At 38.0% G+C, this 140,065-nt stretch overlaps 18 protein-coding genes across 25 annotated transcripts in view; 11 read left to right on the plus strand and 7 right to left on the minus strand.

Annotated features, from left to right (window-relative positions):
- Positions 1-51: 51 nt before the first annotated feature.
- On the plus strand, positions 52-12,208 carry LOC131674189 (KAT8 regulatory NSL complex subunit 1; the record flags this gene model as incomplete). Its single annotated transcript, XM_058952700.1, has 11 exons — positions 52-561; positions 789-1,630; positions 6,410-6,960; positions 7,296-7,499; positions 7,971-8,280; positions 9,938-10,045; positions 10,114-10,189; positions 10,271-10,430; positions 10,503-10,720; positions 11,180-11,317; positions 11,388-12,208. Coding segments are annotated over 11 exons (3,261 nt in total), but the record flags the coding sequence as incomplete, so codon positions are not given.
- A 590-nt stretch (positions 12,209-12,798) lies between these two features.
- Positions 12,799-13,605, minus strand: LOC131674190 (CDGSH iron-sulfur domain-containing protein 3, mitochondrial). The gene is made up of 2 exons (XM_058952701.1): positions 13,429-13,605; positions 12,799-13,311 (listed from the first exon to the last, which is right to left on the minus strand). The coding sequence occupies exons 1-2, from the start codon at positions 13,495-13,497 to the stop codon at positions 12,952-12,954; spliced, it is 429 nt and encodes a 142-aa protein (XP_058808684.1). The 5' UTR covers positions 13,498-13,605; the 3' UTR covers positions 12,799-12,951.
- Positions 13,606-13,991: 386 nt separating this feature from the next.
- Positions 13,992-18,970, plus strand: LOC131674184 (trafficking protein particle complex subunit 11). Its single transcript, XM_058952694.1, has 19 exons — positions 13,992-14,131; positions 14,204-14,403; positions 14,570-14,739; positions 14,805-14,993; positions 15,066-15,239; positions 15,309-15,681; positions 15,751-15,921; positions 15,978-16,111; positions 16,197-16,404; positions 16,478-16,683; positions 16,752-17,057; positions 17,130-17,332; positions 17,400-17,536; positions 17,605-17,817; positions 17,898-18,058; positions 18,143-18,365; positions 18,439-18,547; positions 18,625-18,701; positions 18,815-18,970. The coding sequence occupies exons 2-19, from the start codon at positions 14,215-14,217 to the stop codon at positions 18,839-18,841; spliced, it is 3,270 nt and encodes a 1,089-aa protein (XP_058808677.1). The 5' UTR covers positions 13,992-14,131; positions 14,204-14,214; the 3' UTR covers positions 18,842-18,970.
- A 448-nt stretch (positions 18,971-19,418) lies between these two features.
- Positions 19,419-20,576, plus strand: LOC131674191 (uncharacterized). The gene is made up of 3 exons (XM_058952702.1): positions 19,419-19,622; positions 19,796-19,919; positions 20,044-20,576. Exons 1-3 carry the CDS (start codon positions 19,537-19,539, stop codon positions 20,143-20,145), a joined length of 312 nt encoding a protein of 103 aa, XP_058808685.1. The 5' UTR covers positions 19,419-19,536; the 3' UTR covers positions 20,146-20,576.
- A 3,985-nt stretch (positions 20,577-24,561) lies between these two features.
- LOC131674185 (probable serine hydrolase) lies at positions 24,562-27,431 on the minus strand. 2 transcript variants are annotated; one of them, XM_058952696.1, is made up of 6 exons: positions 27,295-27,431; positions 26,958-27,198; positions 26,838-26,882; positions 25,782-26,017; positions 25,198-25,545; positions 24,562-25,117 (listed from the first exon to the last, which is right to left on the minus strand). In XM_058952696.1, exons 2-6 carry the CDS (start codon positions 27,007-27,009, stop codon positions 24,863-24,865), a joined length of 936 nt encoding a protein of 311 aa, XP_058808679.1. In that variant the 5' UTR covers positions 27,010-27,198; positions 27,295-27,431; the 3' UTR covers positions 24,562-24,862. The 2 variants fall into 2 exon arrangements, with proteins under 2 accessions (XP_058808679.1, XP_058808678.1); XM_058952695.1 differs by lacking the exon at positions 25,782-26,017 and adding an exon at positions 26,459-26,694.
- A 521-nt stretch (positions 27,432-27,952) lies between these two features.
- LOC131674192 (E3 ubiquitin-protein ligase KCMF1) lies at positions 27,953-37,534 on the plus strand. 3 transcript variants are annotated; one of them, XM_058952706.1, is made up of 9 exons: positions 27,953-28,445; positions 28,962-29,129; positions 29,768-29,907; positions 31,473-31,669; positions 31,749-31,959; positions 32,065-32,276; positions 32,714-33,221; positions 33,807-33,837; positions 34,435-34,571. In XM_058952706.1, the coding sequence occupies exons 1-8, from the start codon at positions 28,430-28,432 to the stop codon at positions 33,816-33,818; spliced, it is 1,464 nt and encodes a 487-aa protein (XP_058808689.1). In that variant the 5' UTR covers positions 27,953-28,429; the 3' UTR covers positions 33,819-33,837; positions 34,435-34,571. The 3 variants fall into 3 exon arrangements, with proteins under 3 accessions (XP_058808689.1, XP_058808688.1, XP_058808687.1); XM_058952705.1 differs by lacking the exon at positions 33,807-33,837 and having other exon boundaries at positions 27,955-28,445; positions 31,749-31,953; positions 34,435-37,534; XM_058952704.1 differs by lacking the exon at positions 33,807-33,837 and having other exon boundaries at positions 27,959-28,445; positions 34,435-37,533.
- Positions 37,535-39,947: 2,413 nt separating this feature from the next.
- On the plus strand, positions 39,948-40,900 carry LOC131674169 (histone H1-like). Its single transcript, XM_058952676.1, has one exon. The coding sequence runs from the start codon at positions 40,010-40,012 to the stop codon at positions 40,679-40,681; it is 672 nt and encodes a 223-aa protein (XP_058808659.1). The 5' UTR covers positions 39,948-40,009; the 3' UTR covers positions 40,682-40,900.
- A 4,017-nt stretch (positions 40,901-44,917) lies between these two features.
- Positions 44,918-45,766, plus strand: LOC131674170 (U11/U12 small nuclear ribonucleoprotein 25 kDa protein-like). Its single transcript, XM_058952677.1, has 2 exons — positions 44,918-45,368; positions 45,448-45,766. The coding sequence occupies exons 1-2, from the start codon at positions 45,096-45,098 to the stop codon at positions 45,682-45,684; spliced, it is 510 nt and encodes a 169-aa protein (XP_058808660.1). The 5' UTR covers positions 44,918-45,095; the 3' UTR covers positions 45,685-45,766.
- On the minus strand, positions 45,706-46,932 carry LOC131674168 (distal membrane-arm assembly complex protein 2). The gene has a single exon (XM_058952675.1). It carries the CDS (start codon positions 46,624-46,626, stop codon positions 45,766-45,768), a length of 861 nt encoding a protein of 286 aa, XP_058808658.1. The 5' UTR covers positions 46,627-46,932; the 3' UTR covers positions 45,706-45,765.
- A 75-nt stretch (positions 46,933-47,007) lies between these two features.
- LOC131674172 (coiled-coil domain-containing protein 12) lies at positions 47,008-49,425 on the plus strand. 4 transcript variants are annotated; one of them, XM_058952679.1, is made up of 5 exons: positions 47,008-47,131; positions 47,472-47,573; positions 48,143-48,601; positions 48,681-48,819; positions 49,228-49,425. In XM_058952679.1, the coding sequence occupies exons 3-5, from the start codon at positions 48,477-48,479 to the stop codon at positions 49,408-49,410; spliced, it is 447 nt and encodes a 148-aa protein (XP_058808662.1). In that variant the 5' UTR covers positions 47,008-47,131; positions 47,472-47,573; positions 48,143-48,476; the 3' UTR covers positions 49,411-49,425. The 4 variants fall into 4 exon arrangements, with proteins under 4 accessions (XP_058808662.1, XP_058808661.1, XP_058808663.1 ...); XM_058952678.1 differs by having other exon boundaries at positions 47,472-47,555; XM_058952680.1 differs by lacking the exon at positions 47,472-47,573 and having other exon boundaries at positions 47,015-47,131.
- Positions 49,426-51,036: 1,611 nt separating this feature from the next.
- Positions 51,037-55,264, minus strand: LOC131674167 (jmjC domain-containing histone demethylation protein 1-like). Its single transcript, XM_058952674.1, has 6 exons — positions 55,002-55,264; positions 53,984-54,263; positions 53,217-53,904; positions 52,228-53,134; positions 51,594-52,152; positions 51,037-51,509 (listed from the first exon to the last, which is right to left on the minus strand). Exons 1-6 carry the CDS (start codon positions 55,065-55,067, stop codon positions 51,043-51,045), a joined length of 2,967 nt encoding a protein of 988 aa, XP_058808657.1. The 5' UTR covers positions 55,068-55,264; the 3' UTR covers positions 51,037-51,042.
- Positions 55,265-57,865: 2,601 nt separating this feature from the next.
- Positions 57,866-61,409, minus strand: LOC131674175 (uncharacterized). Its single transcript, XM_058952685.1, has 14 exons — positions 61,166-61,409; positions 60,568-60,672; positions 60,297-60,437; positions 60,145-60,234; positions 59,828-59,896; positions 59,658-59,753; positions 59,520-59,555; positions 59,381-59,443; positions 59,228-59,302; positions 59,043-59,135; positions 58,904-58,945; positions 58,590-58,825; positions 58,343-58,511; positions 57,866-58,209 (listed from the first exon to the last, which is right to left on the minus strand). The coding sequence occupies exons 1-14, from the start codon at positions 61,314-61,316 to the stop codon at positions 58,088-58,090; spliced, it is 1,488 nt and encodes a 495-aa protein (XP_058808668.1). The 5' UTR covers positions 61,317-61,409; the 3' UTR covers positions 57,866-58,087.
- LOC131674176 (coiled-coil domain-containing protein 42-like) lies at positions 58,332-63,633 on the plus strand. Its single transcript, XM_058952686.1, has 5 exons — positions 58,332-58,436; positions 62,113-62,401; positions 62,623-62,859; positions 62,923-63,087; positions 63,155-63,633. The coding sequence occupies exons 1-5, from the start codon at positions 58,417-58,419 to the stop codon at positions 63,458-63,460; spliced, it is 1,017 nt and encodes a 338-aa protein (XP_058808669.1). The 5' UTR covers positions 58,332-58,416; the 3' UTR covers positions 63,461-63,633.
- A 194-nt stretch (positions 63,634-63,827) lies between these two features.
- LOC131674174 (coiled-coil domain-containing protein 63) lies at positions 63,828-67,524 on the minus strand. The gene is made up of 7 exons (XM_058952684.1): positions 67,384-67,524; positions 66,466-67,090; positions 66,064-66,398; positions 65,731-65,954; positions 65,391-65,653; positions 64,321-64,607; positions 63,828-64,024 (listed from the first exon to the last, which is right to left on the minus strand). The coding sequence occupies exons 2-7, from the start codon at positions 66,814-66,816 to the stop codon at positions 63,985-63,987; spliced, it is 1,500 nt and encodes a 499-aa protein (XP_058808667.1). The 5' UTR covers positions 66,817-67,090; positions 67,384-67,524; the 3' UTR covers positions 63,828-63,984.
- A 2,384-nt stretch (positions 67,525-69,908) lies between these two features.
- Positions 69,909-101,387, plus strand: LOC131674173 (bicaudal D-related protein homolog). Of its 2 annotated transcripts, none has more exons than XM_058952682.1 (7): positions 69,909-70,336; positions 73,668-74,065; positions 94,923-95,255; positions 95,605-95,774; positions 98,240-98,564; positions 99,683-100,003; positions 100,219-101,387. In XM_058952682.1, the coding sequence occupies exons 2-7, from the start codon at positions 73,823-73,825 to the stop codon at positions 100,516-100,518; spliced, it is 1,692 nt and encodes a 563-aa protein (XP_058808665.1). In that variant the 5' UTR covers positions 69,909-70,336; positions 73,668-73,822; the 3' UTR covers positions 100,519-101,387. The 2 variants fall into 2 exon arrangements, with proteins under 2 accessions (XP_058808665.1, XP_058808666.1); XM_058952683.1 differs by having other exon boundaries at positions 98,240-98,552; positions 100,219-101,386.
- A 34,077-nt stretch (positions 101,388-135,464) lies between these two features.
- Positions 135,465-137,812, plus strand: LOC131674193 (uncharacterized). The gene is made up of 2 exons (XM_058952707.1): positions 135,465-135,664; positions 137,560-137,812. Exons 1-2 carry the CDS (start codon positions 135,465-135,467, stop codon positions 137,810-137,812), a joined length of 453 nt encoding a protein of 150 aa, XP_058808690.1.
- Positions 137,813-138,928: 1,116 nt separating this feature from the next.
- Positions 138,929-139,484, minus strand: LOC131674182 (histone H2B-like). The gene has a single exon (XM_058952692.1). It carries the CDS (start codon positions 139,479-139,481, stop codon positions 139,101-139,103), a length of 381 nt encoding a protein of 126 aa, XP_058808675.1. The 5' UTR covers positions 139,482-139,484; the 3' UTR covers positions 138,929-139,100.
- Positions 139,485-139,698: 214 nt separating this feature from the next.
- LOC131674181 (histone H2A-like) overlaps positions 139,699-140,065 on the plus strand; it is a 501-nt gene continuing 134 nt past the window's right edge. Inside the window, exon 1 of the mRNA XM_058952691.1 lies at positions 139,699-140,065. This exon is cut by the window's right edge and continues 134 nt beyond it. Within this exon, the coding sequence (XP_058808674.1) occupies positions 139,777-140,065 (289 nt within the window). The 5' untranslated portion in view covers positions 139,699-139,776.

Below are 140,065 nucleotides of genomic sequence, written 5' to 3' on the forward strand. Positions count from 1 at the left end.
TCATTAATAATTAAATAAACTGTTCCTCGTACAAAGTAAACATAATTGCAGGTTTGCCAAAACCGCGAGGTCGTGGATCAGTTCGTGGTGTCTGCGAACGTGCAGCCGACGACGATAGACGAGCAGTGCCTGCAAGGGATTCCCAAGGACTTGTTAAACGATGTCATCAAGCTCAAGTTTGGCAGCGGTTTCGAGGGTTTGTCCGAGTTGATTGGCGTGGCGGCAGCAACGGTGCAGCAGCAGCCGACAACAAGGCTGAAGCCAGCAGTGTCGTCGGCCGCTATAATGAGCAGCGAGCAGCCATCCATGGCCGAGTCAGTGGATAGCATGTGCTTCTTTAATCAGAACATCATGGGTCCCAACCAAGTTACAACTACCACCAACGACGCCGACATCGATCACATTTCCCAGCAGGTCGCCAAAGAGCAACCCATCGACGACGATCCAGAAGACAAAGAACAGATTGAAGACGAGCGAAGCCTTGAGCAAATCATGGGCTTTGCTAGCGACATCAATGTCCAACCTGGTGATATTAGTCAGAATGTCGAAGATATTCTACAAGTGAGTGACCTGCTGAAACACCCTTACCTACTCACTATTAAATTAACATTAAGCTTCATCTGAAATTTCCAATAATATACACATTAAATTAACTATTTTCGTTGAATAAATGTTCAGAGCTCGATGTCAACTCTCTGCATTTCGTTTAACAAAGTTTGACTTTACTATTTACATCAACAATTGTGTTGGAAAAAAGATATATCTTTAATAAAATACTTTAATTGTAGGTGATAAAGTCGATGGAGAGTGCGGCAGAAACGGGTGAAAGCATAGGCAGCGATCATCGATTATCAGGCGGTTGTGGCGGGTTGGTGGAAGCAGGATCCACCCAGTCGACAGTGGAGGGAGTTTCGGAAATATTTCCGGATGGCGAGGCATTTGCCTTGAACCTCCTCAACGATATGGATGTGATGAATTTGGTGAACGACAATATCGCGGATAGTGTAGTAGCCGATCAACCTTCGTCGCAGCCACTTCGACAAACGCCCACTAAATATACTGAATTGGCAAAACGGCAAGCTCAAATCGAAAGGCGACAACACGACCTGGAGCGACGAGCTTCATTTCTTACACGTCGGCTATTAAAGCTTAAAGCTCAACTGGTCGGCGAGCACGTAGCCGAGGAGGCAACCCACGTACTTGAACTAGCGCAAAAGAGCGCAAAAAAGTGTTTTTATCAAGACTTGGCAAGCCTTGGCCCAAAAGCTGGTAATACAAGAAACTTTCCCGAGCTTGCTGGTAGCCTCGGCAGCTTTCTGCAAAAAGTTCAGAAGAGCTGCAATGCCCAAAGCAACAGTATGGCCGTACGGCAGAGGAACACGTGTCGTTACTTCGGTGCCGGTTCCAAGGATAGTTACGTCAATATTACGGCAAATAAGATACCCGTATTTGGAGTGCCGCAGATCAAACTCGACGGTGAGCAGGTGGAAAAAGTTGCTGGACCACTTGCCACCAAACTTAAATTTCTGCAGAGTGCGTATGATTCCGATTGCACGGCGTCGAGTAGTGGCGGCGAGAGTTGCGACGAAATGCAGACTTTTAATAATCTTCATCAGCAGTCGTTATCAATGTGAGTGAGCGATATTTTTTTTTATTTTGTTCGATTTTCGGTAGTGCGTTGCTGGAAAAAGTACGATAATTTGATCTACGTTCTTTAAATATTTGCATTTTCAATGATTTATGATTTATACAACTATTTGTGCATTTGCACTGGATAATGTTTCATTGCAAATATTAAATATGTATCGTGCTTTTTTCAATCTATGTATATCATTTTGCAGTGTTTTTCAATTCTCGCATGTTCATGCTTTGACTAACTGGATTATGCTTCATTGTATTATATGTGTAATTATCATAATTTCATCTAAACTAACTCTAGGATTTTTTTTTCTGTATTACTAATAATTTTCTAAATAACTTCATAAGAGACGAAGAAATTATATTTAGTTCGGCCTCTTACTTAAATTTTTATTTTGCATAGTTCTTTTCATAAAAACTTCCAGTAATCTGCTAAAATGTGCATGCGCGCGCGATTCGTGCGTTCGTGCGTTCGTGCGTTCGTGCGTTCGTGTACGTGTGTTTGTATTTATATTTGTGCTTATGTTTATGTTTGTATTTGTGTTTGTGTTTGTGTTTGTGTTTGTGTTTGTGTTTGTGTTTGTGTTTGTGTTTGTGTTTGTGTTTGTGTTTGTGTTTGTGTTTGTGTTTTAGTTTTAGTTTTAGTTTTAGTTTTAGTTTTAGTTTTAACACATTTTCTTTCTTTGCACAGATTTTTATCGTATATAAATAATTAAGCTTGCATAGACAGCTTCGATTTTTTTTTCATGTGCACCGTTAGATTTTGCTTGGCCGTTGCATTTTGGAACAGACTAACAAATATTAATGTTTTTGACCATCTGAAATGAATTTTTTTTCGATAAAACAAACATACTGACAATTTTATTTATATGAGTTAGTAACACCGGTTAAAAATCCTTTCAGACTATTTTCGCGTGACATACCGGAGCAACGCGACCTATCTTTTGGCAGAGAGATGCAAATAGAAGCACTTTCACCCCTATGAATTTGTAGGAGATATTGCATCATCTTTTATTACTTACTGTATCCTTACCTTTTTGCAATCCTTTATACCGTTTTTTCAGTGTAAGTTGTCAAAGTCAAGTATTGTTAAATCTTTTTCTACTGAACTTTCATTTGCAATGATACTGTGATCAGCCATTATTTATCGACTCAATCATTGTATTCATGTATTTGTTAATTGTAAGAATTGAAATCATACATGAAGTTGCTTGAACATCTTTTAGCTACCCATTAAATTGTTTGAGCAAAAAATAAATTGTTCTAGTCTAAATCCTGAATGCTCAAAAAATGTTTTATCAAAAAATTATTTTATGAACGAGTAGTTCAACAAAGAGTGTAATAATATCGAATTATTTTATATCTCTTAGTCCTTTGTTTGCCCATTTATTGATTACCGTTTGTAAAATAAACATAAAATCCATTAAAATACACCGAGTAATAAAAAATATGTTCTAATATTATGTAAACATAAAATAGAAAGTTTTCCAGTTGGATGTTCGACGTATAATATCTGCGTGGATAAAACAAAAGTTGTTATAACCGAACGATCTGTAGACGCGATTAAAACTTTGGAACTGATATCTTTGCTTTAAACTGACTCATCGAAATCCAACGTGATATTAATTTTTTATGCGAGCATAATAACAAAAGTAAGCCAAACTGGCAAGCAGGTACAATTTTCCGAAAAAAAAATCGCAGCAATAGCAGTTAATTGATGTATTAATATTATTTTTTACAACTGATACTCTTTCAAGGTTGAACACAGACTTTTGAACTTACTTTAGTACTGATTTATGTAACTGCATTAATTTGTTAAATATCAATATGGTAAAATTAAAAACTAATTTCATATTTACAGTTAAAAGTTTTCATATTTACACGTTAAAAAAAACTTGAAATTCTGACGAGTTCAAAGCATTAAATACAATACAAACAAGTCTATTCAACTTCGTATACCTGCGGATACAAATTGGCTGTGCATCAATAATATCTGCTGATATTGTCCTTTTGATGTTCTTGATAAGCAAAATCAATAATAACTTTAAACGTTTTCGTGGGTCCCTAGTATTGAAAATGTGAGGATTGTTTCATATGCAGATAAATTTTCGCAAAACAATAGAATTAATACACACATAAGGTAAACTAGTATATCCGATTGGTAGATACCTTTCCGAAAATTAGACGTTAACGCAATAGATAATGCGCATGATCTTCGTATGTAATCGTTGTTACCAATTGGTGTATTTCTATGATGCGACTATATAATTACCATTCTTTTTATCAGGGACGTAATTAATCTGCGTAGATGATGAGATAGATCAATAAAATAACGCGGGGATCGTAACATATCATTTAAAAATTCGTATAATAAAAATCGAGGATCGATAAGTAAAAAACGCCCGCGCATCAGTAATTTGGCGTTGAGGAATAATTATCAAACGCAAGTATTCACGAATCTCGTAATAAAGGATGAGTCACTGGAGATTCCCTAAAAAAATGAATAGAAGATTCGCCCTTTGAAAGCACGGAGGCCACTCCCAAACACGGGTTACTGACCGGCATAGAACCCTTTGGAAAGTGGCGGCAGCAGGTCGATATTTTCGTGAAAACGCGAGGCGCCGAAGCAATAGCAGCGCAGCTTAACGACTTTAACATGCAAACGATAATTGTATTTAATACTCGTTCAGTCGCTCATTGTGCGTCGATTAAACGGACTAGTAATACAACTCGCTGGCCCTTCACAGCTTCTTCAACGTGCTAAAGTATACGCGATTGGGACTCAGAAAAGCTGCTCATTTGTTTTTCTTTGACGTCTTCTTTTAAAAGGTTTCCGAATTGCCACTCTCTTCGCATTTCTGGTGTCGTCATCTCTTTTTTCCTCGTGATCATTCGTCATCGTTATTTGTTTAACAATTTCGAATAACTAGAGAGTCGATTTACCAACCTGTATATGACATTTACCACGTAACCGGCGTGAAATTTAAGTCGTTGTTTCTAATTTTGCGCTTTTTTTGCGAGCACAGATATCTCTATTGAAATTCAAACGGGCGTTTGATTGCGTGGCAAGCGTTCAAACGCAAAGCGTTCAAAGCGCACGAAACGTATGACCGGATTTCTCTTTAGTTAAGCTAAATTGAAACAATGACGTAGCCGCGCTTCTCTTTGACTTTTAAAAACTACGTTGAAGAATCTGATATTCATGTCATCGTCGTCTGTTGAGAGAGCCTATATTTTGAATATCACAACAGTCGAAGCCACTGATTAATTGCGCAAAGTAATAATCATCTACTGATAGTGGGCATCGATTGCGTTGTTGTAAATCTAATCGAATCATCAGTTCTACAGACTCGCTATAAATTCGATCTATGAAACACTCCTGACACTTATTCTACATGGCTATTTGACTACTACGGCAGATCGATGAAAGATCTCTCGAGTGGGAAAATTACTCGAACATAATGTCGACGCTTGGAAACTAAATCTATGAAGGTCGTAAAAAAAATTAACAACGCATGAAACTGAAAATTGAAGTGCCGTAGTAAACATAAAGAAAGAGATATCATATGAGGAGTAATTTCAAATTTTTTTATAGTATCTAATATTTATCTTTCTCTAGAACAAAATTATTTTGGAATTAATCTTTCGATGACGCAATTCGCAAACAAGCCCCAGTTCAGTATGCAGAATAATGAGACTTTATTAAACAGAAAGTAATTAATCTCGCGTCAGTTGCTTCGATTATTACACATCTATCTCGCTTAGATTGAAATCAGCGCGAACTAATGAAACTCTGCTCAATTACCCAAGTTTTCTGATAATAAAATAATGAAAAAAAAACGAATTCCGGGCTTTTCTCGTTAACGATGTATTAATTCGCGGGTACGTAATGGTGCTTTGGATGTATCGTATTGCCCTGAAACTGATTGATACGTAACGCCGTATTGATCGCAATTAACCAGAATAAAGTCGTCGTGCGCGCAAATCTGTATTTATTTTCTCTTTTTCTATCTTTCTCTTCAATAAACACGATAGAATACAAATAGAGCTGTAAATATAAAAATGAAACGGTCTTACTTTTTTCCCCGCTTCGTTCTTCCAGGCAGAGGATACAAGCGCTCGTCCTTGTTCTACAACCAAACATTACGTGGTGCCTTGTGTCATTTCTCAATTACAGTTGACCGAAGTCCTACACATCCCGGTAATATTGCGTAACGCACTGTTTTTTATTGTCTGGCGAAAATAATAACTGGACTTTCTCATCTTCGACTAATCAGATTTACCGGGTTATTGGGGTTCTCAGCTATGAAGACGATTTATTTCCGCGGTAAATAAGTGGAAAATTATTTTAATGGTGAAGTTTGGATAATTCACGTCGTCTTCGAAGCAATCTAGTAGTAATTAAATTCAGTACGCGGAATCAACGGTATAGAGCCAATAAAAATTTAGTAGAAGTTGCATATTACTCCGAATAAACCGACACCGCAATGCAGTCACATAATGATAATATTTATAATTAACACCTAAAGCTTTCTGAAATATTTCTTAATTCAAAAAATAGAAACTATGGACTACTGTATAATCATTCACTATACATATCAATTTCATTGTAGATTATTACGTTAAGATAATGCATTATGTTATGAATATATTTGATATTCTGCTTGTGTATTGCTTTAGATAATTTAATCCATTTCGCAGATGATGGTAAAATTTATGTTGCTATATATAAGCCATATTCCAGCTTACTGATAAATGACAATGGTTTCAGTTCAAAGCGAGCAGGCTGGCGATACGCGCAGGAACGTGCGAGCCTCGTATCACGGTGGACTTGGTTACAAGCTCAAATCTCGGATCTGGAGTATAAAATCCGCCAGTATAACGAGCTACAACGACAGATTCGTGCAACCAAGGGTATGGTAATCCTAGATGCATCACCACTGCCACCAACTACCGCAGCTGCCGACTCGTCTACGGTCAATGGTTATAGCGGCGCCTTGCCAGGATCACGTGCGAATTGCTCTACCACTTCGCCAGATACACCACCACCTAATTATCCCGCCAGTCGTACGAGACCTTATATCAGGCAATTGTACAGAAAGCGCAAGCTCTTCCAACTAGACCGCTTGCACGAAGTCTCGAAGAAAGCTGCCAGACCTGCTACCGCGAGATGTAGTTGTGATGGTACTATGGCCCCATGTGCTGTATGTACTGGCAGAAAGGAACCTACGGGCAGTCAAATCGATATGGATCTGCTCAGTGTACCAGATAGAATCGCTATGGTCGATCCTGGCTTTCATCCCGTACTATCTTTGCTCGACGGTACGAATAAAATTGCATCTGTTATTGAAGTGTTTCTGACTTTCTTAAATATCCACATACGTCATTTAAAATAATGCTTTCCATGGATGTTCCATGACAATCGTTGTTTTGAACTTTTATTTATTATTATTCATTTCTATATTTGTTTAAACATAATTATATTGAAATAGTGATATTATTTCAAGCAACAGAAATATTAAATGTGTCTCTCAAACATAGATTCAAAATGTACATACGTGATCATAATGTGAAATTTATTAAAATTACTGCCATTAATGTATCTATTGTCGAGTAAACATCAGTATGGATTTAAAAATGAAATGTTTATTCTACAGAAGTGCCCCATACCGTACACATAGATGCAATCCTGCGATCTCCCGAATGGCAACAAAAAATATTGAGGGGAGGCATGAGAATGGTAAAAATAAAGGATAAGGATAGTAACGAGAGGAGAAACAAGAAAGTCTCCGAACAACGTGTCAAATATCCGACGCAGGCTACAAATTCCAAGAAATCTCAGTCTATTTCGATGGGTGCAAGTAAGTCACTGATATTTTAGTGAAAACTAGTTACACTGCAAAAATATGGCGAAAGTTGTATGTTAATTTCTATTGTATCAAAATAGTACACATTTGACCGCAAGAGCCTTATATAGTAGTTTATAAACTTTTACTGAGTCGCCACGAAAGTGCCAGCAAATTGCTTTATATCCTGTCTATGTTTATAAATTCGTTATACTACTTCCGGCATTATGGATTTTTACAAGTCCACCACAAAGGATAAAAAAATTTACATTATAATATAGTTTCCGTTACGAATTGATGGAAGACACTTCAAAATTTTATTGTTTTGTTTCTCGTAAATTGCCAAAAATGTTTAAGTAGCCGTAGTTAGCGAAAAAAAGCTCTTGCTTGCCAAAGCAATTCAACTCACCGACCGAATTTTATAAAAACCATATCAATGCATCTGTCATTGCTTACATTACGATTTAAGAAATCATACTTTTTCAGGGATAAAACGCAAGGCCCTAAAAGGTAAACGCAGCCAAGGTACGGGTGAACGGGCTAATCATGGTCTAAGCAGTGGAGGCGGGAGTAGCCGGAAACGTAATACCGGAGGTTCGAAAGTACCGTCAACACATCAACAACAACAGCAGCAATCAACTACGCAGTCGGGTTTTGACGACGAGGAAGAGGCGAGTGTACTTTCGGGCTCCAGCAAGTATTCTTCGCCAGTGCCTTCTCCCTTACTGCCAAATCAGACGGCACAAGTGCCCGAGAAGAGCGCCATTAAGGAAAGGCCCAATAGTCATTCTCATAGGTACCATTAATTAATTGACTCTCTCTCTCTCTCTCCCTCTCCCTCTCCCTCTCTCTCTCTCTCTCTCTCTCTCTCTCAATATTATACTGAGTGATTTAAGGTGATTTTTAATATTCATAATAGAGATCATATAAATATTATGTTATGAAAATATTATTCTGTACTTAAAGGATATGATTTTTATAATGGTCATTACTTGTATTTTTCTTTTATGGCTGTTCTCGCTTAACATAGTTTTATTTCAGATGAAGCTATGCTTGGTCAGTATAGACAATTTAGAAAGAAAACAACTTTATTATACTTCGTTAACAAATTTTTGAACCTCTTCAAAAATTTTATTATGAAAAACAATGAAAAAAAACAAACTAGAACACACCAATACAAATGAACAAAAAAACTTACAACAAAAACAGCCTAAAATTGCTGTAGACAGAACAAATGTACGTAATCAACTGGTTTTTCCATTACAGTTCAGTCTTATATACTGTGCGCTTAATCTTTATTCCGTTGTAGACTTGCAGCAGCATTGTATATCTTATATAATTAGTTTTGGAGTATCCTTTTTATCATTAATGTTTTAATGAAAACTCTTGATATGTAGCATTCCTGAGAATAAACGCTTTTTCCAGTTAGATTCAATATCCAGAATGTTGGCACCGATTCAATCAAATTCGTGATTGACTTTTCGCGCATATATATATATAACCACACCCTTGTTATTATTCTTATATTCCTTAATGCATGTTTTCAATGTTCGTTTAGTTTCACCAACATGTTATTTCACGTATTCTTACAAAAATTCAATCACAAATTTGAGGTGATCGGCGTCAGCGATCTGGATTTCGAGTTTAATCGAAAGAAGCGTTTGGTTTCAGAAATACTACATATTCGTTGCAAGTTTACTTGTTTTCGTTATAACATTAATGATAAAGAGGATACTGTAAAACTGAATAACATATATAATCCTATTATAAGCCTACTACGGATTAAAGTTAGATTCAGAGTATATAAGACCGATTAGTAATGGTGAAATAAGTCGATTACATACATTTGTTCTGACTACAGCAACTTTAGGCTGTTATTTTGTAAGTTAATTTGTTGATTTGTAGTGGTGTATTCTAGTTTGTTTTTTTTCATTCTATTTTTCATAATAACATTTCTGAAGAGGTTAATAAATTTGTTAACGTAATGTCAAAAAGTTATTTCTATTCCGTATTGACCACACCGATCGCTTTCGTTATTTATAACGTTTCTTAGGTTGATAGACGATGACATAAATTTGTTTTATTATTTGATAAGTGAATTTTGTGTTGAAAATTATACATTTTAAATGATTACTTATCAAGAAACGGAATTTTTTCGTTGTATATCGGTTGAAGCTAAAATATTTTTATATTCCCACCGACTACTCCAATTTAAATTTATACTTTTTTGAAAATAAATTGTATGTATATAACTTAATTGTATGTATACAACTTAATAGATAAGTAAAAAACTTATTGATAATTAAGGCTCGACTTAAATTATTTTTAAATAAGTAGTATCTTCAGTGCTACAAAGCTATCATTTTTCTAAAAATGTTCTACACCTAGCTTCGAAAGTTAAATTTTTTGTATATATTTTTAGGTTATTTTAATAAATTACTTTTTTTTTTCAGTCGTATCCGGCAAAATTCGTACGACATCGACAATATTGTCATACCCTATAGTGTTGCTGCGTCGGCGAGACTGGAAAAGCTGCCTTACAAGGAAATTCTTATACCAAAGTAAATATATTCACTAATTGTTATTATTTTTTGTACAATCAATGCTCCAACGTTGTAACATTTTACAGGTGGAGGCTATGCGAAGATCCTCTAAATACGGACGTGAAGAATGGTGCTGTGCAAAAACCTGGTTTAGACAACGATGTAAGTGTTTTTAATAATTTCCATGATTTTATATTTCAAAATTATAGGAATTTCAATCATATAAATCAATTGTTTTTTTAGTTTGAAGACATTTCTGATGAAACGACTGCACTAAGACATGAAAGAGGCGGCATAGAAGAAGCAAAACGATACGAGAAAAATTCGAAGCTACCTCATCATTCGCGAATTCGACACAGTCGACGAATGGAAAGTCGAACAGATAGCGGTGCCAATACACCAGGTAATGTCATTTAATAAAAAATTTTTTAGACTATTATTTAATGAAGTGTTTTAAATTCATATATTATTTTAGATCCAATGTCGCCTCACGCAAGTGATTTTGGCGGAGACACAATGTCGCCGATCACTTCGCCGCCGGCAACACCCTCGACACCTCAAGATACGGAACACTCAGAAACATACCATCGACAAACCTCTTTGCAAAACGCTCTTCGACGAAGAACAATGTCTTCATCGACGTCTCGTTTACAGAGAGAAGAGTCAAACACTTCAGTTACAGAGGAGCATGAGGTAAAACTTTCAACGGTTATAATGAATTTTGCATTAATAATATTGTTCACAAGAAAAGAAAGTGTTTTATGACAATATATGGTTATGGTATATCCAAGAAACATCTTTACAAATGTAAGATACACTTTGTACTAAATTTTAATCATTTATAAAACTTTTGTATATTTTTTTCTAAGATTTTTACTTAAATATAGTTTCTAAAAAAATTGCTACTTAAAGTCTAGAGAAACTATTTTAACTTTTTTCTGGGATTTGTTTTACTGGATGAAAACGCTAATTGACCATTCAATTTACATGATCTAACGTCTTTTTTGTTATCGACTAAATATTAAGGGTGTAATTTTGAAACAAAAATTCCGTTATATACTTTTTTATAAGTTTGTAAAGATGATTCTGGGTGTTAGATATAAGGTAACCAAACTTTTTATTAAATATTTTTTCTGTATTTTACTTTTATAGCAAGTCTTACCTTATGAACCAAGATCTTTCCCTCTGACTGATGAAGATTACAGCAAGATGATGGAGGCAATGCCAAGTGGATACTTCCTACCATCAACAGCCCCTTCTGTATGCTCTCAAGAGGAAGAAAAAATAGATGTAAGATATCATAAATTTTGTTATGAGCATAGTCTTTAATAAAGATTATATGCAGAAATTTGTTATCTAGGAACCAGACGTAGATTCACAATCTGATTCAACGGAGTCAGCGATGTGCGAAATGGAAGGAGAGGATCCTAACGATCCAGAGTGGACGGTAGCCGAAACGAGAGACACAGAAAAAGAGCGAATCCGATCTACGGCTAAAAGATAGGAAGAGCTCGTAGGCAACTCCAATAATTTTGGGCGTATGTCGATTTTAATGGCGCGTGTCGGTTCACCTATACGGTTGAAGCTACCTGTCAATTGTTATGCATACCTGTCAATGACAACATTGCACCTTGTGTAAAAGTATGATCCAAGCTGTAAAGTGTATTATAATTATAAATTTTGTAATTTCACCGACGTTTGCGCTTTAATAGCTTTATCTTTAAAGACGATTCATAATGAAAAATCTGCTCAAATAGCTTTTTTGTATAAAAGAAGAGAAAAAAGGGAATCTTAAATAATGATGCGTCAGAAGGTTTAGAACCGATAAATAAAAAGAGGTTTTAAGACAGGGAGGATGTATTTATACTTAATTTCTAGTAGATTAGTAACTTGAACTTTAACTACGAGAGTCGCAACAAACAATAAAAGTGCCAATTCTAACCTCTGTACTGTCGTACTTTTTTTCTTTTGAATTCTTATGAATATCAAATTTTTTAAATGGAATTCTTTTATAAAGAAAACATTTGAATACCTACAGTTTAACCAAATAATAAACTGTTTTCAGGATGAATTTGCTTTTTCGATTTGTTTTCAGTTCATACTGATTGGGTGATCGTAGAAAGATTTTAATTGTAATAATTTATTTTTTTAACTTCAAACATTTTTAAAGAAAAATAATAAAACGGAACCATTTCTAATATAAACATTACTTAATCGTTGTCAAATTTCTTTTTGCATGCAAGCAAGTTACATAATGGTGACAGAAAGTTAATTTTTTATTTATATGTAGTTAGCTTTATAAAAAATTTGAAATAATTCATTTACAAATTAGTTACAAATATTTTTCTAACATGATAATTTTTTTCAAGTCGTGATATAATCCTTGAGTGACGGATTTTTCAAACTATACCATTGATTTATTTCCTTTAAAAATTACAGACTTTGAACATGTAAGCACTACAAAGTAAACTTGTAATACTATAAAATATTGCTTTATTTTCAAAAGAAAAAAAAATATAAAAGTAGATGTGTACACTAAAACAATATAAAATAATGATAGCTTTGTTCAGCTGAAGATTATATTCCATATTTCACAAAAATGTAGGTAATAAGAAACAATGTAGGTCAAAATTATTACAATGCTTTCATTTGGTTAAAGTAATTTCTTAAATATAATTGACTATGCATCTATAGCATCTAAACCTTTTTGGTATAACCTAATGAATTAGGGTAAGATTTCATTGATGAAATGAATATACCAAATTTTGTATAATAATATTATGTCGTCTCGTATTTTATTTTTATTTTTTATCATTTATATTACAAGTAGTATAAACCTATTTACAAACTTTGTAAATTGATTTTTACAATTTCAATTGTGATGGTGTAAATTATGTAATTAAAAAATATACCATCAGTACAATCTAAAAGAGTCTTAATTCTTGTATTTCTGGCTGTTTGTGAGTTCCATCACAGAATGGCCTATTTAAGGTTTGCTTGCAATTACAAAGCCAATATTCCTTAGTCTTAGTTACTGTAAACTTGATTGGCTTCTGCTTGATTTTTAACCAGACATTGTTATGGGTGCCATCACAGAAAGGTTGATTTTTACTCTGACCACATAAGCACCAATGATATATTTTACCTTCTTCACACAAAATCTTGAATGGCTTTTTGTCATAAACCTTGCCATTTTCTTTCTGCTGAGAGGCAGAGTAAACATCTTTCAATGGGTTCGTTGGAATCTGGGCATCATCTTTTGACTTTGAGGAATACAGACTAGACTGAAATAATGAAATAAACAGTTTGTTTAAAAAATAATCTTTCTTTTTTGAAAAAGACAGGTTAGACATCTTTCAAATACATGCAATAACATAATTTTTTAACTAGTAATAACTTACAACTTGACATCGTATAAAACGCACTCGACTTATTCTTGCTAACCTATTCATAAGCAAGGTATAACTCATTTTAAATTAATTTATTTACAACAATTGGGAGTTCACTTGTCATCAACGTGCACTAAAGATCAATGCAGATTGCAAAACAGTACGAAGCAACCATCCACCCTATGTACAACCAGTGAGTACTACTAGTGACCAGTGAATAGCACATTCACGTTCTGGCAACACTGCCACAAGGCGAATATACATATATAACAACGCAGAGTCGCGAGTGCTAAAAGTCGTTGATTATCAATTATTACACTAGCCATGAAAACTGTCAATAAAAGTTTTACACATTTCCACTAGTTATTATGGTTATTATATAGTTCGTTATTCATCTAACAATATTTATTGTACTTTAAAGTTTTTATTATCTGAATAATGTGTAAGTATAATTTAAGTATCTAGTTCGGTGGTGCCACTGTATGGACTATCAAATTCAAATTCACTAAAACAATTTCAGAAACGTTGAAATACCTATGATGATATCACCGACGTATACCATAACCTTCAAGTCTCAGCTGTCAACGATAAACATCATAATGTTTATGGTTATAGTGAGAAACATAAAAATTTATTAATAAAGCCTTGTAGTAGATCTGCAAAAAAATGGTCAATTGGCTATTATTGTAAAATTCATTTACAGTAACTTATAAATGTAAGTAAATTGAAGTGATGACTAAAGAATCTCATAAAGAATAATACTAACTTGATTTTTACACTATTTTAGAAATTACAATAATGTCAGATTTACCAACTGAATTGACAGCTAGACCCTTGGCCCTTGTAGGTTTAATTGGTTTAGATTTAAGCAATACTGTTCATCATTCTATCTGGGATGCCTTCAATAATAATCGCAGACCAGATGGTTCAACAGTGCAATTCAAGCTGATAAGCAATACTCATGAATTCCCCACTGTCAAGCCAAAAGTAAGTACAATTAAATGCATTTTTCATCAAAGTAATTGATCATTTGTATTTTTTTACAACTCCATTTTGACATTAGTCAGAAATACTGATATGTACATTGTTATATAAATTGAATATTCACCAGTTGTAACTTATCAATACTTTATAATTTTGTCATTCATTGCAGCGTAACTCTTATGAGTGGTATATACCAAAAGGTATTCTAAAACAAAACTGGATGAATAAGTATTTAAATGAAGTGCCAGCAGTTGTTGTTGTCTTTTATGATCTTGATTGGCATGATCCTATGTGGAATGGAAAGAAAATGGAATGCGCTTCAAGAGTACAGTCATTGAGGTATATCTTAGTCAACAATTTTAAGTAAAAATTAATCATTACTTAAAATTATTTTCAATTTACAGAGCAAATCTAGAAGGTAGAAACACTAAAATAGCTGTAGTTTTGATACAAAAAGATCCACCACCACCTCCTGGGACTGAAGATTTAATTGCAACTGAAAGGGCTACTGCACTTTGTGGTGCCTGTGAGTTGCCAGCTAAAACCCTTTTCTTTTTACCTTATGCTGATCATTTATTAGGTTATGTGTTCAGGTAATTATTCTATAATTAATTTTGAGAACCATTTCAATGTCTGTAGCCGGATAAAATAAATATCTTTTCCAGATTGGAGCATGTCTTGTATGAATTAGCCCAAAGTTTTTATCATCAAGAATATAGAATAGTTAAAAGCCATAGAGATCAATTAAACAAAACTGCCCACCAATATCTATTTGTAAGGCATCAATTTAAAATGGCCTTTTTCAATGAACTAAGGCAAGATCAAAATGCAGCATATAAGTAAGTAATTCAATTTCATTGAATACAAATATTGCATTTAAATTTCATATTTACAATTTTCTACTGCAGACATTATCAACAATCATATAATAATTTACTTGACATAAGGATGGTAGATACAAATTCCTTGGAAATTAAAACAGTAGCATCATTCATAAATTACAAACTATGTAGACTGATGTTCAGCTTAAAACTTCCAAAGGATGCCATAGCTCAATTTAGAAGTCACACAGAGAGATTCAAAACTCGAACTGGTCCCAAAGAGTTGATGTTTGAGCATTATGCTTGGATATCCAGTCAGTACTCAACGTTTGCCGAACTGTTCAACGAGGCTATCCGACAAGGGCTGCCTGCAGTACAAACACAACATCCGGGTTATTATTTTCAATTAGCTGCCACTTATGCCACACAGAGGCACAATGCTTGTAAACAATTGTGTGAAGTAAGTCAATTATTGAGTTTCTTTTTGTTTACTAGACAATTTCAAATCTAATTTCAATTTTATTTTTAGGGTGTCAATTCATGTCCAGATCCTGATCCGCTAGCAGGTGAGGAAAAATTAGAATTTTACGGACAAAGACCTTGGAGGCCTGGAAAATTGAATGCTGAACCTGCCGATATCACTCGAGAGGCAGCTGCGATAAAAGCTTTGCAGTATAAAGAGAAATCGGTGAATCACTCGGTAAGATAACTGTTTTTAAAAATTATTGTCTTTTTCTTATTTATTTACTTTTACAGGTAATCATAATAGGTTTATTAGGAAATGCCATATCACAATTTAAAATATACAGATGTCCGCGTATGCGTCGACTTTTAGTTGTTCAAATGGCTGAAGAATATTTCAACTGTAAAGATTACGGAAAAGTATTAACGTAAGGACGAGGCATTAAATAAAATTCATTTTGTCTTATTGAATTGTGTATATTACGTGTAATTAATGCGTACATAATGTTTTAGACTGCTAATGCATATGCTATGGGAGTATCGAAATGAACAGTGGCCTGTCCTTCTGACAGATGTATTGAAAAGTGCTCTTAAAGCTGCTTATTTATCTGCAAGCATTCAAGATTACATCACGCTGACGGTGGAATCCTTAGCCTCATCTACTACTTTTCCAATCGAGCGTAAAACTAGTATTTTTGAAAATATTAATAATATTCTGCAGGTACAATATTACAACGAATTTTATTTCTATGAAGGGTTATTAAATTCATTTATTATTGTTATTTTTTAATAAGGGTATATTGCCAAATCCCGAACCAGACGTATCGGAAGAACTTAAAGAATCTGCTGTACAAAAGTGGTCTGCACATTTGAATCGGAGCGAGCCTTTTATCTTTACAATAGATGACGATAATATGACATCTTTTATCAATGCTAAAGCTCGTTTTTCTCAGCCAAAATATATGATTAACTCAATGGTTACGATTGAAGTCTTTGTTAGGTAAATTTGATATACATTAAATTAAAAATTTATCACAGTTAAAACTGAAGTTATAAATTTTTGTTCAGGAATTTATATCATGGCGAAGTTGAATTTTCAAAAATAATATTGACAGTAACAGGCTTAGGATATAATATTGAATTACCTGTGAAAGATATTAATGAAGAAAACTTTGTATTTCGTGGTAAAGAATCGAAAAAGTTTGTATGTCAGTTTGAAGCTTCTCAATATATCGATTCATCTGAAATTCAGCTTAATAGGGTTTCGTTGTATCTCGGAAACGAGAAAAAGTGTTGTATAATAATGAAATTTCCGTCAGCCGGAAAAGAAACTAATATGCTTGATCGTTTATATCCTGAAATTCAACAACTCAGGTACGCATGATTAAAATTCCAAATGTCGCGTGAACGCTTTTGAATGGTAATTAATTTACTCATCTACATTAGGGGTGGCTTTTTCGATAGTATTCAACCTTTAATTACTACTAAAATTAAACAAGAAGAACCGGATGTTTCAATAGTAATAGATTCTAAATTACCGGCCCTTCAAGGAGAATGGTTTCCTATAAATATAACTTTTTTGACTAACGAAAATATTTCTAACGTAAATATTTTTGTGAATTTGTTTCAAGATAACAATGAACAATTAAGTAAGTTACTTTTTATATTAATTTTTAATAAATACGTAAATTCCATTAATATGTTCAAAATTTTCAGCTGAGTTGAGTTTAAATATGATCGAAAAGCAATCTTCAATCGTCATTGAAGTTGACGCAATCAGTGCCAATTCATCCGCTGAGAGATTAGTTTACGTTAGAGCTCATAACATTGGCGACAGGACTTTTTCTATTAAGGTAATAACATTTGCTCGTAAACTTTAAAACAACGAGATTAATGAATATTTAAAAAATATATTTTGCAGGTGGAATATTTACGATCTGAGCAAAAGAAAGATTTGAAAGAAACTACATATTTACTATCAGTTGTCAAACCTTTTGATGTAACTACCCAATTTTTTACGAAATTGTACGAGCCTCTAACAAAAGGATTTATAAATGACTCATTGTTCCTCATGCCTCATATCACGTGCACATCTCCTTGGCCAATTGAAATAGAAGATACTTCGATTGAGTTGGTCAGTTACATTTTCGTAGCTTTAGAAACGATGATTTTACCGTATTTACCGAAGTCTTTACCGGATATTGTCGTTTGTAGGGCCACTCAATATCTATGGAAACAGAAATGCCGAAAGAAACAATACTGAAAAATTTAATATTAAAAGAAGACGAGACTGGTACAGATGTTTATTGTATTGTTCCAAAAGTCAATAGCGAACAACCTACCAGCACTGGAATCTATACTATCAAATGGAAACGGTAAATTTTAATATTATAAATGTTCTGAGTATGAAGCAAAGCATTTTTTGCGCATTAGAATAAATTGGAATAAATTCTATGTAGAGCCAATGAAGAGAATGGAGTATTAACAAGCAGCAGTGTAACATTAAGTCCATTATATGTAGAAGATGCGGTTGTAGGTTTAGAGACTAAACTACCTCCACATGGTTGGGTCTGCACGCCATTATGTATTTCATATTATATCAAGAATCATTCCGATTATTTGATAAGTTTAAAATTAAGTATGGAGGCCAGTGAAGCTTTCATGTTTGCTGGTCATAAACAGGTACAACCAACTTTTACGTTTTCCTTCAATGTCATCGTGAAAAAAATATCTGATAAATTTTTTAATTTTCCAGATTGATATCTGCGTTCTTCCAGAAAGTGTGAAAAAAATTGAGTGGATTCTTCGACCGTTGATATCTGGTTCCGTAGCTCTTCCATCTTTGACATTATCAATTCCTGCTGGTAAGATGATAGTTAAACTAACTGTTTTAAATTCATCTACATTTTTATAACATTTAAAAATTGGTGTTTTGTGTCAGATGAAGAATATAAATTGAATAAAACTAGACTTCAAGAAGTCATAGAGCGTTCAATACCAAGTCATATATACATAATGGTGAGTATTCTTTTTTTTCAAAATAGACATATTTTGCAATTTGTTTGCCGTTTTTTAAACTATATCTTCATGGTTAAATCGAAATTCTACTTACAAGAAACTCTATATTTCAGCCCAAACCTCAGACAATACAAGAGTAAGAAATTTATTGTTGAATAATGTGCAGATGTTATTTTGTTCTGTTCGTATATCTATAATCCGTGAATCAATGAAGGTTTTGTATTTATTGTATAAGCTTTGTAAAAATGTAAAATTGAAAATTATGAGTGTTTATTTCAGTATCTATTACAAAGATATTGAAACGAAAATAAAAATATTTGTTATTAATACATAAGTTGTATTTTCGTTTGGAATAATGTCGCTTGTATTTTCATAAACGAACAAAATAAAAAGAAACCAAATTTTTTTTATCTCAAAGCAGGAAAGCGGCGTCGTGCTCGTGTCTACAAAAGTGCAAATGTTTTTTATTGAAAGCTAAAAACCATGTAAGTATTTTTAACTAATTTTAATATTCAAAAAAAAAATTACATCTAAAAAACGTTAGATCTTATAGAATTACAGAAAAATTATGAAATATTAGAGTTACATGTTATAATCGTAATCGGAAAACTACTTACACGTCATGTCGATCTCGTAATAATCGATGCCCGTATTGCCCGTCGTCAACGTTACGCAACAGTATGTATACAAAAGAGGGTGGAAAGGTTCGTACGCGTTTGTACAATCAACATACGTGAGTATCGTATTTGAATTTATAAAATAAAAGTTATAAAAATAAATAAAATAAAAGTTATAAAAAGCTATACAGTAACAAACGAAAAATTGAATTAAAAGAATGATCGAACAAAAAAATGATATTCACGAAGTATTGCACAAATATTTGGAAGAGGAAAGGGATTTAGAGAAGAAATTGCAAGAATGGTAAAAGTATTATTATGATTGTATTTATTTTCACTGCACACACACACACACACGCACAATTTTTTTTATTTTATTGAGCTTATATTAAATAATATTGCACTTTTAATATAATCTGAGATATTTTTTTAAACCAAAATAATTTTTTTATTTAACTGCTTTACTTACTGAATCAGTGATCGAGCGCGACAAGAGTTGAGATGTAGAGGTGATGGCTCGAAAATCGATACAGATCCGTCGGCTACTAGTCGATGCTATCAGCGCGAAGAATCTCATGTTCGGAATCAACAGCTTTTGAAGGTTATTAATCCATTTTATACAAACGCTATACATAATTCGAATAATTGAGTAAAAAAAATTTTTAACAGACTTTGATCTAACTAAACCGTAAACGATTTACTTTTTGTGCATTTCTTTTGCAAAGGATTTCGAGAAAGCCAAAGCAATACTGAGGACTGAATCAACATTCACGCCAAACGAGCAAGAGCTTCGGGATTTGGCATCTGCTTATCGACGTTTCTTATAAAATTAAAAAAAAACAAAAGTTGCTGAAAAAGATTATTCATTGTGAAAATACGAATTGTGTGCGCTCGTACGGCTACTGTGATCGGTTCGTCGAAGCAGTCTCACTTAATATCTCGAGCCAAACGAACAAACTCGTTGAAAAAAAGGACAGTTTGTTGATCATTTGGATCGATCGACCATGTGAAACCTTTTCTGGAACTAATTGAATCTGAGGAAAAGCCGACCTTTCTGTAAAAGTATACAAAGTATAAAGTATAATGATAACCAGGTCGAAAATCGTATGTCCGACCATATCACGTACTCTAACTACTTACAGATGACCGCTACACGTCCAGTTGATATTTATACAACATGATAATCCATTAGCTCCGAGTCCCTCGTTCTGCCTATTCAATTGTGAAGGTTTGGAACTACTTGTTATTCAGCTATTTGTCTAAAAGCTTGCAAAACAACGAGCCTTATAGTTGCAATGAAAATTGACCCGATGCTTTTTTTAAAATTACGAGCGAGCGACTGAAAGAAAACTTCATTTCTACGTGTACTTGAAAATTATTAGTAAAGTCTGATGATAGGCAAAGACAGAGAGCGCACGAAAAGAAATAACATATTTTAGACAATTTCGAGAAAGCGAGTGCTTTTAGGGTGATCGCAACAATATAGTTCGATGAAATTTGGAGTAACCGTGTGTAAAGCGACATGTCCAGCGAAATTTGAATATCTTGCAACTATGATAAACTGCGACAAAAGTGCACGCGACTGAGGATATTTTAATTGTTCTCCGTCAAGTGTAATGATCCTACAGCAAATTAAAAAAAAGAAAGAAAAAGGAAGAAGAAAAAGAAGGAGAAGGAGAAGAAAATTTAGAGCTATAAATTTTGAAAGCTAAAGGAACGCAGGGAAGAACAAAGAAGCAAGAAGATACAGTAGCGTTTACCAAAGATAGAATGAATGAAGCGCTGGTGAACGCGGCAGCATGTGGCTGCGAGGCAGCGAGGCAGCGAGGCGAGCGTGTCGAAACCATGCGTGCGGCGGAGCGACCGACGTTGTGCCTCTCTTCCACCTGTCCAAACGATGTCGACGACGCCACGGCGTTGGCTGCCGTCGCCAGCGCCAGCACGACTTCTCCGTCTAATTGTTGCCGCCGACAATATGTACGTGTGCGCACGCGATAGGAAGCGATAAGCCTACGCTAATTCGTCTTCTTTTCGCTTCTCTCTTTCTCTCTCTTCTTTGCTTTCGCGCGTACGGCTTTTTCCTTGTGTGCATTTCGTGCGTGCTCTTTTTCGTTTATCGGCCTTACGCGCGTGCTTGATTTTTGTGGCCCGAGGGCGCTCAATTGCCCGCGAGAAGAATCAGCGATTTCGCGATTCTATTCTTCGTGCACGACTGCGCACGGCTGGTTGGCAGTAAGTCAATTTGCGGGTTAAGATGTCATCCAGATGAATTTTCATAAGCAGGAGCTCTGAGAAGAATGAGTTAACGTGTTACAAGTTTTAACTATTCTGATGCATGAACTAGCTGAACATTGAAAGTATTTTCATGTAGATTTTCTTTTTGGCGCTTATGTTTATTGAAGCTATTTAAATATACAATAAATTTTATTGATTTTACCTATAAAATTACCAAAAAAATAATGCTATCTCAATGTTTTATGCCCACTTAATGAATTTTTATTGATAGCAACAGACATCTTCGAAAGGATATCTAATGGAATCATTTACTTTAATATTTGATTTTATAGAACAATAAATTAAAAAAAAAACTGCATGGTAAAATGTATATACAAAATCAATTTCAAAATTTTTTTAAATTTAAGCTAATAATATCCATCTGTGATAATACATGTACCCGATATTGCATCCAATATAAATTGATTCAACTTGATCGTTAATTTTGCATGCCAGAAAAGAAATTATATCAATGTAACTATGAGGTGGAGTTTAATACCAGTACTTACACAATTACAGAAAAAATTATTTCGAGAACCAATAAAAACTATTTTCCTCGTCTTTCTACCTGTTAAGAGATACACAAGAAAAAATCTTATCTTTAACGTATGACCCGTAAATCATGAATAAACCTTCCTTATGAATATCATAAGCTTTTAAAAAGAAATACTAAATACTTCGTTATAACGTTTGAACATTCACACAAATTTGTAGTCACCCGTCATTATTTCTTATTAAAGTAATTACTTATGTAAATAATATCAGCAAATGTATTACATTATCGTAAAACGAAAATAGTGCAACGTACGCCTGGAACTTCCAAGGTTATCGAACTATTTCATAGATAAATTTTTTTCTCTTTGACTCTACTTGTTTAGAATCGCACAGTTTTTATACTTGCAGTATTCGCTTCAAACATTTTATGCATCTTAATGTCAAATAACCATTTTTAACAATTTTGTTTTAACATCGACTATTTAGTGATTAATTATAAAATGCTATAATAAACTTGAAAACTTAGGTAACACTCAAAAACACACTTCAATTAATTTAAAATTCAATAATTAACGTAAATTAATATTTTTGTTAAAAATTAAAAATCAAAATAATGATTAAAAGACCTAGCAAGATTACTAGTTCTTTGCTTAATTCGAATTTTAGTCAAGCGTAAAAATGAACCACGTGTTGGCCAAAAATTAGGTAACAGAAAAAAAAATACAACTCATCATTGTCAATAAATTTCAAAATTTACACATCATTAAAATAACAAATCCGCCGATAAGATAATACAAAAACTCAACAAAGATATCACTGTAACTGAAATACTATGCAATACGTTCTTTAAAAAACAACTCACCGTATAGACACGTTAAAGGCTCATTGCTCGACTGACTGCAGCGAGTAAAATTGTTCTCGTCGGACGATCCGTATTTTGCCACGACGAATTTTCATTACAATACGTGGATCTCTCACCTGAGTAAACTATACGCGCCTTAAAAAAATTTTTTTCGAAGAAAAAACTGGAAATTCTACGCCACTTATTTCATGCCTGCTCGCGCCTTTAATTGTGAAGATGCACGCGTGCTAAGTAATATTGAACGCATCATGGACTATTTTCTTTTTACTCTCTGCTGATCATTAACTTGTAATTTGTTTTTCAACAAAATTATTTTTCAGGCCGTTGGCTCGTCGATTCGGTCGCTTATCAAAAGCTTTACGTTACAGCGTTTTGCTCAGCTTGCACTATACACGTGTTTAAATAAATGAACAAAAGTATATAGTTTTCTTTTTTTTTTAATCTGCTTAATTGCACACATTTGGGTGACTTGAATGTCTTTCGTGATTAATGTTTTTTTCGAGTAATTGAAGTTACGGAGTAAGGAGTTTCTCAACAGTTGTTGGTTTAAATTAATTTGCGTCGCAATCGCTTACTGATTTTGTGAGATCAAAGAAAGATGCGATAAAAACTAATTAATATGAGTGAGAATCATGATTTGGACTTATTTTTACTATTGTTATCGCAGCTGTGCAGCCGATCGTATTTTTATTCACGGAAGCGCCGAACGAGAAAGATAGAAAGGAAAAACGTTTCCACGAAATTTCGTATTATAATAGAACAAGCGAAGGTATGAGCAATGTGAAAAATTGGTAAAAAAAACTTACGTTAAAGTACAAATGGTTTCTATCACGCGCTGACGAACGCAGGCTTAAAGCCGGGGACGAACGAGAAGTAGCGCACAGCAACAACGACGCCTTTTTGGTATTCGCTCAAACCATTCTTATCTCACTTTTTCTATGTTAATGCTCTAGTAAAAATATACAAAGATTTATTTTATGGTTGAATCACGACTCGAAAATCACGTTTCACTTATACATTTGCGCAAACAAGTGTTATTACAAATGTATCCTCAGTGGAAGTTTTTTCCAAAAAATCAATCAATTTTTATCGTTATACAAACGGAATCCGACATAACTTTAAAATAAACGACGAATCAGTAAAATGAAGTAATAAGAAAGTTAAGCTTAGTTATTGAGTTCATCCAACAACTGCAAAATTCAAGAATTAAAAAAAAAAGTTCAACTTGAATGCACACACGTGTATTATAAGACGATGAAAAGTAGGTAAAGAGCGATAGTAGATATCGTCTGCCTTGAGCCATAGCGGGTAGTCCGTCTTTTTTTCCTTTTTTACTTTACTTGCCATGCAACCGTTAAGCACGGAAAATGATCTTTTGAAGAACACGTTTTTTTCAACGATATTACTCGCTGTAATTCCTTGTTACTAGTTCAAGGTATGATCTATATATGGAGTTTTTTAATCGATACATTTTACTATTAATAATTATTAGAAAGCAAAAAGTAATAATGCAAAACTACCTTTTGAAGTATTGTCTTACGAAAAATGGATGGAGTTGAAATGAAAATAAATACGTAAAATAACTTATTTTTCTTAATAATTTTTATTGTAAGCAATTACTGTTTAAAAAAATAACAGTAAGAAGCTAAACGTTGTAAAAAAAACTGACTAAAATGCGCATTGTACAATGGAAGATTAAAATAATTATTAAATAAATTTACTAGCTTCAACTCTTTGACTAAAAGAGGAATCAAAAGAGTCAATGTTTCGCTCTAATTATAAATACATAATAAACGTCCCAAAATACCTAACAATAAAAGAAAAGGATCAACTTAGTTCATATCCATTAGCATTAATTTAAAACTTCCTTAAGCCATATTCCGATCCACTACGGCGACTAATATAAATTATCATTATAAACTTTCAAGAAATTGATTTATCACTGGAGCTACTAGCTCGGGATTGTTTAAATGAACGTGATGCGTTCCTTCGACTTCGTGATACTCAAATTTTCTGGCTCCCAATTTAATCACATCCAAGACTTTCTGGTAATTTTCCGGTTGTTCGAATTCCATTCCAGGCTTGGCTCTGATGTTCATGTAAGCACATTTGATTTGAGATGCATAGGCCATTACTAAATCCAAAGAGAGCATACCTAACATGGATACCTATTTTATAAATAATAACGTATATCCATCTTAAAATGAATTTATCGTTCGTAAATTGTTACATGATTAAAACAACTTACTTTTAGTCTGGGATCCCTACTGAAATAATGTTTGCCTGGATTTAACGCCGGTTGCATTCCCCTCTTCATTAATATTTCAGCACTTTCCTTGGTAATACCTCCTTTGTAAGCATCTTCGACGATCTTTATCATTTCACTATATTCATAACAAGGCACGCTATCTAATGTTAATTTCTCAAACTTAAGAAATTTGTCGATGTGATCGCCCGTAACAGTAGCTGTTTTTGTAATGTCTCTTACACTAGGACTGACTATATCCAAACTTATCACAAATTCTACTTCATTTGGGTAGGAAGCTGCATAAAGGAAGGATATTGCACCTCCAAGTGAATGACCCAAAAGTTTTATCTGAACAAAATAATATTTTTATGAACAAATGTATGTAATATAAATACAAAATATAGTTATTTATGGAATAAAATGAAATTAATTATAGCAAAGTTAGTTTTATAACAATAAAATTAATGAAAACTGAATGATTAAAATAAATAAAAAGAAAAAATTGTAGACTTGCTCCAAATTGACGATAATTTTCATAGAATTTTAAACAAATGCCATTTTTATTTTTTTGCTCATTGGCTAACCTTCCTCCATTTGTAATGATTTACAATCCTACGAAGTAGAATTATGCCCTCCCAATGTACATAATAAAATTGGCCATTAGGATAATGCGAAGAGAAACCATGACCAGGTAAATCCAAGCAGAGATAAGAATAGCTTTTTGGTAGCAATGGAACTAATCTATCAAAGCTTCCTGCATTGTCTTGTCGACCATGTAATGTAACAATTGGCTGTATCTCTTTAGGACCCCACCATTTCCCTGTGGATAATGAATTTAATTATTGCAGGAAGATTGTACATATTTTTTCTCCATGAATGAATAAAATTTAATTGTGATATTTTTTAAATTCACAGAAATACAATCTGGTAATTTGCATAAAAACTATAGTGAACATATGTAATTAACATAACAGTACATTTGCCATTAAAGTAATACTCAAATTTCTGGTGATAGCTTCACGTCATGGAACACATTTTATGAAAAAAGAATGTGATGAAAGATGATTGATCTGAGCAACAAAAAGATAGATTTTTCCTGTATAAACACCTATTATTTAGTTTTGATAGAAAACATTATTATTTTAATTTCAACAATATCGGAGCAAGTCCTGTCAAAAAAATTAATAATAATTTCTCCCAAGAACTCTAGCACCATTTAATCAGCCCTTATTTGCACAAACTCTGAAATTCGTCATCTAACCTTGTCCCACTTGTAGTGTTTTACAATTCTACGTAGAACAACAAGTCCATCCCAAAATATATAGTAACTTTGCCCATCTGGAAGGTGAGAGGAAAGACCATGTCCAGGAAGATCAATACAAAGGATCGACATATCTTTTGGCATCATTGGTGCAAGATTCCAAAATGTTCCTGCATTATCTTGCCATCCATGCAGTGCTATTATTGGTTGTATATTTGTTGGACCATACCACATGCCTGCATTTTTCACAGCATATAATAATAGGCGTTGACAATCAATGAAAAATTTTGATGTGTTGTTTATGAGTTACATAGAGACTATATTGTAATAATTGAGTCAACAAAATATGTATAAAAATCTAAATATAGCAATTACTAACCACTAACGTGTCCCCAAGGCATTGGAATGTGGACTTCCTCAAACGCTAAAAAATTATTAATTAATTGAGCATTAATAATAAACAACTATACGTTTATGTAAATTCGAATCTTGTAATTACTTTGATATCCGTTTCGGGATTTAGTGTCGATGCCATTGTTTGAGGAACTCATGTCAGCACGTTGTCTGTTAAGAAAAAACGATTGAGCTTATACTTTGGAGACTGTTTCAAACACCGTAAAAACTGCTTTGTCACGGTGAAAGTCAATTAGGTAATAATTATTCCAATTTTTAGCTGCCACTTCAAGTGGTATCGATGAGGGTAGCGTGCAATTGCAGACGATCTTTTTGCTGATGATTACCTGCAGTTGATCAGGTATAATTGCAACCAATAAATTTCATAGTATTATTGATAAATTTCACTCTTATAATTAAAAATTACAGATATAGAAACTTACTATATCGTGTAAATTCAGTCTCTTTCAGCGAATTAACAGGCTATAGAAATAATTTGAATATGCAATCAACTAAAAAAGGAAGCAATTAGTTTAAAACGGTTACGTTATGAGAACTCTTCTAGCTCCCTGTGCAATTTATTTGTACCGAGTGACGGACATTGATACGACACGGTCTATGACGTTGCAGATAGGCGTTTAACGATTTCTAACTTACCAATGGAGTATATATTCGTTATTAAAAATTTGTGCTTTAAATTTTTTCGAATGAATTGTTTATCAAGCTAAAAGCTTAGCCATCCTGGATATTAATTTGAATGTTAAATTTTATTGAACCTATTTACTCACGATTCAATGTAAATAACCAAAGCGTCGATTTTACAAATTATTTATTTTTTCGAATGAACTTTCAAATTCTTATCATAAGCTCAGTCGATAAAGCAAGCTCCAGTTATTAAATTCTAAGTTCATAAATTCGTTGGTGAGTACACAATCGTTATCGCAACAACAAATAGCATTCGAGGTGATTATATTTCCTGTCTGTTAATTAACATTCACGCGTGTAACAACAATGCGATTCATTAATTCAAAATTCGCAAGTTGTGTCGACCCTCTACAATGACGTATCAACAAGCTGCAAGTCCATGACGTAGGTTATCTCCGTTTCTCCCGTCGCGAGTGTGCAGTGTCGATCTCTGTCTGGGAGTCGGGAGATTCATCGAGAAGATCCGCTAGTCGAGCGAGCAAGGAGCGCATTAATCGAGCTTCTCTTTCTTGTATCTATGTACATCGTATCCTGCGTACACGTATGCTCACAGGCAGTTCCTGACGACGACGTCGCGTGCGCTGTGCTCCGAATCGTCGCGAGTGTGTGAGCAAGCGCTGGCTGCCCAAGAATCAAGAGAGAGAGAGAGAGACAGACAGACAGACAGACAGACAGACAGACAGAGAGAGAGAGAGAGAGAGAGAGAGAGAGAGAGAGAGAGAGAGAGAGAGAGAGAGAGAGAGAGAGAGAGAGAGAGAGAACGAAAGAGTACACTGGGGCAGAGAAAGACAGTTTTCATAAAAGTGCTTTGTGCCACGACAAGGAGCTGCCGCCCGCGAGCATCGCTAGCGTATATGATAGTCTCTACAGAAAATGAGTCGACATGATGGTACGTAAAAAGCCAACCCCGCGATCAGACTGCAAGAACGAGCAAGAGAGAGCAAGAAAGAGAGTAAATGCCTTTCTCCGTGTCTCTCTCTTTGCCTTGTACAGCCATCGCGCGAAGCCTCCATCTTTCTCGCTCTTAGAATTGTCAACTCCTGGAGGAAAAATTATTGTTAAGATGGATGGGGCATCGCGTGATTATGAAAACAGGGCCAGGGAGAAAGAGTGCTGCTGCTGCTCTTAGGCTGATGTCAGAGACCAGATGGCAGCACGCTATCAACCAGGAAATTGAGAGGCTCGCGTTTTTTTTTACTATTTTCCACTTGATTTAATTGCTTGCTTTACTGGAATCTCGATGTATTGCAATACTAAAGTTTTAATTCTTTCTACTGAGATCAACATTGGTCTGCAACACTCAACAACAGTGTACAGAACACTGCTCCAATTTTTTGGCCCTGGCCTGCTTGAGACAATAATAATAATAATAATTATGATGTTGATGGTGATTTTTGCTTTACAGGGGTAAGCTGTGACTCCTGTATGAAAGGAAATTTTAGGGGTCGCAGATACAAGTGCCTAGTGTGCTATGATTATGATTTGTGTGCCAGTTGCTATGAGGCTGGTGCTAGTACCACTCGTCATCTCGCTGATCATCCTATGCAATGCATTCTCACAAGATCAGATTTTGGTAAGCGTTCTTTAGATTTATAGCACAGATTGCAAATGTTAAATTTCACTTGATGCTACTTGAAAATTCAATAATTATTTGTAGAGTTTATAAGATATGTTTAATAGCTCAGGGATTTCACTTTTTACAATATACTTGTTTCGTACATTTTCCTTTAATACTTCTGTACTTTTTACATACAAAAGATGTTGATTTGCTATATCTTTGTGCTCCTGAAGTATTTTACTTTTGGCAACTTTCCAATGTTTGCATGCTTGTGCCATGGACCAAGTTTTTCTGGCCTTTTTCCATCTTTCTCTGGGAATTTATGTTATAAAGATACTTGTTTTAGAAACTTGTTTTTGGTTTTTATTCCTTTCTTTTTTCTCAAATGCTGGAAAAAACTAATGGAGTATAGTTGTTGATTGTGTGTGCATATTCCTTTATGTATATATTTATTAAAAATTTATGCTACCTTTGTGAATAAATGTTCTTACAATGTATTTGAAAGTTGATGTTTTTAAAACATAAAAACCATGGAACTATTAATAATCATAAATTAATTTTATTTTTCTTAAAAATAAATTAATTTAACTATTAATATGTATGATTAAATGTGTCTAATCAATTCAATGATTTATTTTTTTAATCAATACTAGAACTATATTATGGAGGAGAAGGAGTGAGCATTGAGCAACCTCAATCTTTGACTTGTCCATACTGCACAAGGATGGGATTTACAGAAACAACTTTGCAGGAACATGTTTCTGCAGATCATCCCGATACTTCATTTGAAGTGGTATGTTGATTATTGTTTTTCAACTATAGATCAAAGATTATTTATTACAAAAACTTTATTATAAAACAATTTTTTTAATTAAATAGTGTGGAATGATTATATGTATACACAAGTGTGAGAACATTCAGGTCTGTCAACATCGTGGTATGAAAAATGGACCATTGGAAAAATGTGGAAAGGAAAATACCCTTCCTCCTCAAGCATAGAAAATACGTAGGTGTTAATAGTTGTTCTAGGACATGAATTTTTGTTTTGAATGACAGATACTCTTATTTTAATTCGATTGCAGAAAAAAAAAATTTTATAATAAGAATAAACTATTGCCCACCATCACAAAACTTTTAAATTAAATTAAAAAATATATAATTAAATTTTGATTCAGTTTTAATAAAGTTAAATTATAGAATGATAATTTTTATACAGAATAGTACATTGCCAAATATGTATGGAAAAGATATTCTTGTCTTCTGTGCTTTTCCATCCTTGCTTTGCTCGGGTGTAAACCTCACACGAGATAAGATTCTACTTTCACGCACTAGTTAGGTAATCTACTAAATCTTAAACATAGGTGAGCAAATTCTTAAGCGACTATAGGCACACGAATGCCGACCTGAGGTACGTGAAAGTTAGTCTCTCGATTTAACTTACTAAGTGTTTTCTTCTAGGCGCATCACTCGTATCTTATTCTCGGTACGTATTTTTTTTTTACGAGTCCCGAAATGTTGAATTTTATACGCAAGAGAAGAAAATAAGGGAGTAACGAGATTATTATTTTTAATAAAAATGACACACATAAGGAATCCATAGGCCAGTAGCTTGTTGGTAAGCTTATATAGTGGTTGTTCCAGAATAACTACTGATGTCTACACGTTTCCTATATTTGAGGAGAAAGAGCTTTTTTTTTCTCCGACGCTTTATCAACGATCGATTTGTCACACAATAACGTTGACAGATTCAAATGCTAAAAACAAAGAAACAAATTTTTGAATGAAATTTGCTTGATGTTGTAATGAAGTTTTTTACTTGATAACAATTGAAAACAAGAGAGCATTACCATGTGTCAACTTGATTAAATATTAAGCACCATACATAACCAAATTTATAAGTTTTAAAAAGTTTCAAATTTAATTTGGTATTCATAAAATTAAAGCTTGCTGCAATAAATTTTTCGGGTGTCCCTTTTAATTTTATTTTGCGAATAAAGTTTAATTAACGAATTTTATGTTTGTGTTATTAAAATAGTAGGCCATCATGCTACTATTAATAACATCAAATTAAAGTATTTTCTTTCTTTACATAAGCCTATTTTCACTAATTTTAAATGAAAAAATCAATTCAAATTTCGAATATTATTATTAGTTATTAATATATTATTCAATTAGTACCATTCAATTAGAATGAAGCAGAAAATTTATTTTATTGGTTAAGTAACATGGCATATTAATATTAGACATATTTTTGTTTTGAAAGATTAATTTTTTAAAGTATCAAAATGATAGATTAAAAATGTTGACCTACAACTTCTTACATATTATATGTAATTGTCTGAATTACAAAAATTTCAGATTTGTCCGGTATGCGCGTATCTACCTAGTGGCGAGCCAAATTTGGCCACTGATGATATTGCCGGTCATTTAACTTTAGAGCATCGTAGCGGACCTAGAGATTTAATAACTTTTCTTGACGATTCAGCTTCTAATCGATCTAGTGTACGCCGAATACCTCACACAGCTCGAGGTGTTGGTTCATCTAGAAGTCGCAGGTACATACATATTGAGCTTATATAATGGCATAATATAAACGAGTGGAACTTTAACGTATTTACTTTGACTGGGTTACAGGTCCAACATGCATTTCAATTCTTCTGGCGGACTCAGTCCTAGTAGTAGAGAAGGGATTGATCCAATCGCCGAATTGCTGTCACAGTTGTCTGGAGTTAGAAGAACTGGAGCAAGTGGTTCTGGTAGTGGAAGTGCCGTTCAGAGCTCATCTGCGCCATCGCAGTTACAACAATTACAAATGCAATTACAGATCGAACGTCAACAAGTCAGAGTAAATTGTTTTACTATTTTTTGTTCTCATCGTGTCCTTGTACATCCAAAAAGATGAGTCGATAGAATATAACGTTTGACGGTACATCGTTGCGTTTGTTTATAGGCTGCGAGGCAACAATTAGAACGATTGCCAAAGCGACAGACTCAAGTGATCGGCTCAGTTGCCGGCGGGGCAAGCAGCAGTGGAAATCACTCGAGCACTATGTCTAGCGTTGTACCCAGCAATGCGGCTAATAACAATAACGTTGCCAGCTCTGCCAATCCATCCAGTGTATCGGCATCGAATGCACAGAATTCTATGTTTCTGTTACCTCGGTAAGCTTATATCTTTCTTTCTTGCAGCAACATTAAAGCTTCTACAACTATACTCTCTCCGTGATGACCTTTTCTTAACGTTGCGACGTGTCATGCGCAATAGCGCTACACATGTTTAAATAAAGAAAAGCATAGAGTACTGTACTTCTAAGAAGAATAGCCTGTTGTAAATGGCCAATTAGAATTTTAGATTTATACTGACTGTTTTCGCAAAAAAATTGTTTTGTATTCAGTTTTGTTTTTATTCTACCTATTGCGATTTCAGTGAATAATAGTGTCAAATTTTAATAATTTCAAAAAAATGCTGGAATCAGAGTAACATATAAATAAGTAATAATACTGTTAACTTTTAAATTAAAAATATAAGTAGATTCAGTTTGCAAACTCTTATCAGAAAATCAAACATTATCTAATACACTGCAATTTGTAAATTACAGATGCATAGCGAGTACACCATCCGACTCGCAGTTACAGAGCATCGAAAGGGAAAGTGCAAATCGTAGTCTATTTACGCGCGAGTTAGTGGTGAGCACATTGGTAGAAGCATTGCCGGATCTGACCTTATCTCAGCAGCAGGTAGCTTCGAGTGCGCCGACGCCTGCCTCAAGTGTATCCACGGCAATGAGTAGTCCCGAGACGCCGAATGCCACCAGTGCCTCGTCGTCTTCGACAACTTCCAACCAACAACAACAACATCAACAGCAGCAGGCATCGTTGAAAAAGTCACAAGATGGTAGTAAAAGAGAGCAGCAACAGGGCAACAGTGTAATTAGCAAACAGAGTGCAACGCAACAGCAACAGCATCAGGCCGCGGCGTCGCCAGCCAGTCAAGGTTTACCGGCGAATCCAAATTCTGCTGCTGCTGCAGCAGCAGCTGCTACTGTCACAACTCAAAGCACGACGCCAGTCGTACAAACACTAATGCACGTCATACCTCAATCACTGGTGAGTTTCATTTTTTGCTTGTATTATATAATTAATCGTGCAGTCCTGACTTTATTAATTTCTATTCACTTTTAATTAGAGATATGAATAGTTTAGCCAAGTGTTTATTTTTCTTTTGTAATTCTTGATGTGAAAGTACATGAATAATACAAAGTTTTGCATAATTTTTGAATGTCCAATAGATACTATCTTACTGATATAGACATGCCAAGAAATTTATTTTATGAATCATTACTGCAAAATTAATTTTCACTGATTTTGTCCTAAAATTATTGTTTCAACTACCTCTGTTCTTTGCACACTAAACGTTACACGTTTCACAAATTCAATTTTGTTTCAAATTCAATATTAATCGAGATTTATAGTAGGCGTTACTTTTAATTTTATTCAAAATTACTTTTAATGTAAGATGTTCATTTGTGGGAATCTAAAGAATATGTCAATTATCAAAGTTGAGATGATTGAACTATCTATACTGTATCTGCGCACTCATTTGCTATTTGAAACCACTGTTTTGAATAATGCTTTAGTTGAATAAAAAAAATTAAGTTACATGAAATTTAAAATAGACTTTTTATCTTTTAGCATCTTTCCTGAAAATCTGCATTGCAAACAGGTTTGATTTTCTTTAGTTTTTTTAGTTTTTTTCTGCCATCATTTTTAATTTTGCGCAAATTAGAAACTAGATTGCAGTGTCGTTCACACACGTCAGTAAACTTACATGCATTAATAAACACATAAAAAATTGAAACTGTCTAAACTATTAGAATCATAAGACATAAGAAGCAATTAAATTTAACAAAAAATATTTTCATACATTGTATGTGTATCAATATAATAAATATAACATCATTGTTGAATTCATGAACTGAAAAGTTCGTACTTGAAAAAAGTATCCTCGATTTTTCACGTGATAAATGTATGTGTGTACATATAGTAAAATATAATGCAATGACGTTAGAAGTTAAATAAAACTATTTATCAAAATATGTCTCTTCAATCCAGTATTTTAACCAAAGAAAATAATAATCGAACTTTAAAAGCTCCTGAATTTTCAATAAAGCTTTTGAAAAAAGCCTGATATTGCTGTGGAATCATTTATTTAGAACAAATTCGAAGCACACATTTGTTATATCATAGTTGAAAAAATTGTATCAATCGAAACATTTCAAAGAGTCTGACGTAAACCACAAAAAATGCTGATATGTTGTAGGTATTGCAGCAGCCACTGCCAATAAGGAATACCGGCACCGGTACGATCAGGCAACAGATAGGTGTGCCAACAGCGGCCGTGGCGGCATACCCACAGCGCGGAAACAGCGCAGCTCAGTCGCGCCGGAAGCCAGTGAGGACTGTCGACGGGCGAAATCAGTCGACGGAGCCGCCGCCTCCGCACTAACTTTTATCATCCTCTTCCTGTTCCTTCACCTACTCCAACTCCTCCTCATCGTTTCACGTATGTCCTTCCACTTCCTTCAGCCTCCTCCAGTCCTACCTTCCCATCCTTAGAGAAAGAATGAGTGAGCGAGAGAGAAAGAGAGTGAGCGAGAGAGAGAGACAGAGACGTTTATTAAGAGATAAAACTCACTTAGCACACTAGTCCTAGAGCATCTGTTTAGACACACCTGTCGTCATTATTGTTATTATTGTCATGCATACACTTGCGCGAACAATTATTACTATTATATTGTAGCGAAACGGCGAATCAGAGAAAGCGAGTCATAAAAACGTGATACACGTAAGGGTGATACAGCGACTTTGGCGTGTTGTATAATAATCGATTGCTAAAAATTCACAACTGTGTTTGGTTTTTCTTCCTTTTTTTGCATTCTTCTAAAACAAATATACACTAATTTACTATCGTTTAATTATTATTTCTTTTATTCGCCTATTTTCGGATATCTTTTTCCCGCTTTGTCATCCACGCTTACACAAGTTTTTTTTCTGATACGTTACATAGTTTTATTTTATATTCTTTCAGTTATAAATTAGTAGAACACTGATTATTTGCTTATCTTATTAATAATATCAATTACCTGTATTCGAGTGCCACGAGCTCGGTAATGCCACTTTTTACCTATTGATCGTCATTGATAAAACCTTCATTACATGCTTACACCTCCACGTATATTTTGTAAAATTCTTATATGAAAAAAATAACTTTTAAATGTACACTTTGTTCAAAATTGCAAAGTTCAAACGTATATGTCAATACAATCACGCTGTGGATAAAAAAAGATTAAGTAGTTGGTTGTCTCTCTGCCCCTGACCAAAATAACGTAATGATGCAGAAGTTGTCCTTTTAGTCTCACTTCCTTTGTTCTTTCTCTCTTTTTCACTTTTCCTTCTGCCCTGCCTCGATGCGTATATAATTTTTAATAAATAAAAGAAAAATCTCGTTTGCAGGAATAGAATTATTGTGATTCGAGTGTGTGAATGTGATTACAAGAGATGTTTAGCACGATCAATAATTTTGCTCCTTTTTTCGATAGCGCAATATCCGCCAAGTAACAACAGTAGCCCCATCTTTTTCATGCTATTATTTACGGATTAATCATTACTAGACCATTTATTAAAAACAGCAGTTTTTATTCGTCACTGACAACGTCGTTATTAACGTATCAAATATCAATATAATATTAATGCTAAAGCTTGTAAAACTAGATAGTTGATGAAGGAGAACAAAACAGAAACAAATTTCGCGCAATCAGTTTGTGCGTTCCCTGTTGTAATATACAATAACACGCATACACTTCCTACCAAGAGTATAATGATTAATGATCGTTTAACAAAAATAAAATAATAAGTCTTTTATTCTGAAAAAAATTGTTATAACAAGTTTCTTATTTCAAACTCTTAATAGCTAGTTTTACTTTATGTACAAGATTAACGAAAGCCAGCGTCTTTTAAAGTTGCGCTCTCAAATTGCGAACAGAACAAGACAAGACTCAATTTTTTAGCGTTTCATTCTAATCAACGAACCCATGCAAATTAACAAAATGGAAAAAAAAACGTTGTAAAATTTTATATTGTATAAAAGAGAAAATATTCAAGAGGAGAGAAAGACATGATACGCAAACTTTTATATAATAAATGTGTTTGTAAACGACGGAAGAATCCGTGGCGATCCTGTTTTCTATACTCGGAAGGGGCTACTGTGCGCAAATTTTAAAAGGTGCTCGGCGACAAAAGTTAACATTTTTTCGAAAGTAACAACACATGTACAATACACACACCGCGTATACTATGAGATCAAGTAGAGTACGTCGGAGGTTGTCGAGAAAGAAAGAAACTGAAAGAAAGAAAAACAAAGTCGACGAGTGCGAGAGATATAATAGCTTTGTAAATTTTCAAGGGTGAAGGCGATTATTCTGTGAGAATTATATATACGAGGACGGATGATGAGCTGATACGTCAAATAACTCGTACTATACATATAATTTTTTTGTTTTCTTTCTGTACATATTTTTAAATGAAAGAGAGATTGAAGCGCGGTACACACGTCTCACATAGCATTACTCGTATAACAGACACAAAGGACGTCTTATTAGCAGTGAAAATTAAAAAAAGTAAGCAAATAACAAAGTAAATCTACCAGGTCGCTGATTTTTCTTGTGGGTAAAGTCGATGATCACGGTTATAAGCAAGCGTGTGTTTCCTTATATACAGCGGAGATAAAAAGCATGTTTAAAAATATAAGAAATAAAGTGAAAAACGCGCAAAAGAAAGCAGCGTTTTTTTTCAACACATAATTTTAACATACCGAACACACTGCAAAAAACTTTGATCGCGACAATTCTTATACATAATAACGATAACGATTAAACTTGTAAATCGTGTTTAGTTGTATTATTTGTGTTATAATATGCCTCTAATGCAGAATGTAATGGAAATTTAAAGAAAATCTTTGAATCAACTTTTGAGAGTGTCGTTTTCATCATTTCTTTTCTTCTTTTATACATTTTTACGACATCTTTATTTCTAAATAAATCATTGTAATTCTTTTACTTCTCTTTTTATCCAACGCGCCTTACTAGGAAAATGTATTTTACTGTAACAATGCTCCTATTGTCACAATTTTTTATGCTTTATTGAGACTCAGCAATCTCTCATTTCTTTGTTATTAAATTTTAGCAATTTTCAAATATTTCTATTCCGGGAGAATCTTGTTCATATGCTTTGAACGTTTCTCGTTGTACGCATACTTGTAAGAGCATTGCATTTGCTGCTGTGTTTAAGAAAGATATCGTGATCAAAAGTATAATTTTTAAGTTAAACGTTATTTATTCAAGTTGTTCTTATGATGATAAAATAAAAAATAAATATAATCTTATTAATAACTTATATATCTACGTTAAATAAGTAAAATTCTCCATTTTTCACATTCAAGTGAGGAAATCAATAAACGAAAAAATTAATATTTCTTAGTAGTAATTAAATTGATAAAGTCTCGTATGATTATTCATAAAATAAAACAGTTTCTGGATTATTTAATATCCTCAAGTTGAGCTCAAACTTTGGATGAAATATAAAATTAATTAAGAAATCATTAAACGTTCAAATAAGTTACAATTTTACTGTATAATCTAGTTCATTTTAACAAATTTTATAACTACAGTAAATTAATGCTAAGAAGAGAATGACTTAAAATATAGAACTATGTGTTTCAAAGAGATTATAATATATTGCGATACCGCATTTTTCAAAACAGAGCGTGAAAAGCTCGAATTTGAGCACACGTTTTTTGTCGAGTGTGTCGCGTAGTCGGAATTTTCGCACGGGCTGTTAAAAAAATTTATTTATACATTATTTTTATAGAACTAATAACTAAAAATTAATTGCAATTAATATTTCTTCGTTTGGATATTTACTGTTCACATTGATTGAACGAAAGTACAAGACGGGCATTGAGTTCTGAATATAGTAGGAGAGAGCAGCTTCTTTACACACCTGGATTTTCATGGCATCTTTCATAACTACAATCTAAAAACAAAACCCGGCAAAGAGACGGAGATAACTACAACGTCCCTAGAGTTTAGTTGAACCACATTTAAGCGTCTATCTTCGTATTATAAATTACTGAGAAAAGCAGTTTCGCACGCTCTATACTCACATTCAGTAACTTTAGTAATTTATAATCCTTTTTTCTGTATGCGGTAATCTTTATACGCGTATATTAATTAAATAAAGTGTCATTTATCATAGGTCAATTATACAACGTGATCAAACACGGAATAATAAATAAGCGATCAGATTGAAAAGTTGAAAGATGCTAGTTATGCCCCTAAACATGATTAAAATGTGGAAATATACATTGGCTACGTCAGGTCTACGATGGAGATCATAATACGCGAAGATATGAAAATAGTATCGAAAGATCAATAAACCGCGGGATGCGGGTTAGTCATTTTCAACCAGACATCAATACTAATCCTCAAAAAACTATTTACAGCATCCTGAAATATGGCTGCCGTGCAGACTGATACATAGATATAGCAAAAAGCTGAAGAATTAGTACGCCTCTGCGATGGCGTTGAATCACGAACAATAAGGTAGTTGTTTCTTTGCGAAAAAAAATTCCAATAACAGATCAGCTAACGTTGACTGAGTAATGAATAAACTTGGCAACAATTAAAATTTCTTTTTTCTATCCCAGCTTTGCAAGAAATTCGATCACGGCAAGCCGTGTTTGATGACATCTCTTTTCAGTGACTCCTAAAAGACATGAAAATCATTTGGAACAATGTGGAAAGTAGACAGACGGAATGTATCGATTTAAATTTTTCGTAGAGCAAATTTATCATTTTTCAATTGCAAACATAAATTTAATATCAAAATATCGAGTTGATTATATAGAATTATTAATGTTCATCCATTCACATCCAACAAAGCTCATTTCAAACAGTTCCTTTGAGAATTTCGAATAATTTATTAAATTGGTATTTGTAATGTATTCAAAATAGTATTAGTATAAACAATAAAAAATACTGGAACATAATGTATTTGTTGTTCCAAAAAAAATTAAGTGTATTATTTATGTTTGCTATTTTTATACACAGTTACTACAAATAACGCACTACAAACAGGAAAAATCAACTGGTTATCTGGATTTCGAGTCTAGAAACATGATTATTTCAGAAAGCTCTTGTTTAAAACAATAAAACTCACGATAGAAATATAATTTTGTAAACCTTTCAATGATTTTCAAGGATGAACATTTTTGTTAAGTCACAATGCAGTCTATAAGTGGAACTATAGAGTGGTTGTTAGAGCTACAAATTACCGCCAATACGATCATAAAAACTTATAAAATTATTCTACAATCAAGGTGCTAGAAAATATGAAAATTACGTAATCGACAGATTAAGGCTTAATCTTTCACAAAATAATATCAACAAGTAGAATAGAACTGTCTATTTGTAATTAATTTAATGTTTAATCATAAAACTACTACGATGGACCATTGGCGATTGTTATGAAACTAATCTTTTTCTTTTTGGTAATAGCAATCAAGGAAATTATTTTTAACATAGACTGTTAAAGGAATATGTAGCTTTCAGAATTTATAATAAATCATTAGGATATTAATATAATTCTATTGTTATTCGATCGAGAACGTGAAAAGAAAGTAACAATATGCACGCGAAAAGTATGCGCGCGTGGGTCTGTTCCCAGAGAGTCTCTCTCCGACGTCCGCGCGCCCAGTTTAAAACGAACGAGAAAGTCGTGACTCGACACAGTTTGTAGCAGCCACGTTAGCAGCAGCAAAACTAACTACTTCGTTCATCATGACTGAAACATCAGTAGCTCCAGCAGCTGAGGTCCCTGTGGCCCAGACTTCATCCAAAAAAACCAAGGCTTCTAAAAAGGCCGCAGGAGTTAAAAAACCAGCAACTAAACCGAACCATCCACCAACTGGTGAGATGGTAAATGCAGCCATCGTCGCTCTGAAGGAAAAAAAGGGGTCTTCGCTAAAGGCTATCAAAAAGTATATTGCTGGCAACTACAAGATTGATGTCGATAAGCAATCTACCTTTATCAAGAAATACATCAAATCTGCTGTTGCCAAGAAAACTATTGTTCAAACTAAGGGCACCGGTGCTTCGGGTTCATTCAAGCTTGTTACCAAGCCTGAGGGTGAGAAGAAAAAAGTTGTTAAAAAGCCAGTAATAGCAGCAGCAGCAGCGGCGACAGCTAAGAAATCAATTGCCGCTAAAAAACCTGCAGCAACTAAAAAAGTTAAAACAATAACTAAATCCAAGGAAGGTACAACAAAAAAACCAATAGCTGCTAAGAAGCCGGCAGCAGCAAAGAAACCAGCTGCAATGAAGAAAGCTCCAATTAAACCCAAAGCTGCTAAACCTGTTAAAACAAAAACTGCAAAGACACCAACAAAACCCAAAGCACCCAAAGCAAAGAAAGCCGCAACACCGAAGGCTAAAGCTGCTCCTAAAAAGTAAATCTTCTAGCATTCCCTGTTCTCTTTAATCAGTCCTTTTTAGGACTATATAAATAAACGGCCCTTTTCAGGGCCACCATATCATTTGATGTATAACAAGCAATTCATCATTGTCTTAATCTTGTCTGCAAGTAATTTAATCCAACCAGTATTTATTAGAAAAAATAATGCGACAAATAAAAATTGTTACGCTTATACAATTTTTATTAATAAAAAATAAAACTGCAAAAAATGGCATTTGTTATGTTCAACCAATACATCATTTAGTTTAAACGTTCATACTTCCCTTCCCCGCATTAAAGTCTCTGATTATGATTTTACATAGATAAATTTATCTCTTAAACATAATAAAATATTGCTAAAAAAACAAAAATTATTCACAATTATACAAATGACGTGTTCACAAATGCATGTATGTATATTTTACAATCTATACTTTCAATGACATGAATATGAAAGACAATTTAGTGAAATTTTTAATTTAATTAAATGAATGATTTTAAATATAAATTATTTATTTAAAATCAATATTTTTTTCGGACCTAACAAACTACGATTATAAATTTTTGACAATTTTTCTTTTAATGCATTTACTATTTGATTCAATTTCATCCATTCCGTATTAATGCACGGCTTTTAATTTAATATTAATTAAGTAAAGTTTAAATTTACTTGATTAGTAGTAACCGTTGGTTCAAAAAGTTTAAATCTTGATGTATAATAATTAATATGACTATAAAATCCAACATTCACAAATAATGACGTCCTTAATATCTATCTTGACGCATTTGCTGATGTAAGAAATGTTATAGATCCAGGTGGAAGGTGTCGACAGACTCGTGTTAACGGCGCATCAAGTTAGTCGAGTTGACGTTTCGTCTATACCTGATATCTTCACTGTTCAGATAGTCTGTCGTGGTCCATTTAGCTTTCTTCTTGATGGAAATTGAGGGAGACCCCTCTGACTCACCATCAGTTGTCTTCGAAGTCTGATGATTTGAACAGAGGGCTATCGAATATATGAGAAATATAATTCGATTATACGAACATAGCTAAAAAGTTATTAAACATAATTAAATAAATCAGAAATAATTTGTTCGCTTAATAATCAAAGTTTTTAAAACGATTTTTTAAATTGATTTTCATTTACTGTTGAGTTGGACTCTGCAGAGAAGAATTTAACAGAATTTAGATGAAATAAACCAACTTCTTAGTTAGCTGTATAATATCGAATTGCTAAACGTTCAAAAGGAGCGATTGTTGAATAATCATAATATACTAGAGTTGCATACATTCTGTGTTTACGACTACTATACAAAATAAATTTATATCCTGTACATTCTTCATAATGTATGGCTATATTTTCGATTCGATTATTTTGAAATAAAAAAATTATAAATCATTAAAATAATATTAGAAATGTTTGATATAGGTTATAGAAATGTGATACGAGTTCTTGTAGTGTCTCCGTTGAGTAAAGACGTATTTACTATCGCTCCAAAGTCAGTGAATTAAAATCGAAATCGATATTAGAACAAATAGCCCGTACCACTGCAAAGCCACGAGTGAATATCCAAACATCAAAATGACTTCTACAACTAGAAATGCAGTAAAAGAAATACCAACATTCACATCGGGCAGTGTATCAAATTCAAGTAGCGCTGAATTCAAGCTACAAAAATGCAGCACGGAAAAACTTATCTCCTAAAAGAGACTAGACACTCACGGAGTGTCAATAGTCTCAACCGTTACCGTCTTCACGTGCACCATCGGCGATATAGTAGAACCAAAAAATGTTATTTTTGCCTTAAGAATGTTGAACAACAGGACTTGCATTTATCTCACTCGCAAAGACCTAATCAATGATGTAACTGAAAAGTATAAATATATTGATATAAGAAACCAGAAAATTTATATCAGATCCTAGTTTCAAAACAACAGAAAATAATTTTCTCAAACGAATCACAGGATATTCCAAATAATGTAATAGAGAACATTCTTGATAAGCTCAATGTTAAGCGCAGCTCATTAGTGTCTGTATTGAAAGGAAAAATAAAAAAGATAGATATGAGCATAATGTAGACAGCTTCAGATGACAAACTTATATAAACCTATGTGATACCGAAAAAAGTCCCAGATATGTTTAAAATAAACTACGACGAGATGAATTATTTTGTGCATGCTAGCACAAATGTCCCTAAATGTTTTCTACGTATGATAGAAGGCCACTTATCTAAGAATTTTCTTAACACACAGCCCGCCATAGCTCACGTACCAACGACGAACACACCTTTCTAAACGGAAACAATTCGCCTGTAGCACAAAACCTTGAAATTCCTACCACTCTCAATGCACCCGATAACTTAGAAAATCTTTCACCTGTGGATGAAATAATAATACACAGAAAATGACATCTACCTGAACGTCAGAGATAGAAGTGTTAAATTCCCATTTATTAAAAAAACAAAAAAATCTTTCAATAACAATTATTCTTTATCAAACTTCAAGCATATCTGACACTGATGCAAAACCCATAAAAACCAAATAAAATACAAGAACATGCCCAAAATATTACAATGGAATAAATAGCCTGAAACGCCAATATGAATATCTTTAAGAACTTATCGTTGAAAAAAACATCGATATAGTTTGCCTACAAGAAACAATAAATATGATAAATTTTAACAGCTATAATGAAAACAGACGATTATCTGATAGCAAACGGAGTAGGGTAGAGTCAGAGTAGTCGGATAGCTGCTAGTAGTCAGCCACTTTTATTTTAACTTTAATTAAATGAATTCCCGTAACTAAGCAAAATAATTAATTCGATACTAATCTATAAAACCTGTTTTACTCATTAAAACTTGTTTTATTGCATATGAAGATCAAATCTATTTATTTGACAGGATTAAAAAGTGGCCGACTACTGGTACATGCACGTTAATTTTCATTAAGATCAGTTATAGGTCATTATATGAAACGCAAATAAAGTAAATTTTTGTATCTTATTTAGTCATATAACCTTTCTAAATTGTGCTACAGTATACATTGAACAATTTTGATATAATGTTTTTCCTTTTAGTCTTTTGAAATTGTACGTACAGTTTGTATGTTCTACCACTGGTCTAATAAGGATACTACCCCAGGTATACCTCACCGATTTTTTCATTTTTTTATACGTTGTGGTACATCGAAAAATATTTGACCTGTCTTTTCATTTGTGTTAATTCGTCGATTTAAGGGGTGAAAATCTCCTCTAAAGTTTGACCCCGAAAACGGTTTTTTTACCTTTCTCGAAAACTATTTCGAATTTCTCGGTGAAACAAATAAAATATTATTTGTTATTCAAAAACAAGTATTTGTGTATTATTTTTACCAATAAGGGTCAGGTCTTTGCAAGTCATCGGGGTCGACTTATGGAGTTCATCATCAGAACTCGACGTCAGTTCACCGTCAACATTAAGCGTATTTCCGAAAATACCGTTTTAAATACCCGACGAGTAGTTGAGGCCCCGTATATATTAAGCTTAAATAAATACCTACACTTATTATCATTAACTGATCATTGACTGATTTCGATTAAGTGGTTGACCTTTGAGTAGGACAGATCTCTGAGCATTAGATTACGAACAAATCAGCCCTTTTCAGGGCTATAGTATAAAGCTACAGTTATAGTTGAATCTCTCCTGTTTATGGCCTCTAATTCAAAAGGGTCAGAAACATCTTTAATTTCAGTGCATGACAGAATCTAATTCAAACATCAAAAAGTAAGATTCAAGCAAAATAACCATTAGCTATTTCGGCTGCAGCCCATCCTGTGAAGGCTGTTCAGACTGCCAAGAAGAAAGCATGTACGAAGAAGTAAACATCGACCGAGCATCCAACTCCGGCTCTCAGTGGACTATTGCCAAATTCAAAACCAGCAAAACGAAGAAAAGAATCCTCAGCCAAGCAAGCAATCAAGCAGGAAGCTGCAACGAAAGCGAACCCACAACCTTGAAGACCAAGAAACCAGCCAGGACTTCGACAAATATGAAGATGACACCGCAAGTAAGGCTTTCTCGAGATAAGATCCGAGGGTCAGAAAACCACGCCTAAAACTTAAAAGTCGGCTCGTGGCGCTAGTGTCTACTTGGCCTCCGAGACGTCATATGTCGATGCTGCTGACGAGAGCTCAGAGCCATTACTAAAAATCCGATCATTCACTGGCTCAGAACTGTAGACAGACTGTGGCCATAGAACGTCAGACAGTTACACACTGTATTTTTAATGGGTAACATTGACGGTCAGTTCAGTAATATTTCTCTGACGTGCTTTGACGTTTACACAACAAACCCCGGACTAGCAGAAGACGCGTTGCGTTAATTTCGTCTTAACCCAAACATCGCAGAAATTTTTTCAATGTTTAAAAAACTATGGAATCCATAGAAAAGGAGCCTCAAAGGAATACACGCGAAGAAGCAAATTCCGTGCTTTTGGAAAACAGACAGTCTGACAAATTATCTCATGAGGCTCTAATTAAATTGACCAAGGAAGCAATCGCAGGAATTATTGAAACTGATCCACTTTTGAAAGATCTCCGCAAAGACTCAACAAGCGAGGAAATCAAAGCTGCCACTGCTGTAGCTCAAGGGCAGGCTATTCAATTGAAACTAGATCGTGGACCTCTGAAAAGTTTGATCATTGTTGTACGTTATCATTGATCAAATATTATAATTATATCCTAACCTTTAAAAATATTATATAGTATTTTACGTTATTTTTTAGGTACCTCGTAAAAACACAACTATTTTAGATTTAAAAAAAGCTATTCAACGACATACAAACGTAGCACTAAGACGAGAAGGTATAAATAAAAAAATCAGTTGGAAGCATGTGTGGAAAAAATATCATCTGTGCTTTGATTATTTAAGATTAACAGATGACAGTGAACCAATTGATAACTATGGAATTGTTAATGACTCAGAATTAAGATATGCGAAGAAAAGGAGGGAGAAAAAATAATTTAATTATAAGAATTTAGAGATAAATAAATTTATATTTTTGTAACACTGTTTCTTTTACAATACAACATATCAAATTTTATTATTCCTCATTAATTGGAGGCTTCATTTTTTCTTTTGGTTCTTTAATATCAACTCTTAAACCAGAAACTACATCTTCTAGCATCATGCATGTCAGTTCAAAAGCAGCAGACTTGTAATGGTTAGTTACAATCAGAGTTCTTAACGTGCTAGTTTTATATAAAGCTTCCAGTCCTCTTTCTGATACTTTGCAACAATCTGATAGATCAAGATATTCAATGAATGGCAAATAACTTGCAATTCTATCAATACACCAATCGTCAATTTCTTCACATCTAGCAAAACTTGCCCATATCACTCTAGGACAGTTTTTAAAATTTTCTAAACCTTCATAATGTATAATACAATCACTTGCATCTATTTCAGAAATAATATACTTGGAATCAAATTTGTCTGGTAAATCAATACTTTTTTTACCAAAATTAAAAGATATCCACTGATCACTGCCCTTGAATTTCACTTTGCCTCCGATACTAATTATGAAGTAAGCTAATGCCAAGTCAAAACCCAAAAGTTCATACTTCTCTGGATTATACTTTTGAACTTCCAACTGTTTCTGTTGAATTTTTTTTTTCAAATGCTTTTTTAAACCCCATGGAGTAAATTCTATTTCTGTTCTAAACATTTGAAAAAAAGAATTCTCAGAGTTTATAGGTAACATTGGTTCTTTACCCTTAAAAGTTTTCCGCCATTCTTTGAGCTTTCTTTTTGGCTCTCCTACAGTTGGATCTTTACTTAAATCTGAACTAACTGGATCATCATATTTGAATTTTTTATAGATACATGATGTAGATATTGGTAAAAATGAAGATTGCATTATCTTGTGTAAGCTTGAAGTCTTCAAGACTCTTTGTGATAACATAATTTATGCTTTTAATTTATATTCTATTCTTTAAAAATTAGACCTCTTAGTTGCATGATGATCTGGGAAAAATATGAAGAGTTGTATTTGATTTTATGTGGCAAATTTTTTAAGCCATCCCATAAACAAACACCGAAAGTTGTACAGGCACGATAAATGAAAATTTCGTTGTGCCTTGAAAAGTCACTAAAATTAGTTTTAAAATATGCAGTAATGTAGATGTACTATATTGAATTAAATTTGTTTATTTGATTATAAAATATTAATAGAATGATAAACATCAATAACCATAACTATCCTCTTTTTACAGTTCTGTTTAAGATATTAAGGTTAGAATTTTTGCCGCCATGACATCTATATTCAGTATTTAAAAATATTTCATCGGTTTCCGCGCGTAATTGCAATTCGCAAATTGCAATACTCCGATACTTATGAACAGTCGAATAGTTCATTTGTTGTTCATCTGGTATTTATATTTAATTAATTGAAATAATTAATTAAAAACGTACGTATCAGAATATAATATTTAAGTTTATATGTAAATTTTTTCGTGAACCAGTTGTGGAATGATACTGCTTTTTAACCTAATTTGATATTGTTTAGAACTAAACACTATATTTTTAGGACGAAATACTTTATAATATCTAGATGCATGTCATTTTGTGATAATTAACTCGTTTTCGCGTTGGCAATTGTAAACATTTCTAAGAGAAATACGTCTATAACATGATTGGTTTTTAAACAATATCTAGTATTCTCATTAAACTGTTAAGCATTGTAGATTGTAACAATAATTCTAATAGTTAATAATTACAGTTCTTTTATTTTTATTTTACATATAAAAGGCCTTTTACCTGATACCTTTTTCAACCTGTTATCAATTAAGCAGCTGAATTTTCCATAGTGACTGATTACCGACTTTTCTTGTAGTAAGTACTTAATATAAGGTAATACTATAACTTTTTACTTTTTAATTAATCAATGTTACATTCCAACGAAGTCTGACTATTGAAAAGTGATACAAAGTTCTGTTTCTTTAATTCTACATACTCTTATAAAGTTAGTTCAAAAATCATCAAAAGTAGCATTGTGATAACTAAAAGAGTTTGATGATTCAATGGACACTAAAAATTTTGAAAATCAATCCACATCCTTGAGATTGAATACATAAAGCTCTTTCTTGTTAAGAAATAATTAATTTTCAATTTCATAATTGCTTAGTTGTATAGTGAGACCAGACATTATGGAAACTTCATGAATAATATGTCTTATAGGTGTTATAATAAAACTAAATCTCTTTTACCTTTTTGATTTGCTCGACTTTATGAGAAAGTGTGTTAGGTTAGTGTGAAAATACACAATACGATGTAATGAATTTTTATTTTTATTCATTTTTATTATAAAAATTTTGTAGTATATTATTTTCATTATTATTCATTTTACTAACAACGCTTGGAACATCAACAATATAAAAAATGATATTCATTATTTTTAATTTATTATTATCTATTTACAGTTGATTCCTGTAATCGCAAGGTGCAACAGATTGAAACCATACTTATTTGACTGCCCATTGTACCTTTATTCAGATATCTTCTTCTACCTTATTTAAGAGTGGATAAAGAAGAGAATAGGATTGGACTGAGTACAATCGAATTCCTTGGTTTTTATGTATACAGTATGGTATGGTAGATATGGCTAAATAATGTGCCCACTAAACTCAGCCACACAGTCTATGTGAATATTAGATATTTGAAATTAGGACAATAGGATATTTATAGTTCATATTCAGCATTGTGTATTTATGTTACATTGACTATCTAACGGATTAAGTTAAAATTTTTGTAAATATGACAGAAAATGAAAAAATAGGCACTCTTGAAGAGGAAGCTTTAAAGCGTAAGGAAAGATTAAAGGCACTTAAGAGAAAAGCTAATAATCCATTAAATAATGATGAAACAACAAAACTCCCACCGTGAGTAATAACCTCAAAATATTTATTCTTAAAAATGTCAATAGTTCATTTATATTGAATAATTCCTTATTTTTTACAGGCCTAAATTTAGAAGTTATAAACCATCTGATGAATCTTTAAAAGAAAAAGCCCTTGAAGATGCTAAAGCTGGTGACATTGAATCTGAAGTGAAAGATCAATTGCAAGCAGCTACCACCAAACCAGTTATTGAAGAATTGGTATTTTATCTTTCACTTTATGCTGTTAATGGAGCAAATTAATTAGTTTTATTAATGATATTCAAATTTTATGGCAATCTATAAATTATATTAAATTGCATATTCTTATTGCCCTTTTCCCCAATTGTAGAAATTTCTTAGCATTTTTTTCTAATATCTTTTATCGATGCAAAAGTAACAAAACGTCAAATGTAATCTACAAATTTAATAGAATATATATAGTAGATTAGTGTGGGAATTGTGAGTTATATAACCCAATAGATTTAGTTTTATATGAAAAGTGCTGTGAAAGCTAAATCATGATTAAACTGTTACAATGAAGAAATAATTACAGACAAAATATATATTTATAGAGTAACCAAAAGTAAAGTATATTTTATCATATTTATTAACAATTGTTTGTTACAGGATATAAGTAATTTGGCACCAAGAAAATCTGACTGGGATTTGAAACGTGATTGCTCTAAAAAACTAGAGAAATTACAGAAAAGGACTCAGAAAGCAATTGCAGAAATTATTATGGAGAGAGCTAAGAAGCAAGATCTTGCAACGGCTGTCAAAGCAGGCAGTGAAGTTTTATCAAAGTCTTAGTACAAATGAATAGTTATAAAAAAGTATATAAATATTAATACTTAGTACTAGTGTAAGTACTAGTGCTTTTAATTAATTTTTATATAAATGATGCATATATTTTTATCTGTCCAATGATGAAACTGATTACTGAATTTAATTATAATAATTTTCATGTAAATAATGGAAAATGTGATATGCTTAAAACATACATGGCTATCATAACCGAACATGTAAAAAAAAAAAGAAAAAGACTATAAATCACCAAAAGAAGCTATTTTATTCCAACTTGGTTATTATTTATATGAAACAAAAATACTGTCATAGATTTTACTATTGGTATCTTACTATTAAAATGTGATACAATTAACTTTTCAAAAAATTATACACATTCAAAAACAAAAAATATGTAACTACTTTCTATTCTATTTTTAATAATTACACAATATAATTAACACAATATGAAAATTGAAGTTATTCTACTTATTAATAATTTAAAATAATGTCTTCCAAGAGGTTATTTGCTTCTTCATTGAGTTTTGTTATACAATTTGAAGTACACTATTCTATTTCTTCCATAATTTTAGCTTTTATTATTAAAATCATTCCTGCTGGAGACTATGCGATTGTATCTTGGAGGACTTTATTTTATTTACATTTGTATATTACAAGCAGTTGCGCACATTAGTACAAGTGTAAGGAAAATTTTTCTAATTGTATAAAAAATTGCACATTCTGCTAATCACTTTTTTCCATTGTCTTATTAGTTGTTGAATTTCTACGAACGATGTTATAGTTACAATCTTATTTTATTACAATACTTGATTTTTTGCTTTTATTTAATATTATTTACTTGCAACTAGTTTTCTGAACTCTTAGAATTAAATGTTTTATTCAAATATTAAAATGATTTGTCAAATGTCTTAATTCATAGAAGTGGTGTAGCCTAAAAAAGAATTTTTAATTCGTGTAATAACAAAAGAGAACAATTTACATGATTTCAACAAAATACTTGCAGACACTTGTTTAAAATAAAAATAATAAAATAATACAAAAATTTTGAGTGTTTAGAAATTCTAGAAGTTATTTAAAAAAATTTACTTAACGAATTTCGAGTATAAAACAAACTAAAATCAATAAGATTTGTGACAAAAAAACTTTACAGACTTACGTTAAGACATACAAATGAAAAAATATTGTTTGGTATACTTTCACTTACATACGTTAACACTGAGATTGTATATCAATGAAACTTAATTACAGTTGACTGAAGCTGCAAGAAAAAACTGTCAACCACCTTACGAAACCTGCTTCATATTGTATAGGAACTATTATTACATGTAACTCAGTTTGGATCCAAGTTGCCAATCACATCAACAAAACTTATAATTTCTTTTTGCAAATAAATGTAAGCTTATCATTAGAAGACTTCTTTGCGTCAATAAAAGTTCCATATGATTTCCACGATAAAGCAAGCCATATTTTCACGCACCTGAAGATACATTGTGCTATGATCGCTCAATCAATTCAATTTCTACAACTTACAATATACAATCAATTGAAAATAGCTACATAACTTTGTGTATGCATTTCTCTTTTTGTCGTTCATTCGCACAACATTTAAGCGAATAGTTGCTGTCGTAGACTCGAGTTTCATATGGCCTCTCTGCGATGTTGAATTCCCATGTTGGTGGTGTCGACAAGCAATGATGTAACGCGACTCATGCTGGAGAATATAGCAACCTTCTGCGTTGACACTTGTGCCGTATTGCTCATGTCCAAGTGTTTTAAAGCTTGACACTTGGCCAGATAATCAAGACTTAGCTCGGTTAATAATCGACAGCCAGACACATTCAACGAATCGAGTGTACCAATGGTTCCCGCTGGAGGTGATGTGAGTTGTGCTATACCTGCATCTGTTATCCTCAGGCATCCAGATAAATTGAGTACTTCTAGGTGCGGGAGGTGTTGAGCTATATATCGCAATGCCACGTCAGATATGTCACAGCCACTTAAAGATAAACTTCGTAGGTACTTCAATCGTGGAGTCTTATCTATCAGGCCAGGCCTAGAGTCATCTGGAGGACTAAGAATTTCTCTTAGGCTTGAGTCGTTAAAACCTAAAACAAAATAATAAAATATAATTGAAAATTTCCATGTCACTTTTACTTAACAAATTTTGAAAATACTTTAGCAAAACTCACCGACAACGTAACTTAAATCGAGGGACGTCAGGGTAGGACAGGCATAAGTATTTAAAGCGCAAACGCCAGCCCAGTGACAACGCTTGAGTGAGAGATTTCGGAGCTGAGGTAATCGGCTAAGCAGCCAAGCTAATTGTTTCTTTGCAACGTTAGTCCAATCGAGAATAAGCGTTTCTGGCTGCCGATGAGTGATACCTGAGAGATGAGCTGCCGTCAGGAGATTATTCGACAAATCAACAGTTCGCCACAAACTCGGATCGAGGCTATACCGAGCCCAAGTCCTACACGCGCAGGCACAATTAACAAGATCCTTGTTGGACAAATACTTAAACACTGACAGAACGATGGTTTTGTTATATACATGTGGTTGTCCATGAGTGTCGTTCGAACGATGGTTATTCGGTGCTGTTTGGGCTGGATGTACATTTACGAACTGATTCTTCATAATGACGCTTCGATTAATAACTTGTGATTGTTGCGATATCTGATTACTATGATTGACCGAATTTTGGGAGTACATTCGTTGATGACCTTCCGCTACTTCTTGATCATTCCAACTCTGAAACACAAAATAAGTATATAATACAACAGGAATTTAGAAGTATTCATTGATTTTGATGAAGCTAAATATTACCTCGTTAGATTCGTTTTTAATTTTTTTGATAGGTGTCATTGCCGACTCCGAATCGGGCATGTGAAGAGATGACGTTGAACTGGAAACTGATAACTTTCGTCCCCTTGCTTTGGGTTGCCTAGGCTTTGCATTCCTTCCACTCTCACAACAATCAAAACACTCCCAGCTATTAGGTACATCATCGTTGACGACAATGCTTTGTAAATCGTGCCCAGTACACTGAGGATGCACAATTTCAAAACAAATCGAACATTCTAATAGAGTTGAAGGTACAGTGGGACCTTGTTTTCCCATGAGTGGAGCTGGATGTTGCCCCCAACCATCTAATTTACAAACTTTACAAGCAGCAGTTACGGGAAGCATTGGCCTCAAACATTGCCTCATCATACACGTCTGCTTGGCTCGTCCACTTCCACCGAATTTCACCATATCCTGACAGTACACACACTCGCCACAATCGGTCCTTGTGCACGCTTCACACTTCTTACAACGTGTTCGTCTTCTTCGTGGTCCTGATGATCTGTCAGATCTTTCATGTAATGGCGGCCTCACCAGTTTTTTCCTGCCAAAGCTCAGCTTATCTCTGTCTGATATCGTTAGAGCTGGTGGCGGAGGCAAAACTGGAAAACCAGTCACCGCTAATTCAGGATTGTCATGTCTGTGTTGCTCTACGATGCAACGAACATCGTGGATTAAAGCTACCGGATCCTTTATTAATTCTGGAACGTTTTTCTTCGTTGATGGCAAAGAATGCAGGTACATAACTATAGACTTCAGACCGTGAAGTTCAAGTGGCGTTAAATGAACGTGTTTCGAGTTTTCTGGGACTATGTGCTGATTTTGAGTTTCATTTATATCCAAGTGACTACGCCTTAGTAGAACATGAACATATCTTTCAAGTACATACCTGCCATTAAATAGTTTTTAATATCGAGTACGTCAAAAAAAGATATCGCTAATAAATATATAATAAAGATTCTTGTACTTACCAGAGCATTTCTGTGAAGAAGGGATATCGAAACTTGTGTGGGACTTTAGTTTGTTCTTCTACTTGAGCTACTCGTAATTGCTTATCTATACCAAAACTGTGTAAAAAATTACCACCGAATACTAGAGAATCATCTGGTGTATACACTGCATGAATCCATCCTGTTGGAATGAACATAGTCATCCCAGCTTGTAAGGTAATTCTACCACATTTATCGACCATATCGCCAAAGAAAACATCAGATTGTTTTCCACTCAAAACCCACTGTTGATACAGAGACAGGTTCTTTTCTGTTGGTGGAATGAGCCAAAAAATTTTTCCACCTTTTAGAATGTGATACCAAACGCTTGTTCCACCAAAGTCTACATGGAAATCAGTGTAACAGCCTTTGACAGACATAAGGCAATATTTCTGTACCTTGGGATACATCATATCTTCTAATAAATTGGTTGACTCTACTTGGGATTCTTTTAAGTGCTTAGGCCAAACAGTATCGACCCAATCGATCTGCCTGACAAATGTCGGTGACTGTACATAATTTTCTAATTTGGTATGACTAAATTCAAGTGAGATCACATTTAATAATCTAGACTTGTTTTCATCTTCGTAATACTTTTGCCATTCCTTCATAGACATCTCTTCATTCTTCTGAGTATTGACATCCATAACATCCAGGAGTCTTCTAGAACCTTTAAAAAGAATAAATGTATCAATAGATAAGCATTGCATGATGAAAAACGATGAACAATATAAATTTTATTTACTTACCAACACACGTTCTAACATCATTTACAGTGAAATTTGTGCTTGGTACTCTTATGCCAAGTCCACTTTTTTCCCTTATTATAAGAGGAACACCAAATCCATGTTTCTGTATGTATGCAACTGTGAGGTCAGAACCTGTCATCTCTCGAACCAAGCCATTAAAATTGTCCAAGTTGTATTTGTCACTTGTGATTTTATCTTCCACCTGGAAACCTCTTCTCCCCTCAAAAACTTCATCTGCGTAAGCCCAATCATCTGTATAGAATTTCCTTGTTCTCTCCCTCTGTACAAATAATGAAAAAACATGGTTAAATTAGTTCTCTTATTTTATTGTAACATTGCAACCAGTCACACGATTGATTCTATCAATTTAAAAACACAAAAATGTTATGCATACGAAAATTCAAATTTAGCGCGAAAAGCAAATACGAGGATCTCAACCGCGACTGTAGTTAATAGTTATAGAACTATCGATTTTGAAATTCGCGGAATTAAAACAAACGAATGAGAAAGTTTTGGTTTTGTAACAATAGAAAACTTAGCCATATTAAAGTTAATAATGAATACTTTAAGTGAAGGGTGAACTGATTTCAAAATTATTCAACTAAAAAACTTAAATATTCAACACTGTAAATGTATTGTTTCAAATTAGTTAACACCTGCTTTATATCACAATACCTAACAGTTTAATAAATACTATACAACCTTTCGTCATTGTTGCTGTGATCAGTATGAAACAATGGTTATTGAAAAAACTTAGTTAATTATTCATACTCATGCACTTCAATCTCACCTTGGTAGATGCATCAGATTCATATTAAAAACCCCGCGCAGTTCACCCTAAGAGAACTACCCACGCGCGAAAACAGTACGAAGGGGGCGCCCTTTAGTAAAAAAAAAAGGGGAAAAACGAGTTTGACAAAAGGGGACAAGTGGTGCTACAAAAAAAGAAAACAAAAAGAAAGAGGTGACGAATAGAGAGAATAGCTCTTATTCGAGAGGCTAGACTATCTCAAATTACCAATTGTCGTTTATGAGGCTGCTGCTGGGCCGTGGTGGCCTGTGCTGCACCGGGCTCGTCGGCCATAACGCGGCTGCGATTACCGGATACTCATCGATCAGCTTGGCCTGTCCCAGCCTCCGTCGTTCGCGTCGTCACGTACGCCACTGCCTCCGACACACGATGTGCACAAGTGTGTTGGTGATATATACGCGAGAGAGACAGACTGTGTATATCGACGGCATGCGCGCACTGCTTATTTACTATCGGCGGTGGCGCACGGAAACGCACCTCCCTCGCCATTTCCACTTTCCAGTAATAAGGACGAATTCTTCAATTTAAAATTCCCTAGATATGAATAATATTTCCCTGGGGTTTTTTCCGTTAAGGTTACCGACTGCTGATTTAAATTGTTTGATCGAAAAATCGACCGTGCATGAGAATAGTTTGAGTTGCCATAATGAAGGCGTTTTAAGTTTGTGTTTATAAAAGTATTTTGTTGATATTGTTGAAAAATGCAATTTAAAAAGAGACTACCGATTGCGGCTAATACTGACCGAGAGATTTCTGAGTACTTTCAGTCCAAAAAGGAAACGTCTACCATCAAGTATGTTTTAAAATTTCGTTGCACAACTTAGGGAAAATATAAAAGCTGCCTTCCAATATATTGAATAATTAGTTGATTCAAAAATTAATATTTATTGTCAAATTTAGCTACATACTATGCTTACATGAAAATGTATAAATTAAAAGAATTCGGATGTGACACAACGGTTAGCAGAGTAAGAATTAATAATCAAAAATACTAAACAAAGTCTCATATAATATGTTAAATAAATAATTTAAACATATAATTACAATAATAATTATAATCTTGATAAAAGACAAAACGAATATGTGTCGTAAACGCAGTAGCACTGTTTTTTACTCTTACCATACTGAGCCATTTGTGTGTACATGTAAATGTAGAAATTATTTACACGTCAATGTTTAATTAACAAAACTATATTTTTTAAATTATATATTATTATATATTGTTAAGAAACATTAAAAAACTTATAAGACTAAATAAATCTTAAAATCATTATATAAATGTTATAGCATATTATAAGAATTAAAATGACTAATGGAATAATTAATTACGTGTTAGACAGAGATCAAACTACGTTTTTCCATAAATATATTTAAATAAATACAAATAAAAAATACAATACAAATACTGATATCTTTATTATCTGTCTGGAACAATATGATAAGATTCAAAAAATCTATTATACAACTTAGATCATAAAATATATCATTAGAAATGTTGACTACTTTTTTCAATGACATTTTGGCCTTATAATATCTATAATTGAAAATTGAATATTGTTTCTCATGCCTTTATTTCTATGTAGTATAGTATTTCCGAAATTTTCTATAACTATTGAAATCCGAACTTATAATAAAATTTAATGCTCGCTTGCAAAAATCTTTTATTGTACTTAACAGCAGCTTCAGAAGCACATGGAGCTTTTTTTAAAGGAGTAAAGTTGAAAAAGCTTTATTTAACCTAATAATATTTTTAATCTTAATATCTTTGATAAATTTTTCCATTATTTAAAGTTTTGGTGTTCAAAATTTTTATTGACTTAGAATGTTTTTTTTTATTGAACCATCTAAATTCATCTAGGAAAATAAATACTGTGTATCATTGTTTGTTTTTTTAGTTAAAGGATCCTTCAAAACAACAAAATATTGGACTTTACAGCATAAAAGTTTTACTTTTAATTCATCAGATTTTTTTACTTTTAATACTAGGTCAAAGTCCTTCACAGAATCTTTGAATTTTTTCAAACGATATACTAATTTTGATCTATTTTCATTTGCATAAGCCAATTCATCTGATAAATTTGGAGCTAAAGCTTACTCAAAGAATAAAGTTGTAATATTTTTTAATCAATTTGTGACTACGTTTTCCTTATGGAGAAGATTATTTGCTTCTCTGTAAATAAGAGAATCAAAACTATTCTTTATATATTTTTTCTATCACCTTTTACCTCTTCTTCACTATATGTAGTTCTTTCGAAAGTAAATTTTATTATTGTCCATTCGCAAAATATAAAAAGGTCTTCTTTATCTTCTATTATTTAACTTCATCTGCTGTCATAATATAGCATAACTTAAGCTATAACTATGTACTTTAGATAGTGGTAGATACAAAAAACTTGGAGTAAAACTTTTTCTTCTTTTTATTTTTTTTATCTGTGCTTGGGCAAATTCAAATGATCCGAAAATTAACAAATTTTCTTACGTCAATGATTTTTTGTATACAATAACGCAATAATTAAGTTTTTCCTTTAAAATGTATAAAGATTTTATTTATCACACAAATAACCTGAAAAAAAATCATCTAAAGTTATCAAAATTTAATTAAGTTTACCAAATGGTAATCATTTCATTAAACAAACCTGTAAATTTCTTCAGAATGGTTACTTGTTATGGAACACAATATTTAATATCAATACTATTAGCACGCTCCAAAATATTGAAAATACTGATGTCTACAATTTTTGTTATATTTAAATATTTCGTGCACGTCGATAATTACAAACAAATTCGTATATTATATTTAAATGATAATAATTGCGTTAAGAGATTTAGACATGGGTAATAGATTATGCTGTGCTCATTGGTGCGATTATATTTACTTTGCAAAGATGGGGTTAGTGATGCAAACGCCGTTCTTAATAATGGATTTTATAAAAAGTTAATCGTTGATTTTAACACAATAATTATATTCTATAATTTATCTACTTTCGAGGCTTAATTGAAACACTTAAGAATAATTGTCAAAATATTTGTTTTATGAAAGTCAAAAAAGAAAACTTGTTATACATTTACAATGTACATTAAATTTAAATCTACAACATTGTCAATAGAAGTAACTTTTCATGTATGATTTATAGAAAATAAAAAAATTCACAGAAAACTTAATATTTCAAGTATAAATTAGTATAATAAATATGTTTTACGCAAATCAATATTTGTCAAATGATAAACATATAACATCAAATCGAAGTAGATAATAAAAAAATTTGAAATGTTTTTTTCGCATGTTATAATGATCATTCTTTGCTGTGAGTATGCCAGCCTCTAGCTCCACTTATTACATGACCCAAATTTTTCATGAAAGCCTTTTCATGTTCTAAAGGTAATTTATCCCCTTGTAATGTTATTTGTGTAGCTTCTAAAAATTCAGATAAATCGTTATGAAATGAATGTGTGTGTGTGTGTGTGTGTGTGTGTGTGTGTGTGTGTGTGTGTGTGTGTGTGTGTGTGCATGTGTGTGTGGATATATATATTAATTAAAAGAAACTTACGTAATAAGCATTTGCAAAAGAAATAATCTTTCAGTACCAACTTATTTTGTGCTGGCTTTGAAGCATTAAATAATATGACTACTTCTTTTGACATGTAAGGTTTAATCATATTTAAAATATTTTTTGCTAGAGTAACTTTTTTATCAATAAATTCAGTTAAGCTAGTGACCTATGGTTATAAACATAAATTCTTAAATTATTTGTAGACTAGTTTTTTTATGATTTTTATAAATTTACGTTGACTTACAAAGTCTCTGCTAAAGTTTTGATTTTTAGATAAATCGTCATTAAACTTCAGGAAATCTTCAAGTTTTGAAAATGGTATTTTTAGATTGTGCTTTTCTTTAAAGCTTGGAGTAAATAAAACTGATAGATTGGTTGGATTACCATGAACTATTGCTTTTAAAGTTACTTCGTTTTGATCAACTCTCTCAGTCAACTTTTGCAAATCACATTTCAAACTAAGTAATAACTGAGCTAGATCTGAAACTATAATGTTATTCTTTCAACAGGTATTAGCTATAAATACTAATAAAATTTCATTAACGGTAACAGTTTTACCTGAGCTTGACATCGTTAATCGCAAATCATTTTCTTCGAAACCTGAAATAAAAAAATTTTTATTTATCAAAAAACCGCCAACAAGAAAACATAGGACCTAATAAAGATGATCAATAATTCAACAATAAAAACGACATACTTGATGTACTTGGTACTTCATTATCAATCATTTGTCTTAAAAACATAGGTGGGTAAATTTGATTTCCAATAGATTGCCCATCTTCATTTTGATCTAACATTGTAAAATAAGTCAACATCATCAACATATTTAGTATCTCGCAATACTTGTATTGTATAAAAAATGTTATTTAATTTCGACTTTACCTTGGTAAATACTTTGTGATGACTGAGAACTTTGATCTTGTGAGCTGCTATATTCAATATTCAAATTATGTTGCCCTATAAAATTAAAATTATTATAGGATATTCACATTGAACCATAAAATAACTAAATTTCTCACATTAACAAAAACTTACTTGAAGAGTGACTAATAGCTGTATAAAGATAATTGGATGCTATAGTTTCTTGTTGAGTAACAGCTGCACCAAAATATATTATTTAATTTAGTACTAAATTATGTTATAAATCTATCAAATAGTAAAAATATCTCCATACCGTTATTGTTATATGTTTCAGTTTGATCAGATGTTTCTAAGAAAATTATGTAGATATTTGAATTTTATAATAAAAGAAATTATGAAAGGTAATATATATTTTTTAAATTATACGATTTTTCTCTAAATTATTATATACCTTGATGAAGATACTCCTCTTGAGTTACTACTGAAGATAAGTTTTCAGGAATCGATAATAGACTCACTGGTTCATCAGTGGTATTTTCAGATGAATCTGAAAATTAAATTATAAAAAATTTTACTTTCTATGGATTATCAAATATAATTAAAAAATGGAACTAATCGTACTAGACAATTGTGAGCTGTTCTTTTTTATTTTAGCTTCTAAATTTACGACAGCATTGATGTTATTATATTCTGGAATATAAATATCAGATTAAACTAGTTGACTTGTACAAGTAAACATAAAGAATTATCTATAGCATTGTTAGACATATATAAAGTAAGAGCTATGAGATTTTTAAACCTAATTGTTTTTGAAGATAGCTCTAGTTCTTTAATTAAATTGAAAATAAAAAGGTAAACAATGTTACCAGATTAATTGGGTTCTTAAACTTGTCTATAAACATTTTAATTTATTGTTAATATTTGATATTTTAACTTACTGTTACTTGTCTTATGAAATTTTTTTTCTTCTATTTTATGTACAAAAATATTTGAAATTTTCCTTTGTGATAATATTGCTATTGAGTCAGCTAAGGTAAAAATATTTGCAGTTTAGAAATAGTTAAAAACATTAAAAAAAATTATCACATACCGTCAAATTTCACCACAGATTTCTCACTTTGATGCTGTATATTTTTTTCAGAAGAATGGCATAAATTTTTGATAGGATGAATATTTTCTTTGTGATGCCTATTTTCTGCATTTAAAGACCTATCCCAGAATTCATCTAAAGCTGGAACAAAAATGATTTTAGCACTTTGTTGAAAAAAATTATTTCTATTTGTATAATTAACCATTTCAATTAAAACTATAAACATTGCACAGGACACAGTTTTAGTTAATAATATTAAATATCAGCTTACAACAGAAAACCCTACGATCTTCTTTGGGTTCAAAACTTTTCTGTACAATTTCCAGCTTAGGATACTTTGGTGAGCATTCTAAGCCATCCTCAACTGGAAATTCCTCTAGAAAAAAAATGTTTATTGACTAAATTGGTTAAAAATAATTTGAAAAGTTAATTTTTCCATAATAATATCTTATGAAAGCTGATCAATGATTTTCTTGATTGAATAATATATAATAATTTGTCAAATAGAAATTTTAAAGAAAACGAAAATTAAATTTCTACATTGCACATACACACAAAGCTCAATTTAAAAAATATTGTTTTAATTTATGGGCAATATATTGCATAATAATTATAAAATGGAACATGTGTACTTCAACTATACCAAAAAAATTTTAGAAAAACCAATGCCTTATGCTCGTAAAAAATCTAAAAATTGTTCTTGTTCCTAGAAAGACTCGCGATCAAGTTCCCGCTATACGTATTTCCTTTAACACAAAAAGGTAAACAACTGTCGGGGTCTTAAAATTTATTTACACTTTTTCTACTTAAACTATAAATTCGTCGGTCTTTTTATCAACAAAAAACACAAGAAGATAAAACAAACTTACGGTGTCTTTTGGAACCGGTAAGTGTGAGAGCCGAATGCTGTTCTTCCGAATTCTCAGACAAGCTTTGAGAATCTGAGTTGACATTACTTGCCTGAGTTGCAATGTTTACTTGCTCGTCCATTACAGCATCCTCATCGGTGATTACGGGCATTATCCTCGCACCTTCCCTTGTCTATCTTCCTCGGTAAATTGTTTGTAATGCGCGCGAAACGTTTCCTAGAATCTCGTCGAACTTGTAAATGCGCGATGCGTGTGCTGTCTGAAGAAAACACGAGAGCAACGCGCCGTGCTGGCTTCGTTCACTTTCGCCTCGCTTTGTTGCCGACTCCGTTACCAACTTAATAACTTTAAAACTCTCTCGATTTCCTCGAACTAAAAAGAAGTTAGCGGGGATATTCCGCGTGCTCGTAATGCTCTCACTGTTGCGTTTAGTTTGAATTGGCCGACTGGTCTTCCCGTGGTTCACAACGACTAGCCTTTCTAATCTTCAGAGTGACTTTGTTATTGACTTTTAGACTATGTTTGCTCCTTAATAAGATTGTTTCTGTTTATTAGTTTTATTTAATAGCAATAATTAATACAAGTGAACAATATTTAATACAAGTTTTCATTTTAACATCGACGTTTATATAATTTTAATAATTTTTTAATATAAATAAAAATATATTTAAATTTCATTCATAAGTGCAGAATATAACTTGGACGTTATCGAAAGTAAAAATATCTCAATAGTTATTGAAATATAAAAGTTATGTACGATTTTTATTCAAATAAGATAAGATGCTAACAATTGTATGCCACATCGAGAGAAGCAGAGTGTAACAAAATGCACTCCAAATATATTGAAGCTTCCTGTAGATTTTATGTACATATAAAAATATATCAATGAATTTTTGCTAGTATTGCGAATATTATTACAAATATTAAAATGCTAATCGTTGTTTTAGGCACTATCCAGAATGGGATGTTCTTCATGGCGATCCAGCCATCGAGTTGATGCGAGTTCGACGAGAATTGGCGAGCGCTGATGCGGATCTCGAGGCGAAACGTTTGGAGTACAATGCAAGGCGACAAGAAGCTGACGAGCTTTGGAACGATTTGCGTGAGAAGCAACGTCAATTGAGGCAATCGTTCATCATGTTCGATGATTTCGTCAAAGAGAATCGCGAAAAACGCGAACGCGCTGAACGGAAAATAAGAGACGAAAAAGATCGCCAGAAGATTCGATTGGCCGAGGTTATTATACGCCTCAATTTTGGCTGCTTTATATTAGTGTGGAGTTTGATATTTTAACAGCAATGCTTTTTGTTAAAATCTCAAAACTTTACGTTTTCAGTAGTCTAATGCATGTAACGTCTTTCGTTTTCTTTATGACAAATAATAATCACTTGCGTGATCATAATTTAAAATTCATTTTTGAAATTGTATACCAACTAAATCGAGCGAAATTCTTGCAGATAGAGGAATTGGAAAAAAACTTGGATTACATGGAAAAGGCACGCGACAAGATGAAGGGTTTCGTGGAGGAATACAAGCCGTTTCAAAAGTATCTAGAATCGGTGCTGGAGACGAACGAGTTCCAGTCTATCGCCGAGATCTTCAACCGTTACGACACCTTGATCGCTGCTCGAGCAGCTCTAGTCGAGAATCAAGACGAGAGCCTGCAGACGCTCGAACGTACGAGCGCTCATATGGTATTTATCAGTTAATTAGCGAAAGCCCCATTGAGGATTCCAATTGTCGTGTTCGATTCGCAGCAAAGGATGACGGAGGACAAGTCGCAAAGCCTGATGGACTTGAACGGGCGCCAGGCACAGCTGCAAAGCAGACACGAACGCGCCAGAGCAAAAGCGTTGCACTGGGAGAACGTGGTCGCTCGCGTTAAGGAAGTCACCGCGCAGCAGGAGCTGGAGGAGACTCAGGTGCGTATCTCGCGACTCTTTCGGAGCGAGCGCCTCCCCAGAACTGACCACCGGACGTGCAAAACAGGTGCGCGCTTGCATCTGGAACCTCTACCGTCAGATATGCAAGCGCAAAGGCGTGCCCACCGAAGCGAGCCGCGACGATCTCGAGCAGCAGCTTCTCCACGTGAAGCGCACAATTGTGGAGCTCGGCAAGATTGTGCGCGCGGCCAAGCACAAGGCCAGTCGCGAAGCCAAGGACCTCGCTGCGACCGCTCGGCAGAAAGATAATCTACAGGCGCAAGCTCGCCTGCTCGAGAAGCAAGATACAAAGAGCAGCTTCAGAAGTAGCGTCGACACTCTTACGACTGTTCGCAGCGTTTGGAGGCACTAGGCGTGCCTTTGCGCTCGGCTCATCCGTCGTCGACTTTGTTTTAACAGAGTTTTGGGGTTTGATCATTGCTAAATTGAGTAAACTGACAAAGATGAAGAAAATTACAAAGTACATTGAGTGATGCATTTATTAAGAAACATTTTCCATTTTGTACAGCAAAGACACACGTGCAATAAAATCACACACATATATAATTGGTTGTGAGCTCAAATGAGAACAAAGAAAAGATTCACTGATATCTCTTTTGAATAATTTTGCGCGAGGCCGGTAAGTGACAGTCGGAAACGTTGTGCAAAAGCTGCGAGTAATCGTGCTGAAGACGTTGCTCTAACTTTTCCTTCGTCTCGTCGATAGTTAATGGGATTTCCAGACCTTCTACCACAACTTGCATTTCTTCCTTCTCCACGCATCTTTACGTATTAAGAAAATTATATACACACGCGATCGTACGCGATCAAGCGACAAAGCACTTTTGGATAATATTTTCATTTTTTTAAATTTTTTCTTTACGTTTAGATCTTTTGTCACTCTAGTATATGTTGGTTCGATTTTCCTGAAATGATTCTGTAAAATGATCGTGAAATTCAATCTATCTATACAATCTACAGTTCTTTCATGTACATGAAAACTCTACATTACTACTAAAGCTAACAATACAAAAAAACTAACTTTAACACCGTACAACGTCATACGAATAATTACATTCACAGCTAGCTATGTTTACTATGTGAAACGCTATTACACAGTTGCCTAAGTGAAAAACAAATCCAATACCCTTCGCGTAGCTCTTCATCATTCTACATAAAATATATCAATTACCACAGTCGCGCACAGAGGGAGGGTTTACAGGCGATACTTACAGAGCGCAGGGCTGAGTCGGGGCGATACTGGAGAGCTGGGGAACCTGAAGCTTGGGCTTCCTGTTCTCGTCGAGGCGCAGTTCCGCCTTCTGCGTCCGATCGATCCAGTGCATTTTGTGCATCATTTCCGCCAGACGCTTCTCGATGATGCCCAAGTATAGCATCACGTTGTTAGTCGTCACCTGCTGCTGCTCGCCAAGTAAATCCAAGATCGGCGAATTATCGCATCGAATCGCGTGGAACATGCTCTCCACGCCTTTCAGCAGTTTATCAATCACGTCGTTGCACTGTCGAGACATTTGCAATTGTTATTATTTCGTTGCGACGTGCGACGAATAAATTGATTGTTATTGGTTCAATCTCATTGTCCATCATACTGTTTAATGCTGCTTGATACTTTTTTTTTGTCATTGCGATGTGATGGACAGTTATTGTTTTCTTTCCAATTGTTGACATTCCTAATGTACTATTATAAGTATATAGAAAATGCAATAATTACTTATATCGATTATAGATTCACATATTTTCCGTAAATATTAAAAAATCATCATATGTATGTTACATAAAGCTCTACAAAGACTGTCACAATTCAAGTGTTGTTTGGAATTGAAAATGATTAATCATCCAAATGGGGATAGTAAAAAACGGTTAAAAAATAGTACAAAAAAACGTGTGAAACAGTACGGGGTCTTTGTGCTTTATGGCCAAGAGATTATCTTGGTACTTTGACGCTGTAGATGCATGGCTGAGACGGGCACTTTTTACATCGTTCACGCGTGCGGCGTTGTATTTCTCTCTCTCCCTTCCTTCTTTTTTCTCTGTAAGACGAGAGCACGGCTAAATAATGACGGACTGTTTAAGCTTCTAGGTACGTCGTTGTTGCCGACGCGTTTATTGCTGCGCGTATTGACAAACGAGCCAATAATTTAGACGTTTTTTTTATGCCACAGGGTTTATGAAGTTTAATGTTTCCGGAGTGACATTGTCAAAACGTGACTTCATTTTGACGACGAAAAATTACATCGAGCGAGACCCGTTAAAATGAAGAAGTGTAGCTTAAGGTACGATACCTCGGTCAATTGGCTTTCGGCAGCATCGGCGAGCTCAGTTTGCTCCTGCAGCTCTTTGGCGATGGTCTCGAGCGTTTCCGTTTGCTTCTGGCCTCGGTGCACGTTCAAAGCCCGAGCCTCGTCGATCGCCGATTTGAGCTGCGCCACGCGAGACTGCAGTCCCTCCAGCTCGTCGTTTAGCTCGTTGACGTAGCTGAACAGAGCAAAGTTCTCCTCCTCCTGCTTGAGGAACTGCGCCGTGAGCTTGTCGATCTCCTCTTCCCCTGCGACCAGACGCGAGTCTCTTGTAATGGCGCGAAGAGCACTTGGACCGATGAGTTGAGTTTGGGCGCGAGCGCACCGGTGAACTGTTTGATGAGGTTGAGTATGCGGTTGTAATTGTCAATTTTGTCGCGCATCGCCGCACGCTTGGCCTGCTTCTCGGCGTCCTTCCTGGCGTTGAGATCGCTCATCTCGCGGTACTGGCCCTTCACGCCCAGAAACTCCTGGAGCTTCATCTCGTTGTCGATGGTGCGCTGCAGCTCGCACATCTCCGATGTGTGGTTCTTCAAGTCTCGGGTGCCCCTGCAAAAGAGCCATGGGAGCCTCGTAGACGCGTACCTTTTGCTGCGTCGCGAGCGCGCGTTCGCTCGGCAGCGATCAGCCGTGAAACAGCGGTTTCGTCATCGCTGACCTCTCTTTGAGCGCGTTAATTTTGTTGATCTCCTCGTCGCGCTGGTTGAAGGTGATCGTCGCTTGCTCGATCAGGTCGTTGATCACTTGCTTGCCGGCGCTCAGCTGGCCGTTCAGCCGCATCCAGAGCGCGTTGAACTGGGCGCGCTCCTTGAGCAAACTGTCGATCTCCATTCGCAGCTTGGCGTTGTCCATCGCCAGTACGTTGAAGCGCCTCGTCGCCACTTCGAGACGATTCTCCAGGATGCTTATCAGGCGCTCGTGTTTCGACGTGGTCTCCTTGAGCTGGTGATCCGTGCGAACTCTCAGCTTTAGCCCGTCGACATCTTTCGAGATCTGGAACGACTGGACGTTGATCGCAATGCGTCTGGCGCGCTCGAGACCCAGACGACCCGCAGCTTGCCTTGATGATCTGCTCTTGCAGCTCGTCGATCTGCTGGCGCTCCTTCTGTATCTGCTCCACAAACTTGGCCCTCTTCTCCAACAGTCTCCTCATCTCCGTGCTCATTGCCTCGTCCTTCCTCGTATTATTCGGCGATTTGGCCGCTTTGATGGCCAACACCAGTTCGGCTTTCTCGTGCTCCAACCTCTCGATCAAGTTCCGTTGGTTTCTCAGCTGATTCTTCGCCTCCTCGGCGTAAGCGACTCGGTCGTTCTCCATGATTCGGTACTGCCTTTTGAGACGCAACAGCTCCGATTCTGCCATCGTCTCGAGCTCGTACTCGTCTTGCGTCGGTTGCGCTCTGATCATCATCTTGGCGGCCGATTTTTCTTTTCACTTCTAAAAACAAAGAAGAAAAGGAAACGAAGGCAGGCAGATGCTCGGTTGAGCGCGTGTGTGGGCGGTCTAATGATTATACCTTACACGTTTCAACGGTCACTCGCTTCTATGCGATATAGGCGCGACGAGCAGCTATAGGAGTGCGGCTTTTGTGACTACGGACAATACAAAGGACGATGAGCAGTCCGTGTGCGCGTCCGTCGAACCACGAGTTATTCAGACCACACGGTTCTTCCACTCGGAGCTGCTGTAATTGGACAATTATCGTTCTTCAAATTCGCTGGACCGCTCGTGCAGGCAGCACGCTATTGATTCGCCGATTGTTAAAACAAATTTAACGATCGTTATTTCAATCTTACTTTCACGTGAAAATCAAATTATCTGTAAAAATACCATTTGCTGCGTGCTTATATCAATTACTCTTAAATTAAGAATAATGTTCCTCGCTTGAGAACCATTGCTTCATAATTCAAGACAAATTTACGAACGTATTTTAGTGTCGTCGTTCAAATGAATGATACGATGCCTGCCACTTACTACCCTCGATACGCATCCTCGCTGTAATTTATTCGCGACAGACGCAATAAATCCAAATAACCAGGCAACGGTAGTCAATATCTCGACATCTGACCCGGGAAAGAAAGTTCCGGTCGAGTATAAGGCACGCGCAGATATATAACACGAGAAACCGATCGCTTACACCTACACCTACACACACTTCTCGAGCGCAAAGGTGCCTCAAAGGGCAACCCTTGCCGTGGCTCACTTCACAATGCCCGGAACTTCCTCTCGACGACAATTCATCGGCATCTCGCTCGTACGCGGGTCGCGTGGCGGCCGAACAGCTGTACGCGCGTCGGCGCGCGTGTGGCTTTGCGACACAGCTGCGTGGCGTTATATTTCCGTCTATCGCAGCTGATGCGCTCCGCGCACTTTTTTTCCCGGTTGCCACGGACAGCCGCTTGATCGTTACATCGGTCCCGTTGCGACGGCGACCGAAATATACCGCCGAGTAATGCTGCGCTCGCGCGTCGCGACGCAAGCAATATTTATTGGGATTTATTGCGTAACCGATGGGGTTGCGATGCACTGTTGCAGCCATTGACAGGATAAAACAATGAAACTTTTATTCAAAATCTTTCGAGTTCGAGCGTTGTGTATTCAATTCTAGAGCTTTCGTTTTCGAATAATTTGTATCATGCCAATTTCGATGGTCAACGGACGTTTAATGGAATGAGATCATATACCGAACGATAAAATTTGGAAATTTGTGGGTCATGTAGACACATGAATAACGATACGAATAGCTGTCTGCCTTATTTAAATATCTATTTATAAAAAGTTTTATATAACAGTCGATCAAAGCACGAACAAAATACACTCACGTTAAAATTCCTATGTGGAAGTCACGTTCTATAAATCAATACGATCAGTCACGATGTCCCAAGTCTGTGTACAGTATTAAGATCTGTTTAATCATTGAAATGCAGGAGGTGACGAGGTACGTAACCCAACCACAAGCGTTCGGCAAAGGAAAAAATCTCTGTGGCGTTTCACTGATTGGAAAGTATATATAGGCATCGGATGAAAATGAAACAACGTAAGACGATACCGAGTCCGAAGTCGCGTCCACGTATATAGCTTATATTAATAAAACGACAGATGGGAGTGAGCAGTAACGACGTTTCACTCGCACTTTCCACAAACTAGTGTAAAATGTTTACTTTGGCGGCGAAGGGATCAGGCCGCTAACTCGTGCGGGCATCGGATCGACGCGAGAATCTAGGTCAACGCATTTACGCAATGGAAATAAAATTTTCATTTTCCCGAAATTCTTTGGCTCTTTTTCTCTCGATACGCGATCAAATGAATTATGCAAGGGCTTTCTCTCGTGGCGCGTACTTTTCCGCGCAAAAGCGCTGTGAGAGCAATCTGCGCGATCGTACAACGTCGGATGCGACTGATTGGCTCGATCGAAAGCATCGAAAAAAGAAGCAGCGAAGCTGCCCGGTTCATCGATGCATATGCGATGATTCGGAGAAGTCGCCTATTTGCGGTGTATGCATAAGCATAACACGAAGACTGCAACCGTTCGCTCGTTAACAATGTATTCCATCCCGGAGGGACGAAGTTCTGATCGCGTGCACGCCAAGGGCAAGGACGTTTCGGCGCGATCGAATGGACGCTGTGAGTCCACGTCTGTTTGCGCCGGTGTATTCCGCTTGTGAAAATTACCCGCCTTTGATGAGAGCGCGCCAGCGAAAGTCACGGGGAGCTACATTGCCAATGTTTACGAGAACCCAGCCAGGGAATAAAAAAATTAACGTTCAGCGCTGAGCTTTAAAAAGGCGTATGGTATTAAAATGACTATACCTATTTCGACATTCGCGTCGGCGCGCAGATCGTAAAGAATGAAGTGCCGAGAAAGAAACGAGCGAAACCTTTAGTTCGATTAAATTAGATACATAAAAACCCGTGCTTATAAGTTTCTGCGATAATAAAAGGTAAAATACGCGCGAATGTCTAATTCGATTAGTCCATTGGTCGAAATTGAAAGGACAAAGACGATAACACGACTTACGACCGCGATTAATGTAGGTACAAGAGCGATAGCTTCGTTAGATGAACTCTTGGGGTGAAATTTACAAGAAGAAAAGAAAAAAGAAATACTTTCAAAACGAATATTCAATGAAAATACCTTTGTAGCAAGTGCTAATCGTTCTAAAACCCGTGTCTAACTATAGTTATAATCTTTAGCGAAGACTGCTTAAAAAAAAACGAGTCTAGAAATGTGGATAAATGACCTCGTCGAATCTATCGTATAGAACAAAGTATCGGCACACTCGAAACCATAATAACCAATTTCATCGTGATTCTGTGCAATTTTCAAGAGCCGCGCGAGCGAGTGAGTCATCGCAGGAGTCGGCCAAACAGCAGATACTATAGAGCTAGTTTTCAACCGTGTAGCGCCGCGAATGAGGAAGAAGGAGTGGGAGAGAGTGTAGAGCTCAAGCTGAGCGCGACTCTAGTCAGTTCAGTTGGTTCAGTACCTGGCCGACCGTCGTTCATGTCGTATTCTCGTACGCGAGAGTAAACGTATGTTTAGGCTTTCTTAACACAGTGTTTATGTTTATATATACTCGCGGTGTGCGAGTGGTGGCATGAGCCTAAGTGTTGTGTCGTTAACGTTTGACTTGATGCAAAACGCGGAATCCCGGATTTGATTTCGGGCACCCCGCGTTTGAAGTGTAAATCGATCAAGATTCGGTGGTCGCGACACTCTTGGTTAACGTCGTCGTCGTCGTCCTCGTCGCGGCCACGTAATAACATTTGTTGCCGCAAATTCCTTGAATTACAAGCTACCTGGCGTAGACGACGACGCACTATTCAATTACCCTTGTTGTGTGAATTTTTTCGTAGAGACTGTCGGTTTGCCGGCAGTTATCGACTCATCTGAAAGAGAGTGGGACCCAGCTTAAAGCATACCTTACAGGTGAGTTTTTTGGAACGCTTAATGTACCAAAGTGCACGAGGCGGCTTCTATATTGTTTTCTTGGATGGGGAGAACGAGTTTTGTTCGGATAAATATACGCAATAATAAACGAATCATTTTTCTTAAGTTTTTTATTTTTTCTCGACGAAGATTTTAGCATTGTAATCGCAAGTTTTTACTGTAGCTCACGTTTACTCGAAAAGGTTTTATTTACTGTCGCAAATGTTTTCCTCGATACAGATATTAATTTGCACGTTTTATAATTAAACAATAATATTTGTTACGCGCATCAGTCAATTCAATCAATTTAATTAAAAGATAAATTGTAATACGCAGTACCAACACACGCTAGCTACGTAATAAAACCAATTTACCTCAACACTTTTCATTCCACATGAAAGACGCCTTTAATTATTGAAATCAGCTGCGATAAAAGGAAAAACCCAACACACATGTCAATCTTCTATGCCAGGTTTTCCGCAACTACATAGCTAATACGAATCTTTGATACAAAAAATTCAACCTCATAAGTTCATCCGTAAGAGAGAGAGAGAGAGAGAGAGTATCGGCGTTCAACAAGTGCCACGCACGTGACTGACCGAATTGTTTTTTTTGTTGCTATATACATTCTTTTGTATGGATCGCGAGAATGTGCAACTGGATCAGCGACATGAACATTTTTTCGTTTGCATGTTTAATCACCGCGCCTGCCAGTTAATAAGCGCGTTAGAAAAAAACCTATTATTCCAGGTAAAAGTGGCAAGCCAAAGCAGATGGTTTAGAGAATGCATATGTTATTTTGAGTAGGTGGTATAATTTACGTTTATGCACGACTGCTGACGTGTGTGCGTTTATATTGTCTGCAACCGTTGACTAAAATTATTTATTGATGAAGATAAAGTGATTACGAGTGATGTGATAATTTTTTAAATGATAAGCGTGCGAAATTTCGCGCGCCTAGATAAAGATAACGGTTTTTTTGGTATAAAATAAACATCTGAAAATATAATTGAAGTCGACGTGGAGTCTAACATCTGGCTGGTTGTGTGCCTAACCTCGGCGGAAGTGTTGCCTGTGGGTTAGTCGTTTCGATCGAATTTCAGTAGGTACTGTACAAGTAGGCCGCGAGGTTTGAGTGTTTTCTTTTTCATCGCGGTAATCACGCAAAGGACAAGAGGATTTTCAGATCGGCTTATCTTTTATTGGCATTGGATCGCGAGAGTAAGCGTAACGAGGTTTCTAATAGAAAGGTTTTTTCTGTACAAGTGCGTGCGTGGAAAACGAAACGATAGGCTCGATACTGTCATAAGTTATATTATTTTTGGTATGGGTCCAAGAGAAATTTGGCACGAAAAACGTGATTTATCGACAATGTTATTTGCACACACTCACTCGCTCATTCACTTACTATGTCACTCACACACACGTGGCATTTGATTATCGAAATGGATCGCTTCCATAAAAGTGATTTTTTTTTCTTTTATGTATAAATTATCAGTCGAGATACAGATATGCAGTGCGGTTCGCCGTCGTGACTCACACTTCAGACAGTGTACCTACCACTTGTAAATTATTATTTACGATAAGCAAAAAGGTAATTGAGCTTGGAGTTTTTTTTCTTGCAGAATTTATCACGTTTTTCTTTTCTTGCCTGTGACTGCCATATTGTAGTGACGTAATATTGCATTTAAAACATTACGCTAAAAGATGACGATATCGGTTATCGGAAATGGCTAATTTTCCTAAGATAATCGTGAATGAATTTTTTAAATTAACGATACAGCGTTTAGACGATAACTGTCAAATAAATTTGAAGCTAACTGCATGAAAGAACGCACTATTATTATTATAATTATTATTATTTTAGAATCATATCCAGACAACCTAAAGATAAAAAACAAACTAACGCTGTTCGGTTTTGTCTGATCATCAACCAAACGTATAGTAGCTCTCAACAATAAAAATGCATCATGCGTTTTGCAATGCTACGTATCGTTAAAATTGTGCAACTGCATAAAACTCGTTGCAACAAACAAGAGATCGATGAAACGAAACGCCATTGCAAAATATTCGCTATTCCATATCATTCACCAACGTAACGAGAAAAAAATCGAGCCCTTGGCAGTACCCTGTAGAGATAACGAACGAGAACGCAAAAATACAGTGTCGCGCACAGATAATCATCGAGGCGAGGTAGTTCACAAACACAGATAGGTGCGCAGCGATACCACCTGTCGACCCTCCGTCTGTTTTTTTTCCTCATTATCCGACGCGCGTGGCGTTGAACTTGAGGCTCGTCGGAACATTACATATTGGTGCGTTCGCGTGTAAACGTGGGAAAAAATTTCCGAGCGCTTTTCAAAGTCACTGTCGAGGCTCTGTGCGATAAGGATGATGAGCGCTGTGGGTTTTCCGAGTGACATCGAGAGAAAATTTTCACATCGAAGATGTCCCACGTGACAGTGAGCATTGAGTTGATGTACACATTAATGTTCACGTAATTAAGAACCGTTATGCAAATGCTATAACTAGTCAAAACTATAATTATGTTCGTTAATAGCACATAATAGACGTAACTTTTTCCAATGGCTAGAACAAAGACGTTCTTTCTTCTGTAAATAACGAGGCTAATATTAGAAAACTCATTAAATCCAATTTCAGGGTAACCATTTTTGGCTTTTTTTTCTTGCAAAGCAACGTCATTATAATTGTATCGATGAATGATAAATTTTTCGCAGTTTCATTATACTAGCAAACATTGTAGACTTTTTCACGTAGACACACACACAAAATGAAATTCTGCGTAAATGACTATCCCCACGAGCACTCGAACCATAAGACTTTTTCAACCTCTCTGCTTTAGCCTTCTTATCATCTTAAGTAAATCAACCCCGACATTACTCTTTGACGTTTGTACAGTAGAGAGGAAAAAAAGAAACACGAAGCTTTATAAAGAAGAGCCCGCGCGCGCTGCACTTATCGACAGACTTCGATTCACGACGTTACCTCCAGGCGTTCCATAATCAAATCAAACAAGTCTCCTTAAAGAGACGTGATTTATTCACGAGCGCCGTGCCTGTTTCTTTACGTTAATTGGACAGGAGGTATCTCCGCTGTTTCGAGGATGATTCGCCGCGGGCGCGATTTCGCGGCTGATGTAAGCGCTATTGTAGTCACGGGGGCGGCCCTCCGGAGGACCCCACGTTGTGGAATAAAGTGCCGACGCGAAACTCGTCGATTCTCAAGTCGACGCGTTTGGAAAGTCGCTAACAAACAAAACTATAACCTCCAAAGACACTCACCCTCTCGTCCTCGTTTGTAAACGTTGCAGGCCTAATGGACCAGGGTGATGCGGCTCCTCTTCCTGCGACGCAGGGCGCGCAGCAGAAGACGATTGTCTGCACCGGCTAACTTGCGACAGTAGGAGAATCCAATCGAAAAGGGATAAAAAAAAGTGGAAGAGAACAAGCGACAGAAACAAAGAAGATGTTGCCGAGAAAAGACGGCAACTACGAGTCCTACGCGCTCGAGGACATGATATCGAGTCTTCAGACGCGAAGCGCCTCCATCGACGAAGACATCAACAGCGAAGACCCGATGCAGTTGCTCAGACAAAGGGAGAGAGATCTCGTGTTGGCCGCGGAACTCGGTAAAGCCTTGCTCGAGAGAAACCAAGAGCTCACCAGGCAAAGCGAAGCTCTCGCTGAAAATTATGCTGCTAAGGTTGAGGTGAGTTGACTTTTTGTGTTGTACGTCGGCAATGTGAGAAAGACTGCGGAAAAGTTTAGTTTTTCAGAGGTTTCTTTTGCATCCAATTTCATTAGGCTGATGTACAAAATAACGACAAGAGATAAGATATGTTGAAAACATTTTGCATGAATCGTTGGTCTTGTTCATAATTTTTTTTTGAAAATATGTCTTCTTAATATGCGGTTGCAAGAAAGATTATTTAAAATGTTTGTTAGCATCCGTGAACTTCATTGAAAATATGGAAGTTTTAAAATGATCTCTCAGTAAGTAATATTTACACGTGTATATCGCCAACACGTAAATCAATCAGAAGCTATTATTACGCTCGTTAAAAGATTTTAAAAAGTTTTGAATCTCCCGCTGGCAATTGCTACTTTCAGAAATAGCACGTACACTACGATGTACACCTAAAGACCTTAACTAGCGTTTACTCATTTTCTCTTAAAGCCGTTTAATTGCCAACGCGATTCCTAATTGCCAGGTTAAAAATATTTTGGACGCGTAGAAAACTTTGAAAATTCTATAAAATAAACGAAACGTCACTCTCATCTTTAACGGTCTGATAAAAAAAAAAATATATATATATATATATATATATATACATATGATACTGAAATTACGCACAGTGGGAGGAGGCAAAGTGCACAGCCGTTCTGGAAAGTGAATCGGAATGAAAATAATGAAAGTCCTAGCTGCTGCACTGGCGAGCAGCACAAACATAACAAACTGTAACGTCTTGCTTATAATCTTTTATGCTCACTTGTAGTTTACTGCACTCGGCGAGCGATTTCGCGTACACAGGGCTTAAATTTTATTATCTAATTGTAATCGTGACTGCACGCTAGATATAATAATAAAAAAAAGTGAAAATTCGCGGTTGTTTGCGTTCGCAACGACGATTGTTGCGAAGTAATCGTGTTTCAATGTTAATTGAATGGACGAAAGATCTTTATATAGTGAAGCAAGTGTAAAAAGTGCATGCATTTTGAAACGAATCGCGCTCTATAATGCAATTTAGTTTTCCACTTCATATTAGACGATAAAGTAGTTTTTCACCTTTAAAAATCGTTCAGGTTTTTTTGTTTTCCAAAGGCCCAAAATAAAAATAAGAAGGATTAGAAATGTGCATTGCATTATAATTTTGAGCCGATTGAGAACAAAGTTAATCCTCTATCTAATAGATTTCACATGTAAATGCGAAATCGACGTTTTCTCTTTCTTTTCGGCTTGCACTCCAATGGTTTCGTTTCAAGGTAAAAGTGTATTCAAAAGTCATTAACGACACTTAACATATCAATTAGAATGATTCCATAATTTGTTTCAGTATATCTGTCATAATCGAGTTCAAAAGTCTGCTTTGACCGTGAAGATCTGCCGAGCGACGTTTAACAGTTAGCGCGGCGACTTCAAGTTCTATATACGCGTTTTACGAAATATTAATGACGAAATTTCGGAAGCGCAAATTTATTCATGAGAGCCATGATTCGTTTTTGAGCTTGCTGCTTAGTCATATATCATTAAAATCGTAATCTGTATCTAACCTCCAATTTACATTCAAAAAAACTTACCATTTTATTCCGTTGCCTCATTATTAATTTTTTCAATCAAATTACAATCTATTGTTCAATCTTCTCACCAAATCCTTCGACGCCAGTCTGATTATTCGTTCATTGCCGAAAAAAATCATTGACAAAAGAATGCAATAAGTTTGTTGGCTTATTTATCCAAACGACACACGCACGTAAGTTTCCTCTAGCTGCTCATATGGTTTCGGATAAAAAAAAAATAAGCGAGAGACAGACAGTAGGTAGACAGACGCGCTTAAGTGGATTTGCGGCGATGCACGCGTTAACCAGCCCTTCTTGCTTCGTTTTTTTCTCCGTCTCCTGCACGTGACGTACCTCCGGCGTGCACGTGTAATTTTTTTTACTTTAACTTTCGAAGGCGGGTTCGAAAACGTGCCAGTGTGTTGCATCAGATAGTCACGAAAGGGTTCGCAAGCGGAGTGATGTCTACAACGATTTTGCAAAATCATCCGAGCACGTAAATGCACGTCGATTCGCGCTGAGATGAGACGATTATTGATAGTACTCGTTTGTTAAGCCCTGCAATTTCGATCTGTACGCGTGCACGTTGTCGGGAAAAAAATGCATAATTCGAGCATAAGAATCTTAATTCGTTCAACCAAGTATAGTTTCATATCGAGAAGTAGCTCGTGCAGCAATTAGCGGATTCAAATGAGAAAATCTTTCGACTGTGGCAAATTTGTACCGTTAAACAGCACGCGCGTCCCCCAAAAGAGATAAACACCGATAGCACAGCACTGCACCTCCGCCATTCATCGTTTCAGTTTTATCAAGGCCGCCACGTGTCATTGTTTTGGATTTTTACCGTTGACCTCCCTGACTCGCAACAGTGCATTCTCGATAAAGGAAGAAAGAGTCATACAAATAGCACTCGTCCGCAGATAAAAAAAAGGCAGCCGACTCCCTGCGAGAAGCAACCGAGAGAAAGACAGAGAGAGAGAACAACGACGGTTCGTTCCTCTGCGTTGGGCACGCGCGCAAGGAAAGTCACGAAAGCGTGGAAATAAGCCACTTACTTGGGCAACTCGCGAGTACGTATGTGTGCACAATGCCCGGCACCACGCTTCACGGATGTGTCTGTATATGTGTATATATATATTACCTTAACGTTTTGCTGCTCTTTTCTCATTCGCTGTTTTTTTTATTTTTTAACCGAGAGGAAGGATACATATCCTCCGTAAAAATATCCAATTTGCCGTACTCATGTTCACATATCAAAAGCTCAAAAATTTGACCGTTCTCTGTGCGAGCCGGAAGGAACGAAACCTCTTTGATATAAGTTTCGCTTGAGTAGTCGCAAAGTCGATTTCGAAAGTTGTGTAACGCTTTGTTTGTACTTTTTTCTTTCTCTGTTTTGCTTTCTTACAATTTATAAACATTGCAGTGTATATCTCAATTACGATTGATAAAACGAAGCGTACGTGTCGATCAACTCAATACACGCGGCAAAATGTACAAAACCACTTATAGTGATTGGTGAAACCGCTAATTAAGAAAATAAAATGCTGTGAGTGTATGTGTATATGACGACTATTGTTTTCGCAGATTCGTAGAAAAGAAAGATACGTAGGGAAAAAAGGCAGTTTGTTGCACGCGTCTTTCTAACGCATGCGTTGATACATTTTGCAATTAATCTCGCTCGGAAGGCTTTTACATAAGCGTTCGTAATATCGGAAGCATCGAAGTAGAAAAGCTGCCTTACCGCGATCTCCTATATAATCCTCTTTTATTCAGTCGATCTCTCTCTCTCTCTCTCTCTCTCTCTCTCTCTCTCAGCGCTGTTAACAATGGGTTTTTCTTAAAGTACTTATATCTTTTTCTGTACTACACTCGCTAATTAGTCATCCGGACGTCACCAAAAACATGATGCGCCACTATATAAATAGATAGAGATCACGCTTACAAGTCAACGAGCGAAGAACGATGCCAATTATATCAGGTTGCGCTGAAAATTGAGCTTGGAAGAAAGAAAGAAATTTATGAATTTTTTACGTAATGTCCGCGCCGCAAAATGTTATACTTATTGTCCTCGGTTCGAAAAAAATCTGCGCGTTACGACGAGCCTCCACGGCGTAATGGAACAAGTGTAAGCCAGTCGATTGTATTTTTTCAATTCGTTAATCGCAAATATTTATTACGATACGAGCGTACAGTCTGTATATGTGTGATTTTCGATCGGCTAATAAAGTATCCGCTTTTATGTAAGATTCGTGCGTGTCCGCTTTTAATTAATTGCAAACTTCGCATTGCGACAACCATTCACAGCGTAGTTGCGCAGAACAGCTAACGAAAAAAAAAAGGAAAGAAATAAGCGTCGGAAAGTTGAAAGTCTCTCCGTTGTGATTTTCGAAATGATATAGTCGCCGTGGCAACGACTTCCCGTGAATTATCGCGCCAATTTCAGAACAAGTAGTTTGCGCGCGCACAAGCATTTCAGACAAACGGAAAAAAATGAAAATTGGATTTAACGCGAGGCGGATCGTAATGCTAGTGAATTGTAATACGTAACTCATGGGCCTGATATCTGGCAATATTAGTTAGTTTTAACTATTTTAGATTGTGTTATTCAAGGTTGTCGAGGTACAAAAGGAATTGCTTTTTCACAGTATGTTAAATGATTTTGGAGTTGCACACTAGGTAGCAATTACACCGACCGGGTAGCAATTAAATTTTATGAAATACTCTCGTACTTCAATTCTTTCAAAATAGTTTCTTAATCAATGGGTCGATTTTAATCGCGCATAATCATCATAAAAGTGACATGGAAAGTGAAAAAAAATGGTTCATCAATTTTCATTTCAAAAATAGAGCACGAGTTTTTAGTTGCACCGCTTTATTTATTCATAGACGTCGATGCCGACATCATTTTACCTCTACTCGTAAACGCTCCAATTTGACCGATGTTCGTCTTTTCAACAAGCCTCGCTGAAATGCTCCAAGGTAGACTCTCGCGGGTATTTATCGTCTCAATGCCCCCGCACACCGCATTCCTAATAACGAAAATTACGCGACTTTACTGACGCTCGTAGTTGACTGTCGATTGATCGATTTCTACAACGATTTAAATTTTTTCAAAGCTAGATTTGACAGCTCGTACTTTACCCTTTAATGACGAAGAGTCATCAATCTTTAAGACTGACGTTTTATGCAGCCTAAAATTGGTGTGAGGGGATAAGAAACTCCAATAATAGTGGTTTTCTACCAATAAAGGGATCGCCTCTCTCCGTTTACTGCCTTTCGTTGTACTATCGATATTATAAGTTAGTGGGCGGTGATGATTTCTTTGCAGATGCGTGTTTCGATTAAACCTGTAAATTTTCGTCGATCCAACAATAATACCAATCGCAAATGGGAATTAGATGATATTGTATAGTAGTAGAAATATACGAAGGTAAGAACTGCATTCAATTCTCACAAGCTCATCTCGTCGTAAAAGGCAAATAATTCTCCTCGGCCGCGCGCTCGCCTTAATCGCACTTCCCGGCTTTATATTTTGTCGGGCGTCGCGCTTCCGAGTGGCGAACGCGCGATCAGCCTTGCGAAAAGTGGGCTTTCGCTCTAATTTGCCTCTCGTTCGTGCAAACTTCGCGCGCATACACACACACACACGCGCGCGCGTGCGCGCGAAATCTCGGTTGTCTGGCTTTGCGCAACCGCGAGAACTTAGCTCCCCTTCGCGCAATGTTGCCATAATGTTGCGCATCCGCCTCGAGTGTGCGCCTCGTCTTTTTCCTGCAATTCGCTGGTTAATTGGGCGTTTGCGACCGCGACGAGACACAACGAGGATCCACGGAAGTGTCGCGCGACTCCAGACATTCTGGAATTCCCATGCGGCTTCTCCGCTGCTGATTGCAATCGTTGCGTTGATCTCGGCGAAAAGAGCGTCGAGATAACGTGCAGAGCGTTCGAGTCACTAACCGAGTCGCGATGGCAAACAAAATTTGCAACGTGACTTGTCGATCGCGATCATTGCAACCGGTACTCGATCGTCAGCTCGAGAGACAATCAAACAAGCATACGCAAAATCCACGAGACCAGATAATTAAGCAGAAACTTGCATTGTCGTCACCACCGTGTAGAATAATACAGTTTCCTTTGCAATGGCATGTTATTACGTGCATTTGTAGTTAAATATCTTGGTTACGTGTCAGGGAAAAGGGTTTATGAATCGGCTAATAAACAAACCTGTACGCTCACGGGTGTGAGTGTGTGTGTGTGTGAGAGAGAGAGAGAAAGGCTAACACAGTGAGAAAAGGTAATTTTTGGCGGCTCGAGACTATTCATTACAAACACTTCTGTGGAAACTCGGTGAAGGTTTTGTTGATATACTTTTTTTTATGGCACGTTTTTTTTGCAATATTTGAAATCCTGACGAAATTAGTTGTAACACACTTGCAGATGGAAAAATTTTCTAGGGGCTGTGTTTTTTTTCGATCTCTTGTTGTGACATATCTTTGCGGAAGAAAAAAATAAAGTGATTATGTAGCATTGATTTGTGATTAGTTATACGTATGTGTGTGTGTTTGTACGCCTTGAATCTCTTCTTTCAGTCAAAAAGAAGGCCACTTTGTAATTAAAGTTAATAAAACGATGATGCACATTTAGCAGAGCAAAGCGAATTCCAAGTATTTACAATGTTTTGTCGGCTTAGCACATTCCTTCGTAATTATCACCAGATAAAAAGACCACCAACAATATACGCACACACATGGCGTAGAATCTAGATCACATTTGAAATGCAGCACACAAATTGCATTATTTATCAAGCAACGCAAGTGTGGTTTTTTTATTTCACTCGCATTCGAAATATATTTAACCTACATTTATCGAGTAGTTTTCCCAGTTTATAAAAGAAAGCAACTCGTTATAACCCCTGGCAATTACAAGATTGAAAATAGACACACAGCATGTTGCTGTCGTGCAGTATTTTCTCTCGTTTACAATAATCAACCTCCTCTTCGACCTCCTTGATTGGCGAGAAAAGTGTCATCTCGTTACCAGATGTTACGTGTAATTGCAAATTATTGTGTAGCACGAAAAATAAATCAGGCACAAAAAAGACAATACGAACTTTAGCGTAGAAGGTAAAATCGGGACAGGGTCATGCAGAAATGAACTACCAGTTTGCATGTGCATGCGCATGAGAACCTTGTTAGAACAATTTTTTTCAAGGCAAACGCCCTCGTTTTGACATGCAGGGATGAGCTTCTATCCGTGCGAAAGTTCGGGTTTTGATGAAGGAGGGTATTGTTGTGAAAATCGTTCGATATTTAATAAGTTCCTTGATGAAACTTGTAAGTGTGTTTCTTGGAGAAACTGGATGCGAAAGAGCTCGTTTCATTGTCAGAAACCGGAAGTTCATTTAAATAGTACATTGTGAAACGCAACTTTAATTGGATTAAATTAAACACATTTATAGTAAAACATTTATTAATAAAACATATATATAATAAAACATTTATTAATAAAACATTAGAATCATGAAGTACAGTCCTAAAAAGGACTTTGTCAACACAACGTGTCATACATAACTGTAAGCTGGGCGGATAGTGATTTTCTTGTGTAATTTGTTTCAAATTATATATCGATGCATTCAGATCCAACTGATCGAAAAACATACAAAGAACAGCAGAAGCTAAAACTGGATTCTGTCGATTGATATTCATCTTATCAAATACCTCACTAATATTCTGAGTTTTAAGGTGATTTCGAAATTTTCTAATCAGTTTTGATTCACACAAATTTTGGAACGAGATTGATTGTTTCATCTGCAGAAACGATTTATGTGCAGAATGAACTAGTAGGATATAAGTGGAAGGATATGTTTAAGAAAGAAGTAAATTTTATTTTGATGTGGACAAATTAACAATCATTTTACTATTTGCGGCATCTGAGGTCTGTTTAGTTATCATGTTTAGTTGTTATCAAATATTGAATTAATATCGAAATTGAATAAAAAACAAATTCTCTTCAATGTTAATTTTTTCTTATACGTATACAACAAAAAACTCTTGCATACTGATGATTTTTTCAAGCCATAAAAAAATATTGTCTAATTTATTTTGATTGAAATAACCTGAACAAATAAAAATCCACGAGTAAAACAATAAAAAAACGTATTTACCTACGCTACCTCTTTTTTTATACATAGCTAGCGAAGTTACAACAGAAATCGATCAGGGCACCTGAATGTCTCAGTTGACTAAGTGCAGTAACGAAAGTAGGGAAGCTCGAGAAGCGTTTGCCCAATGCGAAAGAGGAAGTTTTATCGCTTCGGAATGTCGCTTTTTTTTCATTTCTTCGATTGTTTCCTTCAAGGCCCATTTGACCGACTTGCCAAGCGCAAGAAATCGACCGGAAACGTTATATTGATTTACTGCCTTTTTTCCTTTCGTTGAACTTTTGTGCTTATGATTGAATCTCCCAACTCGCCCTTATTTGCATTATCTAGCAAAGTAACAATGACCAATTAGCTCTCTCTCTCTCTCTTTATCTATCTTGCTGTCTACATTCACTTTGAGATTTATACCTGTGATGTGTACGTGCAACAACGAAAAATCAGTTTCCCACCACAATGAGAATGCGCGTATCCTTATCTCTGCGCTCCAACGAAGCGTAAATTTGGCCCTGTTCCATAACAAAGATTCGGGCCCGACTCCGATTTAATAGAACGTTACTCCACACCCCAATTGTAATCTTAGTATACTTTTCTTTCCTCTCTTACACGAGCTGATTGAAGATGCAATTCACACGCGAATTAGGCACTTACGTGACAGTTTCCGTGATTCACTCTTATAACGGTACCATGCTTTCCGCTCTCTTTTCGCCTTAAACTTTTTCCTCATTACCGTGACGTAATCTTCACGCCTGCCGCGCGTTAGTCATCGGGAGACACCTTTTGTTTTCGGTGAACGTCGCGGAAAATTATATTGCGCCGTTTGCATTGTTTTGAATTTTTGTGAAAAACGTAGCAGGGACGTTTGATTTGTGTTGTCAGTGATTTGGATTGGCGAGGAGTGCGAGTTGATCGTCAGAATTCAGAAGTTCGAGTAGTGCTATTTTTTTTTCGCTAACCTGATTTCTTCAACGGACGAACTTACATCTAAGAAAATTTCATTCTGTACCTCAACATTATCAATCAAGAACATCGTTTTGCCTTTTATCTCGATTGATCGACCGCGACTTGTAATCGAATTCCTCGTCGAAGGATGCATTGTGTACGCATGTACGTGCTAAGAATGTAATATCTGATCGTTACGTTGGAATACCGGTTAGTATAGTGTAGCCAATTACGTGTGTACCATACGTAAAAAAATAGTCATGCCAACAATTTTATTACCGAAGTTAACAAAAAGAGAAAAAAAAATGAAAAAAAAGGCGAACGAATAAACACAAACTCCGATGAGTCAGTCACTCATAAACGTATCGTACAGTCGAATGTAAAAAAAGTTTTTTTCTATCTTTTTCCGTCTATTGTGTGCTCGAAACTAACGGAATCCAATTGGTTTTTCGCCATTTGTGGTCAAGCTTAAAAGGGCAAGAAGATAGGAATTCTTTATTTGCTTGGTCTGTATTTTTTTTGCAATTTCCTCTGCTGGATAGTAAAGTAAAAGAGCTATGATAAGTTTATCGTGTAACGGTGAAGTGTGTCGAAATCGATGCGGAATGTTTTTGTTGTTGTTATACTGGGAAATTATTGATATAGCTTCATATCCGGTTTAACCATCGAACTGCTGAGGGGCAATTACAGTGCCATGGTTGGCTTCGTCACGACATTCGACTACCGTCACGAGCCGTTTGACGTATTTTTGCATTCGTTTAACAAACTACGCTAAGAACTTTTTTTTACCCCTAGACAATTCCATCGATTATGCTTTTATTTACAAGTACTACCTCTATTTCCAATCGATTTCCACCATGTGCGAAAAAAGTGTTTGTTTTTCGCAAGCATATCCGCATTTGGAAAATATACCGTCATTATATAATTATAAACTCGTCTTCGGGTGAATCACCGATGCAAATGAATCACTCATTGGCAATTCGGAATCTTGCCTTTTTTTTGAATACCAATCTCGCGGGCGAATCCTTACGGAACGAAACGCGGAATCGTGAACGCTCTTTCTCAGCGCCTCGCTCGCTCACAATGAACGCTGGGCAATCGCGCATTCAAGCCGAATTCTAGTCCTTTTGCGCAATCAGCAACGCGAGCTTTAACGGCGAGGTCAAAAGATTGCACGGCTCGACCATTGTTGAGGCTTTTATAGCGATCAGCTGAAAGGCTCTGCGCCAAAGATGTGGAACGTGTGTAAGGTAGAAACTGATTATAATCTTCAGATTAATTGAATATCGTTGTATGTACTTAGTTTATTTTAAAATTATTTTCACACTCGAGAGTAAATCGTTCAGCCTTAGCAAGCTCGAGACATCTTACCGACACTTCAACTTAAGTGTGTCATAGATAATTGGCGAGTTCGCGTAAGAAAAATAACTACTTTTAAGTTTATCTATGGCCTTAAGAATGACATAACTGATACTTCCTATTTAAAGGCGATCGCTATAAAACTATCGTTTCTGTTGAAAATAACATTGAAAAAACTGTCCACAAAAGTAAAATGTAATACTCCAACCCAACGCGTTAATCATTTTCCTCTATCGGGAGCGTATCGATTTTCGTAATCCCTCGCGGAAGGACACACACCATATCTCACGAGAATACTCAAGTTTCAATGTCGATCCATATTTTCCCAGGCTAAACTGTTTGCCGTTAATGCTCGCGCGCCCCACACGCGAACGGTGCGGATCTGTCGGGCGCAAAGTTCTTTCTTTCGGTTGAGCTGCACCTCTGGCAGAGCGATTGCGCTAATTATAATCGCAGCTCAGCTCGTTGCATCACGATGACGCTGTCAGATGTCGCGTGAATCCTCGATACGCTCGTTTCGTAATGGCGGCGCTGCTCTTTCTCTCCGCGTCGAATCGGCAAAGAAAAAAAAAGGTAACGCGACAATTGGTCGCTTTTAAATCGCCAGATACTCGATTGTCGTTCGGAGGCTTCTTCTTCGGCGCGAGGCACTCGGCTTTTTTTCCCAACGACGATCGCAGAAGCGTCGCCTTTATCAGAGAAGGAGCACTTTCGCGTGGATTATCTGCCTCGCTCGGTCTGCTCGCCGACGCGCGGGGAAAGTAAGTTGGCGATTCGCAGCGCAAGCGAAAGAGTAGTGCGCCCGACCTTTCGGTTTATTAATAACCGGAAATTGAGGAGCGTGCTTTGCGGGCCACGCGCTACTCCACGTTTATTTTCGGGCTTACGATAAAAGCCAGTGGTATCGGTGCCTTTGACCGGTGCGATTGAGTTGGTAAAATTGACGAGCACGAAGGAAGAAAACGAAAGCTGGCCGCACTTGCCTTCAAAGATGTATCACGTTTTACTTATTCGCTTTCTCGTACAAATGATGCGGCGTGTTATCTCTTGCAATCGCAGTCGTAGTGCAGTTGGAAAGCAAAACGATTTGCATTGCAAAGTATCGCGCGTTTCGCAATAGCGTCAAAAATTGACGATCCAACGTTGCCGCGTAGGAGTAACGGCTAGCGAGTGAACTGAAAGAAAAGTCGCAATTTTATATAATCCACTTATTCAACCCATATATATATATATGTATGGGCGTGCGCGCGAAACAAAAGGCCTCGCGCGTATATATGTATATAACAGCGTGGCTTTTCTACGATCCTTAAAAAGGCGAAGTTGGTCTGTTCTTATTGTTGTTGCTCTTTTCTCTCTTTCCTCTGTCTTTCACTTCCGCGACGCGCGGCTTAATTGCCTGCCGATTGTCACCGCGGGAAAGTGAGATTTTTCTGGCGGGAGAAGGTGTCGGCCCTAATTGTCGCGCGTGTCAAATGTAAACTCGACGCGACGCGCGAAAGCTCTGCCCGCGGACCCACTGCTGTACACGACGCACTTTTAGAAGATGTCGCGCGGCTCGGAGAAAGTTGCGGCTCGTCGTTCTGTTTCGGTCATTTCCGTGCTTCGACGATCGCGCAGACAGGACATTCGTCCATTTTTATCGTCACTTCGCTCGTTAACGTAATTACTTTTCGTTTCGGGAATTAAAATTTACAGCTGACGGATATCTTGTGCAAACAACCGCCAAGTTCGTTGGCCCTTTCGTGGTCATTTGTGAAATTTCAACGTCTGCTCGGACCTTAAGCTGTTTATTATCCTCGCGGAATAATGAAATGTTTGCGTTGCGCAATTATCTATTTTTCTCCGAGTTGCGTAAGCCGCGCACGATTTTGTGAAAATCATCGAGGTTAAAGCGATTCATTCAAGCTAACGCAAGCTCGAGAAAGTAACTGCCTCCGATTGGCTTTCTGTTCTCAGAGTTTGCAGCCACGCACGTAAACGTCCGAGGGGTTTTCCCGCAGTCGACTTGAAGTCCATCCGCAGGCGCAAAGCTTAAAGAACAAAACAAACATCGTACATCAATCTGGTGTAAAAGAAACACATTACATTCGCTCTCTATCTCCCGATCATATATAGGTACACGTGTATCAGGCATTCCTTGGAATAGTGTACAATATTAAATTACGGCTTTCTTGAATTACATAGGCCTATGTAGGAAACGTCGTGCGCGCTGGCTTTTATTTTTCTCGAGCGCACGGCGAATGTTATAAATTATTTATAGGCCTGTATATGCGATTACGAAAAGTAAATCGTTTGTCGAGCGACACAGGATGCTCCGCATCGAGATGCATGGCTCGATTTAATTGAATAGCACTCTGCTGCTAATAGCATAGCTTACCTCACCGAGAAAGAGAGTTAATTTTAGATGATGATGCTGCTGCCTGCTGATGACATATTCTTATTAATCTTCGTCATTGAGAATTTAATGAGAATCGGCTACTTATGATACGCATTAAAAATAATCGCCCAAAAGAAATATGTGAAGGGTTTCCAAATGTTTGCACTTCCGTATGACAAACGCACGGGAGAAAGAGAAAGTAATGATACGTATAATGTCGTCTTGATCAAAATCCACTCTTATTTGAATTCCAATTCGGGGCTGGGATGGAAGTTGGTTCAATGGCGAGCGGGGGATCAATTAAACTTTCATCGAGAGAATGAAAGGCCTCCGTGTCAACTTTCTAAGAACTCGATCCCAAAGCGAACAATAGTTTATTATTGGCAGCATCCGATGCGTAATGATCGGTTGTGCTCATCTTGCTAAGTACATCTGTAATTTTCCCGCACCTGTACACGCGCACGCGATGGAAAGAAACAATCAATGCGAGGATGATGACGGAATCGTGTGGTCGATGTTAACCTGCATATTCTCGTGTGCCAATCGATGGGTTATTGCCAGATATGATTATTCATTTCTCTATTAGTGACCTTCAATTTTTTATTTATTTTTTAAAATTTTTTTAATATTTATAATTCGATTTAACACTTAAATTATCGATATTATATGCTGATCAAGGTTGTAATGCGATGTCTAATGATGAATCCCTTCTTTTTAATTTTAAAGATCTCGTGTCAATTGTAATCGTTTTAACAACCATGCACAGATGGAAATAAAAAAGTATCATAAATGTTTCTTTCTTTTTTACTGACGATCCGCCATTCATACACAAAAAAAAAGATTTAACTCACTTCCGCAATTAAAGTTTCTTTTTCCTTTGTACAACTCGTTCTTTCGAAAATCGCCCAGCGTAATTGTGTCATCGCGGTACTTTTCAGTTTTCGTTCTCCTCATGTCTCTCACCGTCGTGTCAGAAGGGCTTCGTATAGAAATGCAGTCGCGAACATCTATTTCGTCAGTTCCCGACACGCGATTCCCTAATTTCGACCTGCTTGTAGGTGTATCGATCGATAAACACGTTCTTGTCCCCTTTTTTCGAAAACATTTTTCTTAAGCGTTGATTGGTTCATGTGCAAAAGGAAAACCTTTTCGAGAATAAGTGATGATTAGAATGATGAAATACTGCGAGACACGCGTAGATGTATGCTTCCTTGATGCACGTGTACAAAAAAGAAAAGACATTTCAATAAACGCACTCTCCACCTGTAAACTGAACAAGGCGGCATTAGTCCCAACAATTAATTTCAGTCTCGAGAAATTCTGTCTACTCTATGATTTGTCTTCGGCGGCAGAAAAATCACAGCGTTTAGTGTGGAGTAGCCCATGGTACACGAGCATTGCGCAAAAGATCGCGCGCAAAGCGTCGTCATCGCGTGTTTTCACCGCGGAAAGTTCAAGTTATCGAACCGTAGTGCTTACGGCCTTGGTTCCCCTGGTTACTCATCGACCGATTGCGCGCGCGCGCGCCCGCATACGACAGTTCACCGACATGCTATAACCGCACTATTGCCGCGTGCATCACAGTGGGTTATGCTCGATATCTTTCTCCCCGAAATCAGGATTACGCACCTGGATTTTCGCCACTGTTTTTCCTCTCTCCTGTCCTATCGCACTTGTGAAATTGATGTTTACAGGCTAAGGATAGGCTTTACTTTTTTACGAAGTCTTCGAGATGTTTATAATACTACTCATCGATACCTCGAATTCGCATGTGTCTTTGACAACCTTCAATTACACACGAACGATTTACATACAATGTGAGATACATACGTTGCTGCCCATTACGTAGCGCAGTGCTAAATAAGCTCGCCGAGTATACTTTTAATGATTGCTGTACGGAAATTTATCGACTAGACGTGCTTAAAATTACATTTATGTTTATTAGATGTATTGGGCTTGAAACTTTCACCGATCTACATGCAAGCGCGTAACGTCGTCTAGTTTTTTTTTTTTTTTACAAGTGAGACTGCCATCAATTTATCCTTCAATTCGGTTACTCTAATTTGCCAGAATTAAGCAATGATATTACACGCGAACCGACAGTCAACTAGCAAATGTATACTACATCTACGGCGTAAACGTAAACATTCCAATCGTTGAAAAAATAGGATGAAGAATAATTAAGTCTGATCGCTCGTAATAGTGGTGCGCTTACACTCACACACACTCTCTCTTTCTCTCTGATCGCTAAATAATAAATGTATAAACACTCAGACTGATAGCTGCAACTTTTGCAAAACTTGCAAATGACTTCTCTAATCGGCTCTTTCTCTGTGCCTCTCGTAATTGAACAAATGCACCGATTTCTTTTGTCTTTCGTTGGCTGCGAAACGAAAGTCGTCCGACATCTTTATATTTCTGCACTTTCGCGCAATCGCGCGCCGAGAGATACCAGAGAGACGTTTTAACCCGATTTGCGCTTCGATTCGCGACAACGGGTCGCGCGCGTTTCCAATGGACGAAGAAATTGAATTTTATCGGTGATAAACGTACGTGGAGGCAGGTGTCGAGGTGAAATTGTATTTCTCGCAAGCGGCTTATCAAGAACGGGCGTCGGCGTCCGCACAGGTGGGCGCGCGCTCCCGAACGGATATCTCCCACGGACCACATCCTCGACAGTGGCCAACGAAAATCCGCCGCGGCACGCATGCGTGATGTAAGTGCTGGACCGGTTTCCTGCCGTTGCACTCTCGCTCTCCTTCCCTTTGTCTGACGCGAGGCTGGCGCTTAACGGGCTTTCACTGTGCATGTATATATATAAAGGATATCTTTGTCGTCGTGCCTTGGAATGCTTTTTATTTAAAACACTGGCGCGTTCGTCTTCTGCGCAGGCCGGTCCTTTGTTTATTCGCTGTGCAGGGGAGGATTATTCGGGAGATTGAAATGGGCTTGTATTTATTCTTGGCTGTGCGAATATCTTTGGCCTTCTTTTTCTTTGCGGCGAGTGAAGTCGTTTGAGAGAACCACGTCTTGTACATACAAGATGGATATTGTTTGCTGGGACGAGTATGCAAGATGGAATTCCTCGTTTACAACATAAGTCGTAGGCTACACAAGCGCGAATCCGCAACTTTGACGTTTCGGTACAACGACAAAAGTCGGGGGTGTAGTTCAGTTTCTGCATCGCATGGAAGGTCGGTGTCACGCTTAGAATCCGATTTGTCGGCTTACTCTTTTCGAAAACTCAAAGATGAAACCACTTCGGAAAACTGGCACTAGCAGCGCGCAGTTTATTTTCTAAGCGCGTCATCGACGATCCCCCATCGCGCAAATGCCCAGCCGTGGTTGTGTCGACCGCCAAGCCTTCTATCTAAATCTGCCTGCTTCGGCTTTCTCTGCCCGTTTATTTATCCAGTCCTCCAAGGTATAATCCGACCCATTGTCCGCGCGTCGCCGTTGGAATCCATCGCCGAGGCGGCGATAACGACTGTGCAAGAAGCACGCGATGCTTATCGCGCGAGCTAATGATCCGGCTAATAGATATATAGCGTTGCAGTTCGTTAGCGCGATGATGAGCAACTCTTCCGGCGCGGATGATGTTCTCACAAGGCGCCGAACGAGCAGACAAGCACGAGCGATGTGGAGGAGGCAGATCAATCGCTTATCGATTGCATCAATAAGTGCCGTCGTTGAAAGGCGACCGCTCGAAAGTCACGCGACGACCGGATGAACGTAGGGGGCCTTTGGCGTTCGATCGAGATTTACTTTTGTCGGCGCGCCATTGTGTGTCGTCGGGGCTCGCCGATCCCTATTATCCCGAAATTCGCAACGAGTCAATCGGCGAAAGGCGCGCGTCGGCTCGAAGCCTCCGCGATATGGCTGCGCGTGCAAAGAGGAAAAGTGCACAAAACGAGTGAGCCCGGCCGCGCATACACTGCGCCGGAGATCCCATCAAGCCGCTTTATAACATTACACGCTATTTTTATACGGATTCGCTTCGCCTATATTCGTATGCACTAAGCCTGCATCGGCCATACTCTTTCGATAACGTCGCAGCCGCTTTGTCGCGTCCGTCTGTGTGAACTTGACTTCCTCCTACTTTCACGTACCGCTGCTTCATTTTCGCGTTCAATTAAAAATAACACGATCGATGTCATTTCTCTTCCGCGCCCTCGTTTCACTTTGCTTTGTCTGCTTAAGGGCTTTCCGACACACGACGTTCGATCGAAATGCTACGAGACGGATATGATAAAGAAAGCTGTATTTTCTTTTCTTTTTTTTTATTTATTATATACCATAATACATAGGCAGGTGAACCTAGCCGCACAAGAATATGAAGCTCTTTGCAGGTTTGGTATGTGCATGAAAAATATAAGACAATCTCAATAGTTAAAACTTTAATTACGTGGAGCTTATAACTAAAAAATTTACAATACATACATACTTTTGCGTAAATATTATATATATATATATTGTAAAATTCAAAAGAACAGACAGTATTTCTCATGACAGTTTTCAATTTTTTCTTTAATAGTGGTTTGTTAGTTTTTAAAACCTTGAACTCATAATAAGCTAAAAATTTTTATTATAACTATAGACCACTGTTTTGAAATATAGTCTTTTCAACTTTGGCAACTGTATACTTCTGATTCTTGTTCTGCTGTTAGGATTCATATAATTATTTTTAAAATTTTTATATAATTATTTTTTTAAAACGATTCGAAAGTAAATTTGATTCAGGCTTAAAAGATCATTATTGTTTATAAAAGTTTCCTTACTACTGATCTTCATTAACTCGTTCTTCATCGTACTATTTTTTATAGATTTTTGCGTAGGATGAGGAAAAGAAGGTAACCTGTATTTAATGATTAATGTCGTGACTTGTGTCGATGAAAATGGTGAAAGAGTCTTTCTATTAGGAGAGTAAACGTCTATGACAGACTGATTTTGAAGCTTTTTTTAATTGTCACTGTTGCCTGTATTTTTGTGTTTTTCAAACAGTTTTTTTGTTTGATCATCGAATATAAAAAATAAAAATCCAACATTGTTATAATTACAACTCTTAACGTTTAACCTATTTAATTTTTGGAGCAATGAACATTAAATGTTGCGATGCCATATTATCATAGTAAAATGCCAAAGTGAAAAGGAAGCACAATCATACAATGAAATGAATCCGTACAGCCAGAAAATATGATTTTACAACTGAAGCACTGCTTTACCACTTTCAATTTCATAACACTCATTAAAGCAAAAAGCAAAAACGGACTCCTTTGATACAAAAATACCAATGCCCTCATCATTACTAGAACTGCAATCATTCGTTACAGTGTTCGACGAATCACTCTCTCCCTCTCTCTCTCTCTCTCTCTCTCTCTCTCGCAGCTGCACAAAAAAGTGGAAGGAGAGTAAAGGATCTGCTCGGTCGCTGGCGTACAAAATTAGAAAACGCGCGGCGCCTATCTGTTCGTAATGATGGCCTTCTGCGCGGGTAGTGCCGCCGCGGCTCGTACTATATCTCGGAAAGTGGATCACCTTGAGATCTCTCGAGGAAGAAATGGAAAAAAAAAATAAAAAAACTCCCGTTTTCTTGTGCACGCTCCATCGACTAATTGTATACGAAAGAGCTGCCTTCGCTCCTCCTTTTCTTTACTTTCCAGCTAAGAGGAGCGATTTAATCTCGTGAGAGCTGAGCATGTTCACGCAAAGTACAACGAGTTTATAAGAATAATTGTGGAGATGATGATTTCGACCAAGTTGACTTAATTTGCTCTTGGCAGTCAAGTGGACGAGGCTTTCAAGAAGAACGGGTGGGATTGTATGACGAAACGAAATTGTATCAAGTGTCGCAAAGACAATCGACGACTTTTACTTTTTGTCTGCTTGTTTCGACGGCGTCACTTCTCGCCGCCGCTGATCCTTTTGTAACCACAGCGCGATGCTTTGCGCAAGGCCGAAATCGATAGCGCACACCAAAAGTGGATCATTGACAAAGTTCTACGACGCGATTGTATGTTCGTGTGCTACTCTTATCTCTTTTCACTCTTTCAAATTTTTTCTCTGTTTCATTGTAATAAAGAAAAAAAAAATGTGAGCTCGAGAAGTTGTCTGATGTCATTGCTTACGAAATTTTATGTAAGTGCACGCGAATCGATCGTCGTATCCTTTATTCTTCTTTTTTTATTCCAGTCGCGAGCGAAAGGAAAATTATTTCTGGTGTGACGCATATGTACGACGGGTACAATTTATTACGGCATGCTAATTTTTCGATGGCATGTTATAGGCGCGTTGTAACAACAAACATGACATACTTGCATTCAAAATAAACTGCTGAATCGATGTGTAGCATTGTTGTCATTTATTGATGATTGTAAAAATATATGTCGATTTGTTTGAAAAAGTTTTATTGTGAAAGTGGAAACTAGTTTCGCTCTCCCAGTCAGGTCTCTTTATCATTTTGAAATATTGTCAAAATACGTGGTTCAGAAAAATATTATTTGATAATTTATATTTATTACCTGTTTGTTCGTCCCACATCTTTCTACAATCAAGTCACCAAATCTTTGTCGTCTGCACGTCTGACGAAATAAGAAAACAATGTAGTCTATAAGCCCACTCAAACATCAAAATACACAAAACTCCTAAATCTATCAGTCAGCGATGAATCACAAATGACGTGACCTTGAAACCAATTAGCACACCGACGACTCGCTTCGACACAGTTTTGACTTTCTCGGCATCTACTGGCATCTCGTGATTTTCACAAGACGATCCGCGTTGAATTTGCTCATATATTCTCGCACCTTCATCAGACGTCACCGTCGTCATCTCACATTCGGGTTCAACGACCTTATTGCTTTCCACATCTCTTCTGCCGCTGAATCATCGCAAGATTTGCATTGTACGACGCTGAGGAGGGACAGTATCGATCCTTTTTTTCTCTTCGCGGTCGCTCAAACTGCAAGTACGCGCGCGTGCCGATGATTCAATGCGAGATCGATTAGGTTACCGATTGATTTTGCTTCTTTCACGCGTGAGATCGACGATGTCTTTCCTTTTCTTTCGATTGGGTAATGACAGTCTGCTTAACGTCAGCTTTGTGTGATTTTCGTTACGCACGAGGAAGGATAGCGAAACGCGCAAGGTGTTACAATAATAGATTGAAATACACGACGCCGCGAGGAAGAGACTTCGCTTCAAGCAAAACACATTTTATGAACAGGACAATTCCACATCAGTGTTATTATTTCGCGGAAGTTCCTCGTACTTTTATTTTCAAGAATGTGGATTTATTTTAAGACAAACAATTACGCGCGGCCTTTACTCTCTTCCAGATCAACTTTACGATGCAATGAAGCGCGCGATTAGCTTTGAAACTAAAGGAAGATGCGCGTTTATTTCCTTCGTCGCTTCGCGGTAGCTTTTCTTTTTTTTTTTTTATAATCGTAAATTCGAAGCTAACGTATAGAAAGAAAAAAAATGCAGAAAATAATGGAGGTATCTCGCAAAAATTGAAAACTATCCTGATTTACAGCCCCCACTATCACGGGCGCGCACGCGTGCGATCCACGAGTCGCCATATGAAAAAGGCAGAACAAGAGATGGGAATCAGCGTGCATCGTACGATGAGTCATATGTCGACGATGAAACGCGTTCACTTGACTGTACCGTCCGACTACAATCGAAGAATTCGCACGTGATTCCAGAATACGAAAAATCTACATTCCCGCGACCCTCCTTTTTCAGGTTAACGCGTGCGGTTCATGCGGTGTTTTTTTTTCTTTATTTTTAAGTGAGAGTGCACACGCGAAAGTTTTCTCTCTACTCTATGATACGCGGGGCAGCGCTTTTTGTCTCTACGCTAATCCGCAGTTGGGCGGCCTTTCGCTCACTTCATTACACACTGCGAGTCATGGGCGTGAACGAACGTCGCTTTGGAGCGCGTAGTTATTACGCTTCTGGCACAACTTCTCCTTATGCGCCGTGCGTTGATTGATTTGGGGAACAATGCCTCTTCGTACTCGCACGAGATACGGAAATGGTGTTTCCAGTGCATCGTGCTAACTTTGTTTGTTTTGATATAAAGTTGCTCTATATTACATCTCCCTCTGCCCCCCTCTCTCTCTCTCTCTCTCTCTTTCTCGAGGTGTACGAAAAAAAATGCACTCGCGGTACAATGCTATCCGGCTAAGCATCTAGAAAGGCTTCATACGAGAAATTAGAACGTTCGCGCGCGCGGATATACCTAGCATACGACATTATCATAATGGCAAAAGCCTGTTTGAAACTTTGACGCGATAATCGCTTTCTCTTTGCCTTGTCGATTTGAATTCGTATGAGTAACGGTGGTAGATGCGTATAATCGTCACTCGCGCTCATCTCGATGACGCGACACGAAAGAGCCCCTGAAAAAGTGCAAGTGCATTGAATCGAGCGATGTCGTCGTTGCCGCAGGGTCTGGAGCAGGAGCGTCATCTATTGCGGCGCAAGCTGGAGGAAGCGCGCGGCGAGAGCGAGGCGCGAGCAGTGGAATTGCAGGCCGACGTGGAAGGTCTGCGCAGCCAGCTCCAGGAGCAGAGCGAGCGCGCGCGTCGAGCCGAGCGCGACCAGGCGAGCTTGGTGTCGGACCTGACGGCGCAGAACGCGCGCCTGGCCGACCAGCTGCGCGAGGCTGCCAAGCAGGAGGAGCAGCTGCTGCTCGAGCTCAAGCATCTTCGCGAGAAGTGCGCTCTGAGGAACACCACGCTGCAGGATCACGTCAGCAGCTTGGAAGTCCTCAAGGATGAAGTAAGTCCTGGATCAACTCCCGCTGGCCATGCGAGCGGGCTACCTTCGGAATCGCGAGTCGCGCAGCTGTAAATACTGGAGCGGCTACTCTTTTTTCCTTTGCGTAGCGTCGTAGGGGGCTTTCCTCGTTGTATTCGAGCACAATGCGCAAAATTTACAAGTCTGAGCGCTGCGACGAGAGAATGATTCCGCGTTGCCGCGCGGAAACAAAGAGAAACCATAAATGCGCGCCTGCGGGAGAAAACGAAGGCGCATTCTCGACGTTCCCTCGACTGGCGCGACGCGGGACGATAAGAGTCTCGTCCGGCGGTCGCTCGACCGCGCGAAAACTCACGATGCGTGCTTGCAGGTGCAGCTAGTGTCGGCGCAACGGACGGAGCTGGAGCGTCGCTCGCTGGAGCTACGGGAAGAAAGGGCACGCGCCGTGGCCGCCCTCGAGGAGGCCGAGGAGCGTGCTCAAGCCTTGGAACGACTGGGCCATGAGGCCGAACGACGCGCCATTGTCGCCGAGCGTGAAAGGTATGTCCTTCGAGCCACTTTTCTTTATTTTACAGTGATATCCGCTTTTTTCTTTTCTTTGTCTCGAGGGACCAACGGTATAGCTTGTTTTCGTGACAGATCAATTTATTTTTCGTCGAAAAAAGATGCATCGGTTTCTCGTGGATTAGCTTAATGAAATGTGGTTTCATTGGAACCAGAAGTCAGAAAAAGATGACATTTTCCACGGTAAACCCATGTGTTTAAATTTAAACGTTTAATATTACGTCACCCATAAGAAATACATTGTCCCCAATTTTAAACACTTCTAAACGTCTAAATTCAGCGACAATGTATTTCTTATGGGTGACGTCACAATTGCACACTTAAAACGTTTAAATTTAAACACATAGGATTTTAAGGTTTTGCCGTGTTCGTCGTGTTTCGAGAATTTATTTTGACGAAACGCAATGTCAATTGTTTCGTACATTCGTCTTTCGCCAATTGTCATTCGTTTCTAATGATTTTCGATTAAATTGCTAAAACGTCGTGGTGACGCAATGAGGTCGCTCGCATAGTGTACATATTTTTTAGTCGGCTTCGTCTAATAACAACCTCAATAATCGCCGTGTCGTAGAAAATTAATCAAGCAATAAATATACAGAAGCTCGCGGGCATCCCGCCCATAAAAACACTTCGCGGCTCAACGAGCAGGTCTGCTTCGAAAAGCCACGCGATTCAATTAGTATTAAAGCCGTCGCTTCATTATATTCAGAGTCTCGGTGGCATTAGCCAACAATGACGGTCGGTCGCGCGCACGTTGGCGTCGTACCTGATTGCGAAAGTCCTCTCACGCGGACACACTTGACCTTTGTATTGCCGCTTTCATTGAACGACTTGTCGCTCTTACGCGCGACTCGTGAAAAAAATAACCGCGGATTTGGTGCGCGCGCGCGCGTCAAATTGGCACAATTTCTCACGACTTCGTTCATATATTCATGCGGCGGGGAGTGAACAATTCCAAAACAAATCTATGTAACGCCCTCGCGAGCAATTATTACGCGTTCCTTTATAGACCGATCGATTTGTGTAATAAAGTTGGCGTTTCAATAGCTCGTGCGTGTCTCGTTATGTTCGTGCGAGAAAGCTGTTGTCGATAAACTTTTAATGGGTTTCCACTACTCGCTTATTTTTTTCCAAACCACGATAGGATATTCCGTTATGCAAATTTACAACGCCAGACTTTACTTTGCAAACAACGTTTTCTTTGCGAACGGAGGCGGATTGATCGATCGAACGCCACCGCCAGCGCGCGTGAACATGGGAAACATGATTTGAGATCGTATCTTTATATATATATATTAGTGATGTCAGACGCGCTTCGCGCGCTCTTATATTCCATTTCATTTTTGTCCTATTGATTAACATATTTAACATAAATTACTTTTTCAAAGATAAATGTTTCAATTATTTTACAAAACACATAATCACAACGGATAAACGTGTATTAGTATAACAGTTCTGCGTATTTCAAATTCATAATTTATCGCATCGAAAACTACTACAATAATCTTTCAGTTCTTTACAACCATATGGGTGAAAATTAAACTTTTATCCTACTCTTTGAATAAAGATTGCGACATCACAACATTTATTTCAATCTTACGCATTCGAATATCAGATTATCGATTAGTAATATAAAGCAACTAGAACAATTCCAAAGCATAAGTTTTTGTTTTTACGAAACGATTTACTCGCTGCTTGCTTAATAAAATGAATGTTAAAATAATAAATCTACAATATATAAAAAATTTTGGACTTTTGTTTTATTTAAATTGATCCATATCGATTATGATACATTAAACTTTTAATACTCTAAACCATACATACACGCTTATTTGCCTCCATATAAAAGTATATCATGTGACCATATCTCAGCCAATCAGATCATGAATAAAATGTTTCAACATGGCATCCATAACTTTTTTATAATAAGTGGAAAAAATACGCATATGAATATGCATTAGCGAGGCGTAGTGCGAGTTGCACGGCGAGCTATAGTTATTTTGTAAACTGTTTTGAATGAATAGTTTTCTGCGGCTGTAACCTAATTAGATATCGATTTGCCTGCATTTAGTACATAGAAAAAGGTATATAGTAACGAGAATCAGAGAATGTCTTGTTTTTGTTGATGCTCGGTTTCTTTTTTTCCAAAGTTGTTTATCGTTCATTTAGAAAATTATTACAAGGAAACAAATGACTTTGAACAATTCTCCAGATTAATAAAATGATAATGTAATGAAAAGGTAGATTGATTTTTATCAAATTCCGAAATTAACGGCATCTGCTTTAAAAATATAAAAACATCTACGCTTGTAAATTTTCTTCTTTCTAAAAAAAGTACAACCCCTCCCATATATATATGTCGCGTGGCAGACGCGTGCTCGAAAAGAAGAATAATTAAAAATCTGGAAGTACATCCGCATCATCTCTGGTTACCCTTACAGGGACGAGCTGGCAGCTGCGTTGGCGGCAATCGAGACAAATAATTCTACAGCGGCATTAGCCGCGCCGAACGGCAGCAGCGGTAGCATGAGACAGCGGCAGCCACGTTCCTTGCAAGCGGAAATGGAGTGTGAGGAGAGCGGTGCCAGTTCCTTGGGTCCGTACGACCAACAGGAGCTTCGGCAGGAAATTGGCCGTGCGTGTCGCAGGCTAAGGGAGTTGTCCAGCCACTTGCGTCGCGGCGAGGACGATTCTGGTTTACAAAGCGATTGCGACGAATCCATGCTTGTGCTCAATAACGGCAACGAGAACGAGGTAAATACAGAGGTAGGATGAAAATCGCATGATTGATGCGCGGTTTACGATGACTAATCAAGTGAAATTCAATGTTTGTAAAATATGAAGCAATCAGTGTATCCACTTAAGTTCTCTGCAGCCTTATTCGAACATGCAAACTCTAATAGATGTCAATTTATATATCTTTTATAAATATAACGCTTAATGATTTCGAAGTAACAGCTGTCCGGCCAAAATCTAGGAGCACTTCTTATTTTCTTTGAAGTTGCAATTGATGTACCGCGCACTCGCTTGGCGCGAGAGTTGATCTCTCGAGTTAAAATTCTTTCAATAGGGAAAGCCTCTCTTTCGCCAAGCGAGTTTTATTTATTTTTGCCATGCTTAATTATGCGCGATAAAAGGAACGCAGGTACGTTCTATTGCAGTGCATTGTGCAAGTTATCATTTCTGCAGGCGGAAAAATCGCTTTTGCTATCACATTTTTCACACGACTCTCCTTTTTTTTTCGTCGCATTGTTTCGAAATAAAAAAGGTAACGTTATTTGATCGTAGCGCGAGAGATAGCAGAAGTCAAATTAATCGCACGACGCCGATGTTGTTGTAAGAGGAAAAGAACTGGACTGTATAAGTCAGATGTGGGTGGCAAGAGAGCCGAGCCGTTTCGCGTCGCGCTCGAGCAATCGCGAGCGGCCGTTACCGAAACCACTCGGAAACGTTTGAAAATGTGGGAACGATATTCGCTCGCTCTCTTTATCACATTGCAATACAACTTGTGTTGCGAGCGAACAGAGCTTATATAATTTAGTAAGAGTTTGCCTTTTCTCGGTTTTCTTTTTCTCTTTTTCTTTTTGACGAACAATGCCTCTCGGGATTTCATTTATTTATTGGCAGGTGTAATGCACTGTGGAAAATGAGCTTGAACGTGGAATCGATTCACTGGATCTAAATGAGATTTCAAGACATTTTTTAAATGGATATCTGCTTTGTAATCGTTTCATTCGTATTGTTTATGGTGAAATTACAATGGTTTATTTATAATTGATAACAATGGCATAGCTTAAAAGTGTTTATACATTAAATAGAATTTTAAGTTATCTGTAGTTTTAATTTGAAAATAGTCAAACTAAAGCCATTTGTTTACCCGACAGAACAATTGCCCAGGCGCACTCACGGACCTCGTGGAAGAAGTCTTTGGTCTAGCTCTGGCAGGAGTTCGTGGTGGTCCTGGTGAATTGGGTTTAGCCGTAGAGTTACATCGGGCAAAAGAAGAGTTGGAACAAATGAAAGACCAGCTACGACAAACGCAAGATGAGCTCAAACGCAAGAGTGAGAATCTCGTGGAGGTTGCGAGTAAACTGAAATTGTGCGAAGCTGAGCTAAATGGTGCCAGGGAGGAAAGAGACAGGGCGAGAGACGACATTGAACACTCGCAACTATCCAAGGACGAGGTGCTCGCTCAGGCTTTGCAGGTGAGATTTGAGACGCTGGTCTCTGGAAAAATACTGCGAAATACTGAACGCACACTTAAATTAATATTACGTTTTTTGTTAAATTAATATTTACACCGAAAAAAGTGTCATATTTTCAATAATTCTAATGTGTTAGCATTTAGAAGACATGTTTCAAATATCTTCATCGAATAACAAAGTTTAGTACAAAATTTAATTCTAACCGGGTTTTTCAGACGAGAGACCAAGCAGTAGCACGGAAAAACAAGGTAGAAGTGGAGCTCGCTCGTACTCGCATCGACATGCTACAAATAAACAGCCAGCTAATGGAGTCAATCCAGCAGAAGATCGAATTGAGCGAACAATTAGAGCAGTGGCAAATGGACATGCAGACGCTCCTCGACGAGCACGTTCGCAGCAAATTAACACCGGTCACGCCGGCATCGCTGGCGAGTGGTGACTCTGCCGAGATGGTAGCACCCGCGCGAAAGAAGCGAGCCAGCAACGGTTCGAAAAAACGCTTTGGGATTTTCTGATATTTGCCTTTCTGAATCAAAGGCGGGACTGTAATGTGCAATTTTATATGTGGTGATTCCCGGACAGCTACTGTGCTTTTCTGAAGTGTACTTAAAAACGCTGTGCTGAATTTTCGTCCTTTTTTTCTTTTTCTTTTTAGAGACTCTGTGAACTTATTTTACATTTTTTCATTCCGTCCATCATGTACAGATGTTTACTTGAAATCGATCGACAGAGACGCAATTAGTGTTACCATCGCACGAATTTTTATCGACTAATTCATGATCATGTTATACGGCGCGTTATACTCAAAAAGACGAAACAACATAATGGCACAATGGTTTTGTTTTTTTCTCAAATGAGTGCCTTGCAGTTTTATCTTTGATCTAAGATATGACTAGTTTATTAAATTATTAAATTTTTAGAAAAATTGTATAGTACTTATACTACACAGCTATTTGTAAGTGTATATTTATTTAAGAGAAGTATAATTTTAAATAATAAAATTTTTATTAAAACTCAGGAGCAAATTTTTTTATGCAAATAACAATTTTTATAAAAATCGTTTCCTACATGAGTATAATCTTTGAAATTGCGATGTTCGTCAAATTATAAAATTTTTCATATTTCTAACATCAATGCATGCTAAAAATATTATTTTCAAAAAATGTTTAAATGAATTTTCATATGTACGTATATTTCCATTTACTAACGGTTTTTTTTAATACTTATAATTTGAAAACAGTTTGAGATATCTGCAGCGACTCTCAAGTTAGAACTAATAATTTAGACTGATATGAATGTGAGTAATTCTATAAATATTAGTATTGATATTAATGCATGAGAATTGTAAAAGAAATTATTGTAACTTGACAGAAAAGTTAAAGGTGACTTGCCTAGCAAGCCTTGGAATAAATTATTATGTTATTATTTGAAGAAAGGTTTCACTTTAATATCATTTTCAATATAGAAAAGTAACTGGGTTTTATTGGAAAAAGATGAAATATTTTTACTGAGATATAGTTTCTTATATTAGTATCGTAGGCTCTTTAGACGATAAACACTTTAGATTGAAAAAAAATTTATTTTTATTAGATCTGTGCAACCTAATTTCTGATCGACCGTACTATGCCTCCATTTATAATAGTGTCATAAAAAAATTCGGAAATGAACAAAACAACTTTACTAGATATTTTCCTTCTTCCTTAAATAACATCTTTTTGAAAATAAGGTAAACTATCATATTTTCAAAATTTTATTATTCATCCCCGCGTAACGATCAATATCACTAAATGTTAGGCAGGAGTCTTTTGGTTTTATGTTCCTTTTTAATTTTTAGATGAATAGTTATGATTCGTTACGTTTATATTTACCTAGTGCACCAGCAGCACTTTCATTATTTTCTTTCCGAGTTACTTTCCTGATCGGCTACGCTTTATATTACGTAATTGCACTTTTTTGCTTTAATCGTTTCACAGAAGCATGGATATAGAATAATTTTCATTTTCATTAGCACAAAAAAATTGAGCTTTTAATAAATCTTATAATAAATCTTATAGTGCACAAATGACATATATAGTGCTTTATTCGTTTTATGAAAAATAAAAAAAGAAAATTCATGTTATATTTAAAAGAGCAAGAAAACATTCGAATATTTGTAGAAATTCGTTTTTGACACTCCGACAGTAGTTTCCTGCACGATCGGCCAAAAACATGTACTCGAAATCGGATAAAGAAATTCTAGGAGAAGTCGATAGTAATCGTTTCAAAAAAAGTATAAAAAACTGCGCGTCGTTAGTAAGGATAGAAAAACCTACAATGTAAATGCGCAGAACTATTTTGAGAACATTATTCGGTACGGAATGGATACCAGAGGCTTTATTATTCTTAAGGGCTTTGACAGAATCAAACACTTCACTCGGTGAAATAGGTGCATGCAAATTCGAAATTTGGTGGTATCAGATTGCGTGTGGTTTCGGTTACGTGTGCTTGGAAATCTTTGGGGTAAGATTCAGCTTCTGAGATATATTTTTCAAAGCTGGAGTCGCGGAAGGATCGGACGGCCTCGTGGACTTTTCTATTTAAGACATTCAATTGGGGCATATGTCTTGGTTTCCACTATGCTACAGATGCTTGTGAGTTTAGTTTTTCTTACGAATAAGGGACAGGACCTCAGGAGTCTTGGATGATTGGTTGGGGGCAGAGATGGTGACTTGTTACATTTTATCCTTAATTTCATGGGTAAGGGTCGAAACGACAGCGTCAATATCAGGAACGGTACAAATTGATAAACAGTTGAAAACGACTTTTTAAGGAAGAATTTCACAGATAACCATAATTGTTGATTTTATGGCGTGGGGGGGGGGGGGGCTAAAGACAATAAATCGAGGAATCTCTAGGAATACGGAGTGATAGTCTGAATTTAGTCGGGTGATGGACCAGGGGTCTTCGAGTGAGACGTTTTTTGAGATGAAGATATCTAACGTGTCGGAGCTCTTTAATGCATCAGCAAGAAAATGAGTAAATTGGGCAGGAGCTTCAATAGTGAAGGTGTGAGACAGAATTAATCAAAGAAGCGATTTGCCTTTAAAGTTATTAAAGCATTAAGTTATTAAGTTATTAAGTCTGACAGCTCCATGAAGTAAACTAGACGTATAAGAGAAACGATCTCAGAGTTTTTAGAGTCCGGGGGGGGGGGGGGTAGCAGGTAATTATGTTTGAGGAAAACTTATTCGCTGCAACGTAGCGTCGACTAATCTGTTTCCGAAGTCAAACGCTTTAAACTTTCGGAGCATCTTCCTTATGATTATGTGTGAACGCGCGCACCTATCTACTGAGCATTTTTTCTGCCAGTAAGAAGTTTTTTGCCGGATAAATACTGCTTACATTGCATTCTGAACCCGTGGAGAATGGCGTACAGTGTTTCTCCGTTGTTAAAAGTCGCGAAAGTTCAAGTGATCGAGGGCGGGGGTGGAGAGATAAGGAGGAGATCTAATCATAGAAAAAAAGAAAATGTATATATATATATATAAACAAGCGGCATTTTAGGGTAAAAGAAACAAATATACAGAAAAAAATGAGAGATTGAATTCAAAATTTTGCAGAGAGAGACTTGCTAATATGTTTTTATACGTATATAACACAATATTATTACATTTACGTTATTAAAAATAATGGAAACTGAAATAAATTTATGTATACTGTATTGCTGGCAAGAATTATTTATTAATTAATTCATGTAGTACCGTAGATTATTTCATCGTGAAACTAACCGTCACCTCGATACTATTGGTCCAATGGTATCGTCAATATTAGTAAAATGGTTAGTACATAGCGATTAAAACGGTTAGATAATAACGCAAAGTTTAGTTCAGATGAAATGATGAGTATACATTTTATAAAATTCCAAACAAGAAATTTGTGGTCCAGAAATTTCGCAATTGGAAATCTGTTTCCTTACAACTCAATGTTATTGCAAAGAACGCTATCAGTTCTTATATATGTCTACGTATTAAACTCTTTCTTAAAGGGTAAATTTATAACATCAAATTTCGTTGCGATAGACCTTAAACAATGACAACATTGATTAAAATAATAAGCTTTCATTTTTATTTTAAACATGTTATTTTACAAAATATCATCATTTTCTTTCTGAACTGGCTCGTAAATCGTAAAGTTCCATAAAAGAAATAATGAAAACATGAATCCTGAAGATTGCCCTTAGTGGTGCACGTAATGATGAAGTGAAATACTGACAATATTACAAATTATCCCGTGCAAACATTTTCTTTAATACAAGATCCATATTTTTTTCTGAATACCATTCACCAAAACATAATTTTCTAAAGACCCGATATTTGAGCAAATCAAAATTAATATCAATCAAAAGTATTAAGTAATGTAAAAATCATAACTTTTCTCTACATTAAATGTTTGAAAAAATATATAAAACAGAAATTGATTTCATTGTTTTTGGATGAAAGACTTTACGTTAATTTTATAGCATAAAAGCACTCTTTACGAGTTGAAGTGTACCGTAAAATACTGTCAACGCGAGCATCGAAACTTGCTATATTATGCTATAATTAGTATTGTTATTGAAATACAAATTATTTTAATGAGTAAATTAAGTATTTATCTTTTATAAAATAATAGCAACAAAGAGAGTAGCAAGTTTTTAATTTAATAAATGAATAATCAATCGTAGAAGTCCTATGACGAGACATTAATGATCATTATGCAAATATCGTTTTATCCTCTAATAATAAATAGTAAAGAAATTATTTGCAACTTCAAAATCTTCCGGAAACGTATATTTTTTTAGAAATATGTTTTTTTTTTTTTTTTTTTTTTTTTTTTGATTGGCCGGGGAGGGGAAATCTTCAAAAGATTCCCGGAGATGTAGGTTGGGGGGATATGCCGGATTCGTCCACGAAATCTCGTGGGCGCCTGCCGGCTAAAACCCCTCCCCGTCGGTTACCAACCCGAAGGTTATAAACCACCAGAAGTAAGAAATCCGAACAGCGGGGGTTGGAGGTGGGGGGCCGCTGAAGCGGAAGAGTTGTTAGGGGGGGTGAGGAGAGAGCAGGGTCTTCTGACCCTGTCGGATGGTTTGCTGGCTAAGGAGGCCAAGCGGTTGATAGATGGGTTGGAGTGTGAGGAGATAGAAGCGCGAAGGTTATTCGCGTAGGTAGTCGCAGCGTCACGGATGGAGGGGAGGCCGGTTTCTCTCAGAATTTGGTCGTTTCTGATGAACCAGGGGAATTGGAGGGAGCTGCGGAGGATTCTCATGTAAGTGCCGTTGAGTTTGTCAAGATGGGTTGCTGTACCCCAGATAGGGATAGCGTAAGTGCAGATGCTGCGGATGATGGCGTTGAATGCTCGTAGTTTAGTGCGTTGGGAGATGGACTTGTTGGAGAAGAAAGGATTGAGAGAGAGGGAGGCGCCGTTTACTTTGTTGCGGACGGCTTGGATTTGTTTAGACCAGTTTAGTTTCCTGTCGAAAATTATGCCTAGATACTTGGTGGAGTTGCTCCATGGGATTTTGTGATCGCCGACGTAGATGTTGTCAGGTGGGTTGTGGTGACGAGAGAAGTAGACTGCTTCAGATTTGGTCTCGTTAAGGTGGAAGCCCCATTTGAGGTACTAGTTGAGTAAGGTAGGTAAAAATTTGTTGAGGACAGAGGTACAGTGTTTGATGACTTTGCCGGAGTAAAGCACGGCGGTGTCGTCAGCATATTGGGCTAAAAATATGTTTTCTTGGGTGGGGAGGTCGGAGCAGTAGATGCTGAAGAGGCATGGAGAGAGTTTGGAGCCTTGGGGGACACCCGCGGTGATAGGTAGAGGTGAGGATAGGTGTTTGCCTACACGGACCCTGAAAGTTCTGTTGGAGAGAAAAGATTTGAGTAGACCGATTAGATAGTGCGGGCAGTCGAGTTTGATAAGTTTGTACAGAAGTCCGTTGTGCCAGACTCTGTCGAAGGCTTGTTTGGCGTCCAGGAGGAGCATGGAGGTTTGTTTGCCGAGATTGCGGTTGCCTGCAATGAATTCGGAAACTCGGAGGAGTTGGTGGCAGGTGCCATGATGGTGGCGAAAGCCATGTTGGAAGTCAGGGAGGATGTCTTTGTCGGAAACAAATTTGTTGAGACGGGTGAGGATAATACTTTCCGTGACCTTGCTGAGGGTGCAGAGAAGGCTGATGGGTCTGTAATTGGACGCCTGGTTCAGAGATTTGCCAGCTTTTGGGATGCAGATGATAGTTGCTTCTTTCCAGACCTTAGGAAAATATTGTAGTCGCATCATTGAGTTAACAATGTTGCAAATGGCTACGATGTGGATGCGGGGGAGAATTTTCAGTACGCCGTTGGGGATACTATCGTGCCCTGGGGCTTTGTTGTTTAGGAGAGATTTTATGGCTGCAGCTACCTCTTTGGGGGAGGTAGGTTGAATGTCGTGGTTAGAAGAAATGAAGTTACGGACTGTGGCCGTAACGTGGAAGTGGAAGTCCACGAAGTCCTCATGAACAGGAAATGGGGAGCATTGATCTTGTAGAGATTCGGCAAAAATGTTAGCCTTGTCTTCGTCAGAGGAGAAGGTCTGTCCATTACTGAAAAGGGGGGCTGAGTAGGGTTGTCTGTTGCGAAGTGATTTGATCACTTTCCAAGTACGTTTGGGGTTAGATTCGGCCTGGTTAATGTATTTGTTGAATGATGACTCGCGGAAAAGTTGGAGGGCTTCATTGACTTCACGTTTGAGGGCGTTGAGTTTTGGGCGAAGGGAGACGTTACCGGAGCGTTGTAGACGCTTGCGTAGACGGTTCTTCCTGTTGATGAGTGCCTTAACCTCGGGAGAGATTTGTAGGTTGGACTGGGTGATTGGAGAAGATTTGGATGAGAGTTCAATTTTGGATTTGATCTCTTGTGTCAAGGTACGGACGGCGTTGTCAATGTCAGTGGTTGTGTGTAGTGGTTGGCATTTGAAGGAAGAGGTTTCTAGGTAATATTGGAGGGCAAGCCAGTCGATTTTGGTGATTGTTGGAGTTGAGTACTCGCTGGAGCCGGGGATTTCCATGATTACAGGGTTGTGATCGGAGCTGAGAACGAAGATAGAGCGTGGGTCGTTTGAGAGATTGAGGTGTTTGGTGAGGAAGATGTCTAGGATGTCTGAACTGGAGGTGGTGCCACCTGGGAAATGAGTGTGTTCTGAGGGGGCCTCGATGGAGAAGCTATGAGAGTACATTATGTTGAGTAGTTTAGTGCCTTTGGAATTTTTGACACGACAGCCCCATGTTTCATGCTTGGCGTTGAAGTCGCCAGCGATGATTGTGGGGATGGCAGTGTCGAAAAGGGGAACAAGCTCTTTAAGGTTATTTGAGGCATTTGGAGGAGAGTAACAGGAGATGATTCTGAGGGGTTTTTGGTTGTGGGAGATTTCTACGCCGTAAGCTTCGAGAGAGGGAGTGGGCGTGCTGATGGGTTTGTGCCTTAAGGAGTTTTTGACTATGACTGCAACACCGCCATAGGGGGAGTCTGGGCGGTCGCGTCTGTAGACAGTGTAATTTGGTAAAAAGAGCTTTTTCTGTGGGGTAGTGTGGGTTTCGGTGATGCAGGCCACATCAACCGATTGGGAGGCGAGAAAGTCGCAAAGTTCAGCGACTTTGTTGTTTGCTAAAATGCCATTTGCATTCCAGTTCAGAAGGATGAGTCTGGGGTTACTGGTATTGGAGGGGGGAGAGGTGTGGCTGTTGGGTGGGGTAGAGTGAGAGCAGCTGTTGGGGGGTAATGCCGAGTCTGGTGATGAGGGCAAGAAAAAGCTGTGCTGCTTCGGGATCGGTGAGGGGGCCGATGGGCGAGAGAGGAGGAGGAGTGCTGTGAATTGTGGGTGGAGGGGGATGAGCTCTGGGGGAGGTGGCCTGTGCGTAGGAAACAGGGCGGTAGGTGCACAGGGGGAGTCCTCCTACGTTGGAGGAGGGGATGGGTGGAGGAGACCGTGCGGTCGGTTTTTGAGAAGGGCAAGCCTTAGGTCGTGGGGGCCAGGCTGGTTGAGGCGGAGACAATTGTCTGTCTAGTGGTTTGAGCAGGTGGTGGGACTAGCAGGATTAGGTTTGGGGATTGGCTGTTTCTTATGCGGGGCCTTCGGGCAGCCGCGGAAGTAGGCGGGGTGCGGGCCATTGCAGAGAGCGCACAATGGGGTTTTGGACGGATTGTCTTTTTGTTTACAATCGAGAGTGGCGTGGTTTTTGGAGCAGAAGCCGCAGACCCAGGGGGCGCGGCAGTAGTTGGCCGTGTGTCGATAATTTTGACAGCGCCGGCATTGAGGGATGGTTTTGTTTTTATGTTTGGGTTCGACTTTGATATTGAGACCGCCGAGTAATTCTAGTTTGAAGATGTCCTTTGCAGAGGGGTGATTTGAGTCCAGATGGACGTGGATAAGTGGCCAAAGTTTGTCGCCTTTCCTCATGCGGTAGACGGTTTTGACGGGAAGCTTTTTGCGGACAAGTTCGGCTTTGATCACGTCATCGGAGAGTGCGAGGGCGACGCCTCTGATGACGACTTGGAGGTCACGATCCTGTCGTAGTTGGTGAGTGGAGTATTGGATGTTTTTCTCATCTAGTTTGGCAGTGACGAGTCGAAAATCGTCGATTGAGCGGACGTATAGGCGTATGGAGTCGCTGGCTACCACAGCACGCTTTTTTTCGATGCTGTTGGAGTCGAGAAAGTTGCGGATGTTGGGCCAGAGTTCCGTTTGCTTAATGCAAATGGGGGGAGGGTGACCAGGGTGGTCGTCGTCTGAGTCGGAGTCGGAGTCTGAATCGTCAGAGAGGGATTTGTCGTCTGGGATGGAGGTGGTTTTGAAACGTTTGGCATTTCGCTTGGATTTACGAGCGGAGGACACGGGAGTGAAGTTGGTAGATTCATCGTCGTTGGCGGAGGATTCCAGGCATGGCCAGGTCGTTGTTCGTGTCGTTGGGAGGGCCGATGAAGGCATTGGCTCTAGTAAGAGCGAGATTTTGGGTAATAGCTAGGAGGTGGGCATCTAGCTCTTTTAGGCGGGCATTGGCATTAGTAACATATTTGTTACGCTGTAGGTCGAATTCGGCTACTTTGGCCTAAAACTTTGTGATGAAGTTTGCTCGCTCCTCTCGGAGACGGTTGGGGGTGTTGTTCAGGTTATTTAGTTCAGACTCAGAAAGAGAGGTGTTAGTGGGAACGAGAGCATGGTTGTTCAGAGGAGAGGCTGTGAAAGAAGAGCCAGTTTGGCAATCAGAAGGAGCGCTGTTACCATTGTTGACGTCTTGGCTGCAGGCGTCTCGGCTGCCAGCATCTTGATGGCCCGCTGCATGGTTGAGGGCCTCTTGATGGAAGGCACCTTGGTTGGTGGCCTCTTGATGAGCAGATGCTTGGGTGGAGGGTCCCTGGTGGATGGTGATTTGGTTGAGAGGAGAAGGGCTTCCGGTTGATTCGGAGGTCATGGTGAGTTGAGGAGAAGGGGATGAGGAGAAGGCTAGGCCGTGAGTATGACTTCGACCTAGGTTGGAAGGACGTTGGCTAAGGTTGTTAGCCGTGTTTTGCGCTGAGGGCCCTGAAAAGGGCCGTTTTATTGAGTGCGACTCCACTGAGAGTCGGACGCGGTAGCGAATCACGAATCGATGAGCGAGAGGAGTTTAGGAGTAGCGGTGACCCTGAAAAGGGCCGGGTGATGGGATACTGGAGGGGGCCCACGCGGGCCCTTTGGAGCAGAGGAGTGAAGTGAGTAGGAGGTCCTGAGAAGGACCGTTTAGGGAAGCGGAGGAGACTGGAGTAATATCGTTCACGGTGAGTAGGATCAGCCAGCGCGCGCGACGGCTGAAGATAGACTGTGATGGAAATATGTTTATTAATTGAAATATTAATATATATTAAGTCTTATTACATAGAAAAGTAAGTAACAGTATACGTACGAAGCACCGGCGCGCACGGGTCCGATCCCAGAGCGTCTCTCTCCGAGGTCCGCGCTAATGCGTAAAAGAATAACTCACGAACGTTTGACAATACCAGATTGAGGAATATTGACAGTGATCATTGTGAGATAGACCAGATCGACCGATTGTATGACAGATCATGAATTCAGACAGACAGACATCAGAGATTCGATTGAGGATTGACAGATAGTGAACAGAATTCGCAGGATCATTGATCATGATCGATCAGACAGTGAATTCAGATCGATTGGGACAGATTGATTGAGAACTATCGATTATTGAGCAGAGATTAGATTCTCAAAAATACTTAAAAGGGAGCGGCAAGCTAGGTGTCAGCATTCTAGGTCGTCGTCGGGACATCGAGGATCAACGAACCTTCCGGTAAGCCCGCTCCAGGGCAGTATTCGGGTGAGAAAATAATCTTCTTTCTATATTCCAACACGTCTTCCATACACGTAAATACGCCGACTATTGCCGGCACCAAACAGCCCTTTTTAGGGCTCTCTAAAATTATTAAGACTCGCAAAGCTAAAATTTCAAAAGTCCCAACCTTGAAAATACTATCTCGGGGCAACTCAAAAATGGCAAGCGCCACGAACACCACACGATCTCAAGAAAACATCGAAATTCCCATTCCTATGGAAGAAGATGGACTTTTTACGAAAGTCACCGATACCAAAAGAAAGCGCAAAACTGATACTCTTAACCCATCTGAACCGGCACTTAAAATCTCGAACAGATTTAGTGCCCTCGAACAAACCTCTGTCTCCACTGATAAAACCTCTGAACCCAGCTCTGATAATGTCAACGACGACTCTTATCAAAAAGGCATTCCACCGATCATCATACACAATGTTGAATTTGAATATGAAAAATCAACTGCTAACCTGAACAAACTATGCAAAATCCAACCTGAAATCAAAGCAGCAGGCATAGTGACTCGTGTATACACGTTCTGCAAAACTGACTATGACAATGTTATCAATAGACTGAAAGCCGGCAATCACTCTTTCAATTCCTACACGCCCAAATGGAATCAAACAAAAAAGCAAGTAGCAAAAGGCCTACCTGCGTCTATGACAGACGAGGACATCATCAGCGACCTCAAAATTAAAGGCATTACTTGCGTAGGCATCAGCATCATCAAAGCGAAAATGGCTCCCACGCCTGCATTTCCAGTCAGACTCCTAAGTTTCGAAAAATCAACTGATCTCGGAGCAGTTAAAACCATCCGCACTATCAGACAAATGAGAACTTCCTGGGAAGACTATCGAAGCAAAAAGGGCTCTTCACAGTGCCATCGCTGTCAAGTCTTCGGCCACGGTGCTAGAGCCTGTAACAAACCGCCTAGGTGCGTTAAATGCGGCAAAGAACATTTCTCTACTGATTGCAACTTACCCATGGGGTCACCCCCCACGTGCGCTAATTGCGGAGGTGAGCACCCCGCCAGCTTCAGCGGATGCCCCACGCTACTAGCGTACAAACAGAAGCTCAATGCAACACGCAAACAACAAACTCGCCCGGCTCCGACGGCTCCGACGGCACCAAGAGCTACTCTAGCACCACCAGCTCCAAGCAACTCTGACTTCCCACCAGTACCCAAAGTCACGTCACACATTCCGGGCTTCACGCCATCAAAAAACCCCAAGACACAGCAAGCCTCTGTCTGGGAAAGCAAAAGGCAAGCGCCACAACAAACAGCACCCATCCTTGAAACCTCAGACTCAGAAACTGCAAACGACTTCCTCAAGGCAATGGCACGGCTCAGAGCAAGTTGTAACCTTCGCAAACTTATAAACAAAATGAATGATCTGGCCATTCAACTAGAAAAGTGCACTACTGAGGAGGAGCAGTTATCAGTACTCATCAATGGCTGTGCACCGTAAATGGAACACATTAAAGCTAGCTCAGTGGAATGCTAACGGCATTCTTGACAAATGGCACGAAACCAAAGACTTCATACAAACACATAATATCGACATCATGGCAATCTCAGAAACCAAACTCAATGACAAATACAGACTCACAATGCCAGGTTACGCAATCACGAGAGAAGACAGAAATAGAAACGGCGGTGGTGTGTTGATTATCTGCAAAAACTCTATCAAACACCACCAACTCAACACCAATACACACTCCTTCGAGTCAATTGGTATCAGACTTCAAAATGGTCCTAGCATCTTCAGCGTCTATGCTCCTCCACAAGCAAAAATAGACACGAACGACCTAAATACAATCTTTAACACAGCAGTTACAGTGATTGCCCTCGGTGATTTTAACGCCAAACACTGAAACTGGAGTTGCTCCGTCAACAACGCTGCTGGCAAAACTCTCACGAACTACACAACAAACCGACCAATTATCATAGTCGACCCAGGCCAACCTACAACACGCCCGTACACGAAAGCGAAACCCACAACTATCGACTTAGTTTTGCTAAAAAACCCAATGTTTCATCCTATCATAACTGTACTCGACGAGCTGAACTCTGATCACTTGCCGTGCATAACTTCTCTGTCAGAAAAATACAAACAAAATGTTCCAGCTAAACGACCCAACCTCAAGAAATCTGACTGGACCAAGTTCCGAGAGATACTGCAATCAGAGATAACCATCAGCAGCAAACTCGAAACTAAAACCGACATAAATACAGCAATCCAAACTCTCTCAAATGTTATCAATACTGCCATGAAAAATAGCTCACCACCTCAACCTACTACTCTTTTCAACAATGCGCTACCTCAACACATACAGGACACAATTAAAGAGCGAAATCGCATTCGCAGGCAGTGGCAACGCCTACGAACAAACGAGCTCAAAACTCTGAAAAACAAACTGACATCAACAGTTCAAAGACTCATAAGCGTATGGAAAAACGAGGCTTGGTCGAACAAACTGGAAAAACTAAACCCGCAAGATAATACGCTCTGGAAAACCACCAAATCAATGACTCGAAACACTGCCTTCTCAATACCTCCTCTGAAAGATGGTGATGACATAGCACTGTCAAATGAGGAAAAAGCCGAAACGTTAGCTAATCACTTTGTGAACATGCACAAGCTAACAGAGAACGTTGGCGACAAACACACCAACGACATAACAACGCAGCTAGCTGAAGTCATCACCAGCGAACCACACGACAACGAAACCATCAAATTCACCAGCCCGACTGAAATCAAAAAAATAGTGAAAAAATTTAAAAACGGCAAAGCGCCAGGCTCAGACGGCATTCACAATATGGTACTCAAAAACCTAAACAACAAAACCTTCACGCAACTGACCAACATATTTAACGCATGCCTGCGTCTCTCATACTTCCCCGAGAGCTGGAAGCAAGCTGAAGTGCTCGCCTTCCCCAAACCGGGAAAAGACTCAAAACTCGCCTCCAGCTACCGACCGATAAGTTTGCTCTCCACGCTCAGCAAAATTCTCGAAAACATTATCCTTGCCAGACTAAAAGAGCAAGGAAAACTCGAAGAAAAGTTGCAAGACTTTCAATTTGGCTTCCGCCAAAAACATAGCACAGTTAAGCAACTAGTTCGAGTAACATATGACATCACCAATAATTTCAACCAAAACAGGTCCACGGCTGCCCTGCTACTCGACACAGAAAAAGCCTTCGATACGGTCTGGCACGATCGTCTAATCGTAAGACTAGACGATATGACTATGCCGACGTATCTCATAAAAATCATCGATAGCTTCCAACGGAATAGGAGCTTCAGGGTAAAAATTAATTATGACTACTCCACAGTCAAACCAATACCGGCCGGAGTGCCGCAAGGCTCTATTCTCGGGCCGGTACTCTACCTCATATACAATAACGACATCCCAACAAATAATAAAACTAAAACTGCACAGTTCGCCGATGATACCGCTATCTACAGCCACTCATGGCACAAAAAACAAGCTACCTCCTACATAACTGATCACGCTAATGAACTCAAAATCCATTACGAGGAGGAAGCAAAAACCAAAATAAACGGGGCTAAAACAGAGTTCATTATCTTCTCACATAAAAAAGATAAGGCACCTGATTCTATCCGTGTCTTCGACTCGTCAGTTAAGCGTAAGCAAAGCGTCAAGTACCTGGGGGTTGTACTCGATGCAAAACTTAGCTTCACTGAACACATTAACCACGCAATCAGCAAAGCTAACAAGATGATTGGCGCTCTCCTACCACTACTGCGTAGTGGGAGCAAAATGTCAATCAAAAATAAATTATTGGTATACAAAATGATAATCAGGCCAACGCTGCTCTACGCTGCACCAGCATGGGGCGGCATGATCACACAAACTAGCATGACTAATCTTCAGCGAATCCAAAATAAATGCCTGAGAATGGCACTAGGAGCCCACAAGTACACCAAAATCTCAGACTTGCATTACCAGGCTCAAATGCAACTAATCTCGCACGTGGTGCACGAGCAAGCCACATCATTCTACCAAAACCTAGACATTCCATCTATCGAACACATCAAGTCAGCAAAAACTGACAATTTACCTTACAAGGTAAAACATCTACTCCCGCAACTCAAATACATATAACTACAAACAACACAGACTGACTGGCTCAGGCAAATTACGAGCCAGTCTCAACTAAGATTCACACCATACACGCTAACAACGAAACTTATTTGACAAAATACTCAACAAATCATTCTCTGGTATGCTCAACAGCTAGGTACAGAGACCTAAACGCACTCTCAGCCGCAAGGCTCGTCGAAATACTCATCACAAACGCCAATTCTAGATTAGATTTTTTTGACAATACCAGTTCGCATCAGTTCGCTTAGCCTCCGCCGCGCGCGCTGGTTGTGCTAGCCTTCTACACCGTAATCCTAAATAACCTCACAAACAGTCCTTATCAGGACCCTCCCTAGTGCTTTATCGGTCCTTCTCAGGACCTCGTACAAACGTAAAAACAAATAACGCCAACCCCCCAAGGTGCCGTCACAAACTACGACACCCACCACACAAATCCTTCCTCTCATGTCCAATCAGCCCTTTTCAGGGCTTACCTCCCCCGCCGCCATGTCATCAACAGCGCTCCACGACAACACCCAAAACAACGACCACAGCCAACATCAACCTCAGCAGCAGCAGCAGCAACAACAGCAGCAGATACAACAACAATCTCAACAGCAGCAACAGATGCAACAACAACAACAACAGCAGCTACAACTACAAATGGGCAACCCTGATGCTTCCCAAGTAAGTCCTACCTCCCCCGAAAACAGGGACTCTGAGATCGCTGAATTAAAAGCCAGCCTCCTCAACCTCCGCACCAAACGAGATGCCTTCCTAGCAGAAGCCAAAGCCCAACTCGCCGAATTCGACAGCCACGTCCTGGCTCTATCCCAAGCACTCGCACGGGCAACCGCAGCCGCCGGCTCCTCCCCTCCCCCCGACCGCGTAGAGGCCAATTCTCCGCCCCCGCCCATGGACTGCTCCCCCATCACAATTACCCCACTACTCCCCCCCCCCCCCCCCAGCCCCTCAAAGGCTCTTCCACACCATCCCTGCCCAAACGCCTCCCTAAACGGAAAAAGACAGCCAACATCCTTTCCTCAGACTCATCAGAGGACTCCGACCCCGACGAAGAATCCGACCATAAAGGCCGCCCCCCTCCCATCCATCTCATCCAAAAATAACTCTGGTTCGCCATAAAAAAATACATGGACGTCGAAGACATCCCCGCCAGACGCACAGTCGTCACTAACGACTCCGTCCCTATCTACCTTAATTCCATCGACGATTTCCGCCAACTCACCGCCAAAATAGAGGGCGAAAAAATCCACTACTCCACCCACCAAGTCCGACAAGACCGCGACCTCGAAGTAGTTATCCGCGGCGTCCTCGAATTTCACTCGGATGACGACATCAAATCCGAACTCGCCAAAAAAGGTCTACCTGTTAAATCCGTCCGTCGCATGTGCAACGGCGACAAAATTTGGCCTCTCGTCCACGTCCACCTCGAACGATCCACCTCCGCAAACACCATTTTCGAGCTCAAATGCCTTGGCGGCATCAATGTCAAGGTCAAGCCCAAACGGAAATCCAACATCGTCCCGCAATGCCGTCGTTGTCTACAATACCGACACACGGCAAACTATTGCAAATCCCCCTGGGTTTGTTCCTTCTGCGCGAAACCCCACGCCTCGCCCACCTGCCCTCAAAAAGACAAACCCAACAAAACCCCCACCTGCTTCCACTGCAAAGGCGCACACCGTGCCACTTACCGAGGATGCCCCAAAGCACCTCCACCCAAACCACCCACTCACCCACTTCCCAAGGAAAACGCATCTTTCCCTCCCTCCCCCAATCCTCCTCAGCCCCCTTCGCGGCTTCCTCCTCCCCCTCCCCTCTACTCGGTTTTACCACAACCGTCTCCACCCCGCACCCTAGCCGGACCCCCTCCCCCCCGAAGCCCTCTCACCTACGCTCAAGTAGCCAGCCCCAATCCCCCCTCCCCCCACTTCAAGCCACAGCAACCGAAAACCCAGCCCTCCTCCAGCTTTTTCGGGAATTCATCAACAATTTCACCGACGTCCTCCAACGATCCGTCCTCCCCACACCCCAGCCCCAACTTAACCATCCTAAATTGGAACGCAAACGGCCTCTTGGCCGTCGGCAAAAATAAACTCACAGAACTATGTGACCTTCTCGACGAACTCTCCATAAAAGTCGTTTGTATCACCGAAACCCACCTACAGCCCAACCGAAAGCTCTTCATCCCCAACTACTCCGTCTACAGAAACGATCGCTCCAACTCTAATTTCGGCGGTGTCGCTACCCTAGTTCACAACTCCCTCAGACACAAAGCCATCAGCACTCCCTCCCCCTCCCTTGAAGTGAACGGAGTTAAAATCTCACTAAACAACAAACCCCTACGCATCATTACCTGCTACTCTCCCCCAAACGCTAATAATCTCTCCGAAATCACCCCCTTTCTCAACACGGACACTCCAACCGTTCTAGCTGGCGACCTTAACGCCAAACACAGCTCTTGGGGCTGTCAAAACCGAAACCCCAAAGGTACAACCCTCCTCCGCCTCCTACTAACTAATCAATTTACAATTGAAGCCCCCGCTGATCCCACCCACTTTCCCGGGGATCCCAACAAAACCCCTGACATTCCTGATATTTTTATCACTAAAAATATCACCCTAGAGAACGACCCCCGTACAATCTCAGCACTGAACTCGGACCACTACCCGGTACTCCTCGAAGTCCCCGGCCATAGCTTAACAGATCCTCCCAAAGAATCCAAAATCAACATGCTAACCCTACAATACCTCCTCGAAACCTCCACCTTCTAATTTCAGCAAATCCACTCCATCTCCGACATCGAAAACTCCGTCACCGCCCTCACCACTGAAATTAAAGATAAAATACTCCTAGCTAGCAGCATATCCTCCCCTCTTCCTCTCCCTAAAACGAAAACCTCCCCAGCTATCCGCGAACTAATTCGCAAGAAAAACAAAACCCGCAGACTCCTCCAAAGAACCAGGAATCCAGACCTCCGCCCCAGGCTCAACAAACTTAAACGCGACTTGAGCAAAGCCCTACAAACCTCCCGCGACTCCCTCTTCAACAACTACATATCCGAAGCTGAGCAAAACCCAAGGCGTTGCCGGAAGGTGATTAAATCACTGCGCAACCGCCAACCCTACTCTCCCCTTCTCACCAAAAATGGACTTTCCTTCTCTGCCGAAGAGGACAAAGCAAACATCCTTGCTGACTCCCTCCAAGACCAATGCTCCCCCTTCCCCACACACATCAACTACACCGATTTCCACAACTCTGTTAACCACACAGTACACAATCTAAATACCTCCCCCCCCGAATTCCATCCAACCTCTCCTAGAGAAATCTCCAACGCGATCAAAACCCTTCGAAACCGTAAAGCCCCAGGACCCGATGAGATTCCGAACAGTGTCCTAAAAATCCTCCCTCACATCCACATCGTATCTATCTGCAACATCATCAATGCTATGATGCGACTACAATACTTCCCAAAATCTTGGAAAGTAGCCACAATCATCTGCCTCCCCAAAGCTGGAAAACCCCTAAATCAAGCCTCTAGTTACAGACCAATCAGCCTTCTCAGCACACTCAGCAAAATCACTGAAAACATCATCCCCCCCCGTCTCAACCAATTCATCACGAACAATAAGGTTCTTCCCGATTTCCAACACGGTTTCCGTCACTCCCACGGTACTTGCCACCAACTTCTCAGGGTTTCCGAGTTCATCGCTGACAACCGGAACAAAAGACAGCACACCACCATGCTCCTCCTAGATGCCAAACAAGCCTTCGACAGAGTTTGACACAACGGTCTCATCTTCAAGCTCCTAAAACTTGACTGCCCCCCCTATCTGATCGGCCTCATAAAATCCTTCCTTACCGACAGGACCTTTAAAGTTGGCAAATTTCTCTCCTCCCCCAAAAGGTCACCGCTGGCGTCCCACAGGGCTCAAAACTCTCCCCCTCTCTTTTTAACATTTTCTGCAATGACATCCCTTCCCAAAATAACATTATAACTACTCAATACGCCGACGACGTGGCCCTCCTATACACTTCCAAGACTAAAAAGTTCTGCTCTTCAGTCCTCAACAAATTCATCCCAGACCTCTTAAAATGGTACCATAAATGGGGTTTCAACCTCAACGAAGCCAAATCAGAAGCCTTATTCTTCTCCCACCGTAACATCCCCCCCGAAAATCTCTTAATCGGTTCCCACCAAATCCAATGGAGTAAATCTGCCAAATATCTCGGAGTGGTATTCGACAGAAAACTCAACTGGTAAAAACAAATACAAGCCGTCCGTAATAAAGCTAACGGCGCTTTCGCCTCCCTAAAACCCTTCTTTACCAACAATAATATTTCCCAACCCACCTAAATCCGCGCACTCAACGCCATTATACGTAGTATCAGCACATACGCCATCCCTGTCTGGGGTTCCGCAAAATCCATTAACAAACTTGAGAGCACTTACATGCGCATACTCCGCAATGCCCTCAACATCCCATGGTTCATCAGAAATTCCCAAATTCTTAGGGAAACCGGCCTCCCCTCTATCAAAGAAGCTGCCGCCACCCACGCAAAAAATCTCCACTCCTCAATCTCCGAGCACCCAAACCCCTCCATCAACTACCTTGCGTCCTACACCAGCAAAACTAAGGACAAAGTCCCTAGACCTTGTTCTCTCTTCACCCCAAAATAATCTTCGAAAAAAAGTGACCTGGGGGCGCCTCAGATGCACGTGCGATTCCACCTTCTTATATTTTTAATAAAATTATAATAATCAAAGTTGGTTTTTATTGGTAAGATCAATCCAATATCTATCCTCTAACTATCCTTCAACTCCTTATCTATCTCTCATCATCACCTTCTTTTTCTATTTTTTATTTTTCCTAATTGATTTTTTTGGATAAGAACCTAACCTCAATAACTCATCTCGTGGGACGGCCAGCTCTGCCCCCCCCCCCAGCGCCCATTCCCGAGATGAGTATAAACGACGAAAAAAACCATTTAAACAACAGCTACCTAACGGATGTTGAAATGTTAACTCAACTGTCGCGGTCGGCTTAAAATAAGAAATTAATCGTTGATAAACAGACGGAGGCAATATCGCGGATGCCGTTTGCGCGCTCGACTCATATTTGACACGATACCTTAATTTGATCTGTTTCGGAAAGGGTATTCGCTAGAAAAGGTCGCAGGACCGCGCAAGCCGTGATTCATGACTTTTCAGCCGACTATTGAAATCAGCCGTACCCGAAAAGTGAAACTATTGCGATAGGAACTTGACCTGCACACATCATGAACGCTGTATGTTCTCGGCTCTACTAGCTTCCTTGCATGCGTAGACTTGTTCGTTTTGTCAACAAGAAATAGAGCGATAAGAGAATTTTATGTAAACGCGCTATAAGTTTTGTACTCGACTAACTAACATTAATAGAAAACTAATGTGAATCTGATGGATGGGCGCCGATACGAGGCGATGTTGTAAAGCGAATGTGACAGAAAGAGATGTAGAGTTCCTCTACTGTCACGTAATAGGGCACAGAACAAACAAATCGAGAAGAATAATGCCTCGAAAATAAAATCCATAGATCGCCAATAGAGACCAGAAGCCATCCCACAAGCTCAACTAGCAAGCACATCGATAAATAGGTGTATGCTTTGCTACAGCCAAGCAGATTGGAATATTTATTCCAATCTCATTTAGCGAGAAAAGATCGTAAAAGATCTTTAACGCGTGGTGTCATGTGACAACGCCGAACACGACTCTCATAGTTAGCGAGGAGCGAAATGGCAAGCTACCCAAAATTATAGGAAATGCTGTAAAAGCAATGCCTATACGTTCCTTTAACGAGAGGAGAACATAAAACCCTGTAGTGGGGATAAAAGAAAATTTTGAGATTTCGACTTGCTCGCTGCCCATGATTCAGAACTCATTAGTAAGCCGAACTAGCAAGTCGTTTTATTTTCTTGTAAGAACTATAAGATCGAGTTGACTGCAGCAACTCAAACCTTTGTTTATCGCGCGCGATATTTAGAAAATTATATAGTTTAATCATTTATTATTCACTTGGAATTAGCATTAATTTAATTTTAATATTTATTGTATTTTAGAAATTAAGTGAGTGTATTTCTATCAATATAGATTTTAGACTAATTTATTAATAATATATTGCTTTATTCCCGTCCTGAACATCAACCAAACCAAACAAGAAACAAAAGACTTCTAAATGAAAATGAAAACAATATAACTTTCCCTGAAAAACTCCCCAAAAGAAACCATAATCCTGAAACTTATTCACAATCTAAACAAGGATCACAATAGTCTAAACTAGGAGAAACTCAGCTTCCACAATCACAAAGGATAGAATTGCCTAAAATTGAAGAATATCCATACGACATACTTCCCCCATACAAAGTAATTGTACAACCCGCTGAACCTGATAACAAAAATAACCTAAATCAAACAATCATAACGCCAATTCAAATTGCTAAACATATCACCCCGCTATTCCCTAATGGCTCAATCGACGAATACATCAGATCAGGTAGAAATAAAATAGCGATAATTACACACAACCGCAAAATTGCCAACTCAATTCTCAAACTAGAATACTTCAAAAAAAAGACAACCTAACCGCCTTTATACCAAGCTCATTCATTTACAAAAAATGCGTAATTAAACAAATCTCAACAAACATCACAGAACAAGAAATCATCAACAACCTAGAGTTAGTATCACCAATATCTACTTTACCGATAATCAATGTGAAGAGATTCAATAGAAAAGTGACTGAAAATGACACAGTAAAATACCTACCAACCACTACTATCCTAGTTACGTATAAGGGACAAATAACTACCCAACATGCCTTTCTCTACAGAGTTAGATACAGAACTGAACTATACATACCAACAGTCAAACTCTGTACCAAATGTTACAGACATGGCCATGTCAAAACCTCATGTAACTCAAAACAATAAAAATGCATATACTGCGGAGAAACAACACACAACTATCAAGAGTGCCCCAAAATAAACGACGTGACAAAAAAATGTTTAAATTGTGATGAAAATCACTTACCAACAGATAAAAACTGCAAAGTTAAAAAAATGGAACAAGACATCCTAACCACTGCAATCAAAAGAAACATTTCAATAAAAGAGGCAAAATTAATACATAATCAATACAATAATAATTCCAAAAGATTCAGATTCTCAGACTATCCCGAAATGAACGAAGCTCCAACCCCCCAAGAACTCCATGTACAAAATTCAAACACAAAAAAAAATAATTTAACTCCGAAAAAACGGTATTACATTCTCCGAAAAAAACTTACTCTAACATCCTACAAACCAAAAACACTGTTTAAACTGTAGTTTAAATGTTACGATTATTAATATTATTAACAATGAATTATACTCCGGACGGGCAAGCTGAAGGCGCCGAGGAGATAATACGTGACAATAAATAAGTTCGGAATTAGGGATGGATGATTGCGTGTTATAAATGATAAGTCCTAATTATACAATATAACTTTAATGAAATTATTAAAGTGAGGAATACTCATCCGGCATAAAAACCCCAGTCATGAGTGGGGAAAAGCCATCGAGATCCTATAGATTACTTACAGAGTTTTTTACTATTATAAATAAAAACTACGCCACTAATACAAAATTGAGAGAGAGAAATTGGATACGCTTATAATAGATTACCTGAGGCTCGCGGAGCCTGTACAGTTTGCACGGTGAATGGCCATTCAGAGTAAAATGTGTGTTCGCTTACAGTCGACGCCAACATAGGTAGAGGGAGGGAAGGTGCTACCACACACACACACACATCAGCGCACCGCAGCCCCAACGTCTTGGGCACACAAAAACTGCGATGTCGCTTAGTTTGCCGACTGATGGGCAGGAAGGAACTGGTAGCACCCCGGAGACTTGAGGGTGTCTTCCACTGACGCAGTCAGTCCCCTTGAAATGCGTCACTGGGATCACGAGAAACTAGCGAGTCAGTCGCACCCCAACACACTCACACACCTGAGCGCTCACGGTTCCTCTCTTGGCTCGGTGTCGCAGACATGCACTTGCGGCAGAAAGAGGACTTGTCGCGTATAACCCTTTTGAGTGATGAGAGATGCACGTTAGAGAGCAGAGTCTCGACCGTAGCTGTCTGGTTTCCGGAAGGAACAGAACCCTTTCTATCCGAAGACGCGAGAATAAATAGGCGGAAAATTCTCCCTACTCTTGAGGCCCGTCCGAGGGGGCCAAACAGAGAGGGATTTACGATTGCGAGGGTGGAAGAGTCCGTGCGACCTTTGATTACCTGCGGCCGCCGGCCGCGAACTCTCTTTTTTTTATTGACGCGCGCGGCCTCGAGATCATTGGTCATCGAGCACGTCTGGGTTTTCCCCAGACGTGCTAAGACGAGAGTATTGCCGGATTAGCGGAGTTCATTTTCACCTAAAAAACTAAGAAGCCTAATAACTGCATTTGGACATGCGGTGCGCAGATGTGGAAATACGCGCTGCAATTGGCGGTATGCAATAAACAACAGATGCGCGCCTATTTCCGACTGTAAACGTCACCGAACGCGGAAGTCGATGATTTATTGCCCTTGCGTCGTTCCTTATATTCTATTGTCGGTCGCTTTCTCTCTTTTTTTTTTTTTTTTAATCTCGGAGCGCAAATGGCGCGAACAAACACACAGGATGACCTTAGAAAAAAACACAACGAACTCCTCATTTCTCCTAACGGCAACTACAACATAAACCCGAATCTTACAACTTCCAATGATCATCCAATCTCCCCAACTCCCCCACTCGAACCCTTACTACATCACAAATTTCCATGTACGAAGACACCTATCTATTTAAAAATCAATATGCTATTTCACACGATTTTATAATACAATATCTAAATTCAGATCAAAATTTTCATAATTTATTAAATGAAAACATTGAAACTACATATAATCAAATAGATACAGAATCACAAATGTAAAATTAAAATAATTACTAAAAACAAAAATCAACAATTTACTCTCCTAACTCCCAACAAATTATACTTCAACATCCTATCAACACAATTAATATATATATATTTATTATTTTAACAAACAATGCTAAACACTAAACAAGAAGTACATAAACTTAAAATACTTCAATGGAATTGTCGAAGTATTTGTAATAAATTATACCTCCTAAAAAATATTATCAACTCTTATGTCATTATCCTGCTCTCAGAAACCTGGCTAAATGATAAATCCTATATCAACATCCCTAACTATCATATTATAAGAAAAGACCGAACAACAGGAGAACATGGAGGAGTAGCAATTCTAATAAAAACAAACCTCCCTTTTCAAGAAGAAACAAATATCTACTATAACGAAAAAACACTAGAAACCGTCGCTGTATCTATCTCCTTATCTATAAATAATACAAATAAAGAAAACTCTATACTAATAATATCAACATATAGAATCCCATCCACCCAAACTACAATAGATACCTGGTCACAATTTTTAAGCTCAACCTCTAACTATAAACCCTATTGGAATTTCCCACATGGGATAGCACATGGGATCCCACATGGGAACCTACATGGGATCTTATGCGGGATCCCGCATGGGATCCCATGTGGGATCCTTTCTGGGAATTTGATAGGATTTCCCACATTGGATCCCACATTGGATTCCGCATACGGTACCAAAAAAAATTATTGATATAAGCGTATTTTCATTGATAATACCTCGAATAAATATTTTCAACATGAAATAATACTAATAATCACAATTTTAACTCATTACATTTTATTTTCTTAATGAAAAATTGAATTACAAATTTATTATTCAATAGTATTAAGTTGGAACTTATATCACTTTTAATATTCATAAGCTTTAATGCAGAAACCAAATAAATTGTTTTTCTTTTCATCTTCGTGCGTCTTGTATGACGTAGCCGATATGTCGCTTGTATAATCCTTTCCAAGTCGCTGCCATAGCTCTAGTAGGATCGATGGCGTTGCAGCGTTTCATTAAGAGAACTGTAAGAAGAATAATATTAATTGGAAGCAACGATTAACATAGTTAACTTTAGTAGAATAACAATATTTTTATAACCTTTGATAATGCGTAATTCTCGACGGGACATTTCTAGTCTTTCTTTGTCATTAACTACTACCGTTGTTTTTATCTCGAAAATACATTTATTTGCCAATTCATGTGGTTGAAATAAACGTTTCAACAAGAACCTCAAATATTTCGACGCAGATTTTCGTTGTTTATTTCAACCACATGAATTGGCAAATAAATGTATTTTCCGTCGAGAATTACGCATTATCAAAGGTTATAAAAATATTGTTATTCTACTAAAGTTAACTATGTTAATAGTTGCTTCCAATTAATATTATTCTTCGTACAGTTCTCTTAATGAAACGCTGCAACGCCATCGATCCTACTGGAGCTATGGCAGCGACTTGGAAAGGATTATACAAGCGACATATCGGCTACGCCATACAAGACGCACGAAGATGAAAAGAAAAACAATTTATTTGGTTTCTGTATTAAAGCTTATGAATATTAAAAGTGATATAAGTTCCAACTTAATACTATTGAATAATAAATTTGTAATTCGATTTTTCATTAAGAAAATAAAATGTAATGAGTTAAAATTGTGATTATTAGTATTATTGCATGTTGAAAATATTTATTCGAGGTATTATCAATGAAAATATGCTTATATCAATAATTTTTTTTGGTACCGTATGCGGAATCCCATGTGGGATCCAATGTGGGAAATCCTATCAAATTCCCGGAAAGGATCCCACATGGGATCCCATGCGGGATCCCGCATAAGATCCCATATAGGTTCCCATGTGGGACCCCATGTGGTATCCCATGTGGGAAATTCCAATAGGGAACACACCCTTATCGGCGGGGATTTAAATGCCCACCACTTTACCTGGGGTGAAAACAAGACTTGTAAATCAGGAGAAAATCTCATCGATGCACTCTTCGACTCAGACTTATCCATAATCAATGACGGCTCTCATACTTATTTCAATAACCAAGAAGAACAATTCCTCTCACCTCCTATAGATATCACAATAATCTCAACCAATATTCTCAACTCTACCACGTGGAAAACTTACCCAGACCGCATGAATAGTGACCACCTCCCAATAGAAACCACTATTTCCATAACCCACGAAAGATCTCCCATCAACATTACACATAAAATAAACTACAAAAACATCAATTGGAGTCATTACTCAACTCACATAGACAAATTTATAGAAAACAACTCAGAAACAATAAAAGAATATAACGAAGACCAAAAATACAATCTACTAACCAACCTTATCACTTCAACAATAAAACTATACAAAAACAACAAAAATAAAAAACATACCAATAACAACTATAACATCAATTTAGAATATAACACTTCAAACATCAATTCAATAAACAACTTATCAGATTATAAAGAACCATCAATTACAAAAAAATTTAAATCCCAAACACCCAAAGCTCCATGGTAGGACCACAACTGCTCAAAATTAACAAATGAAAGAAGAAAAGAAACCAAAAACTTCCTTAAAAACCCCACGTATAAAAACCTCAAATTACTAACAAAAACAGAAACACGTATTAAAAATCAACTTAGAAACATCAAAAGACGGAAATTCCAAGAATTTGCTGAAAAAAAGATCTCGATAGACACGAATATAAAAGAACTATGGAACACTATAAACAAATTCAAAAACATCAACAACAATAACAACATAAAATATCCAAACAACGACACCGAAGTAATAAATAATGCAAAAAAATTCATTAAAGAATTCTCCTCATCCCCAAACACATTCCCTTCTCACCCACCAACATATAATCATATAGAACAACACACAAATGAACAAAAAGATCTTGATTCTCCTTTCACGAACTAAATTTATCCTTGAAAGCAACCAAAGAAGACTCCACACCTGGCCTTGATCAAATAGACTACAAAATGTTAAAAAACACCCCACTATCTTTTAAAATGTTACTTCTATCTTCACTAAATCACTACTTTGAAAATGGTATTTTTCATGATACTTGGAAAAACTTTTTAATAATGCTAATACCTAAAAAATCGAAAAATAAATTTCGCCCAATATCATTAGCCTCATGCATACTGAAATTAACAGAAAGATTAATCAACACAAGATTACATCATTACATTGAAAAAAATAATCTCTTAACAGAATCTCAATACGGCTTCAGAAAAAGTAAATCTTGTCAACATGCATTAACCCACCTAATTACTAATATTCATTTAGCAAACAACAACAATCAAAACACCTTTTCTACTTTTATTGACATAAAATCAGCTTTTGACAATGTCTGTCCTAATATACTCGACAAAATCTTACTTAAATTAAAAATCCCCAAAAAAACCAGATGCTTCATCTACAATCTAATTACCAATAGATCTCTTCTCTTCAAAATCGGCAATAATCTGTTTGGACCACATTCCAAAAGTATAGGAGTTCCTCAAGGATCTGTATTAAGCCCCCTACTATATAATCTATATGTAAATGAACTCACACAAATCATACCTCCCAACGTAAAATTAATCCAATACGCAAATAACACTATTATATATATTTCTGTTCTAAATATCAAACAATCAATAAACATATTAGAAAACACTCTTGAACTCATAATCAACTTTTTCCTACAATTAAAATTAACTCTTTCAGCTAAAGAAACAATATTTATTATCTTCACAAAAGCTCCCTATCCTGCTATTAAAAATTACTCTCTACTAATAAATAACACTCCCATATACCCATCAAAAAAAGTTAAATATTTAGGACTATATATTGACTACAATCTTCATTGGAATGATCACGCAAACTACATAATAGGAAAAAGTTTAAAATTACTAAGCATAATTAAAGTACTTAGAGGAACATGGTGGGGCAGCTACCCACAAATATTACTAAAAATTTATTCAGTTATTATTAGAAGCACCATAGAATACAGCCTCTACCTAACACACATAGATAACTCAAGTCTTCTTATGAAAATACAAAAAACTCAAAACAGTGGAATAAGACTATCACTAGGATGTAGAATTTCTACACCAATAAACGTCCTACATGCTGAATCCAAAATCTTCTACATCAAAGAAAGACTTCAACATCTAGCTAATAAATTCATACTAATGTAATAGCGTGGGCCTTCAATGCCAACAATTTCGCTACTATTACCGAATTATTTAAGGGGAGGGTAATGGAGGCTGTGTGTCGCTCCTAGTAAAGCAGGAAGGAGAAGTGCATGTAAATAACTTTCACAATATTCCAGGAATTCATCCTGGAATATTGTGAAAGTTATTTACATTTATTACAACTGCTCTATCATAAGTGTTGACGAACTAAACAATTTCACTTATGTTAACATAATAGATCGCCGCTTAATCGAAATAAGACGGCCGGCACGTGAGCGCCTTCACATCGTTCGCTTAGCCTCCGCCGCGTGCGCTGGTTGTGCTAGCCTTCTACACTGTAATCCCAAATAACCTCACAAACGGTCCTTATCAGGACCCTCCCCAGTGCTTTATCGGTCCTTCTCAAGACCTCGTACAAACGTAAAAAACAAATAACGCCAACCCCCAAGGTGCCGTCACAAACCACGACACCCACCACACAAATCCTTCCTCTCATGTCCAATCAGCCCTTTTCAGGGCTTACCTCCCCCGCCGCCATGTCATCAACAGCGCTCCACGACAACACCCAAAACAACGACCACAACCAACATCAACCTCAGCAGCAGCAACAACAGCAGCAGATACAACAACAATCTCATCAGCAGCAACAGATGCAACAACAACAACAGCAGCTACAACTACAAATGGGCAACCCTGATGCTTCCCAAGTAAGTCCTACCTCCCCCGAAAACAGGGACTCTGAGATCGCTGAATTAAAAGCCAGCCTCCTCAACCTCCGCACCAAGCGAGATGCCTTCCTAGCAGAAGCCAAAGCCCAACTCGCCGAATTCGACAGCCACGTCCTGGCTCTATCCCAAGCACTCGCACGGGCAACCGCAACCGCGGCCGCCGGCTCCTCCCCTACCCCGACCGCGTAGAGGCCAATTCTCCGCCCCCGCCCATGGACTGCTCCCCCATCACAATTACCCCACTACTCCCCCCCAGCCCCTCAAAGGCTCTTCCACACCATCCCTGCCCAAACGCCTCCCTAAACGGAAAAAGACAGCCAACATCCTTTTCTCAGACTCATCAGAGGACTCCGACCCCGACGAAGAATCCGACCATAAAGGCCGCCCCCCCTCCCATCCATCTCATCCAAAAATAACTCTGGTTCGCCATAAAAAAATACATGGACGCCGAAGACATCCCCGCCAGACGCACAGTAGTCACTAACGACTCCGTCCGTATCTACCTTAATTCCATCGACGATTTCCGCCAACTCACCGCCAAAATGGAAGCAGAAAAAATCCACTACTCCACCCACCAAGTCCGACAAGACCGCGACCTCGAAGTAGTTATCCGCGGCGTCCTCGAATTTCACTCGGATGACGACATTAAATCCGAACTCGCCAAAAAAGGTCTACCTGTTAAATCCGTCCGTCGCATGCGCAACGGCGACAAAATTTGGCCCCTCGTCCACGTACACCTCGAACGATCCACCTCCGCAAACACCATTTTTGAGCTCAAATGCCTTGGCGGCATCAATGTCAAGGTCGAGCCTAAACGAAAATCCAACATCGTCCCGCAATGCCGTCGTTGTCTACAATACCGACACACGGCAAACTATTGCAAAGCCCCCTGGACTTGTTCCTTCTGCGCGAAACCCCACGCCTCCCCCACCTGCCCTCAAAAAGACAAACCCAACAAAACCCCCACCTGCTTCCACTGCAAAGGCGCACACCGTGCCACTTACCGAGGATGCCCCAAAGCACCTCCACCCAAACCACCCACTCACCCACTTCCCAAGGAAAACGCATCTTCCTCTTCCCCTCCCTCCCCCAATCCTCCTCAGCCCCCTTCGCGGCTTCCTCCTCCCCCTCCCCTCTACTCGGTTTTACCACAACCGTCTCCACCCCGCACCCTAGCCGGACCCCCTCCCCCCCGAAGCCCTCTCACCTACGCTCAAGTAGCCAGCCCCAATCCCCCCTCCCCCCACTTCAAGCCACAGCAACCGAAAACCCAGCCCTCCTCCAGCTTTTTCGGGAATTCATCACCAATTTCACCGACGTCCTCCAACGATCCGTCCTCCCCACACCCCAGCCCCAAACTAACCATCCTAAATTGGAACGCAAACGGCCTCTTAGCCGTCGGCAAAAATAAACTCACAGAACTATGTGACCTTCTCGACGAACTCTCCATAAAAGTCGTTTGTATCACCGAAACCCACCTACAGCCCAACCGAAAGCTCTTCATCCCCAACTACTCCGTCTACAGAAACGATCGCTCCAACTCCAATTTCGGCGGTGTCGCTACCCTAGTTCACAACTCCCTCAGACACAAAGCCATCAGCACTCTCTCCCCCTCCCTTGAAGTGAACGGAGTTGAAATTTCACTAAACAACAAACCCCTACGCATCATTACCTGCTACTCTCCCCCAAATGCTAATAATCTCTCCGAAATCACCCCCCTTCTCAACACGGACACTCCGACCGTTCTAGCTGGCGACCTTAATGCCAAACACAGCTCTTGGGGCTGTCAAAACCGAAACCCCAAAGGTACAACCCTCCTTCGCCTCCTACTAACTAATCAATTTACAATTGAAACCCCCGCTGATCCCACCCACTTTCCCGGGGATCCTAACAAAACCCCTGACATTCTCGATATTTTTATCACTAAAAATATCACCCTAGAGAACGACCCCCGTACAATCTCAGCACTGAACTCGGACCACTACCCGGTACTCCTCGAAGTCCCCGGCCATAGCTTAACAGATCCTCCCAAAGAATCCAAAATCAACATGCTAACCCTACAATACCTCCTCGAAACCTCCACCTTCCAATTTCAGCAAATCCACTCCATCTCCGACATCGAAAACTCCGTCACCGCCCTCACCACTGAAATTAAAGATAAAATACTCCTAGCTAGCAGCATATCCTCCCCTCTTCCTCTCCCTAAAACGAAATCCTCCCCAGCTATCCGCGAACTAATTCGCAAGAAAAACAAAACCCGCAGACTCCTCCAAAGAACCGGAAATCCAGACCTCCGCCCCAGGCTCAACAAACTTAAACGCGACTTGAGCAAAGCCCTACAAACCTCCCGCGACTCCCTCTTCAACAACTACATATCCGAAGCTGAGCAAAACCCAAGGCGTTGCCGGAAGGTGATTAAATCACTGCGCAACCGCCAACCCTACTCTCCCCCTCTCACCAAAAATGGACTTTCCTTCTCTGCCGAAGAGGACAAAGCAAACATCCTTGCTGACTCCCTCCAAGACCAATGCTCCCCCTTCCCCACACACATCAACTACACCGATTTCCACAACTCTGTTAACCACACAGTACACAATCTAAATATCTCCCCCCCCGAATTCCATCCAACCTCTCCTGGAGAAATCTCCAACACAATCAAATCCCTCCGGAACCGCAAAGCCCCAGGACCCGACGGCATTCCAAACAGTGTCCTAAAAATTCTCCCCCGCCTCCACATCGTTTCCATCTGTAACATCATCAATGCTATAATGCGACTACAATACTTCCCAAAATCTTGGAAAGTAGCCACAATCATCTGCCTCCCCAAAGCTGGAAAACCCCTAAATCAAGCCTCTAGTTACAGACCAATCAGCCTTCTCAGCACACTCAGCAAAATCACTGAAAACATCATCCCCCCCCGTCTCAACCAATTCATCACGAACAATAAGGTTCTTCCCGATTTCCAACACGGTTTCCGTCACTCCCACGGTACTTGCCACCAACTTCTCAGGGTTTCCGAGTTCATCGCTGACAACCGAAATAAAAGACAGCACACCACCATGCTCCTCCTAGATGCCAAGCAAGCCTTCGATAGAGTTTGGCACAACGGACTCATCTTCAAGCTTCTAAAGCTTGACTGTCCCCCCTATCTGATCGGCCTCTTGAAGTCCTTCCTTACCGACAGGACCTTCAAGGTTCGAGTTGGCAAATCCCTCTCCTCCCCCCAAAAGGTCACCGCCGGCGTCCCACAGGGCTCTAAACTCTCCCCAGCGTTATTCAACATCTTCTGCTACGACATCCCTATCCAAAAAAATATCATGACCGCTCAATACGCTGACGACGTGGCCCTACTATACACTTCCAAATCCAAAAAGTTTTGTTCCTCAGTCCTCAACAAATTCATCCCAGACCTTTTAAAATGGTATCATAAATGGGGTTTCAACCTCAACGAAACCAAATCGGAAGCTTTATTCTTCTCCCACCGAAACATCCCCCCCGATAACCTATTAATCGGATCCCACAAAATCCAGTGGAGTAACTCTGTCAAATACCTCGGAGTGGTATTCGACAGAAAACTCAACTGGAGCAAACAAACCCAAGCCGTCCGTAATAAAATAAACGGCGCCTTCGCCTCCCTTAAGCCTTTCTTCACCAACAAAAACATCTCCCAAACAACCAAAATCCGCGCTCTCAACGCCATCATACGTAGCATCAGCACATACGCCATCCCTGTCTGGGGTTCCGCAAAATCCATCAACAAACTTGAGAGCACCTATATGCGCATACTCCGCAATGCCCTCAACTTCCCATGGTACATCAGAAACTCCCAAATTCTACGAGAAACCGGCCTCCCCTCTATCAAGGAAGCTGCCGCCACCTACACCAAAAACCTCCGCTCCTCGATATCCGAACACTCAAACCCCACCATCAACTGCTTGGTGTCCTACACCAGCAAAACCAAGGACAAAGTCCCTAGACCCTGTTCGCTCCTCACCCCAACTTAACCTTCCCAAGTCCCCCCCCCCATCCCAAGCCTCGCACTCTGCGTAAGTGTCACCGGCACACCGAGTGACTTCCTCCCCCTTTCATGATTCATAACCTCCGAGTTGGTAATCGCCGAGGAGGGGTTTTTAGCCGGTAAAAATCCGGCACTACCCACTACTCCATCTCAGTAGGTGTCCTTTTGAGGATTTTCCCCTCCTCTCCCATCAACAAAAAAAAAAAAAAAAAAAGTGAGCGCCTTGCCGTCTCATTAACCGACTCAACAACAACTTATACTCTAAAAACTAAAGCACTGTCGGAAATTACGCCGGCTCGGGGAAGCCTGGCGCAGCAACACGAACCGCGAAATCGCCGAGGAAAAGAGAGATGCAAAGAGAGAGGAGAACAAATAACCTGACCGATGCTGGCGGATGTTGCTGTCGCTGGCAGTCTTGCAGATGCACCACCGGTGGCTTGGCAGGAAGACTGTTGGTTGCTGCGTTGCTGGCGGTTTGGCAGGAGAACCTGTTGGTTGCTGCGTTGCTGGCGGTTTGGCAGGAGAACTTGCGACCGCTGTTGCTGGCAGAGAAACGGGCTCGGCTAATCTGCAGGAAGACTGCTGGCTGCTTGGCTGAACAAAGGGCAGGCTTCACGGCGACGATCACTCAAGCTAGTGCGGCCGATTGTACTCGCGTGCGTCGCGTCACTGTCGCGAGTGCGTGAGAGCCAGCTTCTCACGCCTTCTCCCACCACTCGCCTCCTAATCGGCGGCACGCGGCAATGCCAGTCGCGACAAGTGCCGCGCGCCAAGCCCAACCACTAGACTCATATATTGCTTCTCTCTCTCTCTCGCGCACTCTCAATGCTCGATCGCGTCGTCGCGCCTATGGCTTCGCCTTCTGTTCTCGTGCGTTGCTGAAAATAAAGAGGCAGGCATGAGGCACGTGAAAATAACGTGCGTTTGATGCCAGCCGTGTGCCTTCGCCTGGGAGAGAGAATGCAGGCATACACGGTGCAGGCTATGACCAGCCTACACCGTCATACTAAAACTAATATCATCTCAAAACTCACCAATCTTAATCAACTTAAAAAATTTAGATCACGACCTAAAATAAAAAGACACATTTAAAATACAAAAAACTTTTATCCCAATAGAAACACGGAGAAATATAACAAATTTAACAGTTAACAAAATTGCAACTCATGCACACCCTATCCCTTTCGATTACAACTATCACGCTACCATAAAAAAAAATCTCATTGATACAACCTCTGGAAAAAATATAAAATCCTCAAATAATCCTCCGCAAGAATTCAACAAATTATTTAATACCGAAATAAATTCTAATCTAACTTTTTTCACTGATGCCTCTAAAATTAAAACCTCTTCACTCTCTGGCCTTGCCATCTATAGCCCAACAACAAATTTAAAGCTTCAATATAAAACCTCACTTCCAGCTTCTATCTTTATACTCAAAGCACTAGCAATCTTCCTAACTATACATGAAATTAAAATAATAAAACCAAATAAAACATATATCTTCTCTGACTCCCTCAGCGTCTTATTAGTCATCTCCAACTACTCACCCATTAAATCAAAAAACACATCACATATAATTCTTGATATCAAATCCCTCCTACATGAATGTGAACTTCTAGGCATCCAAATAATACTTATCTGGATACCATCCCATACTAATATCCCCTACAACGATACAGTAGATTTTTTAGCAAAAGAAGCCATTCAAAAAGGAACAAATCTAATCACCCAGCTTCACTATACAGACTTTCTACAACAAATAAACAACAACCACAAAAAATCACATAATGAATTTATCACTAACCAAAGTCAACAAAAAGGCTCCCATTACTTTAAATACTACTTCCAATAAGAAAATCCTAGACCATGGTTCTCCAAAATAAACTATTCAAGAAGACATTTAACAACAATTATAAGAATCCGATCTAATCATTATAATCTAGCTACCAGCTTACATAGGAAAAATATGACCAATTCTCCTTCGTGCCCATGCGGATATACTTCACAAGACGCAAATCATATTGTATGGGACTGCCCCAATTACCACCTACAAAGATACACATTAAATATTAAATTTAAAAAATACTATGAAAAGAAGAAAAAACAACCCCCACCATCCATCGAGAAAATATTAACTAATCCAAATGAAATAACATCCAAATTTATAACAGACTTTTTAAAACAATGCAACCTATTTATATAACTTTACTTCCTCCAAAATCATTTTATATACCGAACTTAACTCTTTACATCCACACTACACATAATCAAAACACCTATTTTACCGACAACTAAAATCAATCATTACTATACCCTACCTACACATATACCTTATAAAATAATTCATACACTCTCCCTACTCTTCTCTTCCTACCCTTTTTACCAATAAAAACTTTAAAATTCTTTTAAATTTCAAATTTTATCTCTCAAATTTGAATTGTGGCGCATCGGAGTCCTCAGGTACCCACAGTCATTAAAACGAAACGAAACGAAAATAATCTTCTCAAATCCCCCCCCCCCCCCCCCCCCCCCCCAAGCCTCGCACTCTGCGTAAGTTTACCGGCCCCCCACCGAGCGACCTCCTCCCCTTTCTTGATTCATAACCTCCGGGTTGGTAATCGCCGTGGAGGGGTTTTTAGCCGGTAAAAATCCGGCACTACCCACTACTCCATCTTAGTAGGTGTCCTTTCGAGGATTTTCCCCTCCTCTCCCATCAAAAAAAAAAAAAAAAAAAGGTAGAAGATGGAGTATAACACCCTTAACGAATTGTAATTCGGTAAGTAGTATAGTCTCAATAGATAAAATAATATATATAGTTTCAGTTGATATTACTGTATCACGCGTAATAATAACTGAAAATACTTGGCTTGAAGTCTGGACTAAGTTTAACAGATATTTGGAAGACATTCTTTTACCCTCAGAACTAATTTCAATACAACAACATTATAATGGCAAAGTTCGACAATAGTTTTAGCAGCTCCGTAGCAGTGTTTAAAATATCTCATTCGTTATGGCTGAAACAGCAGTAGCTCAAGTATCTAAGGTACCTGTGGTCCAGACTTCGCCCAAGAAAACTAAGGCTCTAAAAAAGACCGCTGGAGCCAAGAAACCAACGACCAAGCCCAACCATCCACCAACTGGTGAGATGGTTAATGCCGCCATTATCGCTCTGAAAGAAAAGAAAGGATCTTCACTCCAGGCTATCAAAAAGTATATTGCAATTACAAAATCGACGTTGACAAGCAGTCTACCTTTATAAAAAAAATACATCAAGTCTGCTGTTACCAAGAAAACTATCGTCCAAATAAAAGGAACTAGCGCTTCGGGTTCATTTAAACTTGCCGCTAAGTCTGAAGGCGAGAAAAAAATTACTAAAAAGCCTGGTAACAGACTTGTGAATCTGACGCCCAAAAAAATTTTTTAACCATATTTTTGAGTTTTCATGAGCTAAAACGTTTTCTCCCTTTTTCCGGATTATGTCTCCGCTTGAAATTTTATTTCCGGATTTTCCGTTTTTAAGAAAATTGCAAAAAAAATCGGGCGTTCGTACAGCGCGCAAAATGCATTAAACATTTTTCTCCTGCTTAAAAAGAAATAATATCGATAGCGGATGATAGCTCCTTATTCCCGGATTACGAAACAATTTTCCTTTTGTCGATTTTCTATAAAAAATTGAGGAAAATGTAAAAATTAGTAATATGCGGCAGTTAGTCGATAAAACAGGTAAAACGTTTGCTAATCACCAGATATCCCTATATGAGTTCTACATTGCGTAATTATAATAATAAGTAATTTAAATTCTACTCAATTAACCATTCACATTTTATGTACACATATACATAAATAATTTTTTCTAAGGTTTTCTATAAGTTTGTCGACATATCAATTTTATAATTAATATTTTAACTATATAAAATAACATAATTCTGAACAAAGTAATAAAAAAATTGAATTGACTAGTTAAAATTGAAAAAAACAATCATTGATCAAAAACTTATAACTTAGTTTTATATTTGTTGAATTATTTAATAACGAACTTAATTTTACTTCCATTCTTCTTAACAATATAAAGTAATAATCCATTGTATAATATTATAAAAATACTTCAATATACAGGTCAGGTTATGATAAACTATATTTGTTTTGTCAAAAATATATAATTTATTTTTCCTTGCTTATGTTATATATACAATATTTGTTGATAAACATTGTGAACAATATGTCGTATTATAAAATATATTAAAAACTATAAAACAATAAGGTTGGATTATTTATATTTTTTTATGCAAATACCTAATCGTAATCATTATCCACAAAATTAGCAAAAGTGTTGCTACGTTGAAACAAATATATTTTTGACAAAACAAATATAGTTTATCATAACCTGACCTGTATATTGAAGTATTTTTATAATATTATACAATGGATTATTACTTTATATTGTTAAGAAGAATGGAAGTAAAATTAAGTTCGTTATTAAATAATTCAACAAATATAAAACTAAGTTATAAGTTTTTGATCAATGATTGTTTTTTTCAATTTTAACTAGTCAATTCAATTTTTTTATTACTTTGTTCAGAATTATGTTATTTTATATAGTTAAAATATTAATTATAAAATTGATATGTCGACAAACTTATAGAAAACCTTAGAAAAAATTATTTATGTATATGTGTACATAAAATGTGAATGGTTAATTGAGTAGAATTTAAATTACTTATTATTATAATTACGCAATGTAGAACTCATATAGGGATATCTGGTGATTAGCAAACGTTTTACCTGTTTTATCGACTAACTGCCGCATATTACTAATTTTTACATTTTCCTCAATTTTTTATAGAAAATCGACAAAAGGAAAATTGTTTCGTAATCCGGGAATAAGGAGCTATCATCCGCTATCGATATTATTTCTTTTTAAGCAGGAGAAAAATGTTTAATGCATTTTGCGCGCTGTACGAACGCCCGATTTTTTTTGCAATTTTCTTAAAAACGGAAAATCCGGAAATAAAATTTCAAGCGGAGACATAATCCGGAAAAAGGGAGAAAAAGTTTTAGCTCATGAAAACTCAAAAATATGATTAAAAAATTTTTTTGGGCGTCAGATTCACAAGTCTTGTAGCAACTAAGAAATCTACTGTTGCTACAAAATCCACAGCGCCTAATAAAATAAAAGCCGCGCCCAAACCCAAGGAAAGTGCAACAAAAAAATCAGCAGATCTTACAAAACCAGCAGCTAAGAAACCAGTTACAATGAAAAAGGTTCCAGCTAAGTCCAAAACCGATAAACCTGTAAAGCAAAAACTGCAAAAACTCCGACGAAGCCTAAAACACCCAAAGCAAAGAAAGCCACAGTAACCAAAATTAAGGTTACTTCTAAAAAATAAATCCTTTTTATAATCAATTTTTAGAGCTATCCACATAAACGGTCCTTTTCAGGACCACCATATCAATTTTAACGTATATTCAACTATTTATGCCATTTACATTTTATGCAAATATCACATCTTTAATTAAGATAGTTAATTCACATTTTCTTTACCTAGTTCTAAGGATGTCCAGGTATAGATTATAAAATTTTATTTTTTATCCAAAATGTCATTCCCAGGCTTAAACTTAAAAATCTAAATAAATTATATTTAGTTATAGTGACTTAATGCAAAACACTATAAAATTAAAATTTTTAATAATACTAATTTTATCAGCGTACATAAAACTTAATATTTTGCTTAGAATAATATGATCCAATAAGAATTAAAAATTTTTTTTATCTCCCAAACAGCCAATCACAAGTAAAGTAATGACCTAGCCGTCCTAAGGTCTAGTTTTTATGATTAAATTATGGTGAATAACAAATGATATGCAATTATGATATGAATGGAAAAAATTCCTTGCGACCTTATAAGATACAAATTACTTATCATACGCTCTAAGCTGCATTTGTTTTTTTTCCGAAAAGGTAAACGTTCTTTCGATCTCTATTTCTATTTGCCTCTATCTTTCCGTAGTATACCAGTCATATTGTAATCATGTTTTTATGATTACTATATTCACAATATGCCATGCTAACTCCGAATAAGGAAATGCAATATTTGTGACAACATTCACGATCCTCGTCAGCGTAAGAAAACTAATAATCAAGTAACTTTTTAAATATATCAAATGGTTTTAGTAAGACTTTCCCATTACGGAAGAAACTGATGTATTAATGTTGCCATTTATATTTATCACGTAAAATAAGTAAAACATAAATGCCAAATAATGGTCAAATAATGCCAAATAATAATCATTAAAAAACTAATCGTTACATTCTTGTAGTAGGTGTGTATTGTGTCCACATATTCCGCATAACCAAGTGCAAGTGTGAAGTCAAAAAGAAATATTTAATTTTCCTTATATAAAACCAGTAGAATAAGTAGATATACTTGTGAAATGAAGGAAATAAAAACTGTTTATTCACAATTTTAACTTAGTAATTTGGCGTTCATCGAAAATAAGCTGGTTTTTATTTTCTACATTTGTGTATGAAAAACAACAGAAATTTATGATATTACTAAGTATGCATATTGGCGTCTAGTAAAGTTTGATATACGTTTAAAAATATTAATGGCCCTGAAAAGGGCCGATTTGAAAAGTAAACCTTAATTTATTTTGAACTAGTATACTTGGTGACGGCTTTTGTGCCTTCAGAGACAGCGTGCTTGGCAAGTTCACCAGGAAGAAGAAGCCTGACAGCGGTCTGAATCTCCCGAGATGTGATGGTCGATCTCTTGTTGTAATGAGCCAGACGAGAAGCTTCTGCAGCAATGCGCTCGAAGATATCGTTGACAAAACTGTTCATAATACTCATAGCCTTGCTAGAAACGCCAGTATCGGGATGAACCTGCTTCAAGACTTTGTAGATGTAAATGGCGTAGGATTCCTTCCTTTTCTTTCCACGCTTCTTCTTATCTCCTTTGTTAATGTTTTTCTGGGCTTTACCAGATTTTTTAACTGCCTTGCCGCTGGATTTACCAGTAGGTGCCATGATAACTGACTACTTTGAACGTTAACGAGAACGAGAAAAGCGATTTTGTCAGTTTGGTGTTTCCTTTTATTTCGTGAATGTGAACTCCAGCGCACCAATCACAATCGTGCTACTCGTATGGACGGGGATAAGCTCCCCACTATTGAGCTAACTTTGTGGACAAATAAGAGTGGGAATTGAGTTTGCAAAGGTGATTGGTGCGAAGGAATACAGTACTACGGTATAAAAGCGTAAAAGAAACGTTATCGTGTATCTTCGAGATTTTATTCTCTTTGAATTATAATTATTTATCATCATGTCTGGACGTGGTAAAGGTGGTGGTAAAGTCAAGGGAAAGTCAAAGACCCGGTCGACGCGGGCTGGACTTCAGTTCCCCGTTGGACGTATTCATCGTCTTCTTCGTAAAGGCAACTATGCCGAACGCGTTGGTGCTGGTGCTCCAGTTTACCTCGCTGCCGTCATGGAGTACTTGGCTGCTGAAGTTTTGGAATTGGCTGGTAATGCCGCTCGTGACAATAAAAAGACCAGGATCATCCCGCGTCATCTTCAACTTGCCATCCGTAATGACGAAGAATTGAATAAAT

This window comes from Phymastichus coffea, unplaced genomic scaffold, assembly GCF_024137745.1.
Source record: "Phymastichus coffea isolate CEN01 unplaced genomic scaffold, Cenicafe_Pcof_1.1 PCOF00218, whole genome shotgun sequence".
In the NCBI taxonomy this organism is placed as follows: Eukaryota; Metazoa; Arthropoda; class Insecta; order Hymenoptera; family Eulophidae; genus Phymastichus; species Phymastichus coffea.

Bases quoted from the DNA above. Each gene is read 5' to 3' on its own strand.
- LOC131674190 (XM_058952701.1), bottom strand. From the start codon at position 13,497: ATGAGTTATACCTTGCTTATGAATAGGTTAGCAAGAATAAGTCGAGTG. The intron at 13,312-13,428 runs GTAAGTTATTAC...TCATTATTTCAG, and splicing joins GTTTTATACGATGTCAAGTT to TCTAGTCTGTATTCCTCAAA.
- LOC131674184 (XM_058952694.1), top strand. From the start codon at position 14,215: ATGTCAGATTTACCAACTGAATTGACAGCTAGACCCTTGGCCCTTGTA. The intron at 14,994-15,065 runs GTAATTATTCTA...TATCTTTTCCAG, and splicing joins TTATTAGGTTATGTGTTCAG to ATTGGAGCATGTCTTGTATG. The intron at 18,366-18,438 runs GTACAACCAACT...TTAATTTTCCAG, and splicing joins TGTTTGCTGGTCATAAACAG to ATTGATATCTGCGTTCTTCC.
- LOC131674191 (XM_058952702.1), top strand. From the start codon at position 19,537: ATGATCGAACAAAAAAATGATATTCACGAAGTATTGCACAAATATTTG. The intron at 19,623-19,795 runs GTAAAAGTATTA...TTACTGAATCAG, and splicing joins GAGAAGAAATTGCAAGAATG to TGATCGAGCGCGACAAGAGT. The intron at 19,920-20,043 runs GTTATTAATCCA...TCTTTTGCAAAG, and splicing joins GGAATCAACAGCTTTTGAAG to GATTTCGAGAAAGCCAAAGC.
- LOC131674185 (XM_058952696.1), bottom strand. From the start codon at position 27,009: ATGAGTTCCTCAAACAATGGCATCGACACTAAATCCCGAAACGGATAT. The intron at 26,883-26,957 runs GTAATTACAAGA...ATAATTTTTTAG, and splicing joins ATCCCGAAACGGATATCAAA to CGTTTGAGGAAGTCCACATT. The intron at 25,118-25,197 runs GTAAGTTGTTTT...TTTATAAAATAG, and splicing joins GTAGGGATCCCAGACTAAAA to GTATCCATGTTAGGTATGCT.
- LOC131674192 (XM_058952704.1), top strand. The intron at 29,130-29,767 runs GTAAGCGTTCTT...AATCAATACTAG, and splicing joins TCTCACAAGATCAGATTTTG to AACTATATTATGGAGGAGAA. The intron at 31,670-31,748 runs GTACATACATAT...ACTGGGTTACAG, and splicing joins GGTTCATCTAGAAGTCGCAG to GTCCAACATGCATTTCAATT.
- LOC131674169 (XM_058952676.1), top strand. From the start codon at position 40,010: ATGACTGAAACATCAGTAGCTCCAGCAGCTGAGGTCCCTGTGGCCCAG.
- LOC131674170 (XM_058952677.1), top strand. From the start codon at position 45,096: ATGGAATCCATAGAAAAGGAGCCTCAAAGGAATACACGCGAAGAAGCA. The intron at 45,369-45,447 runs GTACGTTATCAT...GTTATTTTTTAG, and splicing joins TGAAAAGTTTGATCATTGTT to GTACCTCGTAAAAACACAAC.
- LOC131674168 (XM_058952675.1), bottom strand. From the start codon at position 46,626: ATGTTATCACAAAGAGTCTTGAAGACTTCAAGCTTACACAAGATAATG.
- LOC131674172 (XM_058952679.1), top strand. From the start codon at position 48,477: ATGACAGAAAATGAAAAAATAGGCACTCTTGAAGAGGAAGCTTTAAAG. The intron at 48,602-48,680 runs GTGAGTAATAAC...TATTTTTTACAG, and splicing joins GAAACAACAAAACTCCCACC to GCCTAAATTTAGAAGTTATA. The intron at 48,820-49,227 runs GTATTTTATCTT...TGTTTGTTACAG, and splicing joins AACCAGTTATTGAAGAATTG to GATATAAGTAATTTGGCACC.
- LOC131674167 (XM_058952674.1), bottom strand. From the start codon at position 55,067: ATGGCCGACGAGCCCGGTGCAGCACAGGCCACCACGGCCCAGCAGCAG. The intron at 54,264-55,001 runs GTAATTTGAGAT...TTATTTGTACAG, and splicing joins AGCCTCATAAACGACAATTG to AGGGAGAGAACAAGGAAATT. The intron at 51,510-51,593 runs GTGAGTTTTGCT...ATTTTGTTTTAG, and splicing joins CGATTTAAGTTACGTTGTCG to GTTTTAACGACTCAAGCCTA.
- LOC131674176 (XM_058952686.1), top strand. From the start codon at position 58,417: ATGACTACTTCTTTTGACAT. The intron at 62,860-62,922 runs GTATTTATCAGT...TTCGATTCGCAG, and splicing joins AACGTACGAGCGCTCATATG to CAAAGGATGACGGAGGACAA. The intron at 63,088-63,154 runs GTGCGTATCTCG...CGTGCAAAACAG, and splicing joins AGGAGCTGGAGGAGACTCAG to GTGCGCGCTTGCATCTGGAA.
- LOC131674175 (XM_058952685.1), bottom strand. From the start codon at position 61,316: ATGCCCGTAATCACCGATGAGGATGCTGTAATGGACGAGCAAGTAAAC. The intron at 58,946-59,042 runs GTATGTCGTTTT...TTTTTATTTCAG, and splicing joins TGAAGTACCAAGTACATCAA to GTTTCGAAGAAAATGATTTG. The intron at 58,512-58,589 runs GTAAGTCAACGT...TTATAACCATAG, and splicing joins AAAACTTTAGCAGAGACTTT to GTCACTAGCTTAACTGAATT.
- LOC131674174 (XM_058952684.1), bottom strand. From the start codon at position 66,816: ATGATGATCAGAGCGCAACCGACGCAAGACGAGTACGAGCTCGAGACG. The intron at 65,654-65,730 runs GTGCGCTCGCGC...GTCTGGTCGCAG, and splicing joins CCTCATCAAACAGTTCACCG to GGGAAGAGGAGATCGACAAG. The intron at 64,025-64,320 runs GTAAGTATCGCC...ATCATTTTACAG, and splicing joins CCGACTCAGCCCTGCGCTCT to AATCATTTCAGGAAAATCGA.
- LOC131674173 (XM_058952682.1), top strand. From the start codon at position 73,823: ATGTTGCCGAGAAAAGACGGCAACTACGAGTCCTACGCGCTCGAGGAC. The intron at 95,256-95,604 runs GTAAGTCCTGGA...GCGTGCTTGCAG, and splicing joins TGGAAGTCCTCAAGGATGAA to GTGCAGCTAGTGTCGGCGCA. The intron at 98,565-99,682 runs GTAGGATGAAAA...TTTACCCGACAG, and splicing joins AGAACGAGGTAAATACAGAG to AACAATTGCCCAGGCGCACT.
- LOC131674193 (XM_058952707.1), top strand. From the start codon at position 135,465: ATGGCTGAAACAGCAGTAGCTCAAGTATCTAAGGTACCTGTGGTCCAG. The intron at 135,665-137,559 runs GTATATTGCAAT...TTTGGGCGTCAG, and splicing joins TCACTCCAGGCTATCAAAAA to ATTCACAAGTCTTGTAGCAA.
- LOC131674182 (XM_058952692.1), bottom strand. From the start codon at position 139,481: ATGGCACCTACTGGTAAATCCAGCGGCAAGGCAGTTAAAAAATCTGGT.